Here is a 144,179-nt window from a genome sequence, read left to right as displayed (position 1 = left end):
AAGCACTGCACCCCATTAGAGGGGGTTCTTTGTTTGAAAACCAGTTTAGCACACACCCATCTCACATAGTCAGCTGTTAATTTGAAAACAAAACGTCTGTACCATCCTCGGTTCAACCTTTCACCACCGCTAGGTTTAGGCTCAAGTTTTTCTTGTGACACTCATCTATATTACAGTAGTGCTGGAAGTTGTAAATCCAACATTGAGTCATTGTTTTGAATGTTGTTCTCCCTCTTTGTTTTGCCAGTAACATGGATGACTGTGAGAAATTTGAAATCTCGGAGAACAGCGTAAACAAAGGAACGGAGCAGATCAGGCCTGAGTGCTTTGAGCTGCTCAAAGTTTTGGGGAAAGGTGGCTATGGAAAGGTGACTTTAATCTAAACTTCTTCCACAAATATATTCTGCATAATATTTAACAATTGCTGTTGTAATAGGATGTAATATAACCTCAGTTTTTCATTTTGAAGACTATCGAGGGAACCGTACGAGACCTTTTTTTAACAGATGACTATTTTAGTCAGTGTTGACATATGATTCCACTTTGTTGAACTATACAAAAATAATAATTACTTCTCAAACTGAGGGAATAACCACTTTGTCATTTGCTATTCTTGGCGTGAGGTATGCTATTACCAGAAGGTGGGAGAGGTCATTGCAGTAGGCTTCAGATTCCAGTGGGTGGGAAATTTCTTTAACAAAGTTACTGGAAGTGGATTTTTTTTCGTGCTGGAAATTTCAGCGCTATTTTTCATAGTTGTTTATCAAAAAGTCTGAACTCCCGCAGATGTTTATCTGTTAGTGAATCCCCTGCACTCCTTGTGTCTAATCTTAAAATCAGTCAGCATTTTAACCATGTTTGTACCTGTATGTTAACAGTCTGACTCGGGTTTTGTCGGTTGATCTTCCTCTCCTTGTTTCTTTCTGAAACCAACAGTGACATCGCATTTTATTTTGGAGACATTCAGATGCATCTTTTAACTTATTCTTGAAGTGGTTTCATATTCTGTCACTTGGGAATTTCTGAGCATTACAAAGTAATAACATTCTTTTTTCATTTGTTTTGATATCTTTGTCTGACAGTTTAGATTTTGAAAGCATTTGATGTGCGTAGGTCTTAAAAGTGGGCGGCTGAACTGGTTTTTCAAGACTCTGTAGGGAGAACTGAACACATTTACTGAAACACTTTCCTCTGAATAAAAGAAATGTTCATTTTCATGAACATCCCATTAATTCCCTGCTTACTTAAATGAGCACACATTGTGCAAAACAGTCACTTCTGATCTTCATGTTCAAGTAAAAAATGTATTTTACTACACAGCTAAAGGATTTATGACTTCATTATTTGGGTGAAAGTATAAAGAAGTCTTACTTTTACTTTTACTAAGTCTTGTTATGCAGAGTTTTCATCTGATTGCAGGCTTTAAAGAGCAAGCACACATCCAAAAACTGAAAAGCACAGATCAAATTATTTAGAGTAACAATATCAGTTGGAGATGTTATTTACATTTGGGAGGGGCGGAAAAACTCCAATCTAATTGAAGGTTGTGTCGTCACTAGTATTGTTGGTCATACATCAGCTCGTTCAGCTGTTTAGAAGGTCTCCAATTAACTGTGGCGAACCTTGTGGAAAAGCCTCTTTGAAAGTTTGAATTCTGCACCTTATGATGTGAATTTTTACAGGTGTTTCAGGTCCGGAAGGTGTCAGGTGGCACATCTGGGAAGATATTTGCTATGAAGGTTTTGAAGAAGGTGAGTAAATCTGGTGGACTCTCTGACCTCTCCTCAGCCGTCAATGGTGCCCCCTGGTGTACATTCGTAGTAGTGTAATAATGGTATAGAAATGCTGTCTGAGGTCTTTAATCCACATGCGAGCAAAAAGAAGCAGTTGCTCCTCGAACATTTAGTTGAACTACAGACTTTATGCAGATTATCTGTGTATGTTTCAAATAGACTCGGAGGCACTGAGTGTCTTTCTATTAGCACACTGGTTTATTCAGCTATGAGGCCTCTATGGATGTTGCTATGAAGGATGAACCTCCCAAAGTAGATGCACCAGGCTCTTCCAAGCAGCTCTTTCTGTTCAGTGTTGCTGTTTCCGCTGTTTACACAGAGCCGATGTCTGTCTTTACTTGGGAAGCCAACTCATATTTCCCAGAATTCCCAGAAGCTTGAGGTTTTGGTAAATTACCTTGTTTATTGGCTTAATGAGCCAACTGCAGTTTTCATCCTGCCATCCTGAGTCCTACTTTGCCTCTGCAGCTGATGCTGAAGGTTTGACAAAAACTAATGGGATTCAGTTTAATGCATGAATACTTCAACACACTGGCTGTATTGTTGTCTCCATCGCCAGGCCATGATTGTGCGTAATGCGAAGGACACAGCGCACACCAAAGCCGAAAGGAACATTTTAGAGGAGGTGAAGCATCCTTTCATCGTGGACCTCATCTATGCCTTCCAGACGGGGGGGAAGTTGTACCTCATTCTGGAGTATCTGAGTGGTGAGGACAGAAATCACACTTAAGGCACAGCACATTTATATTTACTGAGGTTTTGATGTGCGTTCTCTCTGTGCACATTTGAGTAGTACAACTCCAACTCAAAAAAAAAGCTGAGTCGCTGTGTTAAATGTAATTAACAGCAGAAAACAATGATTTGCATAAATCAATATTTTATTCACAATAGAACATAGAAAAGATATGAAATAGAGAAAGTGAGACATTTTTACCATTTCATGAATCATATTTGCTAATCTTGCATTGTGTGGCAGCAGATCTCAAAGAAGCTGGAACAGGTCCACACCCCAGTGCAGGCCTTTCTATGTTCTCCCCGTGTATGTGTGGGCTCCAGCTGCTGTGAGAGCCTGAATTAAGTGGGTATAGAAAATGGATGAATGGAAAGGTCTGGACTGAAGGGAGCACCTGGACTCTTTTACTATGAAGCCATGCTGTTGGAATAGATGGTTTAACATTGTCTTGCTGAAATAGACGACATCTGGATGGGAGCATATGCTGCTCTAAAACCTGTTTATATGCAGGCTTTTTGAACTGAGCACTGATAACAAGCTGCTCCCTCTCCCCTTTGGTCTGGAGGGCACCGTCTCCACGATTTCCCAAAAAAATTTAAATGAGTTTTGACTACTCTAACCTGGAAAGAGTTTTCCACTTTGACTCAGTCCATTTAAAAAAGCTTTAGCCCAGAGGAGACAGCAGTGTCTGTGGATCATGTTCACATGTGACTCCTTCTCTGCATGATAGAGCTTTAACCTGCATTTGTGGATGGCACCATGAGCTGTGCTCACAGACATTGTTCCTGAGCTAATGTAGATAATGGAATATTCAACATCTGGAATTTTACAGTGAGGAGCACTGCTCTGAAATATTTGTACGTGTAGTTTTTTTTTTTTCAGACGGCTGAACATCTGTCCATATTTCCTTCTTATCATCTGACTGACCTGTTGCCAGTTCACCTAATTAGTTCATCCAGCTGTTTCTTTTCACTGCCACTTACTTTTCCAGCCTTTTATTGACCCCTTTCCAGCTGTTTTTCCAGACCTGTGGCTGCCATTAAATTGAACTTAACTTTTCGACGTTTCGTATGCGTTCGATGTTCTGTTGTGAATGAGATATTGGTTTGTGAGATTTGGGGATCGCTGCATTCTGTTTTTTTGGAACTGGGGTTGTAGTTTGTGTGTGTCGTGATTGCAGGTGGGGAGCTGTTCATGCAGCTGGAGAGAGAGGGCATTTTCATGGAAGACACAGCCTGGTGAGTTAGCTTCTTGCTCGTTAAGAACCAGAACCATCTGCACAGAGATAAAATATACAGGCAAGATGAAAAGAGAGGGTTTGGAGGAACATTATCTTCACCGGTGTTTTCTGCTACGCTCTGTTACACACACATGGCACTTTGACGCTGAGTGGCAGTAAATGAACACTCAGGTAAGTCATATAAAGAAAGCATTTGTTTCCTTTTGATTTTAAAAAAACAGCACAGATGGCAGCTAAACCCTACGCAGTATTAGGGAAACACTGTATCAATTTAAGTTGTCGCCCTCAAGTGCTCCAGCATCATAGGGACACACTTGTTTTGCTCAGGGATTCTCAAATAAGACATTGAAGTCATAAGAGTTCAGGTGCAGGGAAACAGGCCGTGACATGACATCATTTCTCAGGAAGCGCGAGGCGCAGTTTGAACAGGGATTATTACTATTTTTAGTACTCGTGCTTCTGTTTTATAAACGCAGATGAAAGTAGTGAATACATACACTAAGGTTGTGAACAAATAAGGGTGTCTAATGTTCCCAGTTTAATCTAAATGACACCTTGAGTGTTCTCTTTTCTGTGGACAGTTTCTATCTGGCTGAAATCTCGATGGCGCTGGGTCATCTCCACCAGAAAGGCATCATCTACCGAGACTTGAAGCCTGAGAACATCATGCTCAGCAACACCGGTACATAAAGCTTAAGAGTGGCGTGCGATAGGGAGATGAGACAGCCACACATTTCATGTAACTTGCATCTACATTTCAGGACATGTGAAGCTGACAGACTTTGGTTTGTGCAAAGAGTCCATCCATGACGGAACAGTCACCCACACTTTCTGCGGAACCATCGAATACATGTACGGCACACAAACAAAAGACATCTTCGTATTCAGATGTATTCGGTGTAGCGTGTCTGCTGCATCACCGTGTCCTTCGTTCTCCTTCCTCAGGGCCCCAGAGATCCTAATGAGGAGCGGACACAATCGAGCTGTGGACTGGTGGAGCCTGGGAGCGCTCATGTACGACATGCTGACGGGAGCAGTAAGTGCACGGCAGTCAATCTTGTTGTCACGTTGTTAATGCAAGAGAGCACTGAAGGAGGCATTGCTTGTAGCTGAATCTTTGTTTTTGACCTGCTTCTCTCTCTTAGCCTCCATTCACTGGGGAAAACCGTAAAAAGACAATTGACAAAATCTTGAAATGCAAACTCAGCCTTCCACCTTACCTCACACAAGAAGCCAGGGACCTCCTAAAAAAGGTGAGCTGTGTAAAGCCTTTTGCCTTTGTTGGAACATCTGGAAAGGTAGAAGGATATTCTCCTAAGTTTTGGGTTGTTTTTGTTGTTTGTTTTCAGCTGCTGAAACGAAGTGCCTCAACGCGACTCGGGGCTGGACCAGGAGATTCTGCTGAGGTCCAGGTACACATACCCACTGAATCACGGATATTTGCGTGTAGTGTGTACACACTGTGGTTCGGGAATAAAAACCTTTGAGGATTTTCTAATGTTTATGCAGTATAAAAAGCTTGATGCCGTGTGATTTGGTCTTCCAGGCCCACCCATTCTTCCGGCATATAAACTGGGACGACCTTCTTGCTCGCAAAGTCGAGCCTCCATTCAAACCATTTCTGGTGAGTTTGGCTTCTTTGTGACAACTTGCAGATCAACTGTTTCCACTAGCAACACTGCTCCCCCCCCCCAGAAATGTAAAAGCATCACTTAACTACACATTCATTGCAACAGTTTTATTGATAGACATTTTTAAAGGAAATTGTCACATTGAATTTGTGTTTGAAGAAGAAATTTAAATCAAATCACTGCATGTATACGATCAACTGGACTCGAATGGGCCAAGGTGCTCCACACATGCTCCTAAGTTCCATCTTTTTGCCTTATTTAGTTAAAGCCGTAAAGTGTATATGAATGCGGCTGAATTCCTAATAGAAATGCTCTCATTCGCATATCTTTTGTCAGACGGCTAAACGTGTCAGAAATTGACTGAAAATCAGCTCATTAAGACGACTTAAAGCTAAGTCCTGATCTAATAAAAGTGCCGTCATCTGAGAAAACCACCATGCAAGTAAGTTAAAGACGACGTCTGTGCCGTGAATTCAGCTGTACTTGCAGGCCAAGACGGTGAAAAGCAGAAAAACGTGAGCGTTTTTATCAGAAAATAACATGATTCCTGTACTGTACACGTATACTGAGAATAAATGGCCGAATGGAGGTGTAACCGTAGCTCTCCTCAACTACGGATCTAATCGTACTGCCTGACAAACGGACGCAGACATTAGTTTTTGCTCCTGTGCTGCCTGGCGTTTCAAACTGCTCCTTATGGTCCCAGCCTGGCGCCATTCCTGTCCCTGTACGGTAATTAAGTGACACATTTCTTTTTGACAGCAATCGGCTGATGATGTCAGCCAGTTTGACTCCAAGTTCACCAGCCAGACTCCGGTAGACAGCCCTGATGACTCCACGCTCAGCGAAAGTGCTAATCAAGTCTTTCTGGTGGGTATCTCTGGGTATCGCTCTCTGGTGATGACATCTGCACTATCATCAGTACGGTTTGTGTCTTCCAGTGAGCCCAGCCTTCCCAGAATATGCAGATTATGTACAATTAGCACAAGAGATGTGATCTTCTTTATAGTTAGCTGGAAGAACAAAAAAATGTGATCTCAGTCGGATGGAAGAGATTATTCTGTTTGTTTTAGAGTGCATCCATCTTGAAAAAAGCGAGTGAGTGTATGTGATGAATGAAGAAGATCGTCGTTCTCGTGAAAATCTAGTTTCACTGCAGAATTGAAAGTCTCGAAGGTGATGTTGCTGAATTGTAGTGTTTTTTTTTAGTGTTTATATAACCTAAAAAACAAAGGCCAGCTCAAGACAATTTGCCTATTTCTTTTTCAACAAGTTGGCCTTACGAGAATCAGTTAATGCATCCCATCTGTTTTATTCCTGCTGGGTTTTCCTGGAAGCTTCCCTCACTGTTCCACCACATTGCATGATATGGTTTACTTGGTGTTTCATTGCTCATCATCAGCTGTGGGTTGTTTTTGGAAAGATGGCCTTTGAAGAGGTGGACTTAGATCTCAATGTTTTGGTTTTTTTTCTGCCCCCCACTCTATCCCCAGGGTTTCACATACGTAGCTCCATCTGTGCTTGAAAATGTTAAAGAGAAGTTCTCCTGTGAGCCAAAGCTCCGCTCACCACGGAAGTTTCCTGGAAGCCCAAGAACACCTGTGAGGTAACGGCGTGTTTTTCTTGTCTTTAGCTCTGTTGAATCACGTTGGTCATTAACAAACCTTTCCAAAACAAGTCTCCCCCTCTTTGATGACTCATTTGCTGACCTTGTAAATGCATCCTGCATGGCCCGCATGAATCTATTGTCAGTGGGAAAAATTTAGCTTTTCTTTCCAGTGGTGCAACAGCTGTTTGCTGTCAGTATGGGAGAAATAAGCAGCGGCCAGTTGAGGGAATTGTGAGGGGAAATAGAGAGGAGGTGACTTGCTTGTCAGGCGGATGAGAGAAGTTATGGAGGTTTTACAGTAATAACACTCATCAAGTTAGAGGTCTGTGAAACATTTGACTGTTTCTGATTTGTCTTCAAGACTACCCCTGAGGAATAATACCAGCACCTTTTCTTTTAGTCCATTGAAGTTTGCAGGAGGGGACTGCTGGCCCCGGGGACCCTTACTGACTGGCGGCCCATCCCTGCCATCTCACGGCGGCTTTGTGGACCAACCCATGGAGGTGTCGGCGGTGGAGCAAATGGACACGGGCAGCAGTGGCACCTCCGAGGTATCGGCTCCACTTCCCATCAGGCACCCTTCAGGCGTCAATGCAGGGCCCTACAAAAAGCAGGCCTACCCCATGAACTCCAAGCGGCCCGAGCACCTGCGAATGAACCTATGACGCTTGGCTTGCACATGAACTTTAGCTGTCTTTTAATTTCTCCTCCCGTTCCTTTTTACTATTATCTTTTTGAGACTTTTTTTTTTTTGACTGACACTGTCAACGCTGATCACCAGCTCTTCCAGCAGCGCCTTCCCCTCCTCGGCCTCCCAAGTTCTCTTTACTCAGCCTAGCTTTTCCAGCCTGATGTGGACTGTCAGCTGATTTCTGATGACAGTCAGTGGAGTGGAAAGTCTGTTTGGCTGTTTTCTCCTTCTGGCTGAGGTGGCTTTGGTGTACTTATCTGGCATTATCATATGATTCACTGGTGCTCCTTAATTGTCAAGTCTGCGCTGTGTTACCTGTTCCGACTAGTTACCTGAGAGAAGACAGAAACACCCAGAAATCTACTGGATTCGGTACTGGATCAGACTTAAAGTCGACACGGAGAAAGACCTCCCATGTAGGATTTTATTTGCTGCAAATAAAATCCCACCTGGGAGCTCGTTGGTCTGCAGATCCATCTGTTCTGTGATGAGAATTTTCAGGCCACGCTTTCAGCAGGTAGGACTTATTGGACATTGCCTTTGTCATGGCAGCATGGGTCAGGAGGAGTTTGAGGAGCACAACTAATGGGGAAAAGCATCTAGAAAAAGACGAGGCCGTCACCTCCACCACGACCATGACCAAATACTGGCACTGCTTCACTTGTATGACTGGAATGTTTGCTGTAGGACCTTTGTCCAGAAGCACTGCTCAGTTTCTTTGTTTTGAATGTAAACACTCCAAAAGCCTTTTTTTTGTGCCGCTTAAATCTCCTGTGCTTATGTTACTCCTGCAGTCTCATTGCCACTGGTTTGGCTTGAGACCAGCATACTTGATGACCCAAAGTACTCGGATTGGTATCACTGCCTTTTACTGATTCCGGCTGCGTTCATGTCTTCGGTGCTTTGGGTGTTCTTTTCGGGCAGCAACAAGCCTCTCAGTGTTGGTCTTTGGGATGAACCCGAATTTCTGTTAGTGGACCATCAAACGAAACCTGTTGGAGTTGTTTGTGATGTGGTGCTCTGATATGAGAGTCCCCGACGCCTCATGTAAACCGTTGGATACAGATTCCCATATTGTTACTGGAAAATGAACGTCGGGGAGTTGTCTTATGTTTAAATTGTCTTGGAATCCAAATACTTGGAGCGTACTGAATAGGCCAAACTCACTGTTTCACTTAGCTAAATGTTTTGTTTTTGGTCGAGTTACAAACAACTGATACGAGTCACTGATTCATCAAAGAATTTCAAAGTTTATTCCTGTCTTTTTTTTTTTAAATTCTTTTTATCACGCTTTGTTTTCACTCACAGTTAACATTGCAGTTGTTTTGGGTTGTTTCATTTTCCACTTTTTTTAAACGGTTGCGGCTTGTTTCAGCAGAATGAGGTCGTAATAACGGATCAGTTTCAGGCTGCGCCGACTTTCTTCTTCTGCCATTCTTAAACTACTAAATCCAAGAGCGGTCCCTTCACTTTGATTTACTTTATTTATTTAAAGTGCCATTGTGCATCCGCTGCATTATGCACACTATGCAAACTATGTATTTATTATGTAGTATTATTAGGATAAGGCAGCAGAATGTGTGATTTCATTTCTTTTGTCGGTAATCATGTATAGTTTTTATCTCCACACAACACACAACCTCAAACACAGCGTTTTTAATTTAAAATTGGCTTATACGTCTTACAGTATTTATTTTGTGCCATATCACATTCAAACGAGATATTCCTAACGACATTTTGATATTTAAGACTTTTCTTACTCGAAGCCTTTTCCTTTTTTTTTTGCTTTGTTTTGCAGTGCTTGAAGCAAGGATGGCATATTGTGTAGAAGAAACTAAAACTAACTGGGAGTGGCGCCGTGCCTTTGGTTACCGTGTACATTTTTTATGCACAGTTCGCTGTAAATGATAAAAGTGTGTGCGTGGAATAGGTTGAGATTCATTCCAAACTTTCACTTTCGGTTAACTCTCTCTTGTGTCTTTGCTTTACCGATTCACTATGACGTGGTTAAGAGTTGGATCGCTTTAGAGGGTTGGTAAACGGATACATTTTGCTTCTGTTCAGACATGCTTGAGGTCATCCTTCCACAATGAGATGTTCTAGAACAACCATCTTATTCAGTTTAATGGGGAAACGCATCCCCTGGGCAGAAGGGATGTTTTTGATCACAGCTGGGCATTGAACATGATTTCTTTTAGCATTCCTCATATGAAGAAGCAGGTCTGAGAATGACATGTATCATGTACATAATGGAATAAAAATAAATACATGAAATTCATGGATTGATGTCATCTCACCTCGTAGCTGTTCTGCACTGAAATGCTCCCAGTTCGCAACATGAAGCAACAACTCTACAGTGGTTCAAATGTAGCTCTTTATTGAGATAGTTTATGGTTAAAAATAAAGGTGAAATGATTTTTTTTCGTACATAAAATAGTTCCCGGTCTTTGGTTCATTATGAAAACAGTAAAGTCACCCCCCTTTAGAAAAATAATTTATGTGTAAATCAGTCTCACGAGTTGCATCCTTTTCATCATACATGAACAATAATAATAATGATTAAAAAAAAAAAAAATCTGGAAGCAAAATGCAAACCCATCCCATCCCATGGGATATGTTACTGTGTACTGGACGTCTCAAGAGCCTTTGCAGCGCGTCAGCCCTCAAATCACTTTTTTTTTTTTTATTCAAGCTGAACAACTGCTTTAAATGGAAACTTTACAAGCATTCAGGAGCACTTTTACGCATTTATACTTTAAAGTAATCAAACGCTGGACAAGTCAGGGTTCATGTGATGTGTTTGTTCAAGTGTCTGACAAAGGACAGGTCTGTTTAAAATACTTCTTTTTTTTTTTTTTTAAATATATATGTGTATATATATATATATATATATATATATATAATTCTTCTCTTATGCTTCCACATTTACAGGAAGAAGGAAAACGTATATTGCTATGAAAGGTGAAAACAAAAACAACACTAAAAGGTAATAACTTTAAATGGGGAAAATCCAAATCCAAATCATTTTTCAGTTGGATGTGCGGATTTACCGGCAAAGAAGTAAAAAAGAAAAAAAGCTCACTGTGCAAGGTCCCACAGAGAGCTCAGCCCTTATTGGATGACTGAAACAGTGTGTCACGACATTACCCGTCAGTGGGGTTTGAAAAAACCATGTTACACACGAGCTAATACCAACGGCCCGCACCCAGGATTATTCATCAGTAAATCTGCAGGTGGGGAGATGTGGCTCCGTCCCTCCACTTGTAGACCTTCTCTGTGATCACGGTGCGGCAGAGCGGGCAGCTCTTCTCCCGGTTGAACCACAGAGCGATGCACTCGTCACAGAATATATGCTGCACGGCAGAAAGGTAAAAGCACGTCAAAAAGATGAAGGTTCAGAGGAAGCGTGGCTCATAATTGTACAAACGACTAACAAAGAGTGGTTAAGAAGTTTGAAAAGCTTGTTTCTTTGAAGTAATACTTCTGTACATGTGGAGAGAACCACAGATGTATATTCTTTCAGAATGTTAAGGCCCAGTTACTCTGAATCATTGAGAAATAACATGTATGTGTAGGGAAAACTCAACCAATAACAGAGAAGAGAGACGAGACGTTAAAGTGGACCACGATCCATCATCTCAGCTCTCACAGCCTTGTGCACACTTGTGGTTTTACCTGACAGAGTAAAGCCCGAGGCTCCCTGTACTCTCCCTGGCAGATGGGACACACATCCCCAGCCTCGCTGCACTGACCCCTTGTTGCAGCTGTGCCTGTGTGCTGAAAAATAAAAACAAATGCACTTCAACAGCAGTCCGACACGGTCTGAACAATTTCAGATGAAATAAATAGTCAACCACTGACCTCGCCACCTAAAAACATCCTCACAGTTTTCAGTAGAGACGTCCATTGGCTGTACAATCCTAAAAGCTGAAAGGAAAACACTTTATATTTTAACTGTCCCGATGGAAGGAGGTTTTATACAGTTTTACTTCCAACTGTTGCCAGTTTGTAGGATCACACCTTTAATATGAGGTAGAGCAAAGCCAGCAGGACGCCCACTGTGAGTGCAGAGGCGCCGTCGGTCTCCTGGTAGGCGACCAGGTAGCGGAACCACAATGGAACGGGCGCTGTAGCCTGGTGAACTTGACCCAGTTCCTCAGTCAACATGAGCCACCGCCCCTGATTACGTAAACAAGTTCAAGATACAGCCAGTACACAGTGGTATATAAGTGCTATTCTTGATCAACAATCTGAAGAAGGCATCTGTCAGTCATACCTGGGTTCTGTAGGTTACCAGGGAGGAGGGCAGCAGCAGGATAAGGCACTTAATCCCCATAAAGAAGAACTTTATTATGAAGTTGGTGGTGCCAACCGCCCAAAGAATCTCCCAGAAACCCAGCGGCTCGATGGTTGGACTGAGGAGGATGAGGCTAAGGGGGAAGGGGAATGCTCAGGTTACCTTAAATGATCTTCCAAATGTTTTTGCTGCATTTCTGGTTTAGCTGTTTACTTTAATAGTTAAAAAATAAAAGTCGAGCTAAATCTCAGTGATCTCACAGAGTAAAACACCTAAGGATTTATCAAAAAGTCCTCAAAATCCAAATTCTGACTCTGCTTGCCGTTAAATCCTTGCCTAATGATTTTAGTTCGAGGCACCGTAGCTCATACAAATCAATGAAAGCCTGAATAAATGCACAGCTTTTTATCTAAGATCCTAATGCCCCAAACAGTGAGGAACACAGAGAAGCAACAGCATCGCTGCCCAATCTAGGAAATCAATGTCTAAATGCGTTCAGTAAACAACAACATTTTAGAAGAATCACCAATAAAGGAAACAAATATTTTTAGTGTCTGTTCAGCCTTCCTTAGTCACGGTATCGTGAAATGTAAAGTTAAGGCATCTATTAAGCTTTCCAAAAACACTTCAGAAAATAGTGGTTTAAATCTACATCTTACAGTGAGGGAGCAACCTGTTGGGTGTGCTTATTGTGTAGGTTCTCAGTCAGTCACTTAATACGTGTAGTCTTACAATATGGATATGATCTATGTGAAATTTTCAGAAATTCAGATGTCTGTCCTTTACTTTTAAATACTGAGAAGGAACCCCGATTCCAAAATCAGGCAAGAAAATGAATGTGAAAACAAGTGAGTCGTCCTTACCAGTGGTAAAGTGTCTGAGTGAAAAAGGTGTAGTAAAGGAGGAGAGTGGAAGAGCTCAGGAAGAGAAGCAGCCACATGCACTGCAGCTTCGAGTGACGATCCTGAGGGTGCACACAGGCAAAAGTCCCATTTTAACAGCAATATTCACAAACGCATCAGAACTCAAGAGCCTCGGAGTTCCTAACTTACCTGAAGGAAGACTTGGGTTTGAATGTTTTTATTCACATATAAAAAAGTTGTGAAGAGGCCAACCCCAACAGCTAAACCTGGGAAACGAAGAGAAGGATTATGACAAGCTTGTTCTGTGTTCAGTATGGCCATCATGGTGTTAGTTTGACTCATCCACACCTAGAGCATGTTGCATGACCAGCTTAGCACACAGTATAATAAGGAAAGGAAGACTCTTCTGGAGCCAGCGGAACAGACAACGAAGCTCAGACAGGGAGGTGCTGGGTTCTCCAGAGTCCAGGTCAGCGTCCGGTGGGTCCAGTTCAGGCTCTGAATTGGAGTGGTGCTGCACCCTATTATGGCCATGGGAATGGGAGTGGGAGTGGCTGTGCGAGTTGATCCTGGATCTCCTGGATGATGCGCCTCCACTTGACTCCCCAGGGCCTCCGGTCATGGACACCCGAACCTCACTGCTCTCAGGACCACCGGTGGCGGCAGCGGGGGCTGGTGCCCTGGTGAGAGGCTCTGGCTGCAGAGTTAGGGACAAACCATTTCCTGCATGAGGGCCCCGCTCACTTGAATCTGGCTGCATTGCAGTAGAGTAATCCCTCAGTTTCAGTGCTCTTCTGGAATCACTCCTGTGGAAACATGCATGTATAAACTTTGGTTAGCTGGTTAAAAAAAAAAAAAAAAACTTCCAACTTGCTAATCATTCTCACAATAATAGCGATGCATTATTATGTTTGAAGCCACCTTGCAGACAGTCTACTGTGACAGTTTCTATACCAGACACTTGTTTGGTTAGCTTAGGTTGTATCTAAATCTTGACCAGCAGTCATAAACTAAACTAAAATGGCATTACCTTGAACCATTTAGTTAATCTAGTTAGCGATTAACGTTAACTTTTGGTTCAATCAGGTGTTTCCAGGCAATAGACCCACAGGTAGCTGCTTAGTGACCGAGAGATAAACAGACAGCTGACCGTTTCCTGCGCGGAGCTAACCGTTAGCTTTAGCAGTCTACAGATGTTTTCTATTAGTCTCCACTGGCTCCAGCTCACCTATCATTCTGTACCCGGAGTTTCATGGTAATTTCCTGGTCCCCATTTAGTACAATTCCAAGTCGCCAAAATTAAACGAAAGCAAAAGTAAACCTAAATATAAAACTAAGCTGTTATCACTGAAGATAAGCCCTACAAGACATTTTGACGTTAGAGCTAGCTTCTTCTGTTAGATTTTCACGGCGTATCGGATGTAAAGTCACCAATTACCTCCATCTACTGGAGAATTTCGTAACTGCACTCATGGAAATCGATTAACATTACCCTGTCAAAAGTTATGTAGTGGAATCGCCACTCTTGGTTAATACAGCCTTTTTTTCTTTTTCTTTTTTTACTTGTTAGCATAAGAAAAACAGATATGACACAAAACAGTTCGATGTGATAACTGAACAAAATGCTTGTTTGTTTTTCTGCAATTTTCACTCTATTATTAGTAAAAATATGAAGGGATAACCACGTTTATATTTCTTAAACAAATACCTTCACAGGTTTAAACATGCAAATGAGGTATCAGTCTCAAAGAGAGTGCTTACAGAAGTCAACGAGCTGTTGAAACATGGCCCCAGCAAGAGCGTTGTCGGTGGAAACAATGGAAAGGATTATGAATTTTCCCTCATGAAGGTAATACAGTTCAATGTGGCAAAATATGCTGTTCTTAGTTAGCTGTGTCTAAAATTTGGAGCAAGTACAAACAAAATGGGATGGTTTTAAAAAGAGAAACATACAGGTCGACGAAGGAAGAGGCTAAAGTATCCGGACGGAAAAGTCAAAGCAATATGTGCTTTGACTCTAACAGAAAATAGAAAAAAATGCAAAGCTATTACACAAAAAGGTTTTTTTTTGTCATATATCTTTATTTTTTTTATCTTTATTTCAAATTTAAAAAGTCCGAATGAACATCCTCAAAGTGTGGCTGTTTTATTCCATTCAGTTTTATTCATATGCTTATTCTTCACATCAGTGGTTATCTGAAGGCACTTTACAAATAAAGTAAACAAGTTTAGTTCAAATCCAATAACATGCGACCTAATTCAATCCAATTCAGTATTCCCGCATATCCTCATTATCTCCGATTACTGGAGCCCATCACAATTTTCTGTTATTTTTAGTAGATGAGCTGGTGCTGTTTTCCTAACTGATATTTCTTACACATTTTCTATTGTACTGATGTCACTTCAGTGTTCATCATCATAATTATTCTCTTTTCTTGACAGTTACCCCCATGACAAAATGGGTAACAATGGATGACCATTCAGATTAATATTGCAGCAGCTCAACAACCAGAGAAAGTTTCCCATTTTCTTGCAGGATGGGATGCCGAGCAGAGAGTTTGTAGTTGGATGAGATGATGCAGGTTTATGTTGCCTTGGAGGTTACCCTCAGCAGTACACCAAACTGCTGGGCTGATCCTAACAAGCTAGCTGTTGCTTTGCAGTCTCTTAATGATCCATTCCTGTCTGTCTTTTTCACATTGCCTCTTCCATGCGTCATTGTTAGAATTAATATTAACTTCAGGGGTCATTACTTGCCCACTTGATAGAAAAGCCCTCTCCTTTGTGCACTGGAGGCCTTTCTTGCCTTTAAACCCTCTCAGTCTGGATATCTTATGAGTGGCTTGTTTCATAAGAGAAAAACTGAGAAAGAAGCTGCAGAATTTCAGGTTTAGAATCGTGTGTTTTATCCAAAATGTAGAGTTTTGGCATGGATTCTTGCTTGGAATAGAAATCTAGTGCTGAGTAACAATCATAGCTCTTCGTAGCTGTTTGTTCACACAGTACTCATCTAGAAATCAGTCATTCACAACACATATATGGAGAAAGCATTAACTTCAAACATTAGAGGTCATTCTGATATTATATTACTGCAATGTAATTTGTCTCCTCGTGATTTCATTGTACAGTTAGGAACATAATGGAAAAACCGCAACTCATCTGCAGAGGAGTTTAGCGTGGAAATTTCTCACATCATTAATATCAAATTCTTCAAATTGAAGGTATTAGAGCCAGTGTAAGATTTCCATTTTAAAACCTAACAAATGATGCATTAACTTTCTGATATTAGCATCCAATTCGTCCTCGATGCAAGTTAGCTAATTAGCTGTTGACAAGATTTTAATATTTCATCTGGTATCCAGTTAAACTTATATACAGCTTTGTATGGCCTCTAAGTTGACCATAGAGCATGATAGAGCACTCTTATTATTAAATTAAACAACTATGAGCTCTGTATCTGTTTCATAGGGAGAAGAGAACCAACTACAAAGTCCTGGGATGAACTACTGACTGACAGCAGGAGGGTAAGATAGCCTAACTGACCTGGGCTTCAGGTAAGCATTGTGTTGTTTTCTTATTGACTTAGCAACACTCAGGGCATTTTCACTTTGTTGTAACCTATGCTCCTAATTATGATGCTGAGAGGTATTTTGCTTACAGTAAAGAGGCTTAACTAGAGTAGCTGAAAAGTGAAATGCCTATACAGAAATAATATATTTTGTTCTCTCCTTGATTGAAACTGGTGCTAAAACAAAACAAAACACTTGACTGTTGGTGATATCCAATATCTGGCTCACAATCTCTAGTCCCATTTCTTAAAAATGGCCACCACCACCCTGGTCTGCCACTCCAGGATCAACTGCTGCTGTGGAGGGTCCCCAGTGTCTCAGGCTGAGCCTAACTGGGTATTATAGCTACATGGAGCCTTTTGATTAACTCTCCTCTCAGCTTTAGGCCGGGAAAAGCCGATCCCAGAATCAATCAACAAGAGTAACAATTTTCTTAATCCCCTGATCCAAAGATATCTGATGGAGTGCGTTTGTGTCAGACCTTTTGCTTTGAGGAAGCCTGCCAGGAGCCTGAAGCTCCAGACAACATAGCCCTGAAATAGGAATGTGTGAGAACACAACTATGGAATTAGATAAATGTTTTTAGTTCATATTTAGAAGCGCAAGTTCTTGGGAGATCTGGGAAGGGGGCACTGATCTGACCAGCAATAAGGAGCTGGTGTTGCCTGGTTGAGGAGGATTTTTCTTGTTTTGCAATGACAACTTTATTTAAATACAGGAGTATGTTTCATTTGATGTATAGCCAATGTGCTTAACACAAACAAAACATGAGAAAACACTTTTTATATGTTGTCTTGCATGAGCACAGACATACGCATATATATGTATCCATAGACATAAAATGATCTTTTGATTTGAAATGAAACTTTTGATAAATACAGACTTTACCAAAGTCTTACTCTTTCCAAATGCTAAAGGCAAAACACAGAACCTGCCTCGAATTGTCACTTCACAGGGTTCACAGATTGAATCTGTTTCATGTTATAGATATTTAGGTATTTTAGTTGATGAATCTCTTTCTTTTACCCCACATGTTCATTATTGAAGCTGGGTTTTTATTTCATGATTAAATCCGGTCTTTCATATGAATCCAAGAAGAGATTGGTTACAGTGATGTTTTGTACATGCATGAAATTTGATGAATTTGATGCTCATCACTCATTTTACGTCTCTCACCCATTACTGTTTATTATACCAACATGTTGGATGGTCCTCCTTGTCAATACGTAGGCTAAGACATTGGAATATTCTTGTTTACAAAGCTGTTCTTGGTCTGCTTCCGTCTTACCTCTCGAACTTCCTCCATCTGAAGACTTCAGGGTCTTATAGCCTTCGTTCACAGGATTTTTTTCTTATTATTTTCAGTTGCAAGTGTACAAACTGAGATGGGGAAAAAAGAGCTTTTATGTATGCTGCTCCCTTTGCCTGGAAGGAACTGCAAAAAGACGTGAAACTTCATGACACGGTCCCGTTGGAGGCTTTTAAAGAATGCTGGATGACTTGGAGGCAGATACATCTGTTTGTAGATGTTCTGCCTGATTTTCGCATTTGACTCAGTTTGTATGTGTGTTGATATGTCTGTCTTTAAATGTTGATCTCCGTGCTGCTGTTTTGGCTCTTGAAAAAGAGATTTTAAATCTCAATGAAGCTTTTCCTGGTTAAATAAAGGTTCAATAAAAAAAACTGTAAAAAGTTAAGTATGATGAAACCCAGTTAGAAATCTGGCCTGTGAAACCATGCTATTCATAGCTCGTTTGATTTCAAATGTTATGAAAAATGGTGTCAGAAGCAGCTTTGAGATCTAACGTAACTAAAACTTAATTCAAGTGCGAGTCACTGTTGATCTTTAGGTAATTGATTATTCTAAGTGGGACTGTTTCTGTGCTATGGTTGGCCCTGACACCGGAATGGTGTTTTACCAAGAAAAGGAAGATTGCATACCTGTCTATGGTTATTAATTTGAGGTGTTATTTCAGCACGCTTTAGAGAAACAGGGAAAAAGCCAGAGTGTGGAGAGCTATTGGAATATTTTATATGTAATTTTATGAAGCAATTAAAAAAACAGATTTGGAAAGTCTGATGGGAATAGGATCAAGTGAAGAGGTGCAGGATTTTAGGTGATGTATGATGTCTTCCAGAGCTTAAGAATTTACCAGTAAATACTGATATTGAGCCTCTTGGTGGGTGCTGTTCTTGTGCACTGGTACATGGATGGAGACTGTGTTTTCTGGTAAACCATGACAACAATGAATAGACATTCAATTGTTTCTAACCTCCCGTCTGAGTGGTTGATTTGATTGAAAATGTAGGTGAAGTCGCAGCTCAGCTGCTGGTCTCTCCCCAAAGCTTTCAATTTTCATTTTTGATTACAAATAAAGAGCTGAAGCCAAAAAATGACATTAGGGATAGCCCTGACGCAGCCAGGGGTGGTGTAATTGCTGAGTTGCGTGCTGCCAAACAGATATATAAGTTGATTTGCTGGGTGATAGAATCTGAAGTTTGGGGCAGCAAGGCCTCCACAGGCTCTCGGTTTGTGCAGATTGGATAGTTTTATTTAGGGTTTATCATGTTTACAACAGAATTGAGCATTGATAGAGATGTTAAACCAAATGGATGTGGGTTGTACCAAAAAACATCTCAGAGGGGATGTTCATTTCTATGGTCATAGTCTTCCTCACAGTGTGATAGGTCAGTTGTTTTAGTGGCAGATATCTAACAAATAACATGGATAGTTTAGTGGAGGTCATAGCAATTTATATAATTTTAATAATTATTGTAATATTTTTTTTAATTGCCAGCAGTTATCATCCACAAGCAGCCAAAGGCTCATTCAAACACACCTATAGATACCCTGGCAAAAAGGACAAAGGAGAAGGAAGAAGGCTGGGATGGTTTTGGATGGTGACTCTAGTGTCCTGTTTGATTGAAGTTTCTGAAGAGGAGCTGTGTGCACTTTTTTTCTCCCAGTGAGCAAAGTTGCACCCTGCTGTGTTGTCAGCGGGGGCCGATGTCATCAGAGGGAGTTGATTATGAGTTCACAGAAGTTTCTCATGAGAGTGCACTTTATTCAGTCTCCTTTTCAAAACAGTGAGATGTGTGTGTGGTAACTCTACTGACTCTACTACTGGCAACCTGCTCATCTGGAAAGGCACCATCAATGTTCAGACGAGAATGGGACGACATTCCTTTAGCTGTTGATAGATCAGTCAAGACTGAGCTTATAACCTTTTGTTGCATATCATCTTGATGAGCCCTGGGCATAGTTCATTCCTGTGTGTCTGTTTAGGTTTATTCGAACTAACATTAATAAATGTAGCTTGAAGGGTGAAAGTTGTACAGTTTTTGTACAGGTTCATGTATGGTGTTGAACTTGGTGACAAGTGGAAAATCAAAAATTTCAAAATTTGGCCAGAGAAAAAATGTAAGAATGCAAATAGGAAGTTTAGTTTGTAAGTCAGGATGTTAAACATTTTACAAAGACCTACTAGAGCATTATTTGCGTATCTCTTTTTTAGATTAGGGTAACAATACCACAGCCAGTGAGGATTTGCTGTTAACAGAGCAAAAAGCAAGAGCAAAAGTTTCCATTTTGCACTTCCAAGGTACAGCGAATGCATCATGATTTGAAGTTGAAATGTAATGGGGAAAAAAGATGTGGGGGATGGATATTTCTACTCTTAGCTGGGAGTGTGACATAGTAATCCACTGCAAATTTCTCATAAAATGAGACACTTTCAACCAAACAAAGTGCCAGATGAGTTTTGACTTGATACTGACTTCAGACATCCAAATATATGCTCTTAAGCAGAAAGAAAGTTATTTCTTCCTATTTAAGAATATGTAATAACCAACGATCACTTCCAAGCTGCTGCTCTGGATTGCTAAATCTTGATTTTGTAACTATGACATCTCACAAATTCAGCACAGATGCAAGACTAAGAGCTTTTATTTTGCATGTAAAATTAACCTATAAGTGAGAGGCTTAAAGTTCAGTTATACAATTATCTCATTTGTGTCAGCTGCCTCACAGTGAGACTCCTTGATTATGGCAAATATGATCACAATCAAGATTCTTTACCATGATTACTCATCAGCTGGAGACACCAAGCATTGTTCATTGTCAGTCATTTGTTTATGTAATTGATGGATTTTAAATGTCAACATCGTGTTTATTCTCAAAAGCTAAAATCACCGTGCAGAATCTCAACAAAACATCTAAGGTAATATACAACCAAAGCTTTTTCACATGCTGGGTTCTGAGTTTCTTTTTACAGTTTTTAAACTGTTATCTATATGGCCTACCTTAGATCAGGAGGATTTGTTTTCTCTAACGTCTGCCCTGGTGTAGAGTAGACAAAGTACAAGGATGAAGTGAGACACTGTGGTTAAAGGAGGTTAATGTAGTGTGTCTGTGAGATCTGTTCCCCAGCTCTGTTCCACTCCTGGTAATTGTGTTATTGCTCTATAGAATTGTCAGTGGAGCTGTACTGCCCCAGTCAAGACATCTGAGGCAAGTCTGTGGAGAGAGGTTAACTTGACATATAAATTGCTATCTGCCAAGATGAATAGGGCTCGACAGAGAGCAGATGAGGAGAGCAGTGACCTGACATCGCTTCTGACAGACTCCGTATATCCCCAGTCATCTTTCTCCCCTATTTCCTCCGTACACAGTGCTCGCTGCCTCCTCTGATGTCTCATTGGAGCTGCCAGAGATTTTGTGGTAGTGACAAAACACACTATTTTTTATAACTCAAAAAGTTAATCATCATATTATGTGTCAAATGCATATTAGATTGTTCTTTAGAGTTATTCCCACAACAGGAAAAATTTGCTAATTTCCCAACAATTATGCGTCAACTGTTAACTATTAATGAGGGATTATTGCTGCTCAACGCTGCTCTTTGTTGTGGGTATTTTTCATTTCATAATGAGCCAAATGTTTTCATTATGCGACAGGTCAGGACTGCACGCAGGCCAGTTCAGCAGCAGATGCACAAACTGCTCACAAACAAGAACCCTATGTACACGAGCCGGTGTATATAAATAAAGAGTGTGTTGTCACAATGTGATAATGCATATAGACCTTTTAAGAGTGATGTGATATTGATAAGAGGTGGAAAAGAACAGGCAGCAGTATATAATGTAAAACGAAACAGAAATTTTCACACATTTTTGACAGTAAGATGATTTATTTTTTTAATTTTTACACATATATGTAATATACCCATAATTAACTGTGGATGCTGTAAAGAGCTGCTGCCATGCAGCACAGTCATGGCGGCTGTGGAAGACATCGCTAATGAGGCTTTGAAAAGAGAGTAAGTGTTTAGATATCATGATTTTCTAGCACAATATTGGCTCATAACCTCTTTCTTTCTGCCACTCTCTGTTCATATCCAGTCATTATACAAACCTGTTGATTCTTTAAGAATGACATAACTTTTCCAGTCTTTGACATGTGCACATGTCTAATTTTCTTTCAAAAGCAATGCAACATCGGACATGTTGTTTTTGTGCTATTCTGAATTAAAGATAGGGTTTAAATGCTTTGCGAATGATTTCATTCTGTTTGTTTCCACCTTTTTTATGACAACAAATGAGATGAGAAGTTTTTTGACAAGTAGTTCAATCTTGTTTGTGTTTTATGCTACGCTGTATACACACTGTACAAAACACTGTATACCACGCAGTCTTTGTGATATTCAGAGAATGGAAAGCGGAAAATTGGCTGGTCTTTTAGAAAGCATTCATATCAGTCATTGTTATGTCTTGACCGAAGTAAGGGATTTAGTTTTACTGCTTCAGCAAAATGAACGTCTGCGCTTACATGCACAGCAAAATTCACTGTTGATCTCATTTTAAATGAGACAACAGTGAAGATTAAAGATTAAAGAGCTACAGATGAGATCATTCCTTTCATGCTCCCATGGTACAGAGCACAGGGCCAGCAGTAATTCACGCCTACATAAATTCCCATTATGCCATCGTCATCCAAAGCTGTCATTATGCTTGTATCACTGAAAACACAGAGCATTATTTGAGTAAATCCCTCACCACAAAATGTTTTTTTCTACGCAGTCACCCTAATTTTTATTGAGTGCCACATTCGTTTCTAACTAGGAAGTGAACTCTGAATCACTTTGGAGCTATTTTGCTGCAGTGTTCAGACAGTAACTTTATGATAAGTACATTAATTTAGGACTATGAGAAAGAGACGAAAGTGTAGCAGGAGACACTTGAACTGATGATGGCTGCATGTTATTAATGGGAGGTCCTGCTGTTGTGCATGCTGGTTTGTTGTCATGGTTTACTGGGACGCTCGAGGGAACAGAGCCATCATTAGCATTATTAATTCCACCTGTACCCTTCCTGTGGTGATTAGTCAAAATGTCTGCTGTGAAAAAGCCTATTAAGGCTGTCTTATTTAATGACATATAGCTTGTTCCACCACATTACTGAAGTCTTATTCCAGTGAATCATAGCAAGCACAGGCAGTAATCTCGACTCATTGGGTTTTCAAATGATAGTGCTTACATTTGACTTACTTATATGTTCAACCTATTGATGCAGTGCTGTACTTACAGACTCCAGTGTGTTGTTTTCTGCCTTCCAATGTTAATTTATTAATCAGTTATTGTTGTTTCATGATTTTTTTTTATTGATTTTTGTTGTCAAGATAGATGGGAAAAAAAGGAGAAAAGTGGATTCTAAACATGATCTAATTGGCAGATTGTTTATGAAGGAAGATTTAATTTTCTCCAACATCATGCCGACTGATCTCTACTTACTTCTTTTTCTGGCCTCTGACGAAAGTTTCTATAATCCGATGAACACACAGCTGAAGTATTTTCCTTATCTTGGAAAACAGGATTTTTTTTTGTTCCTAGTATAATCCCTGCAGTTAAAATGTCACTGTGTTATTGCTGTAGTTGTTCAGCATTAAATTATTAGATTTCACCCACAAATCCCCAAAGAATTTAATTTATTCAGTACAGACATAAAAATAAGTGTCACAGTGTGCAGCAGCACCAATTATTATCTCAGGTAATATTATGTAAATTGTGTGCATCATAAAAACTGAAGTGCAGATCGTTCAAAGACACTGAAGGACAGACACAACAGCTTCTTTGTCGTTTTCTTTTACATCCAGCAGGTGGTGCTGTTTGATAAGTGATGAAAGGAAAGGCAGCCTAAGCACTGATGAACTCTTGTTTTTGCCACACACTGTAACACTACATATCAGTTTCTCCTAACAAATAGTCCCATGCCTCTGATTGAAACTAATCAATAACCAAAGAGGCTTATACCTACCTGTGCTTTGCAGATGCAAACAGTGGCGGTTCTTTTATAAATCAGCCGTCTGAGTCGTCACAAAATGTGAGGGTTTACATGCTTCATGAGCCGCTGAAATGCCATGAAAGTGGCCTCAGAGAGGGGTGAATAACAGATTAATGTTAATCTTCTTGGCTCATCTCCCCAGCACACCGGTGGCCACCAAGGTGAAAATAATCTTTCCTCTGTGACCCCTCTGTGGCACCACTTGTTCTAAACATGGCCCATCTTCCAGATCCTTCTCCTCTTCAGGCTTGCTAGCCTCTCACTCAAGTTTCTCCCAGTGCCACTGGCACAGCTGCGTATTTTTTGTTCTTTTCCCTCTTGTCTTCATAGATGTGCTACAAACAAGCCGCTGTGTGCAGAACAAAACAAACAAAAAAAACCGCCTTACCAGCCTCTCAGTTGTCAATCTGATCAATGTGAGCAGCCTGGATCCAGGCCACTGCATTAGTCATGGAGGCTCTTAGCCGCTCACTGTGGATACTCATCAGTGCTCACATCTTGTTGCTGTTGCAGTGTAATTGTGTCGTTATTGCAGCTCAGACTGAGTTTGATTTAAATGTTCAAATAGCACCGGACAGCTTAATAGTTTTGACCTGGTACATCTGTTCTGTGTCACTGTGACATGAGACGTCGTAAAACATCCACTTACAAACAATTTCCATTTCATACTTTAAATTATTTACGAGTTTTCATTTCTAATGATACCAAGCTGCAAAAATCGACCCTGCCTGTTTGCCAGAACTCTGTTTGTTGACTTAAATGTTTAACAGCTATTTTCAGCCCTCGAAGTGAAGCAAACGGTCTGAAGAAGGCATCACAATGAGCTCAAACAGAGTCTGAAAAGCTGCTGCGGTGCTTTAAGAGGCACCATGATGTTTTCTATTGATGGCATGTACTGTCTCAGCAGAGGTCCTCCTCTACCACTGCCCTCTCCTCTTCTCTGCTCTGATAGCTGGAGGCCAAAAGCCTGTGCTGCTACGCCAGTCCTAATAAATCCTCAGCTGAGCGCGGTGGCGGCAGCAGCAGGCCTGCATTCTTCAGGAGCCAGCATTTCCCTTAAATCTGCCCCAGAGTTGGAGCAACAGTTGGCCTAGCTGGCAGGGATGGGAGAGACGAGGAGGGGGCTCCTTGGTGATAGAAGCATGACGCATTTGTAAAAACACAGAAATGTTGGAGTTGGACACAGTTAGACTCCTGCTTTCCCTTAAGCGGGCCTGCGTAGAGATTCAGAGGCTGATTTTGGCAGATGTGTTCATTTTCTCTAGCGCCCTTCGCTAAAGACAGAGACAAACAGAAAACATTACCCCACCTGCCCCACTTGTATTTTTTTCCAGTGATATTTGACAGTTCGATCCCTTCTGGTGCACGAAAAGACTCGGAGAGGCACTGGACTAGGAAATGCCTTGCAGATGTGTGCAGCAATGCAGCCACTTGTATCAGCCAGGAGATTTTGTTGGCACTAAGAGCAACACAAGTCTGTCTCGTAAACGACTTTGAAGGATTCCTTACTCATTGTGGGCTTACCTGAAATGTATTTGCATTTCTTTAAGTGCATCCCATTAGCTGACTGTGAGGGTGATTAATGGGGTGATTGTGTGTCAGGCCCTGGTCAATAGGCAAGGTTATGTCAAGATATATATAGCTGACACAGCCAGTGTAATCTTTACAGCAGAGATCAGGCCCTCGTGAATGAATTCCTTACTGCTGATCTCTAGTTTCAATTGATTGCTTTAATTTGGACTAAAATGAGTAGGAGCCTCCTGTCTGCAGTGAGTGCATGTGTGTGTGTGTGAGTGTATATCCTTGTGGCCCATGTTTTTAATTACTGCAGTGGGTGGATGTTGGATGGCCCAGCGGGATCCTGCAGGAATGGGAGGATCCACCAAAGAGCTTTGGCATCCACTGACACTTCTGGCCCTGATACGCTCTGTGTAGGACTTAATGTATTACCTTCTTGTCTTTCTACCAAAAATCCAAGTGTCTTTGTGAACTGTGCTCTTCTGCAGTTAGCCAGAGTAAATTGTGACTGTTTAAATGAAGATTCCAGATAACTTTGATGTTCATCAATGTAAAAAGAAATGAAGGGAATATATTTTGTGCATTTACTTTAAACATGTAACTGTGATTTTTAGGCACTTGCAGGTTATTTCCCTTTTTTTCTATTATTCAGTTCTACTCCTCTACATTTCATTGGCAATGAAACTATCTTTTTAATGGCACTTTTCTTGGAATATATTCTAATCTAATTTGTCACACAGGAGACGTAAATGGTAACTGGACTGCACTTGTATACCGATTTTCTAGTCTAGTTGACCACTCCAAGTGCTTTTACACCACAAACCGCATTCACCCATTCACACACGTTCTCATGCAGCTCGTCATAGTCTTTTCTGGCAGACACATTCACAGTGAGCCAGTGCAGGAGTTAGTGTCGGTGTGTGGTCCAGGGAAGCTGCGAATCCAACTTCCGACTTCCGATTGACAGATAGCTCCTCTTCCTTCCGAACTGAATAGAAACAAAACGCAGAGAAACCAAGACATGAAAAACAAAGTCCAAAGATCTACAAACCCAGTTTCTGCACCTCTACCCCAGCCTGCACCACTGCCCACTGATGACACTTTGAAGCCTGGTTTATCCACTCTAAGCTAAGTAATAGCAACGTTCCTAATTCTCACGTACAAGTTGGCTTTAAATGCTCTAGAACAGCTATGTAGAAACACTGTTTTTACCATTTTTTTTGCCCTTCAATTGATTAATGCACTCAGTGTCTGATATAACTACTGATGTAAAAATGTCCCCAGGATCCACGTGTGTTTGCTGTCACCTCTTGCATCTAGCACAGGACACTTGATTGGTGCAAACAACAAAGCATGTATCTTAGAGCCTAGCAAGATGGATTCTCTCGTGACCTGAGATTTGAGCTTCCTTGCATAATAAAAACATGTTTACAGAACTGGCCACCTGTCCAGTGTGTATCCCACCTCTTGCATGTCAGGAGTTTATGTTCTCAGGAAAATCTTCAGCCTCCATCTATGATTTGTCTTCTTATCTCTTGGTTATTTTCTTTTAAAGAAATCACCCTTGCTCATCAGAAGAGGAGACCAGGCGTCTCATGCAAAGTAGCATGGTGGGGTGGGGGGGGTGGGTTTGGTTTGGTGTGCCCCGCCGCTGTCAGTCTGCGGTGAATGCAAATGAGTGTCGGCTCTCTCTGATAAACTCTCTGAATATACCCAGACACTAACTCTCACTATCACGTTCTCATCCCCACCTTCTTTCATCCCATCTATTTCAAGCTTCTCAGGTTACACATCTTCCACCTTTGTTTAAATCATGATAACAAGATGCTCTTAGCACTCACCTGTCACACACTCAGGGACAGAATGGAGGCTACGCAGGGAGATTACTGAACCCTCCCAGACTGCGATCACCCAGAAGCAATGCCACACAACTTTGTGAGTCTCTAAACAATGAATTCTCAACGATAGAATTACTGCACTGTGGTCTATGCTTCATTAATGATACTGCAATTATTTGTTCAAAATCTCCTGCCTCCAGTAGGACTAACCTCCACCTCAGCTTAATTATGTCTGAGCTGTTTCATGATAATTTGAAGTGTAAAGCAGGCTTGCTAATGATGTTGTGTAGTTGATTGCTTTAAAGCTCCTGTGCAAGTGAGATGCATATCGTTTGTTTTTCTCATCAAATAATCTTGTTGATCGCAACAAGCTAATTAGACTAGTCACTGCTGGAATCTTCCATATGATATGCAATATAACAGCTGTGCAGGTAGAGCTGACAAGCTTTTAGAGAAGCTGCTCTTCTTTATAATCCTCATGAATATTGCTGGCTTTGTCTTGCAGAAACGATACATATATAGTGCTTTTCATTCACTGTCGCTCAAAGCTGCAGACTTTATTGACCTTACATGTTAACGTATTCCTATAAGCTGATGCCACACAACCTCTGTGCCTTTGAAGATTAGAATAAAAAAACATACAACATCAGCATAATAAACAGTTTCTAGTCATGACAGATGCTTTAATGCAACATGACGCAATAAACTGATAAAACACTTCATTTTCCCTGCAGCTGCTGGCTATTGAAAGTATGCATTATCGTCTTTGAAAAGGTGTAACAACAACAGGAAGTCTTGGCTTTGTCAAATTTCACACGTGGCTGTTTGTGTTAAAAAGAGCTGTCAGAAAATGGAAAATAGCTCAATTCTTGAGCTGCGGTAATTAGAAAATGCAGAGCTGACATTTTTTTTACATCAACATGAATGTTTATAGGCCATTAATGCTGAAAACATTTTGATTTGAGCACTTGACTTCCTTTATGCCTCACATGAGATTGAGTCAGCTCTAAAATAGGATCCTGTCCTTTTATTGTTAATGCTCCTCCAGACTGTTTTTGTAGATTTGCAAAATGATAGCGTTAAGAGTGACCTCAAGCCATACCTGCAGCTACTCCTTGAGAGATATCATCTGAGCAAATGACACAGTGAGACGGTGTAAAAGCAGTTCTATTTAGCTCCTTCAGTTAGGAATAAGCAATGAGGGCACTCAGTGAAGATCATCTTAACTTTAATGCACAAAATCAAAGAAATATCTTCAGAGAGGGTATTAATAGAAATTCTTCGTGCTCAAATCTTTGCTGAGAGCTTTAGATCCTCAAAGGTGAGAATCTTTGACGGGATCCCTAAGGAGGTAACTTCACTCATGATTAAATCTTGGTAAGCCAAGTTAACTGTTGACAACTATCAAAGCTCTCATGTGAAGTCATGAATTAATTCACGATTTGTTACGTTTTTGACAAAAGCGAGCGCTAAAGGAGGAATGTAAATCCCAGATGTTGACTGTGAAAACCTTCGTCTATAGTTGTATGTGTGGTATCTGTGGAATCAGCTTGCCGCAACTCTTCTTTGAAGACGTGTGTGTGTGTGTGAAATATTTAATCCCAAAATATTTTAAGACAAAAGTGAAAAAACATCATATTGTTTGTGCATCACTTCATAAAAAACATTCACAACCTTCTGCATCTGATAGTTATCTGTAGAGGGTCTGTGTAACACGGTCCACATGGTGAGGCAAACCGGACTGATCCACAGTGGACAGTTGTTACATGGACGTTCTGTGCAAGAGGAAATTATGGAAGTGACACAGTTTGAATATCGACAGTATAGCTTTTGTTCAAACCCATATAATTTTTTTAGGTTTAAATTTCTTTAGATGATGAAAAATGTGCTTTTCTTGTGGCCCCTTGCTGAGTAACTTTGAGCTTTCACCTGTCAGAGCACTCAACAGCTGTCGACTGCAGGTAAGACACTGATTTCTCATAAGTACTTTAAACAACCACAGTTTTTTTTAAAAATCGAAGATCTCTTTGAATCAAGCATATTTAGTATGTTTAGGGTTTTTTTTTTGTATCTCTGTTGATGTTTTGCAGCTAGAAGAACTGACTTGAAATATGCATTTTAACAAACTTTCTGTGTAACAGCAGGTTGAAAATAAATTTTTAAAATTCATTTAAAAAAACCTTCTACTCATAGAATCACATTTAATTTTTCCTGACATGTGCATTTGCTTACGGTGCTGGACTGCTACTTTGACATGGAGAAATATGTGCTATTTGGGACTTTTATACCTATAGGTTTGTGTGTAGGTTTATATGTTTTTCTCCTACAAAATTCCAGATTGTGAAAATCCTGTACAGCTATTGAATCAACATGAGTGTCTACGGTTATTCCAGGACAGTCACCCACTGCGATTCATTTTTTCTTACTGCCCACACGAAATGAAAATATTTCTAGCACTTCTCTAAATCCCTTTCTTTTTTTTACACGTTAGTCATTTGTCCCCTTACTCCAATTCCTCTATGACTGTAGCATTTTTTCAGTTGTTGTCATTGCCCTTGGCCTCAGCTGTGGTGGTAGATGTCAGAGATAACTGCTTAGACTGCCTCTCCTCCACAGCCCTCTGTGACAGACCCAGACGGATGCTCATGACCTCAGAAAACAGCAGGATGGTTAACATTCCTGTTTGAGCAGATTAACTCTGTTTTTAAAATAAGTCCTTCTGCTTAGTGTATTTAGATACATTCTACAATGCATCATGATAACCAGAATCATTCAAAGAAATTCACCCCAGTACCTGAAGATAATGCCTCCATGCTGGTTAACGGTATAGTCAGAGGACGTCCAGCTGCAAATAAGCACAGACAACAAATTTGGGTAAATTAGATGTGTTTTTGAGTGGGTATGAACTACAGTAAATTTTCCTTGTGTATATGCATTTGTCTTTGCATCTGTGTGTGCGAGCATGTGTGAATTACAATGGCTGAAAAGGGACACAGGGTACATATGCTTGTGTGGTTAATTACACACATTTATCTGGAATTATGAGGCATTGGTTGCGTGTGTGTATGTGGGTATATACATGTGACTCTAAACACACAGACTATTATTTCTAGATATATGAAGTGTCAAACAGTTTCACACCACATTGCTGCTGACTTAAAATGTCTTAAGATCTGACTAAACCTCTGAACACATGGCATCACTTCTCATTCATGTACAGTGAAGACAAAGGTGTTACACACATGTGCTGTAGACATTGTGCAGTTTGCACACTAACAGATATATGCTACAAGTGATTCAGTGCAATATCCGCCACATCTGATGTAAATGTAATCTCATGTGCACACATGCACCATCAATATACTGCATACCTTGCAGTTTGATCAGTATCTACGTTTGGCTCTTCCATCGCAATCGTTAACCTTACAAACTTGCCTCTGGCAGAGACTTTTGGTCGAATCTAAATGTGTTTTCTCCTGGGACTGAAATGGCGGTATTTTCACCCGCATCATTTCAGGATGCAGCAGGATGGATTGATCAGTCAGCTGACCATTTCACCTCCCTCGCTGTGTTCTGCCCCTGCTGTGGGGGAGTCTGTCCTGCTTATTATGCACTGCTGAAAAGCTCAAAATGGTCACGAAATTTGGTTTAAGAGTGGCATCTTCTGAGGTGACAGTGGTAGAAGTAGAATGCAGAAGTTTGCACTAAATCTTGCAAGCCCTTCACATACTACATGTACCTATTTGGGATGAGTGGTATTCCTTAATTTTCTAACAACTTTTTCCACATTAAATAAAAAAATAAGGCAATTCCCTTTATATTGATATAGTTTGATGCAGTGTTAGACAACCTGTTACATCTGTAAAACTGTACCGGTGTTTACATTGTATCCGTGAGCAATTCCTCAGAAGAGAAACTCGCAATCTTCTTCACAAACATAGCTACTTTCCCTTGAAGAGGATTGTTAAGAAAGCTGTGAGCACGAGGACTTGCATTTCCTCCAACACCCCTCTGTCTGCCCTGTTAGGTGACAGCACATCATAGAGCTGATCACACAGCAGTGAGCTTCCTTACAGCCTTTGTCAACTGCTTATGTGCAATATTAACGGGCTGCATTTGAACACAGTTTCAGATGTCACAGAATAACATGTAAATCGCATGATTGGAAATTCTATTGTGTTAGAATGTACAAGCATACATACACATGCAGCACTCAAATAGGAATCATAAATGTGCGTGCATGTGCATTTGATCCTGCATGTCCCAATTTACCCTTCATACAGGGTATGTGTGTAAATGTTACTGTTTTCGCTTTGTCCTGTTTGTTTAAGTTGACTATTATTGCCTCTGAGACCTGGCATATCCAGCGCCTCCAGCTGCAGACTTTAACCCAAGCTGCTGTGGGCTGTGTGGCCCAGCACATCAGCTGTGCACACACATGCACGCATCTCTAAACACACATCTTAAGCTCTAATTTATGCAATCAGTGCTCATCATTTACATACATTACCATAAATCAAACGTGTTAAGGCTGCCTGCAAGGTCACTGCTAAAAAGAATCCCTCATATTAAACAAGATAGCATGTATGACAGCTGAAACGGTTAACTGTAGATTTACCTCGGGAGCTATTCTGCCTGAGATTTGACACTGCATTTTGCTCTGTGCAACTGTTCCTGCACTGTCCCTGCTGCCAGCTATGACATGTGAAATACATAGACCTCATTAGCTCATAATTGCAGGGTGTACCAGCGAGGATGTCTCTCTGGGTATGAGAGCCCTTAATGCTAAACAATGGGCCCTCTGTTTCCTCTGTGAAGGTATGTGATGGCAAGGAAAAGGGGTGTGGGCTGGAGCCTGTGATGTCTCTCCCACCCACCCTTCTCCTTTCTCTTTCCCTGCCTCCTGCTCGACTGGCTAATATGCATTTCATTAGACAACCATGCTCTTTTGGCATGTCTCCTCCACTCTCACTATGGCTCCCTGCACGATTGGACATAATGATCCTCCAAGATGGCAGCAGATTCAAGCCCACTACCCACTTTGCATCCAGACATAGGAAAAGCTGTGGATAATTTGCCTCTCCTCACTTCCCTGTCTCTAACTGAGATGGATGCAGATGAGCTTTTCTATACATCTCATTGTGTGTGTGGATGTGTGAGTGTATGCCTGTGTGTGTGCAGGAGTTGGTGTGCCTTAAGGAAGAAATGGATTGCTCTGTGTCTTTAGACTGGGCCCAGTGACGCTGGGGGAAAATATAATCTGATTTAAAGCATGTCAAGGACTGTGAATAATTTCCTCATTACCCCCACCCCTCCCGCCATTTTCAGGGCATATTTAATTGAACAAGAATAGTGAGAAGGTTTGTGTGTGTGTATTTGTGCGTGTTTCTTTGTGTGTATGTCACGTCTATCCAGAAGACTGTTCTCATATCTTCCCGCTTGCGCTCTCCACGTCTCTCACTTCGCCTCCCTCTCCGGCTCCCTCTCCGACCCCCTGAGAGCTACAGCTGTCACAGTGTCACTTTTCCCATCCATAATTGAGGAGTGTGCACTGCACAAAGCCCATGAAACCATGTCAACCACTTCCAGTTGCTCCTGTTAAATAATCAGGCAGAACCAACAGTGCCAGGGGGGAGTATGCTTGTGCAGCTGCTTGTGTAATCAGTCTTACCCCCCTCTTCATACCCCACCCTGCGAGCTACCCAAAAAAAGAACACCCACTCACTTTCCATCAGCCCAATCGCTAGTCTTGTCCAGTCCAAGTAAGGACAACAAGTCTTGATGAAGCTGAACTCCAGCTCTGATTGGCTGTCGCTCTGAGCCCTGTTTTCATGTTTCTTGTGTCACCCTGTTCTCCCATCAGATGTCCTCAGTGTCTCTTTCCCTGTCAGATGTCTGCCACGCCCACTTCACCTGTGCCCAAATGCACCTGCTGTCTGCAGCCACTTCTCCTGAGCTTCTACCTGTTTGTCAACATGTCCTGTATGACCTTCTTTTCGAACCAAAACCTCTGCATCACCCTCTGATTTTGTTTGCATGCCTTCTATGCTACCTGTAAGCTTCTTTTAATATATATATAATATATATAATATATATATATTATATATATATATATATATATAGAGAGAGAGAGATGAAGAGAAGGTCTTTGTGCAGCTGTCCTTTGAGCTGGATGCTGTCAACCACTGTCATGCTGATGTGTTTACAATGACAATGGTTGCACATTCAGATCAGAATGAAGCTTATGATGATGAACATTTGTTAGTTGTCTCTCTTTCCAGAAATCTAATCTTTTAGGCTTCAGCAAATAATATTGTTAACCTGTGTTACAGGATTAAATGTGTCTTTGTTTTTTAATGTCTTCTCTGGACAGCTTTTCTCATTAGTGTCCTCCTATCTTGAAGCTACAGACTGTAAATAAAAGATGGATGATGAAAGTCACTGTGACATTATCTGTTAGTTTATGAATCGACATCCTCAAAGTTCGGCATTTGGCTGTTGTCATTTTTAGGTGTTTTGCAGAAATAAGTGACAGTGGTGGTTTTCAAAACCACCCACAGCATATTATGTACTGCTAAACGTGTGCCACACAATACAGTTTGCCAAAATCAGTAATTATGACAAGCATATTATGTGGTTCTGTAGAATGAAATACATTTGGATTCTTTTCTCTGAAGGGGAATTTTTATTGATACTATAAATATGATAACTTGTGTAAAAATGTGTTGACTTAGTCATTGAACGACATTCACACTTTTTGAATGGGAGTCTATTGGAGCCAGAGATGTTTCGAAGCCAGCGCTTAGTGGCCGTCACATGTTCTTGCTCATTAAGGCACTTTATTTACAATGAATAACCATGAGTATGGTGAAGTTGTCAAACTAAATTACATACTATAATCTTTCATTTGTTAAAAAAAAACCCAACTGTGCTCGCTCATCTGGAATCCAACTTAAGTCCACCTAAGATACGATGTGGATCTTGTAGATAATGAAACTACAAGTGTTTTGAAAGTATTCAACAAGTGGCACAGATAATATATTGGTGAATGCAATCTCATCACGTTGTTTCATGGGGGCTATAATACATATATTTATATGTATATCAACATTCATTATAAAATACTACTTCATTAAAAAGGTTGACAATTTAAACAAGGAAAGGAAAAGCCACAAAAGTGAGAGATGTTGTTACAGGCTTCTCATTGATGCTGTCCACTCACCTTCCTGTTCTAACACATATTTACATGAATCCCAGTTAGGATGACCATATTGAGCTGTTGCAAGGAATTGTGGTACAGAATGAGCTCTTTTCTTTTGCCTTTCCAAAGGATGGTCCAGGGTTTGTTTTGCTATAGCGAGGTGGGGTACTAACACAAGCACTGAAGCTCCTGTCCTTAGCATTCAGAGAATTCAAACTGTTTTTATCATAGCTGCCACTTGGATGCTGCAAGGTCATTTTGCTCAGTTAGGAACTTTACTATGCAAAAAAGACTCTTTGACTGGACCCCAATCAGTTTATTTTTAGTCTATGCTGTTCATAATTTGTGCATTCTATCATAGTTTTATTTGTTAGTTTCAGAACTCCCTCTGTTACGAAGCTTATCACCACAAACAGACTGTTGCACTTACAGACCTTGGATTTTCTATTCAAACAGTGTAAACATTCAATTCTATTCCATGTTTAAACAAATATCAAAGAAAAAAGCTGCTATTATCAGTTCTGAAATGAGTTTTGAAGTCCTTCAGTTAGAAATCAAGTGACTGAATGGTGAGATCATCTGATCTGATTGTATTTTAAAAGTACAAGGGTTCCTACCAGACATCTCCTTCAGACCAAAGGCCCTACAGTACTATATCTACTATCTACACTATCACTAAATAATATCAGGGATGAAAACTGTGCAAAGCATCAAAAATCTATGCAGCTCTGATCAAGAGGAAAGTACATCTTGAGAGTTGCATTTTGCTTCAGTCTCTGCTCTCCATGGAGACGTTCTGTGATAATTAGATGACTATTAGCGCTCTGATTGGTGAGACAATCTGTATCACAAAAGGGTGCTTTTTCCCCTCTTCTTATCTCTGCCAGTCTTTACCCCCCTGTCAGCTTTTCTCTCACTATCTATGTTCCCATTTCCCTCACCCCCTTCTCTCCTGACCCCTCCTCTCTTCCTCTTTCCTAATGGGGGGTTCTCACTGGCATCTCACAGTGTCAAGAATCAAAGCAGGCGGAAAGCTTCCAGGAAGGCGTGCGGCGTGCAGTGAAACAGGCGCCAAACCCTCCCCCTCCCTATCCCCATCCCTTCCTGAATCTCTGTGTAATTGAGCATCTCCACCTTCACAGTGAAACTGCAGTGACTCACGTTGCTCATAGAGACAGCATCCATAGAACTGCACCACCTACTCTGATGGTTATTGGAAGCACACCTCACTCTCACAGTGAGGTTGGGTGCATACGAGTAGAACAAAGGAAGCTAGTTAAGACATGAAAGCAAACCTTCAATCACTTCAAAACTTACATTTAGAAAATAAGCAGCGCTGCTATGATATCACTGCAGCCTACTTCCAGAATTTGTCCCATGAGACTGTGTTTGTGTTGAGTGATCCAGTGGTTGACTGAAAACGTACACCTATTACAGAACAGGAATGGTAACCTCCCACTCAACAGGCTTTTGACAGCTTTGTCTCAGGATCTAGAATTTCTTTATATAGCATGGTTCTTTAATTTGACTGTTCTAAAAGCCAGATAGATTCACGGCGCCAGGTCCATCAGAGTAGGCGGCTGGAGAAATCCTTGGAATTGAACAAGCCTCTTGTCTCACCCTGAGGCAGTTTCTTCTTCTGTCTTGTATTTGCTCACTCAGTCTGCTCTCACATCCCTTAACAACACCTTTGACTCCATTATTTTTTATATTCTTGACTCTACTACAAGCATGCTACCCTCATTGTGCACTAAATTCCTCTATGATTAGCCCCTCCATGTAACCTGAATGATGACAGGCGACAGGTACCACAGTGCCTTTACTGCTTTGTTATTATTTGCATTGTTGCACTGAGGAACTGGAAAAGGTCAATAACTGTTTCCTATAGAAAGAAATAAGAGAACCTCTGGTTCATAACTTCTGCATATCTATGGGCCAGGGAGGTGTAGCTGTGACTCACTTCTGTGGATTTATTGACTAGCGTACAAGCCTAAATGGGGAGTCATAATTGTGTGGAGATGTAGGAATCCAAGCAAGCAATGTTATGTTAATCTGGTGTCTACTAGAGGAGAAGAAAGGATTGCAGAATAGTATTTGTTTCCCTGCCACTCAGCCTGCCTATCAAGAAAGTAGTCAGCTTCAAGGTTTTCACTTTCTGCCTACTGACCACAGCTATTCATAGCTGTGATTGCCCCTGAGCTGAGCTTTGTCTGTATGACTGACTTACCAAACAGTGAAATATGTCTGAGGAGAGGCTGCGTGTGTGTTTGGTTGAGAAAAACTTTTGAAAAAAAAAAAATCACTCATTTCTGGTCATTCTTTTCAGGAATCTGGAGTGACATGAATTCACCTCTGCGAGATAACATTAGTTTTTTAGCAAGGTTCGCTATCACAGCCAGAAAAGGTGAGTTAGGCTTTTTTTTATTTTTTTTGTGAATGCTGCTCTGCATTCCCACCATGGCCTTGGGATTTTTTTAGCTCATTCAGCATTGACCGGAAGAAAGCTGTTGTATTCAAACCTGCCAGTCTTCATATAAGATTGATGTGAAGTAAATCGATTGGAAAGATTTTGTTATTTTCTTGGTGTGGAAATGCTGTCTCCCTGGGACTCTATTTATGTTTTTGAATGATATATATATATATATATATATATATATATACAGTTTAATGATGTGTGCACATGTGCAGCGACTGGATAAGATAATAAGACCAAATGAGAATGCAGGCCAATCCAATATAGCTGCTCTGAAATGATACCATCTGGCACTTAGTTCATTGTTGAACTTCAGGCACTGAAACATGTGGAGAAACAGGACCGATGTGAACAAGTAGTGAAATATTTTTAGAAAAACTTAAAGTTTTTCCAAGAACCACAGCACAGCGCTATCTTATTTTGGACTTCCAAATAGTGCATTGTCAAGTTTGAAGCTGTTATTGGATTGCAAACTGTTATTTTGTCCACCCATTGCCAAGGAGGTGAATGGAATATAACAATACCATTCTGGATTGGTGACCCACTGTAGATAAATGCTTCAGCACCTATAAAAGCACTGCAGTTGAAATGCCAATCTCAAATCCAAAGTGAACTTAAGTTGAAATTTTTGAAAGCACATTTTCACCTCACACTTAATTAATTAATTAATATTTGATTCAATTTGATGCCTCTGAGCCCAGAAAAGTCTACTCTGCTCTGGGCAAAGCACAGGGAAGTGGCATTTGTGTATGAAACTCCATACTGTGGTGCTTTCTCTTGCCTATGTGGTTGTCAGCTATTGATCGGTGACTGATCTTGATACAGTGCCATCTGAGGGATTCTTGACTTCTTTACGCACATTATGCATCGTAGACGGGGAAATATGCAAATATCTTCCAATCTGTCTTTAAGGAACATGTTTTTTTTAACAGTTCAATGACTTCCTCACACACATGTTGACAAACTTGAGATCCTCTGTCCATCTTTGGTCCTCAAAGACTTATTTTGTAGATGCTGCATTGATGCCAAATAATGAATACAATCACCTGTTAACATAATCTGTTTGAAACATCATCATTTAATCCTTTTTACCTAATTTCTTGCCCAAAATTCCTCTCATTTCAATTTCTTCTGGAATGTGTTGCAGGCCAGAAACGCAAAAAAAAAAAATCTATAAAGAAAAGCGCATAATGTAAATGGAAAAAACACTGCTCTTCTCTATTTAAATTTGCTGTACCGTTCCAACTTCTTCTGATGTGTGGCTGTACATTTCCTGTGAGGTGTGGTGAATTCGATAAAAGACAGACTGGATTAACTTTGATTTGGAGAAACAGACACGCCACATGACAAGTAGAAGGTAAATATGTGCACTGTGCATGAACAAATATTTTCCTTTAAATGTGTCAGGGAAAAGCCCATCTCTTTTTGCTTCAAAAGCGAGCCTTAGACAAGCTACTACTGTGTGGGATTAGCGGTGACATGACGGTGGGTGGAGGAGATGTCATGGTGACCCTGTATGCAACTCAAGAGAGTTGTGTATGGGTATGTAGAATACGTGTTATTTAGAGGTTAAGCTGTATATCATGAGTGAGACTGCTTGGGTCTTGGATGGTAATCTGATTTGAGTATTTATTCAGACCATGGGTATAATATCTGAATATCACATAACATCGTCCAGTGCTTCCCTTTGACAGCTTATTCTCTCCTTATGTATTGCCCTTGAGTAAACATTTCTCATCATAACAAGGCAGTTTGGGGATATTTTTGCTCCGCACAGGGACACAGTGTTGCAGCGATGTGTGTCAGGATTGTTCATAATGACTTCCTTGTGTTTTCAGTGGCCCACCAGTCAGTGCGTCCTTGACTCTGTCAGCTCCTTGGTTTCCTGGTGAACATTAAGAGATTGTGATCTTGTATGTGTGTGTGTGAGAGAGATGTGTTTGCAAATGAGAGAGGCATCTATATAGATTGTGCATGCATGCTTAATATACATGTACAACCCTTTCATGTCCTTATTTTTCACGTGTTCTGCGCATGCGTGCAGTGCAGAAATCCCGTCCTCTGCTACAGCACAGGCCCAGACTCTCTTCTTCAGACATCTTGCACGTCTCTGGTGAGTAATCAGGTAATTGATCATAGAGACAGGTAATTATTCCTGTGCCAAGCTCACTGGCAAATGAAAAGTCCAGCAAAAAGCATCCGTCTCATCCAACACAGCCTGAGGTAAGAGAACAAGGGAGGTGTAAAAATGGGACTCTGGGAGGATAGATGGCCAGACGAAAAGGCTTTAAATCACAAGCTTTTTCTCTCACTTTTTTTTTTTTCAATGATGTTAAGTCTTGACATATTACAGAGGTGTGTGTTCTAGATGTGCATAACCACAACTCGTCCTTAAAAAAAGGGGTTCATTCCTGTGTGATTCAGAAGAAATTCTTCTTCTTCTTCTTCTAAGACTGTAGAAATTGAACAAACTCCTAAATTCATGACCGCAGCTATCCATTTACTGTAATGATCAGAACATTTAAATGGCTATGTGGTGTGTTTTACTTGGGCCTGCACTCTGTGGGACATAAAAGGTGAGCTACTGTTGGCGTGACAGAGTGCTTACAGGCAGAATTTTACATCTCCCCTGCCTACATCTGTGATCTAGATTGCTTGCTTCATTGGTGTCATTTAGGTTTGTTCTGGAGCAGTGAGTAAACCAATCTTCTTACATACACCCCTGTCTGCAGTTTGCCTTGATTTATGAACAGGGAATAACCCAGCCGAACTTGAGGCTCATTTGTCACCTGTCATTAAGATGTACTGGTAAGGTGTTTTCCTGTTACAAACAGCCTCTCTCAGCTCCCTTAGCCTTTGGTCTCTGTTGATGCTGCTGCTTCTGAGCCTGTGTTTTGGAGAGCAGAAGAAGAGAAGAGCCTTGCTTCTCCAGTTGTATGTGGCTCATAAAAAAAGGGACGGGTATTATGTGTTGTCAAGTTTGTCGGCTGTAATTGCATTGCTGTATACACCAGAAGACCTCGGTCCCCTCACGGTGATCACTCATTGTCATTTTTCATCTTTGCCTTCCCTCTCGTCCCCCTCACACACCCCTCCACCACGCTCAGAAGTGGTTGTGCTCTTGTGGGCTGAAACTCCCACTGGAGTAAGACACTTATTTGGCTCCGGGATAAAGCTTGATGTGTGCTGAATTGAAATACTAAGTCTAGCATGAAACTCAGAGGGCCATGGGAGACTAATCAGTTGTTGAAAGGCAAATAAAAAATATAAATAAAGGGCCACTGCAAGAAGCTGGACATATGCTCCTGCATTTTGTGTGCCTGACTGCTGCTAAAGACTTTGTTGTAAAACAGGAAAGTACATGAGTTCCCTCCACTCACAAGTGATAGGGAGAATGATGTCCCTTCCAACCTGTCTCTCCCTCCCCAAACAGGTGAGGGAGGTTAAAACAGAAATGTTGCAGATATCATAAAATATGTATTTCCTTCAGCAGAAATCCCTCTAAATACACTCCCTGAACTGACATTCATTTGGTATCCTCTCAGCTAAATGTGGGGAGAGGGTGGAGTGAATGAGAACGGAGAGGACATGTTTGACAGGCAAAAGAAACAAAGGCAGGAAAAGGTGTCTGGTGGTGGTGGTGGGGGGGGGGGCTAAGCTGACAATCCAGTTAATATAGCTTTAATCAAAAGAGTGAATGTTAAATATTTTCAAACTAAACGATGACAAGAAGTATGAAATTAAATTGGGAACATTGTTAACCAAATGCTTTAAGTCCTCATCAGATTTTTCTTTCCTGTTAAGGCAAAACTGATGCCACAGTTCCAGTAAAATAACTGGAGCGTGTGTGACAGCTAAGATTACACGACACAGCTAACTCTCATTAACAACTGAGCCTAATTATAGCATTCAGAAATGAGCCTGTATCTTCGACTGTCTCTTTCCAGTTAAGCTCCAAGTTTGTTTGTGTACCTGCTTATACAGTAGAGAGCGACATGACAGCAGCATTTATGAAACGTCAACTTCAAGTGGCTTTTAGAGACATGCAGACGTGTTTAATGGAACAAATTACTCATGGGCATCCAGTTTACAACATTTTTCAAATTCAGAGACTCCAACACAAGCTGGAGCCTTTGAAGTTAATAATTTTTGCCTAGTACCTAGAGAGAACACAGCATACATGGGGAGAACATTCAAACTCCACTCAGAAAGGCCCCAGCCAAGAGTGGAACCTGGAACCCTCTTGCTATGAGGCAACGGTGCTAACCACCACACCACTGTGCAGAACATCATTATACATCCTTCTACAGCATAAACCTCAGTCATCCATTCTTGGGCATATGGTTATACCAAAATCATCTAATAGTTTTGAGACATTTCACTTCAAACTATTAATGATAGGGAGGCAGAGGTAGCCAGTACATTCTGGAGAGAAATGAGTTTGATGCTAACATGCTGTGTGTCAGTGGAGGATCAGATCACCAGACAATGACAACTTTCATCCAACCTTTTGGTCCTCATGAGGCCAAAATATCATCTCAAGTTTCATTGGATGTGAGGACCATCGAGACCTTCTACTTATGACTAAAGCTTCTACACAATAGCAAAGGCTCAGAGAAGTGCAAACCTTTATTATCGGGTTGAAAGGGATAATAACTCACCAGTTGGAAGTTTTTACTAGTTTGTAGAAACTACACAACAGAAGAAAGTATTTAAAATTATTTTTAGCTCTTGTTTTGTTATTTGGAAGAAGTTTTCTAGAGTCCTTGTACTAGCAAATGTTTCATTCTAAGCCACAATAATACAAGTGGGGGCTTGAGGTGATTTTATTCTGCTGCCTGCGCTGATTCGAGTACAGCTTGGCTCACTTGCTGGTTTAAAAATAATTACATGCAAGATTGTCATAAAATGTCCACTTGGCTTAAAACAAAAAGGCTTCATAGAGCTTGAGGAAAATTTTTCATCAATTATTTAGCATTCACTCTACTCCTCTGACGTCCTTTATTCCTCTTTTAGTTGTTAGTTAAGTCTATATTTGCCTTATGGTTTAACCAGTATTAAACTTCACTGCTTACACATATAGTTGTAATGTTCTTCTTGTGGCCGTATTCTTTCTATTTACAAAATTGTCTGAACCTTTACAATCAAAGAGCTGGACTTGGCATTCAGTATTCAAAACTCATCGCGCTTAATTGTTAAACCAGAGCAGTTATACTAAAGTCTTTTGCATCCTACCAATTTAGAAAAATGTTTGTACCGATAATGTGGTTTTTGCTGCCCATTTTCTCAAAAGGGCTAGAATAGCATAGAAAGATGATACAACAGCTGCTTTTTTATCCATGAATTTACAGCTCTATTGAAGAGGATCATTTAAGGGACGTGAATTGACCCACTTGACTCCGCACATGCCTACTCTGCTTCAAGGTCTGCATCTTTTGAGATTTGTAGTGCTCAATAACGCGTTCACTATGTTATTAAGTGTGAGAGAATAAATAGCCTCATAGCTCAGACCACACAATAAAGTGATAGAAAAATACTTAACTGGCAGTTTTGTTCACAATTACTTACATTTCCCTCTTGTGCATCTGGATCATGGGACACTGATCTCTCTTTTAGGCACTGTGTTGTTGCAAGTCAGATGTTGAACTGACCCAAATAGTTCAAACATGCCTGGCAGAATGTAACATCATTGAGCACTAGCATCAAAATGTATTAATCACATGTTGGCTCCAAATTCTGTGCTCCCCTGTCACTCTGTTTCTCTGTGTTTTATTTAAGTTTTTAGAAGCTATTCTTTGCTGGAGCATTATTGGCTCAGTTAGATGAACTATGTAACTGATGATGAAATGTGAGGTTAACAGCGAAGCAAAAATCAAGAGGAAAATATTTTCAACTTCCTAAGTCTGAGGTTAGGCTGAGATACAAAGGGAGGAAGCTGGATAACCTTATGGGGTCACATATGTTTCCCATGCAAATCTGATTGGCTCATTGAATGACATTTTCAGATATAGGTAGCCCAAAACAAAAAGGGATGCGTTTTTTCTGGTTTTTGAGTTGGTAGAAACTTCAGACGTCAAACCACAAAGACTGACCAGTGTCTTCCCAGATGTCTAAATCTGAAATGCCATTATTCTTGAAGAACAGTTCTTTTCATTTTCCTTTTGTGTATGCCGTCACAGTAGTTATTTTCCTCCTCAAAGTTTGTTTCCTATTATGACAACTACTACTGAATTACAACCACAAGCAACATAGCTTATAGCACCGCATTCTGGTAACAGTCTACAACCCTGTTTATTTGTTTCAAACCACTCAATAGAAACCTGCCTGATTCATATTTCATTTTTGTGGCTTTTCAAAAGATTGCTTCAGGTTTGTTTTTCTGGTGAATGAAAACCTGGCTGTTGTTTCCTTTTTTGTTTTAGCTCAAACATGCAAAACAAATGTCTGCCATGGGACGATTTGTTTGAATCAAATTCGGTTCTAACCACATCATTAGATGAGAAAACTGTTATTGATTTTCTGGTGCTTTGATGAAAAGATGCAGGTTGGGACTGAAAAGTACAAACAACATCTAAGGAACATATATACCAAAATATTCATCTTAGTTTTTCTTTTCTTTTCTTTTCTGTTTTTTTTTTTGTTTGGTGCATTAACCTCCACTCTGCTTATACGGTATGTAGATATTAAATGAAGCAGTTCTCAGGGTTGGACAAACCACAGAGTGGCACAAAAGTTAACTAACTCCCACCCCTTATCCTTATCAAAATCCAACTCTGACTCATCAGGTCGCACGCTGCCATGAATCAGAGAGAAAATACCAGAGTGAATAGGGAGCACACTTTGTATCCATGTTGGGGCTGTGAGTGGAAGTGTCAAGAGTGCAATAAACAGGTTTAGAATGTCCTCAAAACCATATCAACACAGAGCCTCTGTGGCTGATACTGTGTGGCAGATGTTTATCTCTAATCAATATGAACACAATGAGATTACAGCAAAGTCTTATCATTTGTCAACTATTACAGAGTGCCTCCAGCAAATATACCATTGTTGTCTGCTCCACCTGTTGTGGGAGGTTAAACCTGCAGCTTTGACTCTCAATGGCAGTGGTGATGATAGTAATGGAGAAAACTCAGCCAGCCGCACCCTTCTCAAGCTTTGTAAGTGATATCATGACAGTGTACAAGCATGCTTGGCCGTATCTGATTTGCAAACCAAATGCCCCCAAAACAATCTCTTTCAGTTGATCACAAGCAGATTAAGCAAAAAGAAATAAGCACACTCTTGTCTTTTTAGATACAACAAAAGCTTGACTGAGGCTGGCAGTTCAGACCCGTGCACGGAACCTCTGTTTGGCAGATATCAGTACAGGAAATAGTGTAAGCTGATCAAACACACTATGCCAATCGTATTGCTCCTCACAACAAGACACTCTACAGAGTAAATATAAGACACAGATGCAGAGATGCATAATGCATGAGTATTCAGCAAATGTTCACATTCCACTGAGAGTGTGCTGTGTTGAGAGTATTTATGATATTGTGCACTGTGAATAATTGCAACAAACACATGTGCACACACATTTTCTTGTACATGGATGCATAAAGGCCTGTCCACACACACACACAGACACACTATACACACATGCTGAACAGCTTTTGCTGGCAGCGCAGATGAATGTCTTCTTGGCAGCTTCTAACCTGTATCTAAGTACCTGCTTGGCTTGCACTGAGCAAGTAATGACATGGACACGGTTTTAACACCTACATTAACAGAAATGTACATTACTGTAGATGGTCAGTTGCATTTTACCAATATTCTGCTGTTATTTATATTCAGAGTCGATTTAGTAAACGCTATCTATTGATCACTGAGTGAGGGAGGATGTGTCAGATTTTTCTTTAGGGAAGAGGCTGTTTACAGAGACCTTGGATGCTGCACTTGGTAAACTTATTGACTTGTAACTAAGATGTTCAAATATACCCTGCTCATGAATATTGACCAGCATCCCATAAAATATTGACTCGTGTGCTGTGCTGGATACTTGGTTGTTTGTTTTTGTTTGTTTCCTTGAAGACTTTCTTTTCAGAAGAAGACTTTGCTGTAATTTCTGAGAATGCCAGTCTTCTGTAAATTGTCTCAATGTTTTTGCTCCAATAATGCAATTGAAAAAGTATCGATTTTGGTTTGTAATTTTGTTTGTTTTAAAAAGAACTGGGTGATGCCGCTTCCCATGATAAACAACGTGAATACAGTCTGTAAACCTGCAGTGACACTTTCTTCTCAAATTTCACAATGAAAACCTGAAGTGAACCTTGAAGAGAGGATTGCAGACGAGCCTCTGATGATGTTACAACCTGGTATATTGCTGCAACATAAAATGGAGACTGAACGCATAATTAAGAATTACAAAGGTCCTAATAGGTGTAAAAACAGAAACTGAGTGAAAGTTTTAGTGTCCAGAGTAATGAACAACAACCGTCAGCTGCAGCAACAAGAGAGTGACGTACACCTGCTAGCTCTATGCCTCATTTCCACAACGAATGCGTTTGTAAGCTGAAAGTCTATTCATTCCTTTGAGAGTCACCATAATCTCCTCCATCCATTTTTTATTCCCTCTGTAATTTGGCTTGAATGTGCTTAAAGAATTAAACTTTCCCAGTGGATTGTGGAGAGAAACTGCACTCTGTTCCAGGAAGTTTGATGAATGAAGTAGCAAACAGGCTAACTAACCACTATCAAACCGATCATTACATTTTGAACACAGTCAAGTGAAAACTTCAGTCATATGTAGCCAACGCTGGCATTTGAATAAGGGGCAGTTTATACATTTTCATCAATGTCTTTCACAAATGAATTTCCTGCCAGGCAGACAGACCTCTTCTTACTTACTTTGTGCCTTGTATTATTAGTGTTGTTCCATCACAGTAACTCCATGCAAATATCCCATAAAACTGGATGGGAAAACTGCCAACATTTTTGTGAAAAAACATATGTTGAACACCTGGGGGCATCATCTGTCTATTACAGACTTAATGGACATGTAAGAGAAAATGTGTGGCCTAATATATCTGCGTTTGTATGTGAATCAACAGGAAATCCATTTATAATAATGGGAATCACTGTAATCTGATAGATATGTGAAACTCGAGTATGTTGGGCTAACTTTTGTGGTGAATTTCTTAGTAACTTAGTAGCAAATAAGCTAACTTACAGTGAAAGTGATCATTACGTTTTGAACACATTCAACTTTATATTTCGCCAACATTTAAGTGATTCTAAGCAGTATAACGCATATAATACTTTATAGTCTTTTAACATCTTTTTCTGAAATTTACTTCCCGACAGACCAACTTTTTTTAACCTACTTGTCCTCTTGTGTTAAGGCACTGCTAACATTAGTCTCAAAAAGGAAGTTTATCCCCCCAAAAAAGGCAAAAATGGAAAAATTAAACACCAGGGGGCATAGACCAAACATGAGTGTATGTGGATATGAGGCTTTTCCAGGCATGCCTTTTATCCACACAGGTGTGAGCAATTAAGACAATTAGCTGCCACTGCAAAACCAGTAGAGATGCACAGTAGAGAGCCATAACAGATGGTTGTTGAACTGCAATTTAGTTCATGATCGTGACATAATGAGGAAATTAATTCCAAGTTGTTTGGTTTGTAACAACTGGATTTGATCCCATTTGTGTCAAAATTTGATTTATGCCTTCATCACAAGGATGATGACATTCATGAGCTTAAAAGTGACCTCATACATAACTGTAAGTGACTCAAACAAGCTCTGCTGTGCATCATATCTGTTGTTTGTTTTAGATGGAGGACGGTGAGATTAATCAATCACAGCTGCACTTTAACTCACACATTTCTGCAAGTGTTGCATATTTTCAAACAGGTTCAATTATTGTAATGAGCTCAGTGCAGGAAGCAATAGGGTATTGTTGTCTTTTTAGGGGGGGTAACGTGCACCGGTGGCAGTGCTTATGGGGTAGTCAGATCCTATCAAGTGGTCTGGAACCTAGTGGGAAGTAAACAGGCCTCCTATTGTAATCAGCTGATGAGGAGGGGAGAACACATGGATTTTGCAGCCTCTGCCATCCCACACACAGCCTCCAATTAAACAATTAGGGCCTGCTTAAATTGGAAACATAGCTGCTCCTGCCACACAAGAGCCTCTGATGCATCAACAGTCCTGCAGACACCACTCTCTGTGCCACTCAGGATGCCCTTAATTTGAACCCTTACATCTCCATTACTCTGTCTCACTGTTCCCTGTTGCTCCTTCTCTCTCATCCTCCTCTCCTGCTTCTGTTTCTGATCTAATTGTAGCAGTCTTTATGGATCATGGGAAAACTGCAGTGTCTGCAAACCTGTATATCACTAACTCCTGTGGCTGCTGTGTCTTTTTTTCATGGCAGAAGCTTCCATAAGTAGAAGAATTCTGGATTGGATTGCTACAACGGACTCTGTCTGGTAGTGGATGCAGCTTTTCAGCTTGGCAGAAGCAGACCAGAAGCCACCCTGACAGTGTGAATGTTTTTTGTGAATGTGGCCCATCCCTCAGTGTTAAGAAGATGACAAAGCACCATGTCACAGAGGAATGCTGGACATGTTGTGGCCAGTCACCCAGGTCAGCCTTCTGACAGCAGGCCGGTTTTAGTTTTTTGCCGAGTGCTGCTTTAATGGTGTAATTGTGACAACGATCTCATTCTCTCACTCTTTCTGCCTGATCTCAAGGAGCTCTGTACTCAGCTTTCTTCCCAGTGGCTGGCAGTCAGGAGAGAGAGGTGGGGGTGCACATTTCATTAGCTTTTAATTTGTGTTGAATTTATTAATCCCATGCTGGTTCTCCATGGTGGAATGCTCCTTGAGAAGGGGGAAAATATCCTCTGTATGAACACCTTTTGCTCCATCTGCTTGCAACGTGTGTTCAAAACTGTATCAAGGGAGGGATGTGGTGGGGAGGAGGAGGAGGAGGTGGGAAATAAAGAAACCAAGAGGGTGGGAAAGGAGAGGGGGAATAACAACACAGCCTCACAACAAGGGTTTGTGAAAAGACTGCAGCGGTAAAAAGTGTGTCAGATTATTTACCAGCAGGGATGCACGACTTCATCTTTTTAAAGGCAGCAGCCCTGCAGAAAAGCTCTTGTCTAGTCAGCACTGCAACAAAGGCACAGCTACGGCTTTATTTGTGTGCCTGGAATGTTCCTGTGTGCACAGAGGCAGCACCTGAACAACTAACCCTCAGCTCCATCACGGGAGGGAACATGGCGTTAACCTCAGCCAGACCTCACCCCAGATAGAGAAGCAAAGCATTGTTGCAACAACTGAGCTGACAAGGACTTCACACTATTTAACTACAGCAGTGACTCAACAAAGAGCAACTCTCCGCCTAGCTGCCTCTGAATAACACTGTTTGACGTTGCTCTGAATAGATTTATGTTGTAGCACACTGGTCCTGGTACAAAGCAGGTTGCACAGTTGGATGTGAGCAGGTGGTATTATTTATTCATGTCTTATGAAGACAGCATATATGCCTTGTTTCATCAGGCATCAGGCTGTTTTTGGTTGGACTAAGTCAGGTGTACAATCAGCTATACATGACCCCTCAGTCAGCGAGCTTGTACACAATCCAACTCCGTTGCTCTGATGTTGACTGCGAGGGCACTGTGCCAATCACTCTGCATCCTCAGCACTCTCCGGTCCTCTCAAGCTAATGACGATGGGGCTGCTCCCTCTTTGTCACACAAAACACTTCATTTTAGCATTTAAGTGCCTCGATGTGTTGCAGGAGCTGAAAGATTTCAGCGTTGGCCAAATTTGATCCATTCTAACACTAGTGTTGCAGCGGCCATGTGCAGTAAAGCTTGAACTGATAGCTTGAATCATTATAGTACTTTTTTTTTTCCTTTTTCAAAACATTTTTTTGCTTTTCATTCTACGAGCGAGGAACCTGCTGATATGGGAGTCACCACATCTTGAAGTTTCAGGATTTTCCCTAAATACCTGCCAACCTGCCTTTCTGTCACACGCTTTTCTGACAGAGATCGGTCAATCCTATCAATGCCTACTTGACCTTTGAGTCTTCAGGTTGCACCCACAATTACAGCCACAAATTCATCCATCCAACTTCTATCTGACCCAGGTCATGGCACCAAACAGAACTCCATAGATCCAATGCTCCCCAGAGGACAGCAAGACATTCCTAAGACAGCCTGCTCCTCAGCTCTCAGCTTGTCACCTTATTCTCAAGGTGAGCCCAGGCACCCACTTTGGAATAGGCTCATTTACAAGGTGCTTACAATCTTGTAATCTTGCTTTTTCACACACTTCCCACCACTCATTACCGTAAGTCAGGGTAGGAGAGTGAACAGGGAACCAAACCCAAACGTCATTACTGCAGATACAACAGATTTTATGTTCATGTTTGGGTATTTATTGTGAAGCACTTTGTGATTGTTATCTGAGAAAGGTGTCATATAAATAAACTTTACTTACATGAACACTTACAGATAACAGCAGAAAAAAAAAAGATGAGGACAAATATACCTATTACAGTTTTTTTAGTGAGAAGTGTGATCTCACTGTAGGTGGAACCCCCACTGCCCAGACGCATTGTCTACCACCTCTATGCAGTGTTGGTCAGGTGTGTCAGCCAAGTCTGCAGGCCAGTGTTTCCCCGCCCTTGTTATCGGGATCATTTGCCCTGCATGATTTATTTAATTCCCTGCTCCAACACACCTGACTCAGATGAACGGATCACCTCAGCAGCTTGTCTTCAAGTTTATCAGAGGCCTGTTAATGGCACATAAATTTGAGCTAGTTGGGATAAAACAGGAAACGAAGAACATGCAAGGCAGAGGGTTCGAGGTCCAAGATTATTCAAATTTTAAACAGCCCTACAATGTCCAATGTCCAGAGTCTTAAGGAACTCTACTACCTCTTCTACCCATGCCAGTCAAGAGTTGTTTAATTATCTCAGTGACCTCAGCCCCTTTGATGGGAGAGTCCTTCCCCTTCTTCCCAGACTCTGCTTCCACTACAGAAGGCGTGTCAGCTGGATTAAGGACATCTTCAAAGTATTCCTTCCACCACACTTCCACATCCCCGGTTTTTAATAATTGATTAATTATCAAATTTCCACAGAATTTCCTTGATGGGAATTTAAACTTTCAGGCCATTGAAAATGCTTCACACTTGATTATGATTGGGAATGAAGACATGGCTGCCTCTTTAAAAATAAAATAAAAAAACAACTACGCACTGTTTTTGTGCATCTTCTATATGGTACTGTGCAAAAGTCTCGAGCCACCAATTATTACTCTATATTTTGCTTCCAAGCAGCCAGACTTTCTTGCAATATTTTCAAGTGGTCTTCAGCAAAAGATCTTCAGGCTTTCTAAAGTTTTCTTTGGACATTGGCTGCTTTTTCACTCATTTTCAGTCAAGTCCTTGGAATATGGGCATGAATAAGGGATGAACCAGTGTTCATCACAGACAACTAAGCAAATAACCAATAATAAATCCTATCTTTTTGCACTTTGTTACTAAGCAGCCTGTTGTTAAGACACATCATTTGTTGCTATTTTTTCCATTACATCTATGAAATCTTCATTGACGGACAGCTTTAATTTGTATGGGTTTTATTGTCAGTTTTCGGCTTTCTTTTGTTGAATTCAGTAAGATGTGATATGTGTTTTGAAAGGCATCAACACAAGTTATTGTCTAATTCACTTTTTCTCACTCAGTGTTTCCTATTAAAGAGCTGATTACCATATGAGGAGTGTGATTCAAATGCAGTCATTCTTTAGTTTCACACACTTCCACTTTAGATCAACCCACCAGCTCTTAAAACATCATATTATTTTACAGTAATTCGTGCACAATTGTTGATTTCAAGATATTTTACTCCCCATAATTCTGCAGTTAATGCCAAATGTCATTATTCAAATGAGCGATCTAAGTGCTTGCTCTCACTGTTTTCCAAAGTGCTTCTCAGTCCATCTATGCAGACCAGGGTAGTGGGTGCTTGCACAGAAATGCTAAAAAATAATGAGTGTATCTAAATTTGTGTGCATGTGTGAGTAAGAGGTAAAGTGAAGAGCACACATTTTAACCTACTTCATTTAAGCATGGCATGTTTGCTAACCTCTTCATAACTATCCCCTCCTTTGCAGAGGCAAAGAGAGGTGCTTTTTATTGCTTTAAACACAGGGCATGCTGTTGACCTACTGTATGGACCCTGGAATTATGGTTTTAATTGCTGGTTACCTCACCTGTAAAGCCTAAAACCTATCTGGATGATCATTTTAATTGATTTTGTTGAAAACCTTTGAAATATATCTCCTGAGTCTTGTGATTGATTTTTCAGTAGCTGCTCTGTTGGTCCAGTGTCTAAGGTCATACATGAGCTACATGAGCCAACACACAGAAACATACCCAAGCCTGCAGCTGCATATGTCCTCACGTCTACTATCACCTTCAGTGTTTATTCATACTTTGCTATTTTAGCATAATTAAAGATGACCGGGTCAAATTTTCAATCCACCATATCAACGTGTTTCCCTCTTATCTGACCAAAGGGTCTCGTTAAATTCAACCCATGTTTGCTTTCTGGCTAAATCTCAGCCTTATAATTCACTTTCTCATGCAGTGAAGCAGAGCCATCTGACAAATACTTCTATAGCAGACTGGCAGGAACCGCAGAGCAAGACAAATCAAATGTCAAAAGAGCAGTGGGCGAACCTCAAACTATCTTCCACTTTCATTTCACCAATATTGTTGAATGCTGCTGTGATAGAATATACATGACAGAATGGCTCTGTGGGATTTAGATAAGAGGGAGCTGGAGATAAATGTGGGAAACCCATCGACAGCAACGATAGCAATCTGGTTTCCACATTACTTACTGTGCTATGACAGCTGCGCTCATCTACTGCACTATTACATGTCTTATACAGATGATATCTTACTACCATTGTTTTTTGTATCAAGGAGTGGGGGGAGCACAGGATGTGGGATTACCATTCATTCCTATGGGGAGATTTAAAGTTTAAAAAGCTGTTCATTCCTTTAGGATCAGATGAAATACACAAAGAGGATTTTGTAAGGCCACTGAGACTGCATAACTCAAGCAAAATTTCTGTCATGCATTGTCTGGGTAATGCGTTTAAGTGGTTGTGCAATTATCATATCTATGTCACATCAAATTGTGCTGATCTGGCATATTTCCTGTATTTGACTGGCAAAGATAGCAATGCCTCTGTGGTTTATGAGCAATCTAGTAAGTAAAACTATTTTGGTTCAGGTCCACCTAAAACAGGGGCAAAGATGTATTGGAAAGGTCTAAGTTTATGTATGTTAACATCACTGGAAATTAAGAAATAGTTCAACCGTCAACAAATTTTTAATCCCCCCTCCCTTGGAGCAAATCATTTTTCCACAAATCAATCACTTGTTGTCTTTAGGCAACTATGTGTTAATGACTCCATCAGTGTTTCGGGAGCAGCCAGCTGTTTTCTGGCTTCGGAAACTGCTATCATCATCTCGTTTATGACCTGGTTTTCATAATTCTGGCTTTACGTATTGCAAACAGGAAATATCGCCCATGTTTCTCCTGGGCATAAAGACTAAAAAATCTATCACAGATGATCGCACAGATATGATTTGTGTGCACAAAACCAAATGTTTACATCTCAAAATTACAAAGGCAGAAAAGACTTAATGGATATAGCAGTTTAGAATAGCAAAGACATACTGGGATTAAATAGCGAAAAACAGTTGTGATAGAGGCAAGAAAAGTACTTAATAAAAGTTGCACTCAGGGCGTGTAATTACTCCTTAATGAATCACAGGATAAATGACAAAAATATGGGGTTGCCAGCCAAGCAGTTGCCATGCACTTCTAGAATGAAATTACTTCAAAAGATTGCTTACACTCTATTATAATTAGCAACAAGCCTTTGCTAAAAGCTTTAAGATGTTAATGTTTCATAGAGCTATAGTGCTCACGCTCAGAAAGTGAAGGTGCAATAGTTTGGTTGAGAGTGTGCCTTGGGTGAAATTTCTGAGTATTCTCAGCTTTGTTTAAGTCAAGCCAAGTCAAGTCCTCTTTATTCATACAGCACATTTAAAAACAACCAAGGATGACCAAAGTGCTTCACAGTTTAAGAATACAAGAACCACGAATCACAGCAAACAAATACATCATAAGAATTACTGCACAATCTGCTGGGAAGATAAAATTGCTCGACTGGAAAGGAAGGCTGAGAAAAAGAGATGCGTCTGTCGTGACGACTGAAACTGCTCAACAGTGGAAACAGATCTAATATAAAAGAGGCACGTTGCTCCACAATTAAGGCATTTAAAAGTAAATAACCACATTTTAAAAGCAATTCTTCTGGCAAACAGGGAGGAAATGGAGGGAGTGCAGTGCAGGTGTGATTTGGCCCCTTTCTTTCTGTCCAGTTAGTTCTGTGAACTAACTGCAGGCACTGAATGGATGACTGATCTAAGCCGACATACAAAGAATTACAGTAATCAAGCTGAGAAGTTATGAAGGCATGAATCCCCCTCTCCAGATATTTAGGGGAGATGAGTGTTTATTTTTGCTATAGCTCTTAACTGGAAGAAACTGGACCCGACAAAAGAGGATATCACAATCGATCTATACACCAAGATCCTTCGCAGAAGAGTGAAGACTACAAGCAAAAAGTGTTTAACACTTTTTAAATGCTAAACAGTGAAAACAAATGGCATTTACTGTTAACACATGGTTGCAAATCACTGGACAGTTAACTGCAATCAACTGAAATACAGTGTGGTAAATATCCTAAAGACGATGATGTGTGACCTTTCAAGGTAAACCCCTGTTCGTGTCATTCAAATATAAAAAGTGGAATATTTAATCACCATATTGTTGCGCTCAGTTATTTTGGTGCTTTTGTGTACACATCAGATTTTCTGCCTAAACTCTATGAGTGCTGCCTGTCGCGTGGTGTGATGATCAAACAGAAAATCACTGACAACAAAGCTTGACTCAGAAAGCACCACCAGGCAACCTGATCATTCATATTCGATAGATATGCAGGTTTGTGCCGTAACTGCTCCAGCAAAACAAACAAAACAAGCTAAATAATATGATTGGTAAAACAATCAAGGCCCACCTGATGAAACGACCAGTTGAGATGCATTGAGTTCTGTTTTTATTATAGCTGCACGATTGGTGTGGATAAGATACAAGTCTCCTAAAGCATTATGTCAACAAAGACGAGGGGAAACAAGCATGCTGATGCTGTAAAACCAAATTACAAATACAGACACTGCATCAGACTACAGATTAAAACTGGCTTGGTCTAAAGATATACAAATATTTGGAAAATATTTCATCTATGTTTGGCTGTACTTTGACCCTCTAAAGATAATTATCATACTTATTATCAAGTTTTGAAGCACCGCGACACATTTTTTCTTTATTCTGTTCATCCATTGGAATGTTTCTGTGTGGAAGAACATTTTAAACCATAAGCAAATAGATAAATTAATAAAGAAACAGATAAATGAGTGGGCCAGTGAACGTAGGATTGAGATAGTATATTAACAAGTCATATTCAAATGGACAAGCTTAATCTATTTTTTAAATGTATTACTAATTTTATTGGACATTTCTTTTATAATTCTATATTTGAACATACATATATAAATTTATACATATATTTCCTCAACAATTTGAGTGGATGTCTCATGAGAACTCAGTCAGACAAGGTCATGGTACCAAAGACCATGGTGGGAATGTGCCTTGTGGACAGCCTGAACCTATCTGACCCATCAGCAAGAAACCACGTGTCCTCATTTAAACATGATAAATGTAATAAAAAAGAACTGGGAAATAAAAGTGACATTAGAGAGTAGAATTACCCTAAATTGATTGCTAATATCATCATAAAGAAATCCTTTTAAACAAATCAATAAAAGTACAACTTTCATGTGTTTGATTGTCACTTTTATATGTCCTTGTATTTCCATTCAAGTGGTGCATTTATTTTGTTCGTTTCATCGTTAGATATTTGGTAATGTTTCATTTTCTCACCATTAATTGTTGCCTCTAAAAATGTATACTTCCTTCTCAGTCTTGATTTCACAGCATTGCCGGAGAAAAGATGGTCAACTGAGCGGATTTAGTTTGAAATAAAATGTAAACAAAGAGCGCCTGCACTCGTCTTTGGGTGCACGTTTCAATTGCAAGTGCAACATCACATGCGCTAGGTGGTGCACTGTGTAAGTGAGCAAGTTTAAAGGGTTTGATCATTAGAAACAAAATCTGTTGCTCAGTAGCGCCACTTGTGCTGGCCCAGCGGCAATACCTATCAGTCTTGTGTTATTACAGCCCTCATGACCACGACAGTGTCAAGGTGACAGCACTGATACACGGAAGTCTTTGCTGGGACTGTCAAAATGATAGCACGTGGAAACATCTGTCTGTGACAAGTCGCGCTTGAAGAAAAGTAAATGTATTATTTGAGAACTATGTGTGTTAATGTCCGAGAGCTTGCTACTTATTATTTTTTTCTTCATATTTTCTGAACCTACAGTACTCCGTATTTGGCTCAGAGCACAACTGCACAGAGGTAAAAAAAAAAAAAAAAAACTGATAAAAAGTTGTAAATGTGGGTTTAGTATCTGTTCATTGACTGTATCTGTGAGTCACATTTAGTTGTGCTGAACATAAGAATTAACCTGGACATTAAAGGTAGTAATTGTTACATTTAGTAAGCACAGAGATCCAGAAAAGCAGGGGGAACAAGTGTAATATTGAACACTTTTATGTTATTCGTGAAAACCTTACAGATAAATCAATGCAACACCTTTACTTTGCCGGAAATGTTGCCCGCTGTGTTGTGTGTGTCTGCGGGTCTTCGGCCGGCTTGACAAAGATATGACCACGAATGAGCCAATAGGCTGTGGAAGGCAGAGTTGTCCCTGTGGCCGCCATTAAAGAAAGGAATCCATGAATTCAAATGGAAACCAACAGGAACCGAGGCTGAAATTATGATCGAAATAATCGTTAAAACGTAGGCCGGTGCCAGATTTCGAGGGGTTGTAACAGGATGTATTTCATTTTAGAGCTCAAATTTGCGATGGAGGAGTAAGACAGGACGTTTTTATTTTTTTAAGCGGAGACCGTTTTAGGGCTAAGGGGGAGGGGGAGAGTTGGTTCTTTGCTCTCCTTTTCTTTTTGTTTTATGAACATTTTACGCTTCCTTTTATTTGGTTTTACAGTCTACTTTTGAGATGTCGACATAGAGACCCCACAGTCTCTTTTATCCGCTTTTAGCTGCGGCGGAGGAAACTGCAGTCGGAAGGTTGTTGAATTAACTCTCCTCCAGCCAAATGTTACAAAAAATATTTCTCGTTGATTAAGCCTGCACATCATCGAAAACACAAATCCGCGAATTGTTCTTTATTTCCCGGGAAGTGAAACGATGGAGAGTTGGATCTTGCAGTGAAGAAGGATGAGTTCTTGTTTTGTACCAAACGGGGCCAGCTTGGAGGATTGCCATTCCAATCTATTCTGTCTGGTAAGAGATTTAAAACTAAAGGAAAGCAGCCATTTTTAACTAGCTGAACAGGAGCTAAGCTAACGTTAGCCACAGAGACATCAGTTGATAGTAGCTTAGCCAGGCTTAAGGCCCTGTCAAACTGGCATCATTTAGGACAAGACATTCCACTTTGTTCGTGTTAACACCTACTCTTGTTTTTTCAACACTTTCTCTTCTAGTTGTAAAGACCTGTGCGCTGTCCGTTATCTTCCTCATTTCCGTTTTTGTGTCTTCACAAACAGAGCACAGCGAGGTTAACGCTACTCGCTTTTAAAAGCTTAATTTACTCCACTTCACGGGTCAAACACAGCAGCATATTGTCGGCTTGAGTTTAGACAAATGTGCTTTTTATTGTCAGAAGCACGCCTGTGTCCCTGTGAGTTGTTGTGGCACTTTCCCATTCGCCTCAACGCATTGTTTATCACGAACTTGCTGTCTAGTTCTCGTCGTATTTCTACTATTTATCTATTAAGTGGTGACCCGTAAACCAAACACGTCTTGCACTTTACTTCACAACTTTAAGTTGGAGACTGGAAGACCTTTGTACAACTGCTTGTTTGATGCTCTTTTAGTAAAATGCTGACAACTCCCGAACGAAGACTGTCACCTCTCAACTTGCACAGCCTGGACACAAGCCCGCCCCTTCAGTCTTTCCTCGAAAGCTTTAATTTGTTGTTGCTGCAACAGGCATTTGACGTAATTATTTGCAACAGGGTTTGCTTGCACACCTGAACTTTTTGCATTATGGCATTACTGTTTATTAGTGGCTTGATCTCCCTGGACTTCATATTCAAGTAGTCACTCCAACGAGGGCACAGGCCCCAGGTTGATGATATAATCCGTGGCATTCATTCTTGGACATTATAAACAAAAAGGTAGCGACGTGCATCAGCTACAACTTAAATAGACTGAAACCTATACTGTGTTACTCTTAATAGCTGTTTGTTTTATCTTCATGTTACCAGTCGTGGCTGGGTAATGCCACCCTAAATAGTTGCGGTTGTGCTTTTACCCTTCTGCAGTTCTCAGATGTTCTTTTAATCCCCTGTGAGAAAAAATAATGCATTAAAACTCATGGCGTGGTCTATGTTCTTAGCCACAACAGCAAAAGTAGAGGCACTGCTTGACTGTACAGTCCTTCCTGTGGCAGGATAATCGGGAACATAGTTGGAGTGTGTTTGTTGTTGCAGTTAATTGGCTTGTCAACAGGCTTAACTACACTTGTTTGGCAGCCATGCAGTGTAATGGACTCCTCTTTAACATCAGGCCCCCACAGTAGGAAGTCCTTAATGCAAAGATGTGGAGCACTGAAGGTAACCCACAGAAAAAAATTATGTTTTTACTAATGAAATGACACAACCACACTGCATTGCAGTAAAAAAACATGATGAAGCTATGTAAAAAAAAGTTAAGCAAGAAGTGAGAACGGAAATGCCTCAGTAGTAATGCTGACTGTAAATGTAGTATAATAACAAAATATAGTCAAATACCACACTGCTGTAAGTGCAAATTGACACAGCTTCCAAGCTGTCCGCCCCCTTAAAGGTAACATATCACTGCAGAAAATCCCCGCTCTCTTGATACTGCTCTGTCGGGTCGATTTTGTGTGCTGAACTTGTAATTACAATGTTTACGACAGCACTTGAAAGCAGCGTTGGCAACAGTGGACAGGCGAGAGAGGCTGGTAGTCGTGGTGCTCTGCCCGTCTGGCTGACATTTTCCTGCACACTGAGACTAAGCATAACACCACTGCTGTTATGACTCACTTACTGAACAGACTCCACTTTGTGGTTTTATGGTGAAAGAATGTGAACACATTTTGGTAGTTTTCTCCCCCTTCATTCCTCTTTGGATAGCCCTCTCTGGATTGTGATACTACTTGTTGCATAGTTTGTCTTTTTTGGGGTTGTGGGTTTATCGGGATTACCTTAAAGTGCAAGTTCGTCTTATCTTGAGTTTTGTTGCTTTCCACTCTAATGATTTCTTTCCGGTGTGTGATTCACTAAACTGCAAAGAGTTGTGTTAACTAGCTCAAATGAAACTAATCAAATTTGCATTCTCCTCAGCCCAAAAATGCAAACGCACACTTGTTAGTTTCATAATTGTTTCATGACAAGGTTAACTAAGGGAGAGAGGTTACTGGCAGGAAGGGAGACGCGGACTTGGTAGAAGAGCAGCATCTGTGACAGGATTTGAGCAGCTTCACCTGTTGTCTCATATCTTGAAAGTCAGGAAGGCAGCTGTTTGAACACACTGTTCCCCATTCAGACCCAGAACCATAAGTTGCCAGAGGGAAGGTGAGCAGCTGGCAAAATCCGAGGTCATAACCCCCCTTTAAGTATGCGTCACCTCAAGAAAACTTCTTGCCTGTATCCAGTGGCTTTGGCTTTAGACTCCCTGCTAATGCGGCTATGTGAGTTTTGGCTTTGGCATATGAAAGATAAAACCTCTCCCCGCTTGCCCTGCTGGGACCCTTTTTATAAGAAGTCGCTCGCATACCTGAACATTTACGAATGCAGTCGGGAGGGAAGACCGTGTCGATTCGTGGCACGTAAAATGTTTGAGGCACAGAATACACTCAGCCTGGGAAGCATGACTGTTGGTGGGGAAATACACAGACATTTTTGGCACTCACTTTTTACACACAGTCTGTAACTAATTTATTTAGAAAGGACAAAGAGCACAACTGCAGAAGGCACATTTTATCCTTGATGGAGCAGCCTGACGTGTGCAGTCTTTGCTGGAAAGGGTTTTCAGTTCTGCTCCCGCGACACGTAAAGAATGTTTGATTTAACTGTTTAAAAGTTGTTGGGTTTTTTTAATGCAAAATCAGAATAATCTGATAAACATGGAGCTTGTGACTGTTGAAGCAGATATACAAACTGTCAGCAGGAGGGCTTCTGTTGCATTTTAAGGTGCATATAATTTGACACCTTTGTGATTTATAAATATAGCAAGCTGTTAATCTGCAGAAAGAGGTCTTTTTTTAAATTATTTTTTTAAGGAACAGTCCTTTTTTTAAAAGCATCTTTTAAGGATTAAACTTCATATCTGAGAGCTTAGTTGTTTTTTTTTTAAACTAAAAGTTCCACATCAAAGATACACTGAATACAATAGTTATCTGTAAGGCAAAGTTTTCTTATTATAACGACAACCATACTTTGTTTTTGTGTTTCTCACTCCGAATGTCTCCAACCGTCTGTGCTGCATAAACTTTTATCAGACCGTCTTTGGACATTTAATAGTTTGCAAATGCAAATATAAACTGAGTTTTCCACTCTCTGACATTTGGTGTTATTATATTGTTTGCAGAATAATTGATTGCTCAAACAGTCATCTTTATTAGGTGCATCCAATATGAATCAGTGGTAGAAATACTTGGCTTGCTTAGTTTCTCTTCAAGCAAAACCTGCGCTGCTTAGATCTTGTCGGAGGAGAATAGTTTCACTGTGAGTGACTTCAGGCAAGATCTTCTTCTGATTCTCCCAAATAGACTCAGCAGGTATAGATGCTTGTCTTTTAACAGGAAGAGCCACTGGCTCAGAGTCCTGTATCAGTGATTTTTATTTATTTATTTGTTAATTTTTAATACAAATTTTGCCGCTTTACTATAAATCAAGTCAGACCAGTCGAAAAACAGAACAAGCCTTTAACCGAAATGGTCAGGTTGACTCCACCTTGTCACTACATGCTCACAGGCTTGAGTTGAGTCACACAACAAAGTGTTGGCACTTTGGGTAAAATTCGCTGTTTTTTTGTAAGGAGCAGAGATTGTCAATGAAAAGAGAGAGGAAGAACGTAATGAAGTTGGTGACATTTGTCAGCTTCAGCACCCAGATGGCAGACTCTACATATTGCATAACTTGTCATTACACCGTGGAAGACTTATGCAGCACTTGCTTTCCTCAGTGTAGCTTTACTACTCTCCTACTACTATTCATCTTCTGTCGGTTACTATTTCATTGGGAGTTTCTAAGGTGTCATCATTTCTACATTTGAGTTCGGTGTTACTCGGTGTTAAAGTTTAGTTTAGTGTGGGGTGGATGTGTCTACTACACCCGTTCTCAATGCACTCGGTTTCCTTTGCAGAAGAACCACAGTATGGATGCGGATGTCCTCATGGCATCAGAAACCGTCTCAAAAAAGGTCATGACTACATCTGAAATGTAAGCTGAGAAGAGGAGCCTGCTGCTCCTGCAGGTTAGCAGCCCAGCAGCAGCAGCAGCGTTAATCAGTATTTTAGCTGTGGCTGCTGTAACAGTGGCTAAATCTCAGCAATGAACCAGGTCAAACTCTGTGCCCACAGGATTTAGTCAGCTGCTTCACTTTGCCCTGTGTTTACAGTTGCTCTGCAGAAACTATGGATAATTACAAGCAGCATGTCGATGTTCTCCGAGTGCTATTTCATAAGTCACATGACACCGGGCTGACGGTTAATTAAGCTAGTTAACTTTCTTATGAGCACGTGTACATGGGACTGCTAACGGTTTATCGTCCAAAGACAAAAAATGATAAAGCATCATTCAGACATTGTGCTGCTTATTTCTGGAACAAACTCCCTGAAACACTTCGATGTGCCCCAAATGTTGCTACTTTTAAATGGGGGCTCAAAACTTTGTTTTGTCAGGCCTTTGAAATGTGATGATGGGTGAAATGGTTAGAGTTACGGATACTCTTGAGTGTCTATTATCTCCTTTTTACTTGTCTTATCCTTTTTTTCTTCTTACCAAAGCATTTTATTAATTCTATCTTGCACTACTTCAGAAGGTTTTATCGTCTTGCTTTGTTTTACGTGTCTTTGCATGTTTTTCCTGCTATGTAAAGCACATTGAGTTGCACTTGTGTATGAAATGCACTATACAAATAAAATTGCCTTGCCTTGCATACATGCTTTTTTTTTTCTACAAATGAACTGGGCTGCACAACACTTTGCAAGCAGCAAATTTCCCTTTTGTGTTCATTCTTGAGTACATTAAACTGTTTATTGACGAAACAAGTTGCAGACATTTAATTTTCCCTTAAATAATCATTTAATTTTCCGGTGGTTTCAGGAAAGATTACAGCTGCTTAATTGCTGCACTCAAATTTAATTTGTTCGCGGGCCATTCACATTGTTCTTTTAAATGGAATTTTGACGTAAAAGGTGTTTATTTAGCGGGGTCCTTTAACCCTCTATATGCATGTGAAAGGCTTTTTATTGTCATTTAATGTCGGGCAATTACTCTCTAACTTTATCCCCTTTTATCAACTGCAGTTTAGATCTTACTTCCAAGAGATATGGTAATTAGTGTCTGTCTTTCTCACTATTGTCATTTATTGATTTTTTTTTTTTTAGGCTCATTCTACACATCAAATTGAATCCGTTGAGAGATATTTCAGACAAGGCAACTGAGTTTGTGGAAGTACAATAAGAAAAAAATTAAAAAAGGAGGGAAAAAAGTAATTATGTGAAATCAGTTTAGATGATTTGAGTGTGAAATTGTCTTGAAAAAGAAAATCTGAACTGAAACCCATATTTGAATAAAAGTCCTGTTATTCAAACTGGGGTATCGGTGCCTTGGGAACAGCCTGATTCATGCCTTTCAGTCTGCAGCACATACTCGCGTCGAGCGGCGTGAAACCAGTGTAGATATGGTGGAGAGGACATGATAAAGTCTGTTTTCCACTTAAGAGCAGAAGCTCTTATGAGATGAAACGAAGACTGTCATCGAGGACTGGACGTGGTCATTGAGATGATTGGGGTGTTCGCCTCTTAATTGTCTTATCAAAGCTGCTTATGATCTGGTTTCACAGTTAACCGTTATTTCCACCCTCCCTTTCCATTGTGTGCACAGATGTTTCCGAGCGAGATGCAGGTGTAAAGTACTGCTTCTCACACTCCAGCAGGAAGGAGCTGCCCAGCTGCGGCAGCTCTGCCGTTAGACGCTCTGCTTTTTGAAACATGGAGCTTGTAGTCGGGCTGCGTCGCAGCTTTTGAACTCCTCAGAAAGAAAGATTTGCCAAGGATCACGGTGTTTTGATCATGCACTCTGACAACTACTGTTTGCTTATGATTAGATGAGAATATAAAGCAGCGTGAGCCCTTTTCTGCTTCCTAGAAGCTGCTTGCTTCCTTTGTTTGTTGGTGGTAGGCGAACAGTCGCATGCTTTGTGTTTATCACTAGTTTACATTTTAATTCTGAAAAGAATAACAGTGTTTGGATGCTTTACTTCATTGTGCACAAACGCTAGAGTCTTAAAAACACTCCAGGAAAGTTGTTTATTCATGGTTTGCTAACTTGTTGTCGATGCCACACAATGCCATTTAAACCCCCCCCCCTTCACTTTCATTCCAGCTAACATCACAAATCTATCGGCTTATCCCTAGTCAGGCGAAAGACCACTGCTTCGACACAACCACGGGTAATCATTTGTTCAGGCTCTGTGCCTCTGCACTTGAGTTAAGATATCCCCTGAATGGTAATGGATTAATTGGTTGAATATACAGGGGGACGACTCGCTAACTCAACGTGAACCGAGTAGAGCTAAACGGCTGGAAAATGAACCATCCGTGTTCTTGCAGATTACTTGAAGTGTCTACATGGATAAATCGAGAATCAAGATTGCGGGCGAAATGGATACGAGCGCCTAACGCATTGCGTGTGTGTTCTAATGCAGTTGGCGTGTGCATGTGTGCATGTGTTTCGGTCGACACGGGTTGTCTGTCGGCACTTGGTTGATGAGCAGCAGCACGAGCCAGCAGTGGAGCGTAATGTTCCTGCTTTAACACTTAATAACCCTGCTTGTGATTTACTGCCTGTGAGGATTTCTCCTGTGTGTTATGTTTTCTCTATAATAGCCAGACAGCATTTATAAAAAGCCAAGCACCCCCCCCCCCCCCCTCTCTCTCTCCAGCACTCACCTGTAATGAGGATTAAGGTGGTGAGACCCCACATTTACAAGCAATATGTGTTTTTAACATGTTGCTATTGAAAGCACCTGAAGCTAGTTCACAGTCCCTTACAGAAACAGTCCAATTTGCTTTGAGTTTATTTCTCTTTTGTATGGACACACAATGGTGCTCCATTTTTGTCCTTTGTGTGTCTTTCTATCCTCCCGTTTCTGTCCTTAGTTTCTTCTTTTTTTCCAATTTTGACAGCGTGGGCTCTAGTTAGAAATAGTCAGTTGTTGAACTTGCTCATAAAAGAGGACTAACACTGTTCATCACTCGTTTACTTGCAGGTACTGAGTGGATCCTGGACTAACTGTTCTTTTTCCTCTGTTCCCACCCTTACAGGCGGACTTGACAGGGATCAAATGGAAGAGGTTTGTGGGGCAGGGTCCCACCTCCGCTCCCATCCTCTTCCCGGTGACGGAGGAGGACCCCATCCTATGCAGCTTCAGTCGCTGCTTGAAGGCAGACGTGCTAAGCTTGTGGCGGCGCAGCCAGCGGCAGGGCCGGAGGGAGCTTTGGCTCTTCTGGTGGGGGGACGACCCAAACTTTGCTGATCTCATCCACCATGAACTTGCAGGTGGGAACTTCTTGGCATATACATATCAATTAAACAAAAGAAAGATGTTTATTTAGTAGATTCTCTTTATGATGCTTCATAGAGGTCGGGGTCAGCCGTAGAGCAGTGCCCAGGCTGCTTGTTGAGATTCTCTAAATGAGGTCGATGGAGCAGTTTAAATAACTTACCCTGCTCCTGCAAGACTAAGGCAATAGTCCAGCCAAAGAATGTTAAACATCTTTAAGATCCAGCCAAGGTTATATGGCTGTGAAGGATAAGAGAAAGTGTAGAGAGCTCAGAGCTTTTATAAAAGAAACACTTGGAACATAGATCACGCTGTCAAGGTATGTTATTGATTGCACATTGAAAAATTATTTCAGTGATTGTCAGGAAGGCACCAGAGGTATGCCCTGTAAGTGAGAACCATAGGGAGGTGTTGTTATCTGTGTAATCTGATACCTGCCTAATGCCCCTGCGTTTACCCTCCGCTGACTGGGAATCTAACCAATCAGACTGGTAGTGCCAATATCTACAGGGCAGCTCCTTTCCTAGGAGACACTTGGCATCGCGCATTGTTATTTTTGTCTTTGTGCTTGGGGAAAGGGTTAAAAAGTAGCTGCTGCCTTATGACATTTGAAGCAGCACCTTGCATTTTAGTTTAATAAAGTAGAACAAAGTAGAACTGTGGTCACGTGTCACTGCTCCAGAGAGGTTGAACAAGAGAGGAAGGCATGAGATACTGAGCTCAGTCCTATCATAATTTGAGTGAGAGTCGCAGTATGCATGGGCAGCCATGCAGAAATGAGGCAAATGCATCTGCCCCCCACTTTCTTCATTTTCCTCTTCAGTAAGAGTAGCCTTCGCGGTGAAAGATGGAAAACGCCATCTTTAAGCACGGCCTCTGCTGTTGATGGAACTTGGGAGTTTGAGCGAAACACAACCCGTCTGTGACCCTGCTTCATTACGGGACATTGTGCCTAAAGTGGACTCAAAATGGGAGCTGAAGGGTACGATGGGCAGCTCATTCAAGCCTAACAGGTCCTGGTAATAACCTGAAGCGCTTGGCTCAGGCCCTCTAATGGAGTGTGCTACATTTCAAGCGGGGGGGGGGGGGGTGGTATGGAGAATCTATATTTGGAAATTGTTGGAGATGCTGCTATGTTCTCACTGCTGCTTTGGGGGAGTTAAAACACAATCTCTCTAGAGTTTCAAGAGATATAAATTCGGTAATTAAATATTGACCTGACTTGCACTGTATTTTATCACAAAAAGATTAATCGTGCTTTGCAGCACTTGTGTTTGGTCTGGTTTTAGGCATTATCTTCCTTTCATTGTTTGATAAACCTTTATGGTGCTTTGCATCTACTCCCTTTGCAGGGTGATGCATCCTAAGGTGTTTTTCACGTTCCTTGCTTCTCGTGTTTAACTGTGTCTTCAATTCCCAAAATGTATTCTGCCTGTTTCTCTTGTTTGTTTGACCATATCGACATCACCCTTGATTGAGACTCTCCCCCTCTGATGGGGCTCTGCCATTGAAATAAAGCAGAAGAGCCTCCCTCATAACCTCTTTGGACTAATGCCAGTCAAATGCAAGTTCAACACGAGAACTGTTCATCCTGTTCTGTCCAGTATCCTTCAGTGCAGACTCTTAAGTCTTTTCTAACTTTGTGGATTTCTGCTTGACCGGTCGCAGCTTGGATGTCAGACAACTGTTGATAGAAGAGTAACTGACATGTGTTTGTCCTCCTTACAAATAGGATTATCGATTCATTGTTGGCGACATTTATGAACTCTTCGCGGTGTTCTGCCTGCGGAGGTCCAATTAGACAAATGCCAAGCAGTTTTTGCAGGACAGGTGCAATTAATGCACTCAACTGTTGATGCTTTTCAGCTTCACCCACTTGTGAGTAGCTTGATGGGGTTTTTTTTGCCATTAGTCCTGGCCTTTTGGGAATTTCAGATAGCCTTCTTTTCTTTTTGTATTTTTCAGCCTCTTTTAAGTATTTAGCGCAATGTTGGCGGTAAACACAAAAATCCGCTCTCGTCCTTTCAATTCGGCAGCTGAAATGGTGCTCGCTCATTCCCCACACCCCCCCCCCCCCCTTTCCACCCTCATTAGATTAGCAGCCTGTGAAAGTCTTTTAATTTTGAGCAAGTGCCATTTGTGTGTACCAGTGTGCCAGTAATCCCCTCTCCCCAGGGAGATGAAGGGAGAAGGAGTGAGCTGGAGAGATGGGAGTGGTGAAGGGCAGACAACTTAAGGGATCTTTTAACTTCACACTCTTAATCACCATTGAAGGAATGTAAGGAGAGCAAACCACCAAGCCTCTTCTCTACACTGTTGGACAACCCGCCGAGTTCACACTAGCAAAAAGAAAACCAATTCTAATCTTCCCCTGGCCATGCACAGAAATGATTCCCAACAAGTGAACACCATCGCTGAATTAAACAGCATGCCTCCCCCATCTCAGTCGTTGAGTATAGGCATGTATTCTTATGCAAATGCCATGCTCTGTTCATCGTCCTCTCCCCTCAAAAGTCTCCTGACTGGGGGCATCTAACATGAAAGATAAATGACTGGTTTTTTCCCCCCCTCCTCTCTGACTCGAGTTTTTTTCTTTTCTTTTTTTTTTTAAGACGTTGATATCAGTCTATAAGGGTAATTGGTTAGTGCCGCATATTTCTTGAGTTCCGACTAGTTTGCCCCTGTTGCAATACAAGTCCCATTGAAGTCTTATGGTTGTCTTAACACCACTTTTCCCCTCACGAGTCTTTCCTTGTTCACTGTTCCCGCAACTGAATATTACCCTCCAAGTTTAAGTTATCCCTTATATTGCGGATTAAGTTTTAGGGGAAGCCTTAAGGAAAACATTCAGCATTTCTGGAATCATGTGAGGGCTTCCATCTTGGCTGTGCATGCAGCACACATTCTCTTGATGCTGAGATGATTAGATGTGAAGGGGAAGGTGAAACGGGTGAGACAGTCGTCTTTCGTGTTGTCAGTATGCGGTCTCTCCTCTGACCATTGGAGTCCCCACATCTATTCATTATGGGGTGTTGGAGCCAGTCTCTTGAGATTATCAGAGGAATTGTGGGGGGTGGGATAGAATATCCATCTATGCCAGTTTGATGAACGCATTTTTTAAATATCTTTGCTGTGATTGTGGGACGGCACATTTGTTGTAGTATCTTGAGCTTTAGCAGCCTAAAGAAGAACGTTCTGAATGTGTTGTGACTTTTCGCTGTGCATTTGAATAATGGGGGGGGGGATAAAAACAACCATGTCTCGCACTTCAGGGCAGAATCTCCAGTTCTAAAGGGCATATTTCAGTAGTCTGTTGAAAGTTTCACTTTCTTACTGGTCCCTCTGTTCTTTGAAGATCTTCCAACTTGAAACTTCCTTAACTTTAATTCACATCAGCAAGAAATGCTGTTTGAAGCTGTGCTTTTACAATACAGATGTTTGTTGACCGTAACTGATCATTACTGGTAAACCACTTTAAACACCTTTGGCTTTACGTTTCAGGGCACCTGGCTATGTCCATGTAGAAAATAAACTCGACAAAACAAAGTAGACGAGGACATTTCTACCGATTCCTCTTTGTACGGGTGAGCAGAATGTATTGACTGGGACTCGCATCTCCCTGGTGTATTTTTGGGTTTGTTAACATTTGTTTGTTGCTCATAGCAGCTAAACTGTTGTGGATCCTCAGAGCTGCTGTTTGTTTTAACATAGTTTGGGGCAGGAACTACTTTTGCACTTGACCTGCTTTTTGCATTTATCAGCAGCGAATCTTCAGGAAGAAGTGACCGATGCGTTTCTTGCTCTCCACTTGGCTGTACTTTCTTAGGATAAGAGCTGACTTCTGAATCTAAACTGGGGTTGAAGACAAATGAAGCCTATTAAATGCACAGGGTTTTTTTCTTTCTATTTAACAAAATTGAAACCAAGGATCATGTGCGAATATAATCGTCTTAATCTTTAAGGGAAACGTAAAACAGCTGATACTTGGATGTCTGACTCGGCACTTGGAATCCCATTTTCCAGCTTGTACCGGCATATGTGCGCCTTTGAATAGTGGCAGGAGTGATGACTGCGGTACAGATTGAGTCCCGTCATCATGTAATGCCTGTTGGAAGAACTGTAGCCCAGTGGATGCCCCAGGCAAGGGTTCAGAAAGCAGAAAGGCCACTCCCTTTTAGAGTTTTCCGAATATCATTGACTTGAACAACCTGTGAAAGTCGAGCAGAATACTGAATTCTCCACACAAAAGCTGTAAACATCATGGAGAGAATATCGAAGGGTAGTTTGCCCCCATCCACTGGATTTGTACGGCCGGTGAGGTGTATCAAAGACCATTTGATCCACTTGGTTAACCTTAATTCAGGATTTTAGGTGATTTCTTCTTTTTATTCCCCTTCAAAGATGATTCTGAAGTTCAGTGTGTAATGCAGAGATTGATGAATAGATAAACCCCAACAGCTCCAGGGAGGAAAAAGTGGAAGAAGCCAATGGCTTTTGTGCTTGGGGATCAATTTTCCAGGGCTAATCTCCTGCCTGTGAACCACCCTCCGCTTTCCTCTTTCCCTCCTGCTCCATCTCTCTCTCCCTCTCCCTCTCTCCCGCGCTCACTGATGGATCTCCATTGGCTGGCACAGCGCAGGGACTCGGCCATGCATGCAGCTCTGGCCCATGGGTGTAGTCTCCTTCTCTTCTCTTTCTGTCTCACTCTTTTCCCTCTCTGCTCAAGAAATATTCATTAATTGGTAATGGAGACTTTACAAAGAGTTCTCTCTCCGTTGCCTTACAGATAAGTAGGGATAGGAGGATGAAGTGGAGGAGAGGAGAAAACCTTTTGGCCAGACTTAGAATCCCCCTGAGTACAGTTGATCACAAGGCATTAATCTTGCTGTTTAATAACTGACTGCTGCTCTAATTGCATATACACAGATGAGCAACTGTGGGGGTTGATAACCCTAAACATTTATTCAAATCTTTTTTTAAAAAAGAAAAACCATCTGTGTGGAATGTTTTGATTGTCTTTGTGGTACGGTTATGAGAAAGGTCTTTATTGTGTTTCCATGCTGTAGATGTGAGAATTCTTTATAGAGCTGCTGTGCTCCTGCCTAAGCGCTTTTATAAAGGTCAGCTCATCTGGGTCTGCTTCACAAGAGGCAGATACATGAAAGTGTCCCGACCATCACCTGAGCCCATAAATCTTTGTCTAAATGAGGCTACTCATCTTTTGCCCCTTGCACTGCCGACTTCCCACCATTTACCACCCTCCAACCACACGCACTCTCTCAGATCTGTCAGCGAGCTGGGATTTTTAGCCAATCGCAATTATAACTACAACTTCTGCTTCCAGTTGTGTCTTAGGATTTAATGCATCTACTCACCTAACATAATTGTCAACTCGATATCTTCTGTTTCATGTTTTAAAATGTTGGATTGACTTAATGCAAAAGGTGGAAAATGCCTTATTTTTGCCTTCAGTTTGCTTAATGATTATCTCTGTTGACTTTTCCATTTAGCACCTTGGCTGTGACCCCTGCACACTCTGTGGTAAAGGAATGGCAGTAACATTTCATGGCTCGAGTGACTCGGTGCTCTCCTGAATTAACAGTAAATGCACAGAGATTTCTTTTAATGTTATGGGAGTGTAAAGTAGTTACCTATTCAGGCAAACCTCATAAGCTGCCTCATGTTGAGATGCTTGATGTGGATTAACGTTAATGCGAGCTAAGACTTCTGTTCTTGCTTTTGTCCCAAAGACGGAAGGCTAATGGCTGTTACTCTGGGACTTGAGCAGACAAAGTGCAATAAGGTCAACAAACATGTTCAGGGATTCAAATTTTAAGTGTTTTGGAGTTGGTAGTATTCTTTCCCCCTGAAGGCACTCCACAGTTGTTAGCTTATGGTTGGGCAGAGACATTTGGAGAATCCATTAAACATGGCAAAGTCCCATCTGTCCTGGAATCACATTTACCTTGGATGCTTTCCCCCTCCCTCCCTGCCTTTTTTTTGTTTTTTTTTAATAGAGGAATACTGTAATTTCTCGTGCCATTTTGTTTACATGGAAACAAAAGCTTTGCTCTTGACTGTAACATTGTTTGTCTGGCTGAAGTGTGGAGTGTTGCAGCGGCCCTCGCAGTGAACATGAGGTCGTTAAGAACATTTGATGGAAACCAGACGCCTGTTTTGGAGCTTCTCATTGCTCAAGGGAGGGGCTGAGGAGGAACAGGCGACAAGGAGGACCACGTACAGGGTAGATGTGCTCTTGGCAGGGAGAGGCAGTTGATTTAAAAGTAGGGAGGTTTCTGCTGGGTTACATGGGGAGTCACAAAGGGCTGAAGGAGGTCTGGAGGTTTAATTGCTGGTTTTCTTGTCAAAGATGTGGCTGTGGCTGCTCACACTGCGTTCCCCAGTCTGTTTAGCATTATCAGAGACACTGATATGTCTGTTGCATCATAGACTTTGGCCTTTCCTCCTCCTCTTTTATTATTCCTAATGTGCCGTTAGGGCCTCTGGGGGCTACGTTTCTTTGCCTGTTGACTTTTTGCCCTCTTGCTTGCGATGTCTTCCAAGATTGCCACACCAGCTGCTAAATCACTCAACAACAAAAAAAACGGAAGAAGAAGAAAATGACCCTGCGCTTGCATTATTCCGAATTTATATTAAGTTTAATGGCTTATATTGTTGTTGTTTTGTTTTTTTAAATAGGGGAATCACCGTTTTCCTTCTCTTTTCCTGCCTTTGTGATATGTTTACGCCTGATGAATTAGTGTGTTTCTCTCGAATTTGCCAGGCATGTAGCCCCCATTTCTTGGCAGCTGGCCTGAGGTTGTTTTTCCTTCGGCTGGTTGTAAAGCTTTAAAAGGCGAGCTGAAGTTGCTGGGTCTAATAGAGTTACTGCGTTTGAAAGTGTGTTGAAAGAGGCCAGGGTTACATTGCTCCTTTTTGAGTTAGGACACACCCTTTTATTTACATTTTTCCATCAGATGTTTAGAATCTGGCTCTTTGCTTAAACTCAGAAAAAGCATAAAAACTCCCAGCATCTCCTTAAACAAGCCTTTCATACCTGCCAGGATGGTACAGGGCCCATAAAGCATTTCTTATTCAGAGAGGGAAACCAAGGCAATTTCCTGCTTTGATAGCCTAGCAATCGTCTAGATTTAAATGGCAGTCACCTACCTTCCTATTTCGACACCAAGCCAAGGGTTCTCTTAATAATTCAGTCAAATTTGGATTAAGTCACTTCTGGACTGGCTTGTGCCGCCTTGGCACGCGGCAAGCTGACACGAAGGGTCGGTCACACTCTGTATTTATTTTGTCCGTGCTCATGCAGAGACGGCACGCTTGGGGAGATGTTTGCTGCGGACTTGACTGAAAGGAGCTTAACTGCTGTAAGATGTGAGCAGTGGCTGTTAATGAGATTAGACCAGCATTCAGGCCAGCACAGAATGTGATTCAGAAAGCAAGTCTGATACGGGTCTAGTGGCACAGTTCTTTATCCTAAGCAGCTAGGCTGAGTTTGGTGTGGGACTTGTTTCGTTTTTGGACTTCAGTGCCAATCAAACATTTTTTAGTCCCATGAATTCAACCGAGCACACGAGCAGGAGTTTGTTGGGTTTTTTTGTTTTTTTTTGTGCAAGTTATAGTGTCATTGACCAGTGAGTTATTGGGCAGATATTTAGCATCACCATTGGTTAACTAAACGGTTTACACTCTTGCTGCTCCTGTTGCCTTACCAGATGATCTATTTGTGGAAAGAGGTACGAGAACAGAGACCTTTCTCGTTGTCCGAGCAATGGAACAATGCTCCCACATGTGCATTAAACTACCTGTTGGCTTTTGTATTACTTCACGCAACTTATTACTGAGTGTTTGCAAGTGTTTGAGTGCCTTTCCTTAAACAGCAATATGAAAAGGAATTCGTGTTTTTTTCCCTTCAGTGACAACAACATCAGGGTGCTATTGAACTGTGAGTTTTCTCTACTTTTACACTCTTAAACTCGGTGTGCGTAGGAGCAGAAAGCATCTGAAACCTCCACAGCCTGAAAGCAGGCAACAGCAGGTTTCTGCTTAACCTCTCTCTCTGTCTCGGTGAACACGCTTTTCTTTTCGTTTACGTGGCCTGCTCGCCATCTTCTCGTAATGTCACTTTAAATTTGCTGCTTTTGCATTTCAGGAAATGCACAGTTTCTCATCGTCAAAGTCTCCTGAGCGTCAAGTTAATCAGATTGCAAGAGAAGGACATTTTTATATGTACACATCACATGCACAAGATATCCGTGTATTTGATTGGCTGCTTTTTAGACACACTTAGTCTGGCTGAAATTATCGGCTACTTCATTCTGTCTGTTGTCGATATTAATTTTTTAAACTTCATTGTTCAGTTTTCGACAGAAAAGGTGCATAATCTGAAGTTGTGCCATTTTCAACTTAAACATTGATGCTGGGCGATGAACACTTGGGTCTCCTGTGTGTCGTCATGTAAACACTGATGAATAGCCTCATTAAGGATTGTTCCATCTGATCAAGTGGAAGGCTGTTCTCTGCTGTGCTTCTACTCCACGCAGCAGCAACATTTACCATTTTCATGCTCTGAAGACTGGCAGATGTTTGCCTGAGAGTTCTTAGCGTTGAGTAGAAATGTCCCAAGAACTCTCGACGCTTTCCAGGTTTTCACATCTCTGTATTTCTGTTTCCTTTTCCAGCCGAGGATAATGGTCTATGGGAGAACGGCCTTTCCTACGAGTGTCGCACTCTGCTGTTCAAAGCTATCCACAACTTGCTGGAGCGCTGCCTCATGAATCGCAGCTTTGTTCGCATTGGGAAGTGGTTTGTGAAACCCTACGAGAAGGATGAGAAGCCTATCAACAAAAGGTACGTGGCACTACCCGTCCCGTGTAGCAGTTGTTGATATCTTCTTTTCTTTATGGTAGCAGTCTACACATTGTACCTGCATTGTGGGAGAAGGCATTTCCCGCGTTTTCTGCCTTTTTAGCTTTGGCGTCCCTGTTGTTAGGTTGGTGCAGTTGAGGGTGCCATGCAGTCCCAGAGTGGATAGGCAGTGTGCACACTTTGAAACCATCACTTTCACCTCATGGGTTCTGTTCACTGTGGACATTTGACTTGAGTGAATGTATTCATATGACTCGCTTTGGGTTGAGGCAGCTATTAAACCCTTCTGACTGCATCAGTGATTTCCTATTCTTCTCTTATTAGATCATAACAGCGATTATTTGATCATATTTGTGTTTGATCTTTTTTTTTATGTAATTCTTAGCTGAACAATGCAAGTTATACCCCCAGCAGTAATAAGCAAAGAGTGGATCAAAGCTATTAGTCTCCCATGAGAAAAACTAAAATATCATGTGCATGTAAAATCCAGTCAATGTGAATTTGTAACATTGAATTACAATTGATGATTTGCATCTGAAACACAAACGGGTGCTGGCACAAAAGAAATGGCATGCTAAATAAAACCTGAAAGACAAAAGAAGGTATTTTTATAATACTAAAGCCTTCAAGTGCAACTCTTTTCACAGCATCACCATACCCACTCATAGTAGTGTGTCAAGTAGAGAGGTGGTGTAAAACATTTTAGCAGTGTGTAGAAGCAGCTGAAAATATCACTTTTCTACATGCTTAAGCTGATTAAACAGTAGGTTTTATATTGAACTCTGACTGGCATCCTTATACGAGTTTATCTGCACTACAATAACATCATCTTCTGCATCTCTCGGTACAAGGTCTTCACTGTCTTGTCCGTCACTCTGGTGTGTTGGATGAAAAAGTGCAGGATGTCTCAAAAACTCTGAAGTCCTTTGAGAGTCGCAGTTCTTCTCATAACATGTCAGAATGAGTATAAGCATAAGCTGCTGCAGTTCTGTCAAGAGAAAAGTCTGCAAGAGAGAGAATTGATAAAACATTACAACCTGTTTGATAAATATAGCTGCGTGAAATGAGCCGTCTGTGGAGGGTTGACTGAGACCGATGTGTGGAGCTATGGTCTGCCTGCAAAATGTTGTGGGAATGTATGTAGAATTCCCCCAAAGCAGCTCATGAAGTCTGACATTAGAGCTTTGATTTTGACCGGTTTGTATTTTTCTCTATCCAACTGCTCTCACTGACATTGCACGCAAACATTTTTGCGAATCTCCAAAACAAAACTGTCGGTTAAAGGTCTCAGAGCGTTCTCTTACACTCTAATAAACTGCATGTCGGAATTTATCCGGCAGAAAAATCTTTCTAGTGTTGCACTTCATAGACAGCTCCTGCAAGGCTGGCTGCACACAGACCAGTATTTCTTGCCCAGACGACATAATGGCTCATTTGGATGAAAATAACATTGTGCCTTACTACAACTGGAAAGACGTGTCATTTGTGATTTAACAATGTTTCCCTCGTGGGTTGTGATGATACAGTCTGCGCTGTACCCTGAGGCTGGTGTGTACGTTTGACTGGCACTGTGTAAGGTCACGGTTTAACAAGCAGAAAACTGGCATACTCCAGCCAATTGATTGGTTAATCTCTGCTTGCCTGCGTATTGATATTGATTATAATTGCTGGCTGATGTTGGTTAGTTTTATGTGCCTGACAGTTAAATTGTGGAACTATTGTGGATCTTTTAACAAAAAAAAAAAATGGACATTTGTGATATCTGCTGACATCGAGACAAAGGATTGACGTTCCTCCTGCTCCCTCTTGCATATCATCTCTGGATGTTGCTATAGTAGATTTTGTGGTAGCACTATCTGCCTCATAGCTCTTCTATTACTCTTACTGAGGCTTCCTGCTTCTCCTCGCTATGTGCTGAGCTGGGTTTCTTGTCATCAGTTCCCTGCCTTTATTGATAACAGATGGAGCGCACTGGTCGTCGAGAAGCGGTTGCAATAGTAGTTTTTTTTTTATGTGCACCTTTACCTGACTCCTCCTACCCTCACCATGTCTCCATATCGAACGCACAGCTATTGCTGCAGAGCTCAAAAAGAGAAAATCGCAGTTACGGTGTTGGGTGCAACAGGTTTAATGTAAGTGTCAGTGCAACAACTGTAAGGCAAGTTCGATTCGAGCGTTAATTGTGGGTGGAGAACGAAAGCTCTATAAGCTTGTGGGTTTATTTACTGTTCAGATCTGGCTGCATTTGCACGTGGTCGGTGTGTTGTTGGTTTGGAGTTGTTTTGTGATGTTGTTCCCAGATCTCCCAGTCCTAAGTTATTGTGAGAGCCACATGCTGAGGTTTGTGTGTGTGCACAATAAGTTGTGTTGTTACGGTTAGAGGTGGCCAGACCTCTTTTGTTTTATCATTAACAATGAGGAGCAGCGTTAGACTTCCTCATGGTGCAGCTGAGGATTATTATGGTACATCTCTTATGGTGGTTATCTAATGGGGAAAAATAAGGAATGCTGAAAATCAAACGGGATCACTTTGAAGCTGTCTACCTGCTCTTTGTTTTTTCCCTCTATAGCCAGTGTCCTGATCACAGAGGGCCTCAGTCAAGGGGAAAAAAAATAAAACAATGGTCTTTTCCTCTGCTCTGGAATTCACAGGCCACCCTCTGTCAGTGTGTCTGGTTCTCTCCCTTTCTCTCCTTACCCCGCCCCTCCCTCCGTCCCCCTCTGCTGTCACAGAGCAGACTGGGCAGGTTATAAATAGTGGTGCAACCACCCTGAATCTCTGTTGTCGTCAAGGATGGTTTTCCTCTCTCCATTCGTGTGATCCACTACGCCACAGCCATGCTGGGATTTCAACAATCAAAGCGCCACAAAACTGTGACGGAAAATTCCCTCGTGTGCTTCTGTGTGTGTCATTTTATGGCTCGAGGAATGCTGGTCTTTGTTTCTGTTTGAGACAATAATGCTGAACACAGAGCTCGTTCGTGCTGTTCTTAGGCAGGTAGGGGTTTGTACAAAGTGAGGTGCATGTGGGGCCCTTCCTTGGTTGAACCCTGAACTTTCAAAAGCTCTCATGGGACTCGACTCCGCGTAAAACCAAAATATACAGCCGCTGTTTGCTAGGCAACTAAACCCAAAGACTACCTTCTTCCATATCCATCTTCTTAGTATTTACTTCTCGGGAGACTGCATCCTCGTGGGTGGTGTGACTTCTTTGGCTCTTATTAACTTTACATAGTTTTATATCCAGCATTCTCAGGTTCACTCTGATAGTTCTGAAGTTCTCACTCGGCTGATTACTCAAAGAATTTGAGCACCTTGTTCACCTTTCATTTATGAAAAGTTCAGGAATTATGCCGCATTGCCTCCTCAATAAAACCACCAGTGGATTGGTTTGAAAGCTTCTCAAAGCATATCTTTTTTGTATGTGACCACTGAGCTGTCCTACTTTGTTCATAGAGGAATTTTAGGTGCATAACCTGCAGCGTCATATGAACACAAAGGAATTCCAACTTGCTGCTTTGAACCAGCATATTCTCCCCAGTTCCTGTGACTGTAGGAACTAAAAGTTGAATTAGTTGCTGATTAACGTGCAGATTATATTCCCCAAATCAGTTAACTGCTTTGTCCATGAAATGGCATAATATATTGAAACATAACTGTTATATTTCCACACATTCTTCTTAACTTGAGAGCTAGTTTGTCACTTTTCCTGGCGGTAACATTTTCGTGCCTCCGTTCAAAGGAAAACATTTGATGTTGACAAAAAAAAAAAAGTTAACGAGCAGACATTTTCTGAGGATTTGATAAATTAAGTGAATTTGAAAATGAACTAGTTTTTGCCCCTGTTTTTATTTATTTATTTATTTTTGTCCTTATATCATTACCAGCTTTGACTTTTACATCAGAGCTCCATTACTCTCCGTAAGAGTCACCGGCTTGAGCTTTTGAAAACATTTACACAGACACTCAAAAGCTAACAATAATGAATCCCAAATATCCTTCCTGGGTGTGCAGCTCAAATCAAGTCTGCAAATGGGGAAAACAGGCATTTGCTGTGCGGCATCCAAAGTCACCAGTTGGTGGGGGCTGCAGTCAGCTGACAGTGTTCATAACCTCAGCCCCAGACCTCAGCCTGTGCTGAAATGCTTACATCATCTATTCACCCCTCCCCTCCCATGCTTCTCATTTTAGATGTGTGTGGTAAGCAGTGCACAACAAACAACATTTTTAAGATCTGAAGGTGTTCGTTTTTATTTATTATTCCCACCCATAGCTAGATATGTTGAGAATTGGCCCTATGAATCCTGCACATTCTTCATTTTTTTATGAATTTGTCGAAAGAATGTAATTAAAAAAAAAAAAAGATTGTTGGAAGTCGATATTGCAAACTATTTTGCAATTTTAAGGCATTTCTTCACCTAAACCAATACATACTGATAGGTCAAAGCCTTTGATGTAAAACATTTTTGTGGCTGTACAGCTGTCAGTATTTTCTTTGTCTGGAGTCATGCAGCCTGGTGGTTTTTCTGTGAACCTTCCACTGCTAGGTAGACCGCCTTCAGGAGACAGAGAAAGAGCGGGAGAAAACACAAGGGAGGGAGCGAGGGAGAGCTCCTTTTGGTTGTCATGGCAGCAGGGAAATGCACCCTGGGATCGTGTGTTTCCAAGGTGAAGCGGGATGCTCATGGTCTATTGGTCAGCTTCAGACAGACCAACTCGTTGACTTGATCCTAATTGGCTGCGTTAGTAAAATTCAGAGCAACGTTAAATCCTGCCTGCTTTGATGTTCCAATTTGATCAGCACAAAAGGGGGGGAAAGAAATTATCTGGCTTGGCAGGCGTTGTGTATTTAAGGCAGCATTTATGGGAACTCTAATGTATTCCAACTGCTCTCGCAATCAGGGGAGCCTCAGATTAAACCTCCACTGTAACTGTGTGTAATCTGTTGTGCGTTTTGTTGTCTCACAGAAAGCATCATCAACAAATGAAGCTGTTGTGAAATAAGGCCTCTCTGCTGCAACCTGCATTACAAGAGCGACTGATAATAAATGTATACTTATGCACTGACAAATATGCATAATCATATGTAAGATGTCTGCATTTTTCCCCTCCACAACAAAGGACTATATTGATGTGCACGTTCCTCCTCTATTGTCTGGCCCAGTGTTGGGAGGTGAGCGTGAGAGCCCTGGTGGCAGAAGAAAGCAGAGAGCAGCACTCTGATAAGTAGGACAGTGCAGGATAAAGGGCCACTGCCTGCAGTCTGGGGCTAAAGTGCTAAATTTATCCTCCCCCTGCTCCCAGCACAACACAAACACAGAGGGAGACGGGCACACAAACATGCTTGTCAACAATCGTCTTGCAAGCCAGTCCACATCGAGGGCAGTCGCACGGTTGGCTCACAGTGTTTTCACTTAAAGCGCCGGTGGAACGCACAGCACATGCAGTCGAGAGAAACTGTCTACATAACAACGTGGCGTGCAACTGTGCAAACAAAGCAGTCACACTGATGTGGACATGCAGGACAACTCACCGCTGCTAAATACCCTGCCCCTAACTCTCACACCCCGACCGCCTGCTCCTTGCTTGTACTTCATTGGCGTCTCCAGCAACATGAACTCTAGGGAAACTGGGCTGTAGGACCATGTGACCCGGCGCTCTGGATATATCATGTTGCTGGAGAGAGCCTGTGCAGTAGATAAATATGGCTCTTAAAGGAAAATGCCAATCTTTTTCAACTGTGTGATTCATTGACTAAAACACTGCACAATGGTGAATTATTTATGTTTTTATTCTTTCTTTTCCTGCTACAGTGTTCAGATTGAAGGCAAACTGTTCCACTGCAGGAGGACCCTACTGTTTGTAGCAGTCAATTTGAACTGTCAGCGGTGTATATATTATTTACGTTGAATGCATCCATTCATACAACATAAACACAATAAATTACTACCTGAGAGAAACAAGCCACCGGTGTTTAAAACATGAATTGCTAAGACTTTGCGACATATGGCACCATGTGCAGCGAAAAACATGAAATGTGTCAAATAATGCAATGAAACATTGCAGTTGATGCTTCTAGCACCTCGTGAGATTATTCACTAATTTCCCCCTCTGACTGCTTTCTTCATTTCCTCTTACGCCAGCTAATAGCCTGGGGAGAAGAAAGAATTAATCTTCCATTACTAAAGTTAGCTGGCATTATTGTCTTTTTAGGTGTTGTAGCACTGAGGCTGGGACAAAATTCCTTCTACGTTGAGGGAATCCTGTGTCCTTATGTTTCCTCTGATGCCCCCCCGTCCTTTTTACCCTCTCGCCTCCTCAGCCACTGTACCCTGCATTCCTCCCATTCCTCCCATCTTCCCACGTGACCAGAGGCTGTGGCAGACACGGGGCCAAGCAAAGGTCTGAAGAAGTCATCATAGTTAATCCATCAGGCGTCACTCCCTCCTTGTCCACCCCTCCCTTCTTCTGCATCCTTTTCTAAGAAACTGTGATTCCTGTGGCAGTTTGTTTAATCCAGAGGTTCAAACAGATGGTTGTATTTAAAGCTAATCTCTTCTGTGTTTTTGGACTATTTGCTTCACAAGCTGTACACTACTTAAAAAAAACATGGAAATTAATTTGTAGTTTGGTTTGAGGACCCATTTTAAATGTAAAAAAAAAAAAGGCAGTTTTAGACTACTTAGCTTTGTTGAGTTCCAGTTTCCCCTTTATGGATATAGACCATAGAGGAAGAAGATGGCTTTTCTAAACGGGGATTAAGACCTGCTGTTTTCAGTATGGCGTTATGAACAGAATAAGTGTGATCAGTGTAAAAGATGTTTTCAAAGATTCGGCTAACACTGCCATGCATCGTGCATGAGGAACAACTGATGTCGACAAGTGGAGGGGCACATAAAAAAGGGCAAGAACAAATCCCCCTGTTTCAAAACTTAACTGAAAGCCACCCAGACCCATACTTTGCATCTCCACCAAGCTTAGTTGCTCAGTCTAGTTTTGTAATATTGCAAATAGACATAAACGGTAGGGATCGTCTACCTCTACCTGCAGATTTGAAGTGTAGATTTTTTTTTTCCTCCTGATTTAGAGAGCTGAAAGATTATCATGCTGTGGAGCTGTCTGTAGATGTGAAAAATGGTATATACTGTGTCTTTTACCTGCCCTCAACTCCACATACCGACTAATGCTTCATTTGATGTCTAAATATAGCACACGTACTTCTTAGTATGATAGAATATGTTGTTTTTGCAACGAGTCTGTGCACTGCACTTTGTATACGGTCTCAAACAGTGTGACATGCTATCGAATGTGATGTGTTGGGAATCTTACCTCGGATGAAGTGCCTAAAACCTTTGCCTGCCCACATGCCACGAGCTGTTAACACATTGCACTGGATTTTATGCCTCTTTTTCACCTTTGCTCATTTCTCATGGACTTTGCTAGAAAGAAGTTTGAATAACACAAATTTGGCATTAGCATTTCTATATTAAAGTGTCACAGCTGATATTGGGGAAAAAATTGAATACAAATAGTATAATATCACTATGCGATTTTATTAACTAGATTTAATGACTCACAGGCTTTTAAACAGGCCTAAAATGAGTTTACTGTTTTACATGCCAACATAATGAATTCTCATGTTTTTGTTTTAGTTAGATTTTCAGTTGGTCTCGTATTCCAGTATATTATGCGCAATGATTAGGTGCATATTCTGAGAGTAAAATGCATTTTACACTGCAGTTATGTGCCAATTCTTTTCCAAGAGAGAGCACACGCTGCATCCCAGTTGTGGCACAGTTGCATTGTGATTGTTTTACTGTGATAACGAGTATAAATGAGTGGGGTCAAGTATACATTTTTAAAGAACAGCAAAAGGTATCTGACAGCTCAGGTGTCCATTTGTGTGCGGTTCCAGGAGCTGGAACCTGGCTTCCTGTCGGGGTTATGTCGAAATCATCTTTATTCGGCTCCGGCTGCATCCGTGCGTGGTTATGATCCACTTGCTGTGGATCAGGTTTCTTCTCTTTTTACAGACGTGCTGTTCTATCTCGGCCTCTTTCTCTTTCCCTTCCAAGTTTAATCTGACATATATAAAGAGGCTCATCCTCCTCTCCATTTGCGGCAGAGAGAAATCAATTCAAAGTAATAGAGCTCTGCATGTGTGGAAGTGCTGGGCTTAAGAGTTTTAGTGAAGTGTTTTCCCCAGCATTCAGGCTCCTGTATGAACCGTGCGCTAGAGCTTTAGCTGGTGTGTGCCTCCGGGCCTTGTGTGTTTTGTGTTTGTGTCATTTTGGCAGGAAACAGTGCTGTTGTTTCCCAGTGGTCAGCTGGTTAGACAGTAGGGAAGATTATGTCACCCTGGAAATGTGTCCTCTGATTCCCTGCTGTTTACCACCCTCATCATATTTTCTGTTTTGCCTTGATTTTATGCCGATGCTGCCTTTGATAGAAAAATCAAAGGCTGTGTTAGATATCTTTCTTACGATCGTGCCTGTGACGTAAACGGCCGTGCCGACGAAACTGCCATGCTGCTATTCATGGAAAATTTCCACCTTGCTCTTTCCAGGAAAAAAAAAAAAGAAAGTTTTCCAACTTGCGTCTTGGCAAATCTCTTTCATGTCTCTGTCACATTAGATTTATCAACAGTCATGCTGTGTCTTACCGGTTTTTAATGTCTTGCCAGGTTCTGTGGCCACGCCGGCGCGTCCTGTCACCGCAGCAGCACATGACCAGTCAAAACATGTTTCCATACCTCGGCTCACAGTAACAAGCTGTGATAAAAAGCAGATATGTATGCACAAAGCAGATTAGAGAGGACTGTTGTAAAGTAAATCGAAATGGCCCACAACAGAGGAGTCTCTTATTCTCAGAGGAAAACACACTTTTTGTTGTGTTGGGGATGTTTGCATCAGCTAAACGGAAGGTCACTTCTTAGAGCCAAGCCCAGCAAACATCTGTGGAATGTCACGGCTCTACAGCGCTCCCCCCCCCCCCCCCCCCCCCCCCCCCCCCCCCCCCTCATTCCTTCACACAGTCAACAGCCTTCAACTAGCTTTTGATACACCTCAGATCAAGTGTCATATCTACCTTTTGATACTTTGCACATGGCAGAGGAAAGGAAAACCCAACTCTCAGTAGCTAATGGCTCATTTAAAAACCCTCAACTGCCATGATGGCTTTTTGTTTTCATATGTGGAGAGATTCAAGCAAAAAAAAAGCTTTCAAGTTACCAAATAAACTATCTTCCCTTAAAGAAAACAAAGGAGACAGTCATGTCATGTCATGCCGGTTGCATAAAAGTGGTTAAACTACAGAAATAAAACTCCAGGAAAGTGGCACTGATGCATAAGAATGTATTGGGAACGCCATAATCCTCTGGGGATCTAAAACAACATACATAATGTGATTACAACTTAAGATGGGAGTTAGTAGAGTGAGTTTTGATGCTATCCCTTTGGGCAACTGCTTTTGTTACCATTTTCTCTAACAGCAAGCCGCAGTTTCATCTGCTGGGAAGCCTGCATACAGAGGACAATGACAAGGTGTGGCTCACATACTAAATGTGTTATTCAGCATGAAAATTCTGGTTTCTTCCCACCATCACGGTGGTCCATTGTCAGTTTGTCTGATAAGAGATTATTCCTAAAATAAAAGAATTGATCAATTAGGTAATAATTAACAAAGTAAAGCCCTGAATATTTTGATTCAGATTTGTTGGAGAAATCTGACAATTCACGGAGAAAAAGGCCGTAATACACATTGATAAGCGATGACACTTTCTGATGGGTAAATATTCATCAGATGATCTTTTTTCTAACTACATAGCAGAGCATTCACGAGACAATGACGGAGGCTCGGCTGCTCCGGTCTCTCCTGCTGCTGCACAGGTCGCCGCTGATCTCTGGCACTCTGCTTTACATGACGTGCCAGCTGAAGGCAAATGTGCCCACCTGCCTTCCTTTGTATGCGGCTCCACTTCAAATCCTCCGCAGATTATCTTATTGTCTCCTTTCCGAGCTAAAGGCCACCGGCTATTTGCATCAGAGAGGTGGAGCGGGGAGTGCCTCTGTGGACAATCAGAGTGTGAGACCATGTGTGATGGGAAGGAGAGAGCAGATCAGAGAGCAGCCTCAGCCATTTGCCAGTTAATAGATTAAGAGCAGAGGAGAGGGAAGTGGGAGGAAAGCAGGTGACAGAAGAGAGATGATTTAACGATCTTCTGGATGTTTTTCAGGCGGCAGCGGCAACCCTTTTTCTTTTCTCTTTATAACAGACACAGACGGAGGTAAAGTGTGAAGTGAAATGCCACAAATCTAGTTAACATAATATAATAAAACAGAATGTGCCATTGAGTTGTTTAGAACAACCGTTTTCTTATAATTCTTTGACAAAAAGTGGTTTTATTCATCTAATAACTCGGCAAACAAACAAGATGAGATTTGTTCAGTCCCACTTTAACAAGCGTCTCCGGATCCCTCCCTTCATAATGTGCTACTGGCAGGTTGTGTTTAAATTGCAGGCATGCACAGTCCTCTGTTGCGCTTTTTTTGAAGTGCAAGCAGTATCTCGCTGCAGGGAAGATGGCATTCTGAAGTCCCCGAGAACCTGAGTCCTGAGGCAGGTTTAACACATAAGAGGCACAATGTGCCACGAATAAGAGCCTTCAGGGAGTTCCTGGAGAACCTTGGAGGCAAAGCATGAGGTTTTCAAATGAAAGGAGTGAATTCTGGATTTTAATTTGGACTTTTGGGCTGATGGGGAATGTTTTGTTTCTTTAGAAGAAAACAGTGGCACATAACTCCTCTAAAAGGGCAAGTTGTACATATTTCACAAAACAAAATGTTTTATTGATGACTTTAAGACATTAAACAGGTCTTTGACATTACCTTTGTCGTACCAGTCTGGATTTTTTTTTTTTCCCCTTCTTTTCAGTTCAAATTCAGCCACGTCTTAATAAGCTACAGTATAATACTCATTAAATCTGAGTTGTGGTTTCCCAGTACCTACACTTGAAGTGCTCATGCCCATGAGGAAACGGCAGCTGTTTCCCCACACGCTGCGGTGTGTGGTGTCTGAGCTCGTGTTTGTAGCAGCAGGCTTTAGATGTTTGCTGAAGAATTGAAGGGACGCGGTGCTTTTGGGCTTGTGTATGTCATATTTATCGACAGGACTCTGAACACTCCTGTACACAGACAGATTGACAGGTCAAACAGGCTGTGCTGTACTTTGTCACAGCCCAAGCTTTGCTAAATCCACCCCTTTTGTGTGCATGTCAGAGGGTGAGGCGGTAGTGAGGAAATGTGCTGCAGTCCCAACTTGGCCGGGTGCTGATCGAGCACTTGTTGAGTTTTGAACCGTGAAAATCCCAAAGTTTAAGTTGTTTGGGTTCAAGTCGACAATCGGTTGTTGTATAACATTAAAACATTTTATAGAGACAAGCCTGAGAATGTTTGAATGTCAACAGCTGGCATGGCTGCTAATCTTCTTATCGTACCAGCTGACTCTGAGGGGAAAAATCTGTACAATCACATTTGTAAAGAAATTGATTTCAATCCGGTATGATACTGTGTGTGAGATGCTTGTTGTACTTCTGCCTGCTGAGCTGCTGATGGCAGCCCACTACCTCAAGCCTATGAGTGCCCTGTCAACACAGATGTGTGTGAATGTGTAGCGTTGGGTTCTTTTTCCCTTCCATGTACCCAAACACAGCACAGGATGGCCTGTTGATTCGTGACTTAGGTGAAGATGCTCTGAATTATTCCCACTGGCTTTGCATGTCTTATGCCAAAGTTGCCACTGCTTCCACCATTTAGCACGTTTACCACCCATTCGAAAGCAATTCATACTTTCCCTGCCGGTTGGAGACTTGTTCTTTCCGTGTGTAGTCGGGTGTTTTACATCCCAGGCATACACTGAGGCACCTGAGTCATTGCTCATGGTGCCAGCATGTGACCAGATGCCCCAGATGTTTTTCCACAGCCTCACCTGGCTGTGCACCGGTGCTTTCTTCTTCTGTTTGCATTTAGCTCTGCTTCTGATCAGGTTGCTTCTGGTAACTGCTGTTCGTTCCAGCTCCTGCCATCAGTATATTATCTTTTAATTCCGCCTGTCATACTGTTCAGGTAAACTTAATAGAATAGGCACCTTGTCAGCAATGTATGAAAGGTTGTATTTAATTGAAATACTTGTTCTGTCTTTAGCTTAATTGGATTGGCATCACTTTTGTTGTGAATTAAAGTAAATTAAAGGCATGAGTACAGACCAAGCTTACAGTGGGTTTGTACCTTAGATCATTGATTTCTTTTCCTTTTGTTCAATATTCTTATTCAACCCTAAAGTAAGAATATGAGAACTATTACCTACAAGCAAGTTGTTCTTTTTTTGAGTCTTTTAGTAGTTCTCACTTGGGGCTAGTCGTCTGTGAAGCTTCACCTTGTAATTATCATGGTTTTGCATGTCTCTCACCTTTTCCATTCCCAACTAACACCCATAAGGTGATGGCCACCAAGATCCTATTTTACAGGTTTCACAAACACCAGCAAAGTGTCATTTTAGCCTCTAATGAAGTTACTCATTGGTGATAATTTGATGGTAGCTGATATGACCTTCCACCGGCCATGTTTGCCATTTTAACCACAGAAAACATCAGTCACTGTTGGCTAAGCGTTGGGTGCGCTGCTCTTTACTAATGAGAGATGCAGAGAATTGGTGTAATTTGCTGGCCTGGGTGTCGGATCAGACCGCAACCTGATTTTTCAGGTTTGTACCGTAATAATTGCTTGCATTTGCTGACTTAAGTCTGCGCTGTGGAGGCTGCCTGTCGTACAAAAGCGTGGAAATGAAAGCACTCAGCAGGCTGAGGTCACAAACACAGCACAGCACAATGAAGCAAGGATTGGATTTTGATGAACTTTATCAGATGCAGAAACGGGAAAATGGAAGATGGATTCAGTCAAGATCATTATGATTAGCTTGGTGAGAAAGCACAAAATTGATTTGGCTTAAAAACTTAACATCTTTAACACAAGCAACTCCTATTCATAGCCAGCAGTGAAGTCCGGGACTCTTTGACTTGAACAAGAGAGACTAAATTTGACGTCACTCTGCTAAAGTTTGATAAAAAGTTTGGTGTCTGTCCAGTGCGCTGAACGGAAGAGGAGCACAGTGCTTAGTGTTTTTTAGCCATATGCCCGGCCCTGGAGTTGCTTCTACTGATGAACCGTGTCAAGCTGTTTTTATTGGAGGTCAATGTTAACTTGATAAAGTGAGTTTAATATTTGATTAATCGGTCTCTGCTGTAAGGATTTCAGCTATATGTTGTCTATTCCTAGCCATTCCAAAATATCAGTTTATTCACCTATACGCCTGTCACAATTAACAATTAATTGTTTGTGATATTTTTTTGAGATATTTGTGACCGCGTTACAGTTGCAACGATCTTTATGTACCTTTTATGAGAAGAGCTGGATGGAGGGGACAGTGTGTGATATTTTCACCTCCGTAAATAGAGTTGATTGACTAATTGATGGAGTCGACGCCCTTTTAATGATGTCAAACTGCTATTTGTCCTCTGAGGAGCTGGCATATTTGCTATGTGCAGTTTTTGTTTAAAACGACACACGGACATCATTTTTAGATTTGTTTTCTGTATTATTAGATTAACACAATATATGTATCATTAACCGAGATTTCATAACCGTGTCAGCCCTATCCATCTGTTAGCTGTGCCCACTTTATGCCATAAAAGGTTGCGGGGGGGGGGGGCCTGAGTTTGTTCCAGCTGACGTGAAGGTGGGAAACAAGAGCCACCAGTCTCTTATTTTTTTTCTACGTAGGTGGTGTTATCCAGTTGAAGATCTTTCTCTCTCCTCCTACACCGTTCTCCATCTGCCTCACTTTCTCTCGCTCTGCTCCTTTTCTTTAATCCCCTGCAGAGTAGGTGTGTCAGAGCGCCACAGCCAGGGAGAGAAGACTGATATTTGCTTAACCAAATCCTCCGAGGAGGCAACCCTCTTTGATCCACTTCCAAATTCACTACGTCCACTCTCATTCGGTCATTTGTCACTTGCGCCGTCTCCTCGGCTCTCCGTGTTTGGGTGCGTGCGCACGGCTGTGTGTTGGCAGAGAGAGGGAAGCCCACAGACAATGCTCTGCATTTTGCCCCGCTGCCTTCTCCTTCCTCCTTGATCGTCCTTGCTTTCCTTCTGTAGTTTGTCTTTTTTGTTCGTGGGCTGTTGAGGTCAGACTGGCACAGGCAGGCATTGTAGGCAGAGGAGCTGTTGTGCGTTTGTGTGTGAAAGAGTGGAGGTCCTGTTTAGTTGCAGAGCGTATTGGCGTGGACTCCAGGGTTAGTCAGTTCTTGCCCCTTTGTTTTGCACACACAGCAGCAGACACTAAGCAGACAGACGCACACTTGCACTCACAGACCACCTGTGAGCTTTGTCTTATTGACAGTTAGTATCCCGACCTCTGTATAGCCTTAAATTTCAAATTTACCACTCTTGTTTGTTATTCATCTGATTACTACACTTAATTAGCATCTGTAACAACATTGGAATAAAAGATCCATCTCTCAGAAGGATTTGACATAGACAAATAAGGCACTTTTGTGTCGGAGCAGCAGCTTCTTCTTTTACTCCTTTGTATCCATCTCTGGCTTCATCATGAGTCTTTCTCATGTTGAAGCAGAATACAGAATAGAGTGAGAGAACAGAATAGAGTGAGTGGAGATATATCATTGTGTCCTCTGACCAAAAAAAGACACAGGTTTCAAAAATCAATTATCCCTCTACCTCTCCTTGCTTAGCCACCTCTTCTTTCACCTGATCTACGAGCAGGAGCTTGAACTAGACTATCTGATCAGCTCCCTCTTTTTAAGCACACTGCCTACATGCCGTTGGTGTTATTCATTGCATATCAAAGTCACATGACCCCATGTACTCACTCTTTCTTCCTCTTGGTCTTCACAGTGAGCACCTGTCCTGCGCCTTCACCTTCTTCTTACATGGTGATAGTAATGTTTGCACCAGTGTGGAGATCAACCAACACCAGCCCATCTACCATCTAACAGAGGAGCACCTCACTTTGGCCCAGCAGGCGTCCAGTCCTTTTCAAGGTGGGTCATAAACTCATTATGTTTGATAGCAATGGCTAGTTTGTCTTGGGGTCTGTTTTTAAAAGCATCCAGCGCTGCAGCACTCGCTGCCGACATGTTTCCTCAAAGTGTGGTCAGTGGCTGGGTGAACACATGGACTGAGTCATCCATTTATGTGTCATTTGGGTTTTGACCGTCAAGTGGAGATTTACACCCAGTTATGATGTAGGCATCATTTCCCTCGAGTTCAGACGAGCTGCGCAGTGGTGTTGGACGAGCTGAGTGTTGTTTTTAATTTGATTCTTCATCGCTGCTTTGGGATTTCCCATTTCAATACAGAACCAAAACAAGGCTTTGGTCAGATGACACCATCCACTGGAAGCCTGGGTGTTTTTACACTGAGACAGCCGTAGGAGCCGGTGGCTTATGGCTTATGGTTGCTGTTTGGTTTTTGTTTTCTACTTTGAAATGTTAAAACATGCGGCCATATTTTTTGGAATCTCTGTATTAGTTTGCAAACTAATAACAAATCCAGTTCTGGATTATGTTGATCGTGGTGTTTGCATTGAGTTGCTTCCAGTTTTGTTTGATTAACAGTCCAAACCACAAAGATTTTAGTTTACTGCTGCTTTCTGGACGCTCATCTCATCTGGAATCAAACTTCTCTCCATTGTTTTCTTCTTTTTGCACATGCATTACCTCCTGCAGTTACAGGTTAATCCTAAACATTCAAACACCCCATTTATTGCAAAGCCTTTTTTTTCTTTTTATGCATATTTCAAACCTTTTGGCTCAAAGAGACATTAAAATATACATTAAAATCACAATCAGTTTCATGCTATTCATGCTGTTTCATTTTTTTTTTATTAAATATAGTAGCAGTCTGCATATGCTGTGTTTTGTGCTGTTGCCAGTATAATACTCATACAATCATTTGTCATTACAAATAGGCTTACAGCCATTTTCAAATAGAAGCCTACATGGTTCGTGGAAATATTATTATATAATAAGTGTAACTCTAAAAATCTGCAGCTCTAATGATGATTATTGGCTGCCTCGGGCTAAAGCTAAAGTGTTTTATTCCAAAGCTATTGGCTGCTTGCACTTCTACCCCCACTCAGACATGTTAATGTACTACTGTAATATACATTCTTCTCCAAACACCATTATTTGATATCAAGTGGCACTCATCATTGTGTTGATGTTCATGTCGGAGAAGAGGTTTGAAGCTGCACTTACTTTGATGTCTTGACATTTTGTAGTAGGTTCCACTGCATGAAGCTGTATTTATTTATTTTTACTCGACTGTGCCTTTATTTGTGGCTTGCTGTGCTGTAGATGTAGAGCATATCAGAATAGGAAAACGATAAACAAGACTTGTTATTCACACAAAAAAGAAATCGCTCCAGAAGAGACTACAAGGAGTTGTTCATTCCTCGATTTTCTGCGAGTCTTCCTTTTGGATTTGTTGTGTTTCCACTAAAAAGTCAGCATTTGGACTCATTCTCGTTAACATGCTCTGCTCTTTTAATGGAGATTAAACCCAAAATGATCCCCCACGCACCGCTCTGTCACGCTGCCTGACTGCCTGGCAGTGCTCGTCACAGGTATCATTTCGTAAATTTAGTTACTCTGGTTGCACATTTCAGCTGAGCATTGGTTTGATAGGATATGAAAAACCTACATAAAACCAGAGCACTATTAGCCCTAAATATCTCCACCGAGCCACAAAGATGCTCTCATCCTTGATTGAATGTGCCCCAGACTCAAAATGATACACACAAAAAGTCATGGATGTGCAAAAAAAAAAAAAAAAAAATCTTGATTATCAGGATATTATCTTGATTTTCAGAAGGTGCCTTTTTTATGCAGAAAAAAGTTGCAAGACTCAAACTGAGAGGAGACATTTTTAGATTCAGCCATCAACTGTCTGTACCCCCCCAGAATAATAACAGTGATCACTTCCTCCCTTCAGCATAGTGATTTCTGTGCAGCCAACCCCTTTAGTGTCTCTCGAGCCCCTGAACGGAGGTGATAATACCCCTCAGGTAAAGACTAGTGAACTGAATCAAAATGACAGTATTCTTGTTTCTTGGTATATAAATCCCTATAGGGATGCCGATGGGCTTTGTTTGTCCTTTAAAGTGATCCTGTTTTCACCAGCTTATGAATATTTCACTGATCGATGCTCATGCCTTTGCTCTGCACCCTGTAGTTCAGTACTGAGTGTTGTTCTTTCGACACACACCCAGTCCTTCTTTTTGCCCGTTGTGAGATACGCTGCTTATGGTTTGAGTATTGCGTTATTGAGGACGATCTTGATATTGATCGGTTGGGATGATGCCGTGATCCTCACTTTGCAGAAACACCCTCAAGCACCCGTTGAGGAACCTGCATCCATTACATTTTGCGAACGTCGATGATGACGCACACTTGTCTCTGGAATGTGTTTTACGATCAGTGCGCAGGTGTGTGTTTTCTCTGCTGCAGTGTATCTCCTCCCGGCTAACCAAGCATAGCGTCGAGGAAGGGCTGACTTCCACCCCCTTTCATCCACCTCCCCCCTTCTCCCTCCCTAGTCACCTCTGCCAAGCTTGGTTTACTGTTCGGCGGAGCGCTCCCGCACGCAGACCTCTCCAGGATGTGACCTCATAAAAGGGCGCAGAGTGAATGTAATGAACTCTCAGCCCATTACACTGATCTGACTACATTTGACATGTCTTGAGGGAGCCAAAGACAGACTCGCGGCCATAGAAAGAGAGAGGAGCAGAAGAGATGGTGGAAGCAGAGGAGGAGAAGGTGATGTGGTGATGGAGAAAACACTAAACCATTTCCATAATTGTGCTGAATTTGATATCTTCTCTATTTCTAGCCCCAGGTTGTGAAAGTCTTTGCACAGCAAGAAATGCAGAAATTAAAGGAAAAGGCATCGAGGTTGAATTCAATCGAGATCAATATGGTTGCCTATAAGTGAACGTTATGTTGAGCAGCAACATAAATAACCTTTTATTTCTTTCTTTGCTGTGTAGGTTCGTTATTGTTTGCCAAGTTACCATTTTTATATTTTAAAGAACATCCTTTACAAACGCCACCAGGTCTTATTCAACTGTAAGTAACATTTCTTCAGACTCGGCCTGGTAAAGCTCAACAGTGCTCTCACTCCACTACTGTTACTTATCTTTCACCTCCAGCTGCCAGCAATCGTCCTTGAAATAGCCACAGGTGTCGATTGTGTATATTAAAAATTTCATTCAGAAGAAAAATCCAAACCCAAACCGTCTCGTTCAAACTTGTATTCCTTGAGATGGTCCTCTTGGTCGATTTGGCAACAAGTCGGGTTACCGTAGTAACAGCAGGTGCAGTTAAATAGCACAGCATTAAGGGGAACGGAGACAACTGTGCAATTGTGTCTGAGCTGGCAAAGATTGAACTGACCGTAAACAATAAACTCACAGCGCTGACTGACGGGTGTCTTCCCAGATTTATACATGACCAGAAGAAAAGCTCTTCTTTTTTAGATGTCAGTGGACGTTTTTGGCTGTTCCTCAAGATAAAAGTCTTCTGTGAAGACAACTACTTCTGCTGAGCTGTAATCAGGAGCAACATAGCTTTTACCTGAACCTAAACTTCGCAGCCTAGTTTATTCACTTTAAACCAATCTTTTCATAAGACAGAACATGCTTTAAGTTGAAAGAAATTCCTTCAAAATAAAATAGAATCTTGGTATTTACATACATTGTATTTTTGTTTTTTTTTATCCAAGATGGTTTTTAAACATTAAACGAATATTAATATGTCAGGATGCTTTTCAACTAATGGATCGTGTAACACATCAGTGTTCTGAGAGTCAGATTCACTTGAACATGCCTACAGTGTGGTGGGATGTTTTGAAATGTATTCCTTTGACTCTTGCCTTTTAAAATGCTGTCTCAGATGTTCTGCACTTTTGACAGTAAACGTGTCCCCTCTTACTTAAACACATCATGCTTGTTTTTGGCGCTTTGAGGGCTTCTGGTCCAGGGGTTGGATCAATACCTGGGGACAGAAGCCATCCAGTCTAGTAATGACATACTGGAAAGGCAGAGCATAGAGGGACATTAACAAATGCTCACTCGCACACCCACCCAGACACTCAGCTCGTCGAACCATTATAACCCCTCGCCACATTCCTATGCGTGATGTACAGAGTGTTTATATGAATGCAGGTTGCAGGTTGCAATGCTGTGCTCACATGTATGCATTATGCATTGTTTTATGGGGCTATCTGCGTTGGCTGATGGATGCTGGGCTGTTCAATAAGCATGGTGATTGGCTCTCTCTGTGTCTCTGATACGTTTGTGAGGTCTTGTGTGTTTGCCAAGGAGTGGCTTTTTTTATAAGCCTCTGTTTATGGGCTCTGGGAGGCTGCCGCGTTCCTATAATTGTCGTTTGAAAAAGGTCGGAGCGCTACTGATTTGGCCAGAGATGGCAGAGTGCGAGTGAAAGAAAACATATGTAAGAAGAAAGCATGGCAAGATGATCAAGATAAGATTAATGTGATTACTACAAGACCGAGTACGGGAAGGAGGTGGTGTGAATTTAAGGACAAGGGTTGGAGGAAAGAGTTTTAAGAAAAGAAAGACAATCAGAGGAATTTAGGCCCGGATGGGAAGAAGATTAGAGAAAAGGTAATGAAAAGAAAACAGGTGAGTACTAATGTAGAAAGAAAAACGGGTTGATTTGAGAGGAGAACAAGAAAGATGTGGACAATTCAAAAATTTTAAGGTGTAACGATGTAGAAAATTGCCAAAATGGATACGGGTGGGAGAAAGTAAGAGCAAAAAGTAAATTGAAGGAAACCAAAGGTTAGGATGAACACAAGGGCAGTGAGAAAGGAAATGAATACAGAGGTGGAAGAAGATGATGCAGAGTAAATGCACTGATGCTTCGTATTTTCTCTTCCTTTCCTCTCCCCTTCACTCCTTCCTCTGTCTAGTAATCCTAAGTCCATTTGGCCTGAACGGGACGCTGACAGGCCAGTCCTTCAAGATGTCAGACCCCCCCACCCAGAAATTGATCGAAGAGTGGAACCAGTTCTATCCCATCGGCCCCAGTGCCAAGGAGAGAGTGTCCGAGGACAAGGCGGAGGACATGGACTGGGAGGATGAATCTCTGGCCTCAGTGGAGGTCCTCGTTGGTCAGTTCTTGTTTTTTAATAATGAGCTTTTAAGATCACTTTTCCAATGTGGAGTTGCCTGTGTTTGAATCGGCTGGTTTGATTCCTGGATAGTTCATCTTTTTGTGTGTCTCTGGCATGTGTAGGTGGTGTGCGTATGGTTTACCCAGCCTGCCTGGTGCTGGTACCCCAGTCAGATATCCCTGTTGTGACCCCTGTGGGGTCCTCACACTGCACTGCCGTCTACTCGGGTGGCCACCAAGTGCCTACTTCCCAGCGAGAGCCTGCCATGTCTTTGGTGACCCTCACCCCTCCCACATCACCTGAGGAGGCGCACACAGGTACAACTAGAGGACTTCAGCGAAGTGTCGAGTCGAGGCTTTCTCTGGACACAGTCAGGTGAATTGGTCTGTTTTTGGTGTGTGTCAAATGGTCTGTTAACCTTTCCTCTCATCTCTCCAGTGGACTCTCACTCGGCCCAGAAGTGGGTTAAGATGCCCGCATCATCTGATGTGTTCAGCGTAGACAGAACAAGTCACCACGGAGGAAAGATTCCACGCCGGCTCGCCAGTCAGTTGGTGGAGCATGTCTGGCAAGAGTGCAATATCAACAGAGCCCAGAACAAGTGAGTCTGCCGCTGTGTGTTACAAGTGGCCCTGATTGCTTCACAATATAAATGAAAAGTGCCAGAACCCATTTTTTAAAACATATTAATTCAATCAATGGAGTGTGAATACTGTTTAGACATGGACTTTTAAGATTCTTTCAATAAGTGGCACTTATGACCTCCCTCCAGCAAATGATTAACCACCATGTTATCTCCTTATTACTTATTTTAATCTTCTAGTGTCAGCAGTTGAAGATTCATTGTCTTTTGTAGCCAGGAAAAGTGAGCTTGTGCAAGTAGAGCAGATGTAGGACTGTACGCTCCCGTTAAATATGCACTTAAAAGCCATGTTGTTTTTGCATTTCTTTATTTGGTGATAACTTAAATGCCCTTCAGTCTAAAATCAGAGTTTTCAGTGTCAGGCTTTGTCTTAACCTGGCGAGATCTAAAATCAACTGTAGAAAGTGACACACTTTGGCTAATTAATATCCTAATTATATCCCAGACAGCAAAATCAGACCGAAGCAACATTTGAATTTTTGTCACAGCAGGAGTATTGAATCTATGTTAATTTCCAACATGGGAACCAAACTGAAAGCTCGCTGTGAATGATGTTGCATTAATGTTCGATAACGCTGATGGTGAATCCATATTGAGTCGTCTAAATTTGCAGCTCAGTGTGCAGCATGTGCAGGCAATGTTAATTGAATGTTGGGATTTTAACAGTCACATTTCACCGCAACACAATCTTGATTTATTAACAACCTGTTCAACGTTTAATCTAAATCTCAACTATTTTTGGCTTTAACTCGTGTCCACTTTACTAGTGGAAGAGCAGTGTAGAAGTTAAGGAATTAATCTACATGCAGACTTGTTGAGCCGTACATGCAACTAAAACGGAACAATTTGTAAGCGTTGTGTTGCTATGGTAATAGTCTTTTAGATTTTGATGACCAAATATAGTTTTAGGATTTGGCGCTGAATTTTTCATCAGGTTGGTTTTGCACTGCTGATATTTCAACCCAAAAAAAACCACCAATAAATAGAATAATCTCACTCTGATTTTGTTCAATTTGAAATGTTTTTCCTCTGGTTTCCATTATGGGACAGCGTCGGCCCTAAAGGCGTTGAGTGTTAAACTGAAATAAACAGCTTTTGCTATCCTACGAATTTACGGGTTTAACAGTTTTCTGCCAGCTTTTCCCTCTCTTCTTGGCTTCATGCAGCTTTATGTATATTTCTAACATTTAGAGAACTTTTCTCTTCTTAGTGATCAACATCTTTTGTCCTAATGAAGCCTCAAATGACATGTCAAAATGACGCACCTTTGTAAGAGCCAACCATTCACAGAACCCAATATTACCAAGCGAACTCATCTGACGGTGGGGGGGGTGCGTGCTTTGGAGTGCCTCTCACCACTGATTGCTTTTCTCTGTATGTTAGTTAGTTTTTTTTGTCCTCTGGAGCCTCTGACTTCACATCTGCCACACAACTATTGTCTAGGAGTGTAAGTTTTATTATTCATGCACTTTTGATCTGTTTTTATTATTTTAGGCTTGGTGTTAAACAAATTCTGTTAAAAGCAGGGCAGCTCTCTCACATGAAATGCTTTTTATGAAAGAGCTGAGGAAGTGGTTGGATTCAAAGCTGGAATTCAGCTTCACAATAGCTTTCTCCTCCCCCAGGCGGAAGTTTTCAGCTGCAACCAATGGTACCTGCGAGGAGGAGGTGCCGGAGAAAGTCGGAGCCTGGGATTTTGTGGAGTCTTCACAGAGGTCATACTGCAGCTGTTCCAGGTAAGTCACTTTCCATGTTGATGCACTGGACATGCAGGTATTTCTCATGCATGTCAGCTCAAAGACATTTCAAAGAGGTTACACGGAGTCAACAGGGCTTTGAACACCGACACTGGGGACCTTAGTCAGCAAAATATCTGCAGTTTATATCCAAGTCTAGACTTTGACAAGCATATTAGTCTTCATCTGTTTGAATTTATCACTATTTTGTGGAAGTGACAGCCGTGGGGGGCTGAGACCGCTGCTGGGCTGTTTGTTTTGGGGGAAATTCTGACATTTTTATTCTCGCACTGATGGGAATAATTTCAGGGGGAAACAAAAAGTTGGTCCTCTGATGGACTTTTTCAGGCTTGCTGTGGTAGTTGAAGGAGTGTGTGTTGTTCCTAATGTTGACACATGGGCTTTAAACTTTTTTAATAAGTTTGTGCGAATCTCCTCAAATGCCACAGTTTTATGAAGACCGGGCTCTAAGGGAAAGTGTGCAGTGTGCGTTACTGCATGCACCAACACCTTCTGAGCATCCAAGCCTGGGGTTTTGCATGTGCTGATAGTGGTTTTGTGATGGTTTTATCTTATTAAAGTTGCACTCTTTTATCATTTCCCATTTGTCAGGATTTCAGCAGCATCCGTGTTTCCTTGTCTGTCTCGTTTCCCTTAGTGATGGTCTCTGGGGCATAGCTTTGGAATGAAACCCCATTTCTCAGTGTCTCAGCTGAGCTCTTTCATCACCTACTGCTGTTGCAGACAGATGTTAAACTCACAGAGATGCATGTAAACACCAGCCAGTGCTCAACTCGACTGACCAGTTCGCCTGCATGTGCAATTCCTCTCAATTGCAGATCATTACTAATTAATTGCTGTAATATTTATATTCTTTGTGTGACTGAAACCTTTACTGCGTTTCTGCTTGCGTTGATATCCATTTGTGATGACTCACAAGTAAGGGGCCCAGCTTCCTTGTCCACAATTGAACTGCAACAGCAGGCTCAGCGGTGACCCATCACAGAGGCTAATGCAACAGTTTTTGGCACAATGTCTGCAGGGATGTAGGAGATCTTTGCACAAGTTGGAAGTCAGACAAAGAAAGAGAAAGGATCGGTTTGGCTGTGGATGAGTTAGGTGGTCACGGAAAGTAGTTGGTGGCAGGTCCTGGTGAACACAATGAAGCTGTTTTTTTGTGGTATTGAATAGAAAACAACCATAAACCCATCATTACAACTGCCAGAAGGCAAAAGGATGAAGATAGTGAGACATCAATGTTATTGATTTCTTCTGAGAGCACTTTTTTTTTCTTTTTTTTTTAAGTCTCATGTTTTTTGTTTGACTGCAAACAGTAAAGAAAACGATGAGTGTGGATTTGATGTTGCAGCCTTAGTAATTTACTTAATATGTGAAGTGTGGTGGTACTAATTGATTAGTAAGTCTGCCTTTGTTGCAGATGAGAGTAATTGAGTTAATCAATGAAGCAGATGTGGTGATTTAGCGTCAGATTTTGCATGAGTTGTAGCACAGCTCTGTATGTGTGGAAAATTAAGAAATCCTCCTTGGGCATCTTCCTGATTTGTTACATCGTGCTTTGCAGATGTTTTACTTGGTGTCTCACTGTCTGATCATACTTTCTTTCTGTTTGACTTCTCCCCTGCAGATATAAATCAATAAAGCAGCGAGCAGGCAGCACCCCAGGTCAACCTCAGTCAGCAGGCCAGCCCTCCCAGCCTCCAACCAAGCACAAAACTGGAGGAGAGAAGCCAGAGAAAGGTGAAAAGCAGCAGAAAAGACCGCAGACACCTTTCCATCATCGCAGCCTGACCAGCGATGAAACATCCATCGAGACGGAAGCAACAGTAGGCCAGCGGCTTTCCATGAGGGGTCAGGATGGAGGAAGATTTCGCTCGACAGATGTTACCACCATCCCTAAAGCCCCCCAGCTTCACAGTGGGGGGATCAACACTGGGCCCTCAGAACAGGCCAACTCCCCCCAACCGCCACCACTTAGTCCCCACCCCTGTGAGCGAGGAGAGGATTCAGGGGAGGGCATGAAGAACCCTTCAACCCCCAACAGCCAACACTTTTACCAGCCCCCCCCAGAGCCCTGTCTGGTGAAGGGTGGCAGCGAGGAGCACGGAGGGCCAGAGTGTCTGAATCAGCACTTCCACACCCATCACCCCCACCCTCACCCTGGAACCTCTGCCTACTCGGAACCTCCCGAGCCCACTGTTTATGTGGGCGCAGCCGTCAACCTGGAGGATGACAGCTCCCACACGCCATGGAGGCTATTCAACCTACCCCGAAGGAAAGAACCCGAGGTGCCCACGCCACTGCTACCCGGGGACAAGCTGAGGGATGAGGCCTCAGCGTCACAGGAAGTAGTATCGGTCACAGAGTGAGTATCGCCTGCCAATCATCACTATTAAGTGCCATCTTTACTCTTTCTGACACGCATGTGCCCGGGTGGTACGACCGTTCCCTTGGTTACAGAGTGGCCCTTAGAGCTTTCGGTCATCAAGAAAAAACAGTTTTGAAAAGGTCATGAGGTGAATCCCACCTTTCCCTTGTTTCTCCCACTTTTTCTCTCCTCCCATCCAACAGCTTTAGCGTATTGACTGAAGTTCCTACCCGCCCACAGCTTGTTCACCATCTCTTTCTGGTTGCCCTTTTTGCATCATGTGTCACCAATTTGCAGGGCCAGCACTGCTCATTGATTCCTACACATAAACTCTCTCTGGAGCTCACATGGAGCAAGAGCAACGATGGGTTTTAGACTAAGCTAAACGTTGTTTATTGTAATAGAGTTGAAGCCGATAGAATTCTAGTTTTGCATGCTGTCAGTTTGGCATTACCTGATGAGACACTTTCACCAAGAAAAAGCTGCTGGCGAGGAAGCCTGAGTGGAAAGTATGAGGTGGGGGTTTGTCCAGGCTGAAGGAAGGCAGGGAGAGGAGCAGGATGCTGGGTGGGTGTGTTGGGGGAATTATCTGTGGGGTTATGCAATCCCGAGGGGCCAGCCACTTGGATGGCCTTTTCCAGTGAGCTGTAATCCTTCCAGCCACAGCTCTGAATGGCGACTAATCTCTTGCTCAGGTCACTGCACACCATCACCTTGTATCATAGCTGGACAAGCATGTCGAGCAGGCAGAAGCAGAGAGAAATGTTGGAGCCAGTGGCGGGGTGGGATGACACATAAGTTGGGTCAGTCCCTGCAGTCCTGCTAAGCGGCCAATTTATTATTTTTTTCCCCCCATTTCTCTCTCTCCCATCCTTCACTGGTCTGGTACATACGAGGAACAAGTAGGCCACAGTCATAGCCACATATGGGAATTTGAAGAGTGATGCCACTCTAATAGGTGATAACTGTGTCAGTGTAGGAACAGGCATGGCTGGAGTGACCATGCTTTCAAAAAGATCCAACAGGAATACAATTGTCTGACAGCAAACAGCATTGGTTCTGCCTCATGGCAGCTGTCAAAACTGTTTGCAGTCACTGACATTTATGTTACTGCATGTAAGATGGTAGCAACGCTGACATATGTTGAGAGCTACCATCTGGCCAAAGAGAACCAGCATGGAAATGAACCTTTTAATGAATTTCCCTTCAACAAACGCTTGGTTATGGAATTTACGTTAGAGATGAATATGATACCTACAGCCTTTGTTTAGTAGATCTTTTTTATGTGGTGTCCTCACATCTTAACATGTTTCATATTTTTCTTTTTAGAGTGATGTCCACATCAAAATGCCCACTGAAGGTGTCTGAAGAACTGGTTCAAATGTATCGAGCCAGGAGGAACCAGTACCTTTCCGCTGCTGTAACGGATGGAGATCATGAGCCAGAGGTGGACCCCTATGCCTTCGAGGAAGGCGACGTTAAGTTCACATTTTCCAACAAGAAGGATAAGGCGGGAGGAGAGCGTGAGCCAGGCAAGAAACATAAGGTAAGGCAAGCCAAGTGGAGGAATGAGGAATGTTTCCAGTCTGAGCCTTGATATGTTGGATGCCGTAATGGATTTATTATGTCTACGTTTCTCTAAATATGTTCAGAGGCTGAATGATCATGGCATAACAGTTCTGCCTTGTCCCATATGTCAACTAAATTATCAACTTAAGAGGCTGTTAGATTTACCAAAGTTTTTACCACTTGTTTCCATAACGACAAACAGCGGCGCATTTCTCCGCTGACAAACATAACCTTTGTGTGACTCACACATAAAACCGTGTCTCCCACAACAAAAGCTTCACACCAGCTCTCATGTCTGCTCTAAGTAGCTTTATTCTACATGCACAAATGGATTCCTCACACCGTCGTGGGTTTTTCATCTGGATGCCGCTCTCTGAAAAGGTTCTTTTATTTTAACTGTAATTTTTGTCAATTTTTGTCATCTGCAGTCGCCTTGAGATTATTTACTCGAGTAAAACTGTAGTTGACGTCATACTTCCAGAATGCACTCAAAGGATTGTATAAAAGTTTTCAAGCCTATGGGGCAGCTCTCTCAGATATTGGTACCCAACTAGTCTCACTTCTGAACCACATATAATTCATATTTATTTGTATTTTTTTTAAGCTGTAGAAGTTAGTAAACCCTGCAAGAAACTCAGCTGAAGAAAAAGAAAATCTAATTATGCTTTACATAAATCACCTGGAAACCTTGTGATTATTATTTTGGAGATTTGCACAGGTCTGCAACATCCTGTAATGCCGCTGGTCCTTCAGAAACTTTAGTGGCAACCTGCCAGATCTTCACTGTGACTTCTTAGACTCCACTCTGTCTGGAAACCAGCTACGCACAGGCTTCTTCCAGCCACAGTCTTTAGATTTCTGACGAAAAACAGCAGTGACATTTTTGAAAAATGGAAGCGTAGTTGTGAGAGTTGTCAGAGGAAGTAGAGAGGCTAACCACGCCCTTCTCACACTATTCTCGGGGCAAAAGGGGACAAGGGGGCTGATTTTGAACATCTGGGAGCCAGCGAGGTAGAAAATAGGCCATCAGCATCCTAAGCAACACTGCACTAAAAATAACAGTGAGACGACTTTCTACGTGCATCCGCTTTCACGGGCCAAGTCTAACTGAACAGGAAACCATTGCTGAATCACCATTGTTATTTTTGCCCAAAGGAACACCAAATAGTTAGCATGTCCACTTTTCTTTAAGTTCTGTTTCTCGTGTTAGATCTGACCTCTTCCTCCTCCTAACTGCTCTCTGCTCTGCTCATGGCCCCCGTTGCCATTGGCACCAGAGGAGAGCCACCTCATAGCTGGCATTATCCCTACATTAGAAAAGGAGTCTCTTATTTTCCTCTCCTAGCTGTCATGTTTGCAGCAGGCTTGACAGAGCCACAAAACCTGGCTCACTGAACAATAGAAAGCACACTCAAATATTTCCCTTCTCCTCGGTCTGGTGAAGCTCGCTGCATTCCCCCTATTGGTGCTATGGTGTTAGGGTGAAGGCAGTTCTCAGTGGAGTGAAGACTCCCTGAAGAGCATTTTGTGCAATGGAGCTCTTCTACTGTCAGCCTGCCTTATACGGTGTGTGTAGACCCCCCCCCACATGCCTGTTTTTGTTACTTAAACTAGCAATCTCTGGAAGTGTTGGAGCTCTTTTACCTGAGAAAACCCACAAACCTGCTAATGCTCTGTCTGAACCTGGAGTCTCTCCATGATCAAATAAGCCATTTCATCCCTTTTTTTGTTGGTGTAGTTTTGGAGCTCGACAAACATCTTGCACTCGCCACTCATCAGAATACTAAACCGGCTTCTCATGGCTCACTAAACTGTTGAGGTCTTGTGTGAATCATATATGAGCATCAAGAGGCGATCGAGCAATCTTTCAACTGGAGAGCTATTGACTGCACTGCTGGCCATGTGACATGTGCTGTAATGGGCGCATGATCTGATCACTGCATAGAAGAGGTACGCCCGCTGAATTAAGTAGAGGATACAAGCATGGAAGTGGCTTTAGATAAGTGAAGGAAGTAAAATGTGATGGGATGCTCTCCTACAGACATCCTTGGAGTCAAACAAGCTTTTGCAATATGCAAAGACTCTTCCTACCCAAGGCTACATTATCGATAAGGAGTGGAGGTGTTATTACCTATAGATTGTGACCTTGCTGTGGATGTTGTGCTCTGCTGTGGAGTGGGCCTTTAAGGGAGACAGATTAAAGCCTACGTTACTCAGAGAGTAGCCCTGGAACGTAATGAAATCAATGGCGAGGACATAAAAGTCCTGTTCTCCAACTAGATCTGCTAAGCACACGAAGCACACACCACCCATCATAAGAGCACACGCTTCCATGGAAGGCCAGACCTCCCAGATATTTAAGTCAGGGCAGGAGAGTTAAGACGCCATTCCTCAGATCATGATTTAATTCTGGTATCTCCTAGAATTTCCATTTACCACAGCAGAGACATACAGACTCAGCTTCTTTTCTGTTGTTTCTGTCCAATTTTCTCTCGTTGCTCTATTGACGTTATTATTATTTTTAGTTATCTGTTACATTGATTGGGAAGTAGCTGATTTCTTGAAGCTGTTTTAATACTGTTATTATTTATACCTAAATTCAAATTCTATTATGTCATGTGGCCAACTTATTGCTCGAAGGAAAATACTCTAGCTGTGATAAGTTCGTTAAGCTTTATGGCTATGTAGGTACTTATTAGTTCTTTATTCTAACCCGCCCATCTTCTTTTCTCCATTTCAGGGTGATGATGGAGGAGCAGGTCCATCAGATGGTGAGAAGCCTTTTTATTTCCCAGCTTTTACCTTTGTGACCGTCACTCAGACGAATACTTTATGGTTAAAACCCTTGTTTTACTACTGAAATTCAATGAAGTTAAGAGGTTCATTGGCCAGCTAAGTGGAGTTCATTCTCACTTTCTTCTCATTTAAAGCTCATGTAACAAATTTGTCATGCCACAAGGATTTTGAAAATGAAATTTGGAAGGAAATTGAGCTCCCGTTTGGCTGAAAACTGATGCGACTCGAGTCCATTCTGGGTTGTCAAAATAAACAAAAATGGCTCAAAGCTAAATTATTTGCTTCATTTGAGTTCCTAATCAGCCAGAATATACTCCTGAGAGTTTGAATTCAGAAACCTTTAGATTCAGCGTCATCTGTACTTGTGTTTGTGTAGATGCTCAACGTGCGGCTGCCCACAATCGCATGGCCTCAACCAGCCTGATCCATGAGACAGACCTGGTGGTGTCCATCAACGACCTGGACAACCTTTTCAACTCTGATGAGGACGATCTGCCGGTGAGTGGAGACCTTGGTTCACAGTGCAACGGCTATCTCAGTGCAGAGTGTGGTCTTGCTCGTGTGTGTACGTGTTTTATCTGGCATTTGTGTGCTTGAGCAGTGTCTCCTCTCTGCCCTCCATCCGCTGACAACACTCACTTTCAACTGCTATTAATCTTAAAAGATGTCGTTTGTGTTCCTGACTTGCTGCTCCAACAGATGTGAGAGATATAACGGGAGTGAATTTAGAGCTTTTTATTTAACTAACTGATACTTGAAAGTAACAGACAGGTGCTAAAACGTCTCATTTTCCTTCCTACAGCCTGGCTCCAGACGACCAGTGAACGGAACAGATGAGAAATTCGGCAGCAAGGAACCAAAGCCATCCACTTTGGACCCTGTATCTTGCATTAGTATGTATCTCTCCATCTGTCTCTACTGATGTCACTTCTGCTATGTTATCCCTGAGTTCCATGCGTCCACAACGGTGGATTTATTACAAGTGTTGGTCTAAAATCAGATCCATCCTGCCCGTAAACCTATTGAGAGTTAAGAATGGTACTCTTCAGATTTGCCAGAATCCCCTTTAGTTTCAAAGATAGAGCTTCACTTGCTCACAGGTTCAGTGAAGCAAATTGGCATTATATTCCTTAATCCGCTCATTATAATGAAAGTTGTTACTGTTCAAGCACAGCTGATGCTCACACTTGGCTTTGCCACCTAGTGGTGAACAACATGTTTGTAATGGACTTGACAGTTCATCATTGTTTGGCTCTTCATCAATCAGCTACTGTGGACTTGTCTCCTGTGCTGCTCCACTGCACGCTCCATGTGCTTTCGGCCATCTTTCTTTAAAGTTACACAGTATGTTTGATTTGAACCAGAAAATGTTATTTGGTGTGTTTGTTTAAAGCTCAGGACAATAACCCCAGATTTATTAGTTATGTCTGGATAACTTTCCAATAATCACTAATAAAGGAATTTAAGGGCACTGCATGTTTTACCATAAAACAAATTCATATCATATCAAAGGTAACTCACTGTCTTAGTCCCTTTCCTTTCCCTTAAAGAGTGTGTATCCCCCTAAATGCATCTTGCAGTTACAACATGGTTTGACAGCAACGGCTCGACATCAGCTGCAGCATCTCTGCATTTAGCCCCTTCAACAGGAACCTTGTCATTCGAGTGTAGGCTTTTTCTGTGTAGATGAAAGTGTATAAAAGGGAGCTCGTGCTTTTTTATCTACCTTTCAAGTTTGCGACGGCAAAACTCCAGCAGCGCCGATGATTCTGTAAACGGACTCATAAACACGTGAAGGAAAGGGGAAACCTCTGGGGGAAAATGCCAAGATAACTGTGATTAACAATGTAAACGTTTGATCAGTCCTGGCTCAGATGCTTGTTAGACTTTCATCTAATCATCTAATTATTTTTTTCTTCATATTTCTATGTAGCTGATTAGAAGTGCAGTGTGCTTGTCATGTCCTGTTATGTAGGCAGAACAGTACGCCATACACCAGCAAGCGACTTGTGGAGTACCTCTGAAAGCGTAAAATGACACATCTTGCATTGAGTCATCCACATGATTCACAAAGTTTTTATCATTCAGCATATGAGTAGTACAAATATGGTTTCTCCTGATGTCAACAATTTGAAATATGAAGGTATGATGAGAATAACAGTGCTGGGAGATTTTGGACTCTGATAGCCTCTCGGTCTTCTCTTCCTCCAGGTTCAGCAGACTTACACCAGATGTTTCCCACGCCTCCCTCCCTGGAGCAGCACATCATGGGCTACTCCCCCATGAACATGTGCAGCAAGGAGTACGGCAGCATGGAGGCCAACACAGGCATGACCATGCTGGACGGCACCTCAAGTCTAGGAGGACACTTCAAGATTGAGGTGGAGGAGAGCTTCTGCAGTCCCAAACCAACTGAAATCAAGGTGGGTCTGGACTCAGTAAATCCTGGTTATTTATAGCAACACAAACCAACAAGACTGACATTATTCTAAAGGTGTCAGACTGAAATACAAAAGAATAAAATAAATAATAAGATAAGAAATACAAAATTTACTGCCAGACGCAATAAATGTCAGTGACTGATGAGCTCATTTTGAAGCAGCTGGGTGGACAAAGGGTCCGAGACTGCCCTGCAGATAAGGAATCCACTCTTTGGTCTCCATCACAACAAATATCTGCTCAGCTCAAGTGCACGTGAATAAGACTTCTTAATTCTAAAAGAAATGTGCTCCGGGGCTTTGGAGAAACATATTTATTCTTGGTTTCACTGTCTCTTACAGTTGAGGGAAAATAATTACCTCCTTTTATCTCATCTCATTTAGCTAAATCTATTAAGAAATCTGTGAAAAAGAGACGCTTCTCGCTTCTTACTCTATCAGAATTATAAGTTTTCTTCAGCCTTAAAGTGATATACTAATAATAGTTTGTGCATGCAAGCAAAAATAGTTACGAGGTGAGAACCTATATGTGCTATTTGTCGGTTGTAAATAATGTGTTCTCTCATTAGCTTGCAAACTAGAGTCTTGATTAATGTTGTGTACTTTTTATTTATTTATTCATGAGGTTACTCTTCTACATGGCTCCTAGTTTCATTTCTTGAACTGATTTTTCTACAAGGATCTATAAATTTCATGTCTTATTTTGTGTCCATCCTCTAGGACTATTCTTTTGTGTACAAGCCAGAGTTGTGTCAGGCGTTTGTAGGCTGCTCCATGTTTGCCCCTCTGAAGATGTTGCCCAGCCAGTGTCTCCCACCTATCAAAGTACCAGAGGACTGCATCTATCGATCAAGCTGGACCATGGGCAGGGAGATGCTCAACCCTGTGCCTGTAATGAGCTTCCTCAACAAAGACGGGTATGATGCTTTTGATGCAATTTATTTCAGGATGATTGTATGTCTGTTTTCAAATATTCTTTTTAATTTCTGATGGTGATTCAGGCAGCTGGTTGTAGAGGGATTCAAATTTAGACTTGCGGAGGACATGCCAAGTCCATGCCAGGTCGTGTCTGTTCTGTGTGCCAGGAGGTAGAAACTCTGTCCTGTTTCTGTCCACACACCAACTGTTCTCTCTCTGGACTCCACCGTAGCAGGCAGCTCAATTTCCCATGCATGGCTGCCTCAGGCGGAGCAGGGAAATGAGTGTAAAATGCCCTCTTGGTTGAAGATGAGGATTATCACTGGAGTGATGAGATAGGTCCCCCACAGCGGATCCATGCCACCTTGCTGCTCGTAGCAGCTTGGAGTCTTTAGTGTATCTGTCGCTGCTCCTCTTAAATACACAGCTACAGCTCCGCTACTTACAGTTTCTTATCAGCATATGTAAAAATCTGGTTTTATTGCCCCCCTGTTCTGCATACTCCTCTTTCACATTAAAACGCATCATTTTTCATTCATTTCAACCTAATCGACCTTATTTCGTACGTTTAAAATCAGTGCATTTTATAAAATGCTCAATAAACAATGCAGCTTTACTTTGAAATGCCTGAGCTGGAGTTGGTTAATGATTCTTGCATTAATATTTACCCGAGCTTTTTGCAGCTGCGGGTTTTTACTCCTGCTTAATGATTGAGATTAATTTTATAGCATGATTTCTTATTTTAGCATACTGAAGCATGACAGGAAATGCAGAGGGAAAAGGTAACAGTTTTGATACCTAATATGTGGAAACATGCTATTTATTTATTTCTAAGACCTAAGTTACCTTTAAAACGAGCATATAAGCTTGATGTGGGTGTGGAAAACTCTTCTTCTGACCTGGATAGAAATGTCCAATGTTTTTTTCTTTTTATAGTTGGTTATTTTTAATAAATCGGGACATCAGATACCGTAAAAACATTCTCGATTTGTATCGGGCTCTAAAAGGAGAAATGTCACGTTCGCTCTAAAAGGGAATTGCACAGACGTATGTTGCACCTATTGTGGGCTGTGCAGGATGGGACAGAAGTCTACACGGTGTCCCAAAGACCCTAAAATGTAGTGTCTGTGCCGCCTTGGGATCTTAATCCCGTGGTAAATGTGCTGTGGCTGAGCGAGACTTGTTCTGGGACTTCCTTCTAATGGGCCTGTGCCAGGAGTTGTTTCCCCTCACACAGCGAGGGACACGATGTGCTCACCCACCCTCCCCCTCTTGCTGGCTCTCCTACTCTCCCATGCACACTCTCTCTCCCTACCTCCTCACGGTTGCTTGCCAGCCCAAAAATAGCCCTTACCTCAGAGAGACGCTTGTTGAAATGTTTATTGAATGTCTTCCCCTGTGCTTCATCTTTTAGCTACCCGTTTGTCTCGGTCTCTGTCTCTCTTCTGCATTCTTCTTCTCTCATGTGTAAACATGGGCGCAGTCCAAGCCCACTCCGCATTCCTTTTGTAGTAAATGTCCTCTTGCCCTTATTACTTGAAACGTCTTCACAAATTCACCTAGGCAGCTGGAAAATAGTTTATCTAAAGCAGGGGTGTCAAACTCAAATACACAGCGGGCCAGCTTTCATATTTATTGAAAAAATTTCTACAATTGAGGAAGTTTTCCTTCTCTTCAGATATAAGATGAACCTTTTCATATGGAAACAAACTTGAGTTTTGGTTAAACATCGAATCTGGAACAAGCAAAGCTTAACAGACATGAAATCAAATGTCAAATAAAAGACACAGGTGTCACATTCATGTCTTAGATAAAATTTGGGAAAAAATCTTGTCTCTTTCTGTTTGTAGAGCTGATATTCTGCTTCCCACCTGTCTCGAAAGCTCCTGTTTTCCTCCTTTCGTTTGGCCATTTTTGGGAGGGGTGACCCCATGCGACGTAGCATGAGGTCGCTAATGAATGTCAACAGAGGAGAGGGCGCTTGTGAGTCCTGACCAAACCATCAGCAGAGCATTCTGGGATTTGTAGTATTAGCAGCGGCGGGCCAGCTCTAGTAGACATTAGGTATTATCTCGCGGGCCAAATATAACTGCACTGCAGGCCAGTTTTGGCCCACGGGCCTGAGTTTGACATCCATCTATCTAAAGCAATGCTCTGAATGTTTCTGTTCCTGGGAACCTGAGAAAAATGTTATGCTGGGCATGTTCTTTGTACAAAACTGGATGTGTCATACAGTACAAGGACTTGTCCAGTACATGGGATGAGATTTTTATCTGGAAATAGTTTTGACCCGTCACAGGAATCCTCCTCACACAGAAAAGTACTGCTGTGTTCCCACTGTCAGACATACTTTAGTACCTTCCATTCATTTCTGATTCCTGTTCTTTTTATCTGTTTTCCCTCAGTAACATCCCCAGTGTGGGCAGCACCATGGATCAGGACTACAGCCAGACCTACACCCCCCAAACCCACACTCCCTTTATGTCAAACAGTGCTCCACCAAGTAACAGTGGCGCTGGAATCCTGCCCTCACCTGCCACCCCACGTTTTTCAGCCCCCACCCCACGAACACCTCGCACCCCACGCACACCCCGTGGCCCCTCAAGTGTCCAGGGCTCGCTCAAGTATGAGAACTCTGATCTGTACTCGCCAGCATCCACCCCATCCACCTGCCGACCACTAAACTCAGTGGAGCCAGCCACGGTACCCTCCATCCCCGAAGCCCACAGCCTCTACGTCACACTCATCCTCTCAGAATCGGTCATGAACCTCTTTAAGGACTGCAACTTCGACAGCTGCTGCATCTGCGTCTGTAACATGAACATCAAAGGGGTTGATGTAGGCGTGTACCTGAGCGACCCTGTCGGCGAGGCCCAGGAGATCTGCAGCTGCGGCTTCAGCGCCGTGGTCAACCGGCGGTATGGAAATGGCTCGGGCCTCTTCCTGGAGGACGAGCTGGACATCATTGGCCGCGGCTCAGACGTCAGCAGGGAGGCAGAAAAGCGCTTTGAGGAGCTGCGGCTGTCTTCGTTAGAGAAAACTGGGGTGGGAAGAGGAGACCGTGTCCCGGATGAGCTGATTCTGCTCATGCAGGATCAGTGCACCAACCCTTTTTCACCCATTTCTGTCTTGGAGCATGATATCGTGACACAGGGGCCAAGCGGGACCCCTGTACCCCCCTGTGTAAGAGTAGAGGAGAGAGACTTCCACAGCGACTGCTACATGGCCCTGGAGCATGGCAGGCAGTTCATGGACAACATGTCCGGCGGCAAGGTGGACGAAGCACTGGTGAAGAGCACCTGCCTGCACCACTGGGCCAAACAAAATGGTGAGAAGTCTAAAAACAATTGTAGGCTACATTCAGGACAGCATTAGTATTTTTAGATAGATTTTGGCATTTTTGTTTTTTCAGCTCACATGTAAAAATTCACTTACATGGAAACGATTTAGCTAAATGATTTCAAAAAGGAATTTTACACAATGAATGTTTTTAAATTCCAATTTTCTGCCCTTTGAGATATTATCAGTGGTTAAGACCCATAACAAGCACGTTAGTAGCAAGAATCTCTTCAGATATGCACCCACAAAACAATTTCAGCAATTATACCTTGGATAAAGCGTTCACCCAGAGTGGTTTCTGCTCGTGTTTTGATGCGCTTCTCCTTTCCACTTTCGCTCCTCAGCGGTGGACGTGAGTGCACTGTGCTCTCAGGATGTGCTGCGGGTGCTGATGTCACTCCAGCCCGTACTCCAGGACGCAATCCAGAAGAAGAGGACGGTACGGTCGTGGGGTGTTCAGGGTCCCCTCACCTGGCAGCAGTTTCACAAGATGGCTGGGCGTGGATCTTATGGTAAAGCTCTACATATACAGAATTTAATTCAGACTGCCAACAATAGGATTCCTGGAAAAACTTTCTAAAATGAAAAGGATGTGACGCTTTTTACTGTCGTCTTTGATGTTTGTGTTCATGATATTTGGTCTGTCTCTAGGGGTAAGATGTTGTCAGATTAGTAGCAATGTGCTCCCTCTGGTGTTGTCCAGATGTCACATCTGGTGGGATGGACTGTCAGATGTTTAATTTTACTTGCTCACGATTATTGTCCTGTTTCTCTCCCCTTTCTACCACAATTGGTTTCCCCATTACTCCCAAAGGCACAGATGAGTCTCCAGAGCCTCTGCCCATACCCACCTTCCTTGTGGGTTATGAGTATGACTTTGTGGTGCTGTCTCCATTTGGTCTGCCCTACTGGGAGAAACTGCTGCTGGATCCTTTTGGCTCTCAGAGGGACGTTGGCTACCTAGTGGTTTGTCCTGACAACGAGGCCCTGCTTACCGGTGCCAAGAGCTTCTTCCGGGATCTCACCGCTGTCTACGAGGTAGAGAAAGCACAGTGCAAATCTTTCAGTGTTAGTCCTATCAAATATAATGCAGGTTTGGCAGTTAATGTCTTAAATATTAAGTTTCTGTAACTTTTTTTTCCCAGTCATGCACTCTCTTTAACTCTTTGCCTGTGTTTCTGCAGTCTTGTCGACTTGGACAGCACCGACCAATTTCGAGAGGCTACCCTGATGGCATCGTCCTTGTTGGTGGCAGCGGAGCCAAGAACCTTGTGGATCAGCCTGTCAGCGACTGGTTCCTCAAGGCTGCCAGCAGCAACAACGACGCCTTCGCTAAGCTCAAGCTCTATGCACAAGTGTGCCGCCACAACCTCGGTATGTGTCGTGTACAGTCACATTTGTTGCTCTTCACCAGCCACCCTTGTTATTCTGCACGGCCCCTGGTTCGTCTGGTGCTCGGCGCGTTTCAGTCAGCTCATTCTTACTCAATTTCCACCTTCAACACCTCTTGGTTTATTTGCTATAATAAAGCCTTATTTAAAAAGGCAAGCCAGAGAACCTTGACTGCTTGAAAAGAGCAATGCTTTGAAATGCCAAAGAAGTGAGATCAGCATAGGAGAACGTTGAAATGGAGTGAACTGAGTTTTTTTTTTTTTAAATGCCTCTGCACCAGGGACAGCAGTAGCTACAGGCATTATGTTTTCTAATTATCTCTCCCATTTCTGTGAATATTATATCCCAGGTACACCTGGAGGGAATTTCTTCAATTTTGGCAAAAACATTCATTTGAATTGAAGGATTAGCAGATTAGAACTTGGTAGTTAAAGGTAACTGACCTCAGACAAATTTTGCCAAAGCATTCATGGGTTTAATGAGTAAATTTATCACAGATTTGGGTAGAATTATGATTCTTTTTCAGGAAATACACATTAACGATGCTTTCCTTCACTACATATGCAGTATTATAAGAGTAAATTGCATCATGACTTTTTTCAATGCTCATTTCACATTATTGACAAAATTCCAATGGTGGGTTTCTGTTTTTTTTCCACTTTAGCTCCTTACCTCGCATCGCAGCCATTAGACAGTTCCCTCCTCACACAACCCAGTCCTCCTCCCTTATCCAACCAGTTATCATCCACACAGTCCAGCTCCACCTCCAGCACCGGCAGCCAGCAGGGCCCCTCCCTTCCCAACAACAACAGCAGCAGTGGCAGTGGGCCTGGGAACAACTCTACATCATCTAACAGCCTTGGGACATCTTCAGGACAGGCTGGCAGCACAATACCGTCTGCCAAGCCCAACTCTTTTCCTCCCTTTGGAAGCATGAGCAGCCAGAGCTCTCAGAGTGGACAGCTGGGACAGCAGGCCGGTACCCAGAATTCTGGCACCTCAGGGGACAACTCCAGCAGCCAGCCCCAGGGGCCCACAGAACCTCCTGAGAGGTACTGCAGAACAAAAAAATCCCCTGCACCAAAGGGAGGGGGGGGGAGCTAATATTTGGTCAATATTTAAGAACATTTTCTAGGAAGTTAAGCATTTGTATTTTTTCCAGTCGTCTTGAAGTTTTTAAAGTCTGTTAACAAAACTAAGAACTGAACTTAGTACATTGAGAATAGTTTTTTGCACATTTTCTCTAAAGACTCGGCTTTTCTTTTCCACAGCACTTTGGAACGAGAAAAGGTTGGCGTGCCCACAGACGGGGAGTCCCACGCTGTGACGTATCCACCTGCCATCGTTGTTTACATTGTGGACCCCTTTAGCTATGAGGAGACTGACGGAGGCTCAGGGCCAGTGCCAGCCCACTCCAACATGTGGACACCGGGTTTACTGCGCTGTTACCTCGAGATGCTTCAGTTCCTGCCCCCACACATTCGCAATTCTATATCTGTACAGGTAGGAAGACTTAAACATTGTATTTATTTCTCATTTATTTTATATATATATACTAGATTTTCCAGGAGCTTCTTCAGCTTGTCTTGCTTTTGTAGCTTTTCATATTAGCAAATATGCATCAGCTGTTTCGTGCAGCTGAACCAAACCTCTCCATATGCAAGACCTGTGAAAACCTTTTCCACACTGATATATAGATAGAGATATTAGTCACACTGCTCCAGATCACTCTCCCTTTTGTTTCCTTCTCAGTTTGGCTTGAAAGTCATTTTCATCACAAATCTATTTGTAAAAGTTCACGACCTCCCCGGCGGCAGTGATTGAAAATGCAGTGATTCAACTGAAAAAATGATGTTTAATTGGGTTATAATTTGAGTCGTCAGAGTTTGTTGGACAGTCTTGATTCATACTTGGTTGCATCTCATTACACTGCAGAGATTAGTTTTGAGTATAGTTATTTTGTGGGTGTATGCAAAGTTTTCCACATTTTAAAGTTACACAACAGAAAAGTATAAGAAAAAAGTTTGCATCTGTATTACTGATGTCAACTTTCCCCTTTTTTTTCCTTTTTTTTTTTTAAGTATAAATACTTTAATTGAAGAGGAATAGTTAGAGAGATGATATAATTTCATGACCCCTATCTTGAAAACTTGTTTTTCTTTTTTTCTATTTTTGAAAACCTCAGATTGTCCCGTGCCAGTACCTGCTCCAGCCAGTACGAGGTGAAGACCGTCATATCTATGCCCAGCACCTCAAATCTCTAGCGTTCTCTGTCTTCACTCAGTGCAGACGGCCATTGCCCACATCCACCAACGTCAAATCCCTGACTGGCTTTGGCCCAGGCTTGGCCATTGACACCTCACTGAAGTGCCCAGAGGTAGATGCAACTTGTACTCAGGCTGTGACCTTAACACCCTTAATTGCTTTGTCATGATTTATCTGCACAGTAGTGACAGTTGTTTGTACTTCAGCTCTTAGCATTAGCACTTTAGCGTCTTCAGTACTCTGATGGATTGGTAAGCAAAGAGGTGCTTGACACCATGCCCCAGCAGCAGCCTTTTACTTGCTTACAGCTTTTCAAGAAGACATGAACCTGACCCAGCCTCTTGCCCTGGCTTTATTCAGTCTGCCACTGGAGAGAAAGAGTTAGTTTTTAGAGCTAACTATCATCAGTTAGTCTTTTTTTTTCTTTCCCTTCTGTTTCTGAAACAGGACCAAAATAACCTTTGTTTCTCTACAGGTTACTTTCCTTTATCTGCTTGGCAAGCTTCATGATACCATAATGGGATCTTGGCTCTCGGTTTAGGCAAACAGACACCTTAGATCAAGACCTGATTAAGTCGACTTCCTTTCAAGCAGCAAGCTCTACTTTTAACAGACTAACCTTGAACAGCGATTTTAGTATACCTTTGAATAAAGATGCAACGAAAGAAAGAGTCAAAGACATATTTTGCATTTAAAGATGTTGAAAAGAGAGCAAAAATTCATATTTTAAGAACAGATTTCAAGTATCTCTTAAAGTTCAACAGCCAGTTAAACTTGGATCCTTCTGTTTCTTCTTTTCTGTGGGTTGAGCATTTAATCTGAGTCTTTTGTTCCCTCTCATGTGCAGAGGCCGGATTGTCCGCGTCTGTATACACCTCCGTTCATCCTCGCGCCGGTAAAAGACAAGCAGACAGAGCTGGGGGAGACATTTGGGGAGGCGTCGCAGAAATACAACGTGCTTTTTGTAGGATACTGTTTATCCCACGACCAGCGATGGCTTCTGGCCACATGCACTGACCTTTATGGGGAACTCCTGGAGACCTGCATCATCAACATAGATGTGCCCAACAGGTAGGACTGTAATCACAGCTACATTTAATCCCCTCCATCTCCACAGCTTTTATTTCCATCAGTGTACATCACTGGCCACTAGACACTGTTAAAATTATTCTTGTGTAGAAGATTTAATGGGATATCTTTGCGTTCAACAGGGCGCGGAGGAAAAAGGGGTCGGTTCGGCGGCTCGGTCTGCAGAAGCTGTGGGATTGGTGTTTAGGATTGGTTCAGATGACATCAGTTCCATGGAGAGTGGTGATTGGCCGATTGGGGAGGATAGGGCACGGAGAGCTAAAAGGTAATTGTACACTGTCATGGTACATTTTAATATCCAAAACAACGGAGTATTCATGCAATTTCGTACCATGTCAACCCCGACTCTTCTCTCTTGATGTCCCAGACTGGAGTATTCTGCTGAGCAGGAGAAACCTCCAGTCACTCAGTCGGCGGCTGAAGGACATGTGTCGAATGTGCGGGATCTCGGCCTCAGACACTCCCAGCATCCTCAGTGTTTGCTTGGTCGCCATGGAGCCGCAGGGATCCTTTATCATCATGCCAGGTACAAAATGAGTATATTTTGAATATTATAGATCCACTTATATCTGTTACTTTACATCACTGGACATTACTCAACTCAGAAAGGCAGCACTGGTGTGTGTGTGTGCGCGTGTGTTTGTGTGTGTGTGTGTGTGTGTGGTATGATGGATGGCAACCACATATCACAATGCATGTCCCCTTCTTGTCCAGAGCAGATTGATGGCAGGGGAGATTGTGTACCTTACGCTCATAAAGCACTACCTCTCAGATGCCCATTGATCTCAATGCAGTGTGATGGAGAGGCAAATCAATGGGTTTATCTTTGAGAACTAGTGGTGGATTGTCAGAGCATCATACCAGGATTGTGTTGAGACACGATAGGCTAAGGGCATCTCCTGTCTGAAAACCTCTCAAGCTGAGAGAGATTATCAAGGCTGTTAGCCTCAGAAGACTGTGACTAAGGGGGTTGGCACTAAATGGAATGAAATGGAAATGAATGTTTTTCTTTCATTACGTAGCTATGAAACTATTTTGAACGCATTTTAAACCTTCCACTATGAGTTCAGCTTTAATCAAATCCATTAATTAACTTTGTTTTAGTTGAGGATTTTACAGGTATGCATAACTGTGTTGCAATGAAACAGGGTATTTGCTCAGTTTAACACTTTTTAATGATTGTGAGGCGATTGATTCTCTTTTATCGCACTGATCATTCACTCTTCCTCTTTCCTCTCAGACTCTGTGTCGACAGGCTCTGTGTTTGGCCGGAGCACCACCCTGAACATGCAGACGTCGCAGCTCAGCACCCCGCAGGACACGTCCTGCACCCACATCCTGGTTTTTCCCACCTCCGCCTTAGTCCAATTCCCGAGCTCCAATTACACCAACATCGACACCAACATCGACATTCTCAATGCCACCACTGGTGAGTGGTGCTCTCTCCTCCTCCTTTCAGGCAGTCCTAGAGATTCGCCCTGTGTTTAGAATTCATCGCAGCTCCTCTCATTTGTAGGACCTCAAACAAATTACTACTTTCTTTTCCTTCTGCACAGTTTGCAAATCCCATCTGTTTGCTTCTGTAGTCTATTAGAGTGTGTGTGGTAGTTTTGTGTGTGCGTGCATATTAAATGCATCCACAGCTCTCTTAAGAGTCCTCAGCCTATTTCTTTGTTGCCTTAAATGAAAGCATGTTTTCTTTCAATGAAAGTTGTACCATACAAGCTCTTGCCAATAAAGTGGACATCATGCACTGTATGCACATGCACACATTTGAAAGGGAGGGAAACATTTTAGGAACTAAAACAAAAGCTGCACACTTAAAGACTTATTCTCTTGTTTGCCCCAGATGGGTCTGATGGTATCGGTATCATTGACCTGCTGGACCAGGAGAATGAGTTAGTGGACCCAGACATCATCAACATCTCACCCAACACTTCACCAGTGCACTCCCCCGGCTCTCATTACAGAGGCGACGGCAGTAAGGTGAGACAGCGCGCACGCACTCGGGCGTCCATCAACAGATTTGAAGTGCAGCATGTGATACGGTGCATTCTGACATGGTAATGTTGGGTTTCCTCTTTGCAGGGCCAGAGCACAGACAGGATGGAGTCTCATGAAGAGGTTCCCAACCTCCTGCAACAGCCTCTGGCTCTTGGCTACTTTGTCTCCACGGCGAAGGCCGGCCCTCTACCCGACTGGTTCTGGTCAGCCTGTCCGCAGGCTCAGAATCAGTGTCCACTTTTCCTCAAGGTATAACCCTCAGCTACTCAAGTATTTGTAGGATACAGGGCTGTCTTTACACACACATACTCACTTTTTGGAAACAATGAAGATAGAAATTTGACAACTCAACCAGACCAATTACACTTGATACTTTTTTCTTTGAGTGAGCTTTTCCCAAACCTGTCAATGAAACCAGAACGCATACGTTGACATTCTTTGTTATGAAGAAATATTTTAAATCTTTATGACAGGCTGTCATATCCTGTGCAGTTCCTTCAGATGAAATTGCAATATTTGGCTTTCAGGACAAGGAGTACTTGACATGACCACACCTCAGATGTTCATATTATACAATTGTGTATGATTAGAACAACAACAACACATGAAATATTTCGCAGTGTTATAATTTGTTTAGTAAAAAGTTTTTCCCTCACTAATTGTACAGTTCAGCTAAGTAAAACCTTCCAGCTTCCATAAGAGTGTAAGTGGCAGCCAGGTGCAGCTAATCAAATGAACCTGATTAATCAGCAGGTGTGAGCATCTCTACAAAAGCAGAATTTATGGCAGTTTGCTCGTCTGGAGCGTTCAGGTGTGGAGCCTGGAGGAAAGACATCAGCAGTGATCTTCGTAAAGCAGTTGCTGCTTTCAGGCCATTACTAAACTATTTGGAGTCCATCATTATACAGCGAGAAAGATGATTCACAAGTGGAAAACATTCAAGACAGCTGTCAGTGTTCCCAGAAGTGGACGTCCCAGCAAGTTCACCCCAAGGTCAGACCGTGCAATGCTCAGAGAAACTGTAGAAAACCCAAGAGCTACATCTCAGTCTCTGCAGGCCTCAGTTAGCATGTTAAAGGTTAAAGTTGATGACGGTACAATTAGAAAAAGGTTGCAGGAAAAAGCTTCTTTCTAAAAAGAACATGGCAGCACAGCTTAGGTTTGCAAAGTTACATCTGAACAAACCACAAAAAACTGTAACAATGTCCTTTTAGCACATCTGGAAAAACGCAGCATATCAGCACAAACTGATCAAATGCAGTGGTGGCGGGCTGATGATGCCACAGGACCTGGACACCTCGAGTCCACCATGAACTCCTCTGTATACCAAAGTATTCTATAGTCTAATGTGAGGTCAGCTGTCTGACAGCTAAAGCTTGGCTGGAACTGGGTCATCAACAGGACAATGATCCCAAACACAGCAGCAGGTCTACAGCAGAATGTCTGAAAAAGACAAGAATCAAATCCAGACATTAAACTTACTGAAATGCCGTGACCTTAAAAGAGCTGTGCATAAAAAAGAATCCCCAAACCTCAATTATCTCAAACAACATTGTAAGGAAGAGTCGACCAAAATTCCTCCCAGATGTGAAAGACGTATCTTCATAGAGCAAATGATGATTTCAAGTTATTGCCATTAAAGTTGGTTTTACAAGCTCTTAATCATGGGTTTTTTTTCTGTCTACTTCTGCATTTGATTTATTTTTTATTAGACAAACAATGACATGGTGCAATAAGTCACGAGTTGTTGTTCATCTCGGGTTGTTTTCTATCTCATTTTAAAGCCTAATTTTATGTGTCTGCACCTCAGCAAGTGCAATAGAACCTTTGTGTGAAATTCTGTTGCTTCGAGCGGTTGTTGCAGGGTCGCTGCTGCTATTATATTGATGTTAAAAGATGTGTAATTATTTTAATGAGATTGAATAAACAGGTTAACGGCTTCGGTTGAATGCCTCTGACACCCCCCTCCCTCTGTGATTCCCCCCCTTCTCAGGCCTCTTTGCACCTCCATGTGTCTTCAGTGCAATCCGATGAACTACTGCATAGCAAACACTCCCACCCCCTCGACTCCAATCAGACCTCAGATGTACTCAGGTAAACAACACCACATCTTCCTCAAGTCTAAAGAGCAAATTACTGTGACCGTCCTCCTCACTGCCAAGAGGCTGAGCTTTGCATTTGTGGGCTTAATTCCAGACCCAGGTGGTCTTTGTGAGCAGATCATTAGCTTGTCAGTCTGTTAAATACTGTACATTAAAGAGGGTTTGTTTTGTGTGTGTGTGTGTGTGTGTGTGTGTGTGTGTGTGTATCTGAACAGATTCGTGCTGGAGCAGTACAATGCCCTCTCCTGGCTAACCTGCGACCCGGCTACACAGGACCGACGATCGTGTCTGCCCATTCACTTTGTGGTGCTCAACCAGATGTACAACTTTATCTTGAACATATTATAACCAACAGCCTGTTACAGGAGGGACGTAGGGGAAACATTTCAGAGCAAAGCGACTGTTCTAAACGAGGTTTAATCATTGAGAAGAGAACACCAGAGTACAGAGCTGGATCCTGTACCAAGATGGGGATTGGATGGGCGTGTGAAGCCTTTCCGGTCCCATCACCTTGTGGCTGTTACTGGTTGACACAGTCCTGTCCCTGTGCTTTAAAGACATTCACATAGCATCAAGGGAATAAGAAGAAGAAGAAGAAGAAGAAGGAAGGAGGTGTAATTAATGAACGTGAGAGAATGACAGATTGATTGTCATGGTATGTGGCATGACAGCAGAGTCACTGGCCAGTCTGTATTGGAGAGTATATATCTGTAAAGTTATTGGAAGAAAAGGGACATATTTGATCAAGGAAAAAAAAACTCAAGAATGGATCTTTGGTTTTAAGACATGAAATTCCTTTTTACCGCTTTGGATGAAATAGTATCCAAATGAAATGCCTGCATCTATCTTATTTATTGTAAGTTTTTAAATGTATAATTTGTCTTATTTCTTAACTTCTTTTTATATATAAAAATGGAGAAGGTTTATATCACCTTCCTGCTTTAAAGCAATTGGTCTAAGATATGTTAATCGTCTTAATTAATAAAAACAACCAGGAAAAAGCCCATAAAAACTAAATGAAAGTCCCAGTAGGTTGCTTTTAGAGTATTATTTTTTGTAATGGAGACAGAATATTTGTATTGTCACATTGTACAGAAGAATTAGAGAGGAGAATTATGTTCCATGCCTTTGAGCATGAAGGACTTACAGCAAAGCTGTAGCTACAGAGAACTTGTACAGCAATGAACTTCACTGTGTTCAAATAAAGAGGTACATTGTTGTATATAGTATTTTATACTACACATTTAGACACAAAAACCAAACGGCAATATATATAAATAATTATATATGAGGGCCATGCCAGCAGTTGGTGGTGTGGCTTCTGTTTTAGGAATAAAGTGCGTCAACTTATTTCCCTGTGCTTGTGTTCATTGCTTTGAGGGGGGGGGGGGTTATAATGTGCAACTGGACGAGGACGCCAACGGAGTGGAAGGAGCTGTTCGCATCTCTTGAAGTAGCTGACCTCAGGTTTGTTCTTCTGTTTCTTTTTTATATATATATATAAAGAGAAAGAAAATGAGCTGGAGTAAGAGATGGCAGACAATACTGCATCTCTCCTCACTAAGATGGGCTGAGGTCTGGCTCTTCTGGCGCCACTTCTTATTGGTTACTAGTGCATTTGGACCAATCCTAGTTTACTTCAGTGTGAAGTTAAATGTGTGGCGTACATGAACATTAACCAGCTATATATGGCTGCCTGTTAGATATGCAGTGTTTGCTGTCTGGATTTCTCCTCCTTGGAGAAAAACTACTTTTACTAGTGGAAATCCAGTGACACTGCTCTTTATTTTTATTTCATATTTTTTGCCAGCACTTGTTGGCTTGAAAAATTTGACCTCTGAAATGCGTGTGGTCTTTTTGAGTGTAGATAAAAACAATCAATAATTGATAAACCTCTGAAGATGAATTTTCCCATGTTTTCTTTGAGGAAAATCATGGTTGTTTACAGCAATCGTACGTGGTAAAATCATTTAAATAACCCTGCATAATAAGAATGAGATATCTTACTTGTAAATTGTTAAATTGCCTAAGGGTTACGTAGCAGCTGTCAGTTGATTCTTCTGGGTTTTTTTTTTTTGTTCCTGCATTTCCCCTTGCTGTCTGCAGCCTCCAAATAAACTGTCTCTGCCTTGCTTTTATTCATTTATCAGCAGCTGCAGACAGAGTGCCCTTGAAAATGTAGAGGAGTGGATACAGACTAGTCTCAGTGGTAAGGTAAAAGTCCTCAACGCTGAATTGAAGCCTTTTTACAAAGTTATAAAACCAAAATCTGACATAAAACCCATATCAGCGTCAATGGAAATGATATTCATTAGAAACTATTCTGTCATAAAAGTATACCTTTTACAAATAAACATAAAAATAGGTCAGTTTACCACAGAAGCCTGATCAACATACAACATACTGTTCTCTAAACAGTTTTCCATCTATTAGAAATATTGCATACTTCATAAAAAGTAGGTAATTAGAATTTCATCCACTGGCTCAATATATATATAAATATATGAAAACTTGAGCAATCCCTCAACATTTAGATTAATATTTTTACAAATAATGTCTGCTACTGAAACAACGTTTTTAACACAGTCAATTAGTCAATATAGACTCCTAGACGTTTCATCATAGCGCAGTCTGCAGTAAAGACAGGAGTGGCTCAGCACTCTCACTTTTCCACATTATATTTTGTAGAAAAAATAAGTAGGGAAAACACAGGACAAAGTACATAAAAATAAAAAAAAATTAAAAAACGGAGTTTTAAGATTGTCCACAAACCAACCGGCATCACCGTGGACAAGCTTCTCTGTATTTGGCTCAGGAGGACTGCTTAGACCGTTGGGCTGACAGCACACCACAGTCCGAGGTCAGGAGGCCTCGGCGGTGAACTTTCTCTTGAAAGACTCTGAATAATTTCCATAAGTAAGGTAAGTGGAGTTTGAAGTTTGGCATGAACATAGAATTGTATTCCAGAGAAACGGCATGCAGCACATGAGAGTATTGTCCTCTGACAAGCTAGCTTAGCCTAGCATTAGCATTAGCATGCTAAAGACTATGCAAAAGTAAAGGGAGCAGTGACTGTTTTAGCTAGCCGGCTAGTAGCTAGCTTCAACAATTTCGTATCTTACAGTGTTGCTTGTTCTTTAAAGCACGTAAGGTAAATATTTCTTAGTGGTACTTGTGAACCGTGATAGTCGTTTGACTTATGCTTCACATTACTGAAAGTTAACGATAGTTAATCCTCACAGAAATAGCAGACATCAACTTTAACCAGCGTTACCTTGTTCTGTTAGCAACGTGAGTATAACAACTTAATCGTTTTATTGTGGCAGCTGACTGACCAATCGCCCAAGCAAATCAACTACCACATTTCTATGAGCCTTATATTTTCCAATATAAACGTTAGGTTTCATAAATTATTAAATGAATATAGCCACATAACGATAACCGTCAATTTAAGCATCTATCAGTTCAACTCTTCCCGGCTTTGTAGGGTTTTGGACAGTTAATTTACTTTTGTGACGAAAACATTACTGCTCAAAGGGCTAAGTCAAGCTTAACAGTCGTGTTTCAGGTGGCAATCGAGTTTGTTCTTTACATTGCTTGTTTTGCATGTTCCCACAGGGTTCAACTGCAGAGATGGCAGACAGCGCAGGGCTGCAGTTTGTCAGCTCCTATGCTTTTGAAGCCATGCAAAAGGTGGATGTGGTGCGCCTGGCTGCCTTAAGTGACCCAGAGCTGAGACTTCTGCTCCCCTGTCTGGTGAGGATGGCTTTATGCGCTCCCGCTGATCAGAGTGAGTCCTGGGCACAGGACAAGAAGCTCATCCTGCGCCTGCTCTCTGGAGTGGAAGCTGTCAACTCCATTGTAGCACTGCTGTCTGTGGACTTCCATGCCTTGGAGCAGGATGCACGCAAGGAACAGCAGCTTAGGTATAACGGACATATTTAACTATGACAAGAATGCTTGTAAAATTTGCCCTTTTTTTCTTGTTCATCGAGTCATTTCAGACACAATATAAAGACCATATCTCGTCTTTTCTGCCAGACACAAGGCTGGTGGCTCCAATGGAGAAAGTATTCTGGTGTCGCAGCTACAGCACGGCCTGACCCTGGAGTTTGAACACAGTGATCCCCTCAGGAGACTCCGTCTGACCCTCAGTGAACTGCTGGCTATCATGAATAAGGTACAATCCTTGCTTACTTCAGTGAAAGAAGGGACACTCTTTGTGCTTACCGTTTGTTAAACCAGCATTGTTGATTTGAAAACTACAAGCACGGCAGATTTCACTGATCACTATCAGCCTTGATCGGAGTTGCTGCCTTTTGTATTCCGTACAGATGAGGGACATGTAATACATTCCACCGTGCCAGCTTGTTGTATGTAAGGAGGCTTGTTTTGTCTCTGTTGAATGAATGAATGCATTTATTGTCATTGCACAGGAATATGCAACAAAGTGTGCAGTGCTGCATTTGATACAGTGTCGGGTCTCTGATGTACAAAAAAGGAACGTAAACGCGTATCTGTTGCTACTTCAGTTGCCGGTTCTGAGGCGTATCAGTGGTGGATAAACCTGGACCTCCCTTCCCACCTCTGTACAATGCACAACAAAGGCGCATCCGTCCCAGCTTGAAAAGATGTGTGCGAAAGAGGGTTGATATTGAAATATCTTGCTTGTCGACATGGGTCTCGGAGCAAAAGAGCAAAACTGCACAGCTTTCTTGCTTTATTTGTCAAAAGTGGATATCTCAAATTACTCCCAAATTTCTGGCAGCTGCTTTCTCATTGACTGAAATTGGATATTTCTCAGCAGCTTCATCTTCATTTATTAGGATGACGTTCAGTGACAGATCCACACAAACTGTTTTCTGTTCCCTTGTTGTTATTTTCAGGTGACAGACTCCAATGGGGAGTTTTTTTTAAAGTCCTCTGAACTCTTTGAAAGCCCTGTGTATCTGGAAGAGGTGGCAGATGTCCTCTGCATTCTACAAGCAGGTACGCAACTCCTCTGGGTTTTTTGTTTTTCAGTTATTTTAGAGGTGTTTGACGAGAAGATTGTTTTAACATCAGTGAATTTTGTACACAGGTAAGCTTATTAAAGGTAATAGAGTCCACTATATTAGTGACTGATTTTACAGGCTGTTTAAAATGTCATGTCAAGTTATTATATGCCTTAGGCGATAGCAGAAATGTCACCTAATAGGTGGTTTTTGAGCGGTCTTTTCTTCTTCCCTCTCTACTTTGTTATCCATAGAGCTGAGCTCCACGGTGAGAAAATGAGATTGGTTTTGGGTTACAGTTTATTCACTTTGACAACAACAAACTGTGTGATCCTTAAGTGCCAAACTGCCGGTAAGAGAGGCAAAGACAGCAAGGCTAATTTGTCAGATGACAGTCCGTTCACTGCCTCTCTTTAACCACAGTCCGTATGTCTTACACTGGCATCAATGCGTTATTCTGAACACAGAGTTTTGAATCTAACCTTTAGTGACACATCTTTTTTTCTTATTCATCGTGCAAAAAAAAGGAAAAAAAAATTTGACAAATATAAGTATATGAAGGCATTTATGTATGTGTATCTCTACTGCTTGAAAGTGATGAAAGGAGTTTAGGTCTGGACTGTGTGATAACCAATCCATACATGAAAATATTGATGAACCTGACCAGCTAAAGCAGTTTCACATCTAATTTGCTGAGTTTACTTCAGGTGGCCCAAAAAACGGGCCAGGCACTGTAAAAGTAGAGTTAAATTGAAATATTGGTGGTGAAAAAATGTAATGGTGATTATTATATGCAGGTGAAGTTGGCCACAGAACAATATTTACAAGTTTTTATAACATATGTGCAGTCAAATAAAGATAATTAAATTAAAATCCCACTGATGTAGTGTTTAAGACATGACCCGACACTCATTTAATTATTCATCAGGGTAATGGTCTTTTGACAAAAGCTGTTCTATTGAAGTGTTTTACTATTAAATGTTCCTTATTTTGTAACATTTTAGCTTCTTATCTACATCTCCTCTCCGCCAAACTACAATACCTATTTAGCCTCGAGTCAGATAATTAATACAACCAGTTAATGATAGAAGATAAGGGCTTTACTGATACTTTGTTTTAAGTTATGACTGTTCCAGTTAAAATAAACTGGTGAAATATTTAAATGTTAGCCCTGAAATTCTATGTGCAGAATGCTCAGGGAGAGTGGCTCGCATGCGCAAGATTAACAAGCTCAGATACAGTTTGCTGGCAGTTTTTAGATGCACGATGAGACTTTGCGTGGTGATGACTGTCAGTCATCAATAGTCTGCCAAATGTAAAATGTCATTGGACCTTTTGTCCAGTTGAATAACGATTCTTCATCGTAGGAACAGTGAGAAGATGCACTGTTGGGATGATGTTTGATACAGAGTATGTACCGATGCTGAATGTGTCTGATAATACTTAGATAGAGATCATGTAATATCAAATGGTAACTTTATATTATAAAACTTGGATAATAATCAAATTAGATGTTGTTTTACGCTGCTGTTTCCATATTATCTTGTGTTTTTTGTCCCCATGTCAGAGCTGCCTTCTCTGCTGCCCATCGTGGATGTGGCGGAGGCGTTGCTTCATGTGCGCAATGGCGACTGGTTTCTATGTCTGCTTGTTGCTAACGTGCCTGACAGCTTCAATGAAGGTAATTCATCTGTCCCACAACAGTGCACAGGCTGTCGGCAGACAGTGTAAGATAAAGTGGCTGGTTAATTGGCAGTACTAATTTCACATGGTTAGCCAGAGTGCCTGCTGCTGCGAATACAGGATTTGACTCAAATTATCTCAGGAACTTTCTGTGATGGCTTTATTATGATTATAGGCAGATAGTTATTGAGGCGAGACCTCGTGCTTTTAGCTTTAGCTATTGCTCCTCTTAATTATAGCCATGCCACTGGCCCAAGGGTCCACGCATTCGTCTTTGATGATAAACACTTGTGTCTCTGACTCACAAAGAGTGCTGTGTGTGCGCTTTGAGAGACAAAATAGAGAAGAATGCCTGTTGTCACCTACACCTACTGCTGCCTCCTTATCACACGCAGGGTCAGCATTAAGTCAATAGTGTATTTATGTGTTACATAGCAGTCAACATCAATGAATCCTTTTGCTCTCATTCCGACAAGAGACCTTGTTTCATTGAATTGAATGTGAAATGAATGGACCCAAGGAAAATGTGAGGAATGGCTGTGTCTAAAAGAGGCATCAAGGTCAGTCATTTTGAACTGTTAACCAGTTTAAAAGTGACTGGATGTTTTTTTCTTATGACTTATGAAAGAGATCTTAATGGATGGAAACTAATACTGCTTTTAAACATTGGTCTGCCTGAGTATTTTACTTTTAAAGCTGTTGGCTGTGAGGAAGCCAAGGAAAAATGAGCTAATACTTCCCTGATAAGATAAGGATTCCCTGGTGGCAAGACATGACTCTGAGGGGTCTAGTTCTAATCGAGGAAAAGACCCAGCCATAGCATTAGAAGAATGATAGCGTTACTGTCTGTTACGTGTGTAAAATTTGTGTCGAACATGTTGCTGGTTGTCAGCGAACCACCTGACGGAAAATGTTTAAATTTCCAGCGGACGTCCTGAGAGTTAGGTCTGTAAATGTTTCTATCTTTCGTTCCAGTTTGTAGAGGTCTGATCAAGAATGGAGAGCGTCAGGATGAGGAGAGTGTGGGTGGTCGGCGCAGGACTGAGGCCCTCAGGCAGCTATGTCAGATGAACCCCTCACAAGCCCTCAACATCAGAGCCATGGCGGTAAGTTAATATAATCACAGGGCTCCAAACTGAGGCCAGAGTCAGACTTTATCTTCAGTGTGCCAAAAATGAATTTATTTTAGATAAGAAATGGATTCTTTAATCTTGGAACTGCCTGTTTCAATTGGAGATATATTTGTCTCACTGCTTACCCCCCCCTCCACACACCATTAATTATGCATGTGTAAACTACAAATTAATGCATGTTAGCACATTTGTCAGCACCTTCTTCTTTGTAGTAAAATGCTTCAAAGAGGAAATGTTTGCCTCGCAGAATGGCTGTGTTTGCAGAAACATGGTTAAATATTGAGTGTGATGTCAACATAATTATTTATTGTTAACACACATCTTTAGTGGTTTTCCAGTTTTTCCCCATTAACAAATTAATTCAAGGCAGCATTGCAGTCTTACCAGGATCAATTCACATCATAACGGTTGGTGAAAGAGATTTTTCTCTTCACTGATTTATTTTGCAATACATTTTGTGGTAGTAACCCCGAGGGGAGAAATTTGTCTTTTCGCTTTCCTCCTCCTCTCAGGGAGGTTACAGCACTAGGTCAGTTATTGAACAAGGCCTCAGGAGATGGTGGAAATTCATTGCCTTGTGGAACGATGCATCAGCAGGACTCTTATATGGCAATGCTCGGACAGTGGGGCTTAATTGTTGAAGTGCTGCAGAGTTGAAAAATATTTCAGAACATGGACTTGTCAGCAAAACTGTTGGTTTCTGGTGTTTGCTACCATATGGATCTTGTGCCACTAAGCCTATGCCTTTCATTCTTTGCTAATTTCAGACAAAAGACAAAGACCGTGACCTGGTTTTGGGTCAATGCAGCTAGAACAATCAGAGCAACTTCAGATTGTGCCACCCCCCCCCAGTTAATATCTCCATATTATATGCCGGGAAACACCCAGAGGGAGTGAGAATAGTGGTGTGTCTTATGAGAGACTGGAGATGTACTGTGAGCCTGTTGCTACCACATGGCCGGGTCAAAGCTGCGTGGGTTGTCATCTACCTTAGTCGGGTTAATAAGCAGCCTACTGTCACTCTCGCTTTGTGAGGTTCTATATTTCAAAACGGAAGACCATTTAGACTCTCCTCTCACACAATAGCTCAAGAAATAAGATGACAATAAGATGTGGAATGAGCAGGCGATATAGATGTGATCTACTCTCCCGACATTAAATATTTACGCAGTTTATAAGGGGAAAATGTTGCCAAGAAAGATGGACTGAACATAAGTCAGAAAGATTGTTTTTTCTGTCTCCAACATCATAACAGACATATGCACTGATGGAACAACAGCACGCCTGCCTGCATGTAGCGTTTTAAAAACGGGAATCAACTAATCAATAAAATGTTTTATTTGAAAGGAGTACATTAATATTAGGGGATCGTTTTATGGCATTTATGTAAAAATAAAGTCTGCCTACCGATTTATTTCTCTTCCTCATAAAGCACAACATCACTCGATACAAGATTGGTATTTCTTTTTATACCCAAATCACGTATTTATCTGTAAGAAGTCAAGATGGAAAACGTGAATGAGCTACTGTGAAGTTGATTTAAGCTGTGCTTCTAAATCTTGTGCTGATGCTTCTGCAATTTCTACTTTTCGGAGCACCAGTGGAAAGAGTTTTTCTGGAGTCCTCAAATATAATGAATACTTTAGAAAATCTCGAACATTTAAAAGTGGATTATACAAAGAGTGATTTCAAAGATGCAATGATAACAGTAATAGTAAACAGACATAGAAATATGAGGGGTTTTATTTATGATTAATTGTGTGAGATTAATCTGTGTGTTCCCAGGTAGAGGAGTGTCACCTGCCTGGTCTGGGTGTGGCTCTGACTTTGGACTACAAACCAGATGCAGCAGATGAGGCAGTCAGCCCCCTTGTGTCCTATGTCAGCGGCCTGTTGCTGGGCACCAACAGCAAAGTGCGCACCTGGTTCGGCATGTTCATTCGCAATGGACAACAGGTAAGTGGTCATGGGGTTCGTCTGCGTTGTTGCTACTGATCAAATAGAAATATTTTGCTGTGTTTGACACACAGCAGACACAATACTGCACGTGTACAATGGTCATTTAATTTATAGAGCTCGCAAACTCAGTGCGCCGTACAGTAAAAGACAAGTGGTAGAAATAAAGGCATGAACATGTGGAAATTAGTAATAAGAACATGTATAAAATTATCAATAAAATGCAGAATTTAAATCTAAAAAAAAACAGGTTGGATTAAGACTGTTCTTAATGAGCATGTCTTGTAATTAAACTGTGATTAAAAATGATGGGATGATTCTCCTGCATAAAGCCATGCTTGACTCCTTGGTTGTCAGTCCCCTAACAGGTGTAATTTACTTCCAAACATAGCAACCAAATACCAACTTTAGACAGGTCCTTTGACAGCCCTTTGTATTAGAGTACCTGCCAAAATATCTTTAGGTTGCTTATATGGTTGAAAAACAAAGCAGCAAACAGCACCAGCACACAAGTAAATATCCCAGTGCAGCCACACACACACACACACACACACACACAAACACGCCCACTCACACATACATGTCTGTCCTCAGAGTTCACCATCATGTACAGGTGGAGGTTTTGTTCAATGTCACCCACATTCCTCTCTGTGTTGTCAGCTCTGGACTTAAATGTCACAAGTTTAAGCTAACATTTATAAAAGAAACTATCAAAGGTTTGAGTGCCTGCTAACATTTTCACAGTTATGTGCTTCACACACAGATAATTACAGTCTACATTTCCCTCAGAAAGTAAAGCTCTACTTGAGCTGGGAGGACAGGCCTCTGTAGTATTGAAGAAATGTGCAGAGATGTTTCATCCCCATTTAGATGATCTGGTTTTGCATTATAATGTGTGTTGAATAGGTTTAAAGATGCTACAAAGACGAGTAAGTACTTTGTCTGCTGCGCCGTAAAGGACTATATTGTTTAAGTTGTCTATTGACAAAATATGAAAGCCAAACATTTTACTGATGGGAGCCATAATATTAACCCTTGTATGGAAACCCTTGACTCTCGTCTTGCTTTGTCTTTCTTTCTGTGCTGCCAGCGTAAGAGAGAAAGCAGCTCGGTGCTGTGGCAGATGCGCAGACAGCTGCTGCTGGAGTTGGTAGCCATCCTGCCACGCTCACGCAGCACCCACTGTCCTAATGACAACAGCATGGACAGTGGAAGCAGTTCGGGGTACTCCGGCCTCAGGGAGGAGCATGTGGTGAAGGCCAGCGCTTTGCTCCGACTGTACTGTGCGCTCATGGGCATTGCAGGCCTCAGGTAGGATGGGTCACCTTCCTTACAGTTCAGACTTGTGGGATCATTATTTTGATTTGTATTAGATTGTTCTTTGAAGCCTGATTTTGCCTCTTATTTAATCCACAGATTCTTTTAATTTGCTAACTTAATTTAAAAAGGTTAAGTGTGATTTATTCTCTAGACCTACAGATGAAGAGGCAGAGCAGCTCTTGCAGCTGATGACCAGCCGGCCCCCAGCCACTCCTGCTGGTGTTCGCTTTGTCTCTCTGTCCTTCTGCAAGCTTCTAGCCTTCCCTACCCTGGTCAGGTACATAAAGCTGGTCTTATTATCTGCTGCTTGTATTTGCTTTTGTTTTCATTCAGTACACAAAAAGGTTGAGGTCGGCAAAGCCTTTTCAGCCACCGGTGGTATTGCATTTTGACTTATTGGTGATGGAAGCTGCCGATCAAAGCCTTCTCTGTGTCTTTCGGCATTTGAGAGATTTATCCTTTGATATGTATTTTCCTCCGTGTGTTTGCGCAGCACTCCGGAGCAAGAACAGCTGATGGTTATGTGGCTCAGTTGGATGATCAAAGAGGAGGAATACTTTGAGAGGTAGAAAAATCTCTGTGATAATGAAAGATTTGAGAGCAAGAATCAAACAACCGACCTTCCAATTAGCAAACAACCAGACCGAATCCTAAGCTACAGCCACCCCATCGATGCATATTGTAAATCTATAAAATGTTAATGTAAAAACATTTGCACTAATCTGTCATCAGAGCAATCGCAATGATGCTCTTACAGAAGTAGTAATGATCCCTCAATTCAACAGTAGTTCATTTGTGAGGTCATTTTTTAATGTTTCATATGTATATTTAGTCCATAATGTGTAGTTTTTACAGCAAACTCACTGAGCAAAACTTCTTAGATTATTGTATTTTATATTCTATTGCACACTTACTTATTTCAGTTTAATTTACCTTGTTTCTTAACAAGTTATTTCTCTATTGTTGAGCCTAACATTACACTAGATGAGTTGGTCACTGCTTTTGTGCCCCAGGAGTGAAAAAGAGCAATGCGACAATGTTAGATGCTAGGTTATCAACAAGCCTAAATGCCTTTTCCAATGCTTGTCTTCCTCCTTATAGTGCTGCAGGCGTATCTGCTTCTTTTGGAGAGATGCTATTACTGGTTGCCATGTATTTCCATAGCAACCAGCTCAGCTCCATTATTGAGTTGGTGTGCTCTACTTTGGGGATGAAGGTAAGGTGGTAGGTGGGAGGGAGACATTGATCAATACATCTGTCTGGCTGACCAGGTATTGGAGACACTTCCCCACTACAGCAGCGGCGCATATGAACACCATAACATTAATGAAGCACTTGCACCATACACATATCTAGTGAGACACTCCATACCCTGCGGCCAATTTGCCGTTTTATTACTTATTAAGTGCACTATTATTTCCATGCTGTGTGCTAAGTAGTTTTCCTGTCTCACTGTATTTTCCACTAAGATGTGTAAGGTAATTGGATTCAGAGCCTGTTTGTTTCCACCCCAAAGGCAATCCTTTCAATAGAGTGTTGTGCCTGCCATGTAGAATTTTCTTATGAAATATGAAAGGAGGGCCTTGCAAAATACCAGCGCCGCTGCCTGCAGGTTGTTTTCACTCGCAGCAAGCCTACCACTGTCCATGATTGTCATTGTTTATTTATTACTGGGTGGTGTGGGCTTTAACTTCTTACAGATTGCCATCAAGCCCAGCTCTCTGAGCAAGATGAAGACCATCTTCACACAGGAGATTTTTACTGAACAGGTACAGAAAGAATCCATCCAAGTATCCATGTGCATTTTCTGCTCACTTATTAACTATCTTGTTAATTTCAATCATGTGATTGTAAGCTTTTAAGCTCACAAAATGTTTTTCCACTCTATATTTTATGTTATATGGCTGTGAAATTTGAGTATATTAATCATAATATATGTAATCTGGTGATGTAATAGTTCTAATAATTCTCAAAATGGTCTTTATGTAACAACAAAGGAAAAAAAACATTTAGTTTGATGCAGAAAGTTGGTTCATATAGATGTTGCAGTGAAAGTGCTGACACTTTAAAAATCACAGGGAGCTTGTTGGTAAATGGCTGGAGACGTGAATGGGCATCAGACTGAAAAGAGTCTGAAGTTGATCTTTGTCCTTTATTCATTGTTGCTGCTTTGATGGCGTGTCTATTTCTTTTGCTGTGTAGGTGGTTACAGCCCATGCGGTTAGGGTTGCAGTGACCAACAACTTAAGTGCCAACATCACAGGATTTCTCCCCATTCACTGTATCTACCAGCTGCTTCGAAGCAGAGCCTTCACCAAGCATAAAGTGTCCATCAAGGTACAACACACTCCATGACTTAATTTGTTCCCCGAAAAAGTAAAAAGATGGACCAAATAGCCAAGTTATTATCCAATCGTGTGATCTTCCATTTTAACCAAAATTGATTTATTTGATTGAAAAATGTTGCCCCCTGGTGCTGTGCATGTGTGAATCTTTCAGGACTGGATATATCGTCAACTCTGTGAGACGACCACACCCATCCACACCCAGTTGATTCCTCTAATTGATGCCTATATCAACTCCATCCTCACTCCAGCATCCAAAGCCAACCCTGAGGCCACCAATCAGCCTATCACAGAGCAGGAAATCCTTAATGTCTTCCAGAGCTCCGCAGGGGTGAGTCATCCTTTACACCTCCTCTTCCGTGTGGTTTCATTTTCATCTTTATTTTCCCTGTTCATAATTTAATGGTCCCCAATGTTTATACCTTTTTTACAGCTGGAATTTGGTAACCACAATCTATACTTAATACTTACTTTTGCTTTGATGTTTGAAGGCTGAATAAATGTTTTCAGTCATTATACAATTAAAGAATTAAGTGTGTTTAGCATTATGTAATCATATTAAAAAAAAAAAAACATGAGCCTGATGGGAATAATATGGGGAGTTAAATCACTATAAACACAACAATAAAGACAGTCTTTTGTTGTAAAATCTGTGTGACACAGATTTGTTAATGTCTGAAATGATCTCTCTTTCAGTCTGGAGGGAGATGTAAATTGGGATTCTGTATTAGAGGAACTATTTATAAAATACCTATTCACTGATGATACAGAGCCTTATTATGCTGACTGCCCTTGACCCATAGATGTTATTTTTACTTCTGTCGTGGTTAGCAAGGGGACGGTACTCGAGGAGGACGGCAGCGCTATTCCATCACCACACAGCTGCTTATCCTTTACTACATCCTGTCTTTTGAGGAGAACCTGCTGGCTAGCACTAAACAGCTGGGTATGTATGAGGCAAGAACTTCGCCCCAACTAAAACACAATACTGTGTCTGTCTTCCCTCTGTGATGTTGGCTCGCTGTCTTTTCTCTTCCTTTGCGTCTCTGAGGCAAACGCATTGTCATTTCCTTCACCGAAGAATGTTTTATATGCAAGTTGGAGGGACTTTGTCAGGCAGCTAAAAAAGAAACGAAGCTCTTGTCCTCTGTTAAGTTGTAGGAGACACTCTCACTCTGGATGAGCAGTCGTTCATCTTCTTGTCTCTTGGCACTGAATGTTGGCTGCTTAATAGAGAATAAATGGAGAGCTGACAAAAAGCCAAGTACAATGGCTGCGGGAGCAAAGCTAACTAGGACAGCCGCAGGTTAGATGAGCATTAACAGGAAGCCGACTCGGTGTTTATCCGCTCACCCAACAAGCTCTCTTCTTGCCCTTCATTAGGTCAGATTTATTTGAGAGTTTATGCTCATCTCTTTAATTGCTGTGTTAACCCAAGTGCTCTCTCAGCCTTCAAGGAGGGAGTAATGAAGCCCATCAGCAGTGGTAATGAACCCACATCAATGAAAATTCACTTCTGCGTTTCTTTCAAGCATTTGCACAGTGGCTCTGGTGTACTTACACAACCAAATAAAATACTCATCCTTGTTCTGTTTTATGTACTTTCCTACTCTATTTACTCTTTCACCATCTGTGCCTCACTCACTTGAATGTACTTTTAAGCACTCATGCAGAGGAAGCCAAAGTCCTACTCAGCAGCTTTGATGGACCAGATCCCCATAAAGTACTTGGTTACTCAGGCCCAGGGGTTGCAGCAGGAGCTGGGAGGTGAGGCTAAAAGTCTATATCCAAGTTAGCAGACCAAATGAATGATAAGAACCTGTTTTCTCAAAAGCTAATTATTTTGGGTAATCGACTGAAAAACAACCTGTGGCTTATTTCAGGTCTGCACTCTGCGCTGCTCAGACTGCTTGCCACCAACTACCCCCACCTATGTCTAGTGGAGGACTGGGTATGTGAAGAGGAGGTGACTGGCACCCTGCCTCTGCTAAGGAGGATGATGCTTCCCACCAACACCTGTAGATACACTCAGAGCCAGCTCCACCAGGGTGAGCAGGGTTGGGAATGATGGGGCTGTGTTGGGGAACAACCAACAAAGGGACAAAGTCAATCAAGAAATGTGTCAATGAAAAAGAAAAATGCCACAAGATGCTCTGTGATTGTCAGATAAGTTCTTCGTATTGTTCCCCCAGCCTTCCAGAAGCTGCCATCCAGCAGCCCCAGGCTCATGCGGATCCTGGAGCATTTAACACTGCTTTCACCCGGTGACCTGATCCCGTATGCGGAGGCCCTTACAGCCAGCGTGGCTCTTCTGCTGGAGCCTGCTGTGCCTCGCCGCATACTGCAGACCCTCAACAAGCTCTGGATGGGCCTTAACACTGTGATGCCACGCAGGTACTTAACTGCATCTTATGGATAAGTGACTAGCAAGTTAGCTATCAAATTTTAACATAAAAGGATTTAATACATAGTGGATGCTGAATTTCTCATTTAATTTGTACCTTACTGCATTAATGACATCAGTTTATTATAGGGGTTTAAAAAAATACCAAATTCTTACTTAATGTATATTATTTCTTATCATATTTTGCTAATTACTTTTATAGTTTTTTCTAATCCACTCTCCCAGGACTGTGAAAACTAGCTGGCAGATTTAAGAAAGACCTGGGGGAGCCGGAGTTGCTGGTCTTAACTGAAGGCTGCTCGCTCAATGATTTTTGTTTTATGAATAGATTAGTAGTATTGAGCAAAGCAGCTCTGGAAGCCTGTGTGAATTCTCTTAAGAGATGAGGGTCACCCTCACTCTGCCCCAAGGCTCAAAGGAGCACAGTCACCTACGCTCTGAGCAGACATTCTATCGATCCAGAGGAGGCCTAGAACAAAAAGAGCTCAGGGCAGAACAGTCTTCACAGGGTAGATGTAGGGGATTGTTGCCTCCCTTTACCCGCCTTTGACTCTTTTTGCTTTCTTTCCTATGCTGAGTGTTGCAGACAAAGACAGATGGAGGCCCTGGTGAATCTAGAGGGAGGGCAGCAATGTCAGATTTCACATAGATCCACTGATTGATGCTATTGTGCAGGTTGCCTGAAAGCTTGGAGCTCCAAGAGAACCTGTTGTTCAGAGATCCATATTTGTCTGATAAGAGGGATTGAGGGTGAAATGCTACCATAGGCCAATCTTTGCGTAAATTAGGCCATTAAACCCAAACAGAACTGTGCTTACATGGTATATTTGTTACACTTCAATATTTTTCTTCCAAAATCAAACCACTTACAAGGGATAAAAAGAGTACTTGAAGTCGGGCAGAGTACATCTTACTCTGAACAAAACTTGTGATCTGTGATATGAATAAAAGTTACAACTAATGTGTGTGTATGTTGCAGGTTGTGGGTGATGACAGTAAATGCCCTCCAGCCTTCAGCTAAGCTGCTCAGGCAGCAGAAATACACTCAGAATGACCTGATGATTGATCCTCTGATAGTGCTGCGCTGTGATCAGAGGGTATACAGGTAACTTACTAATATCACACTCTAAATTAGGCTTATATCGACTATAGAGTGGCCATAGAGAATAATAGTGATCAGGGTAATGTGGACCATCATGACCAGACAGATGCTGACTAAAAGTGTTCATTAACGTTTTGTTTTGGTCAGGTGTCCTCCTTTAATGGACATTGTCCTTCACATGCTGAATGGCTATCTGCTGGCCTCAAAAGCCCACCTGCAGTGTCACCTGAAGGAGACGGCTGACTTTGATCGGCAGAGTCAGACTGTTTCAAACCTGGGAGTGCCTGGACAACCAGATACACCTGAAGTCACCAGGGAGGAGCTGAAGAACGCCCTTCTGGCTGCACAGGTATTTTAACCACTAAAATACACCCTTTCACAGACTTCACTGATCTCACGCTTTATGGAAGTCTCATGATTATTTCTACACGCCGCTGAGTATTAATGAAAACACTGCATGAGGTCAAAAACATGGCAAGCACATGTGTGTGTGATTAAATCCAGGACAGCGCAGCAGTCCAGATACTCTTGGAGGTTTGTCTACCAACCTCTGAAGAGCAGGAGCTGGGGGCCACCACAGAGAGCCTTTTGAGGAGCATTCGGGGCCCTGTGCCTGGGAAATCGAAACAGGGAAGTGTGGGACCGACGGCCAGGGGGAGTGTGGAGGACCCTGAGCCTGAGGGAGGCCTGTTAAGCGACTTGAGGGAGGTGCAGTGTCTCATCTGTTGTCTGTTGCATCAGATGTTCATTGCCGACCCCAACATTGCCAAACTGGTTCACTTTCAGGTAAATGCAAAAGATGAACTGTGCTTTCCCTACATGACTGCATCATCTCGCTTGAAGGCAAACTCATCATTAATGCCACATCATAGCTAAAACCTTTTGAGTTCTCCATGAATAGCCAAGTCATGTTGACCCCATTAGTCATCACATTCTGCCACAGCATCAGTAATAAGTGACTGCAGCTCTCCCAGACTTATCAGACGCCCATATGGTGGACTTCATCAAACCAATCCTTCCTGTCACACTAATCCACCCTTATCCACGCTGCTAAGCACAAGCTGCAGTGTGAATGCATGCACTCACACGTCTAAGATAGCGCTTGCTTGGGTTAACGAATACTTGAATAAATTTCCTGTGTACTCCCTCGTCTTTGTAGTTTCATGATAAGTTTAATATCCCCTTTCTCCTCTCTCTCTGTCAGGGTTATCCTCAGGCCCTTCTGCCTCTAACCGTGGCGGGCATCCCCTCCATCCATATCTGTCTGGACTTCATCCCAGAGCTGCTGGCCCAGCCCCAGCTGGAAAAGCAGGTGAGGCCTTCCAACTGTCCCTCCCCTCCATTTTCTGGCATTCCATTCTAAACTTGGTTTTGTGCAGGAGCCTCTTTTACAGTTTTGTGCCTTTTTATAGGAGCTTTACTGGGGCTCGTTGAGTGTTTGCTGCATAAATAATTGGGGTCTGATTTGTAACTCTTGTGTTTGTTGCCACAGATATTTGCAATTCAGCTGCTGTCATACCTGTGTACTCAGTACGCCTTACCCAAATCCATGAGTGTGGCCAGGTTGGCCATTAGTGTCATGGGAACCCTTCTAACAGGTCAGCAAACATCTTTTCTTATCCTTACATCCTACATATTCTGCCTGTGCTTCTTAATCACTCATGGTCGCAGCAAACTGACTGTATACTATAAATCACAGCCTTAAAATGTGCATCCCTTTAGTTGGGTGCCACCATCTGGTCTTTAGATGTTAGTGCAGCATTCTTTCATTACTTCTAAAATGTGTCTATTAGACACTGAAACCACTGTTTGCATACTTTTTGGTGTATACTATAAGTGTTTTTTTTTTTATTTTTTTACTCAATAGTGCTGACTCGTACCAAGCGCTTCTCCTTCTTCATGCCCACCCTGCCATGTCTGGTGGCTTTCTGCCAGGCCTTCCCTCCTCTTTACGATGATGTGGCAGCTCTGTTGGTACAAGTGGGTCAGGTTTGTGCTTCTGATGTGGCCACCAAGGCCAGGGACATTGACCCTCTCATAGCCCGTAAGTATAGTTCTTTTATTGGGTGGCATGTTAGTTTTAATAAGTGGTACCGTTAAGGTATTTTTATTCATTAGGTTCCAGTATTCTTCAGTAGGCTGTTTTCTTTCATAGGTTGAATATAAATGGTTATGAAAGTTGTTTCACCGCACAATAAAAATAATTGAAATTAAGATCCAATACATCCATAACTAAACCTACAATAAAAAGCTCAAATATAACCATTGGAGGTATTTTCTGGAACCTTTTTGCAATAAAAATCAGTTTTTGTTTTTTTTAAAACCACAAACAGTCTTACACCTGATTATTGAATTAAAAGAAATGAAGAAGTACACAGATCTGTCACTTGGTTCCTCCTCTACTCAAACTCCAGGTTTTCCATGTGGATAAAAGCAAAACAAACAATGACAGGACATCTGCACAGTTTGATGTGTTCATTTGATGAACTGATTTTATTTTTTGATGTCATTATGCCAAAGTTTAACATATATTTCCTCTCAGTCTTCAATTCTGGGCTGGCAAACTGACTTGTTTTCAATGAGAAAGTCTATCTAAACTTTACTGCTACTGTATTTCAAGAGTTGGTTTTTTTTTTACAAACCAGAGAAATCGAGTCAGATTCATGAAAATGTGGAGAATGACAGCTAATAAAGATGAATTTTTTTTATTCAACTTTCCAATATCAGGCCTGCAGAATCTAAAAGAGAAACCTCGGGAGGCTTTGGTTCCAGGAGGAGGCTCCACTAAGTTGACTTTACCCAACAAGACAGCAGAGGAGCTGGTTGGCGCTGACCCCGATGTCCGGCTTTGCTACTGCATCGAAGCAACCTTCATGGACATTATCAGCTCCACCCTCCATGGACAATAGAGCAGAAACGCATGCAGTCCAGTGGGAGCAGAGGGACTTCACTTGAACCAACAACTCCAAACACTGCCTTTTGAAAGATGCTGTTAACACTCCTAAGAGGGCTACTGTCAACAGAAATCAATCATCATCAACAAACAGACTCTTCGGTCCCTTTTAAAGGGCTTTCAGGTAATGACAGCTTGGGGCTTCTTCTCATTCTGTGCAACACATGTAGTGTTGGCTTTATCTGTTGTAGTAAGCCCTGTCTGGAGTAAAGTGCTGAAGAACCCAGAGTACAGCATTTGTTGTGAAAATAAATATGTTGGGATTTGAAGAGTATTTGGGAAGTGTATAAATGTGCTTTGTCACAACTTGTAGAAAGTAAAATATTGAAACTGTTAAACGGGTCAAAACATTTTTTTTTAACCTTTCTAGTATATTTTTCTACTGTGTTGTGACTATTTTTTTCCCTCAAACTGCTCAGTAACAATGTTGCTTTGGAATGTGTAGAGCTTTTGTACTGTATTTGTTTGTAATAAAACAATGGAAGAATTTGACTGTATTTTGTATTCTCCAGAGTTAATTAATCCTTGGGTGAGAAATCTGAATTCTTGGCCTTGTTGTGGTGTTTCTGTTGTCCCAGTCTGGTCCTTATTGAGTTGATCTTTTTTTATAAACTGTTCCTCTGTGTGTCACCATGATGCTTTTCCATGTAGTCCTCAGGAGCACCTATTTCATTATTTAATTTGGCAGCTGTCCAGATGAGGAGCTTTTTCACCATTATTCTAAAAACTCCCCAAATTTCACCCAGAATCTCTCTTTAACTGCATCTCCAAGACATATTGTAATGTAAAATGTATCTTTTGGTTATTCAAATAAACTTATTTGGAATAAGTAATTGAGCTGTGCGGAGTTAGTGACTTCCCAGATATAAGTAACCAACATGTAAAGACTAAGTTAAAACAAGGGACCTGTCGACCATTCCCCACGTACTCCGAGTAAAACATGTTACAATTGTAACTAGACTGCGTTTTCTCTGTGTTTCATTTTGTGTCTCAAAATCAGAACTTTTTCGAGAGGTTTGCTTTGTTGGAAAGGCCTAACTTCTATCTAAGATTCTGTTTTCCTCTGCAATGCTTTGTCTTTTCTTGACAGTGAAGGCAGCATTTCTCTGGCGTGATCTCAGTATTAACTTACCCCCAAACAGTCAGGTTGTCGGCATATAAATGAACCTTTCTGTGTATTCGGTAGCTATATATACACATATGTCCATATAAAGTTTAAACACTAAACCTGATATCATGACAGCCATATTCTGGTAATTCACCAGAGGGCAGTCTTGCCACACTATAAACAACAAACCCACCCTTTCGGATTAAATCCATTCGTTTATTTAAAGACAACCTGAAGTAATGATGAGCCACAGAATGGTTAAACAAGCTTGTAAAAAAAGATGAGCAAAAATATACAACCTCTACTGTTGGAAGTTACAGTGCTGACATGTGATTTACAGCTTTTACAAACATTAAATGTTGCCAGAGTAATCGTTTTGACTTTCATATTTTAGGTGACTCGGTACACAGTGAGTTTGAGTGACTTATTCTCTCACGAGTAACCAGAATGATCATGTCCATAAGATGGAACTGAAAGAGAATCTAGTGAATAATGACAGAAAGATACGGATAAAGAAAAAAAGGTGCAAAATAATGGCTAAATAATGTGGGATATGCTCAGTAATCTTTAATGTGAAGAGAAGAGATTGCAGTAACTGGGATTTATGAAGCTTCTCTGCAATATTTTGTTGGGCTGCAGCATTTTTAAGATGCTGTGAAAGATGCCTTAAGCAAGTCGAGGCGAAATCACAGCAGATTTGTTTTCACCAACATTTCCACTGAGCTTCCAACATCTAGCTTCCAAATATACAACTTTTTAAAAAAATAAATAAAGAGAGTGGGGGGGAAAGAAGCTGTGAAGGAGATGGGCCGAGGTTCAGGGGATGCATCCACCCTGCTCAACACGAAGACAGGGACGAGTGATGCTCGCCATCTTTTAAAGGTTCATCCAGTGAAATTAGTGTTGACGAATTGAGCTGATTGAGTTGTGAATGTGAGGCAGAACATAACTTCTCTCGCTGAGAAGTGTATAAGATAGTTTGCAGGTGATTCCATAAAATTAAAGAGCATTTTGTTGGTAAGCCATACAGTAACGCATAGAAACCAGAACAGACTCATTTTAGGGCGACAGACGTAACCAGGCTCCCTCAACTGGGATTCAGTGTAACAGTGTTTATTAACTGTGAGCTGAATATCTGACTTATTGTGTCTTTTCATTCCTGGGCCTCGTGTTGACTGCTGATGTGTAGACATCGGTCTAAATTGGTAAAGTTTCACAACAGTGCTGCACTTTGAATTGCCTTGTGTACGAATTGTGCTTTACAAATAAACTTACCTTGCCTTGCTGTTCACTGCTTAAAAACCCTCCCTAAGATCCTCTAAGGTAATCACTTAGACGGTGTTGCAAGTTGCAAGCTCATTACTGCTGCACTTCAGCTTGTTCCACTTCACATTACAGGTCCATTTGCCTCTGTTTACTTGAGGGTGATAAAAGGCTTAAGGGGTCGCAAAAAAAAAATCCCTCTTCAGGTTTTTACTAAAGTCGTTCAGTTAGTACGGCATTCCTTCCCTTTGAGGTCCCGGTTGCTCTTTGACAGAATGGTGCTTCAGTTAAAAAGAGGTTCAACTCCCACATACTGCTGGGATTTCTGAAAAATCAACCATGTTAACGATAATGTTTGTCTTGGGTATTTGACTTTTAAAAGCTGCTGTTTGAATTTGAATAGAGGGTCCTTCAAACAGTCCAGTACATTTATGCACACAGATTTGTGTCACCCTACAAATGTTTCATATTTGTAAGTAAGGGATCTTGTGTTTTATTGAAAACTACATTTTATACAGACCATATTGAAAATAATCAATGCAGGGTATGGCCTTCATGCAGTCAAAGTTGGTATAACTTTGACCACAACAAGAAAAGTCAATACGCCACACATGCATTAAATCTAAATGCTTTTTAGCAAACACCCCCTCATGCACAAGCATGTGCCTTTGCTAGATACTAAACTAACCAAACACCTCCTGTTATCCTGTTGTCATATGCTATAATATGCTTTAATCCAAAATGACATTCAGTCTCGTATGAACAGCCGTGAATATTAACCAGCTCTGATCAGCATTGATGGAAAAGCAACACCTGGGTGTATGTGCTGCTTTTAACTGGGGATGCTGCACTCTGGGCTACAAGAGTGGGCACAGATAACTTTGTTCATTACATAAACACACATTTCCCAACTGTAATGTTTCACCCGCACACCAGGCTCTAAAGTCTGACAGCATCGACTTTCAGACAAAAAGAGGCGAGCTTAACTGATTTGACCCATCGAGCGCTTGCTCAGTCGCACTGAGTGGGCTGACTTCAGCTGTCAATTCAAAAATGATAAACCAGCTTAATGATCTCAGAGATTTTTACAGGCTTGTTCCTTAGGAGGCAGTTGTAGTTACTGAACATTACTTCAGTCCTGTGTACAATCCAAGTTCAGAGTGCTGAGAGTCAACAAGCTGCAACTGGCAATGAGAAAGGATTTAATTGGCTTGTTTTAGCGAGTGTACCCACACTCTGAAAGAAAAAAAGAGTGGTTTAAATGCTACTTTGTGTGTAAAAGCTGCATTAATACTGCCTTAAAAAACAGTCTTTGTGTTCTTGTTGTATTTTTTCTTATGTTTGTTTAGTGAGGGCAAGAAAACCTCCTTGATTACTTTAAAGCAATTACATCATGCAATAAAACTATAAGGTTATGAGTTAAAAATGTTCCTGGTTGGGGCTAAAATAAATAATTTTGTACAACGAGGTCATTACTTTCATGATTTCTGAATAAACTGGTGATCACTCAACTTTCTTTTAGTAGCACCTTTAAGCTGACAATCTTTTCAGGGGCTTACAGTGAAATTTTGAGTTTCTAATGTTTGTTTCTTCTTGTCTACCTAGCAGGTTCGTTTTGGAATTCTATATTTTCATGGACTTTGTTGTTTTCTTTTTTTTGTTTTTTTCCTGCACCTGACCTGGCCCTTTGTTTCTCCTGTTCAGTTATCATTAAAGTTTACTTTCTGACCTTCTTCTGGCTTCCTCAGGGTTCTGGCATTTGGGTCCTCCTCAGCCTAACACCTTGAGAAATCCAAAATAATTCTCTTAAACCCTCATTGTAATTTCTGTTTATTCCTAATTGAAAACATGTGCAGCATGGTTATTAACCTTAGGATCTTTGTATCTGGTCTAATGTAAAATAATTGTGCTGATATTGTAGCCTAGAGAGATATTTACACCTACAAAACAGCAGTGTATGTAGACAGAGGTTACAGAAACCCAACATGTTGGTTTGGTTGGAATGGTTATTGACTTTAAAGGGATCACTGAGTGAAGACGGATGTCCTTTGAATTATCAGCTACACGACTAAGTGAAGGAATATTTGTGCTGAACAGATGAGTTCTTTTTATCTACATTTCTTCATAATGAAAAAGGAGCTTTTTTTGCCTGATCAAAAAACAAGGAGAGAGAGGTGAGTTGCTGGTTTTTCTCAGATCCCCTCCACCCCGACGTCTTTTGCTGGGAGAAGCTGAGGGAATTGATTACACAGAGAAGGATCGCTTTGTCAGGCCTGAATGCATTTTTCACAATGTGTTGCCAGGAACAAAGGGACACTATTGGAGCTTTCATAACACCCTCTAAAACTTTTGATTTCCCCCCCGGTTGAATGGAAAACCACAGGAAGACGGCGATTGAAAATTAATTGGCGGCATGTCAGCGGTGTATTTACATTTTGTTCTTTTAAAGATGCAATTAATTACAAGAGATGAAGAAATCTGCAGAGAAATGAGATGTGTTTTGCGTTGGTTGCTCTCCTCCCTGCAGACTGTCTTCTGCTCTGAGGGAGTGTCGACAGGCTTGCCAATTAACTACAGACTGAAAAAGACCCAAAGCTTCAATGTTTCAGCAGGTAAAAAAGGCCCAAATTTAAATTGGCTGGTGAGCACTGTAATAGAAAGAGAATGGCGTGCAGTTTGCATACACTGATGCTTTGAGCTAAAGAAGATGTAAGAAAAATGTTCACTTTCAAGAGTTTTGTCACTCTCAGAAACTACTGCAAATTAAATGCAGGGAAACACACTAAATGCTGTATGTAATAAACTGAGGCCTCATAATGTTTCTGCTTTGTGCCAAAGGAGGTTTTCTTTGTAATACAACTAACCAGGCATAACAGAAAAAGAGGGAGCGTATATAAAGTCAGTTCTGGCATCCATCATCATTGCTGCAGTTATAGCATCAACATCCCAAGGTGTACCCTGTCAAAACTCCAGGTTGAGACAGTTGATACTACTGGGAGTAACACAAGAAGACCTTCAGTAAATTGAGAAATTAAGCTCTGCTGTTTGCCTTTTTTTCTAAATCTTGTAGCTCCAATAAGGTTTTTTTTCCAGCGATTCCCTTGATAACCCATACAAATAAGGCCAACCAGCCTCTGGTCTCCCCAACCTTGTAAAGAGAGCACACAGGTGCAACAATGCTAAGGAGAAGCCCATGTCACAACAAAGCCGGGGTTATGCTGTCTTACTCCTTTAATGGTAAAACACATAGGGAAGCAGTCAGAAATGCCCCGAGCCAAAAAGAAAAAGTGTTTTTGTTTCATGCCTCCCTCCAGCAACCACGAAAACAGCGACAGCACCCAGGAGTTGCTGCAGAGCTTCTTTAAAAGCAACATACGCTTTTTGTACTGGAAATACATTAGTCATGAGGGGAAGAAACGGGAAGGGGGTGGGGGGGCAATTGAAGTTGGCAATAACAACTCAAATGCCCCACATTTCCACTCTGGCAGTGAGCAAGGAAAAGTTTTAAAAGAAATAGAAAGTTTGATGTTGGGACATAAAAAGGAATAATGGTAGATACCTCAGGAGCTTGCTCGCTTCACACTTTCCTGTGAAGACCAAAGAGGGCCTTTTAAGAAGCTTGTATAATTGATTCCACCCAGAGGTAACCCAAGGCAGTCACCTACCTCACCATAAAGCGAGTACTGAAGCCCTGTGTAAGGAGCGCCTGTTTTATTTTCTCTCCATTCCCCACCATCATTTTTTTATTGGCGCTTTCATCTGTGAGTGTGAATAACTGCGGCGTGAGGCAAAGCTGAATAAACATTCGTCTGAATAGGTGATTGACGGATCAATTTGGGTCCCTCGTTTCCCAGCGCTGGTGGAGGCATTCACATAGATTATTCTGCCAATGGTCGCTGGCCAAAATACAGTCCTTGAAATGAATATGTCTGTTGGAAAACATCCAGCGCTGCTAAGCAAAGCAGATGGCACCTAATGCTGGCGTCATATCCATATTAATGGCATGATTACAATGCACTGCAATTGAGAAGTCTTGTCATTAATGTTGTGATTTAAAAAGCCATTATGGGTTTTGATTATCCTCTACCATAAGGTGTGCATGCGTTGCTTTACTATTGAGATGGGGCCCATTAAAACAGCAGATTGGTTCCTAAGCTGAGGAATGCGTTTAACCT

General features: G+C 41.7%; 4 protein-coding genes across 6 annotated transcripts in view; 3 read left to right on the top strand and 1 right to left on the bottom strand.

Moving 5' to 3' along the window:
* Positions 1-9,975, top strand: part of rps6kb1a (ribosomal protein S6 kinase b, polypeptide 1a) — an 11,683-nt gene extending 1,708 nt beyond the window's left edge. Inside the window, exons 3-15 of the mRNA XM_072374712.1 lie at positions 248-368; positions 1,683-1,751; positions 2,353-2,500; positions 3,707-3,764; positions 4,348-4,448; positions 4,528-4,618; positions 4,712-4,802; positions 4,912-5,019; positions 5,116-5,178; positions 5,313-5,390; positions 6,160-6,267; positions 6,891-7,003; positions 7,407-9,975. Coding sequence (XP_072230813.1) covers positions 248-368; positions 1,683-1,751; positions 2,353-2,500; positions 3,707-3,764; positions 4,348-4,448; positions 4,528-4,618; positions 4,712-4,802; positions 4,912-5,019; positions 5,116-5,178; positions 5,313-5,390; positions 6,160-6,267; positions 6,891-7,003; positions 7,407-7,671 — 1,414 coding nt within the window. The 3' untranslated portion in view covers positions 7,672-9,975. The remainder of the gene's footprint in view (positions 1-247; positions 369-1,682; positions 1,752-2,352; positions 2,501-3,706; positions 3,765-4,347; positions 4,449-4,527; positions 4,619-4,711; positions 4,803-4,911; positions 5,020-5,115; positions 5,179-5,312; positions 5,391-6,159; positions 6,268-6,890; positions 7,004-7,406) is intronic.
* Positions 9,976-10,268: 293 nt separating this feature from the next.
* On the bottom strand, positions 10,269-14,247 carry rnft1 (ring finger protein, transmembrane 1). Its single transcript, XM_072375222.1, has 9 exons — positions 14,086-14,247; positions 13,206-13,663; positions 13,047-13,123; positions 12,858-12,958; positions 11,974-12,127; positions 11,718-11,876; positions 11,559-11,624; positions 11,373-11,474; positions 10,269-11,050 (listed from the first exon to the last, which is right to left on the bottom strand). The coding sequence occupies exons 1-9, from the start codon at positions 14,109-14,111 to the stop codon at positions 10,916-10,918; spliced, it is 1,278 nt and encodes a 425-aa protein (XP_072231323.1). The 5' UTR covers positions 14,112-14,247; the 3' UTR covers positions 10,269-10,915.
* Positions 14,248-55,741: 41,494 nt separating this feature from the next.
* Positions 55,742-119,093, top strand: med13a (mediator complex subunit 13a). Of its 2 annotated transcripts, XM_072375495.1 has the most exons (30): positions 55,742-56,374; positions 63,672-63,906; positions 72,607-72,775; positions 87,763-87,908; positions 92,863-93,063; positions 93,189-93,383; positions 93,505-93,667; positions 95,335-95,445; positions 97,091-97,828; positions 99,161-99,377; positions 102,141-102,171; positions 102,573-102,694; positions 102,999-103,089; positions 104,408-104,619; positions 105,355-105,551; positions 107,958-108,880; positions 109,236-109,403; positions 109,706-109,929; positions 110,076-110,265; positions 110,948-111,335; positions 111,555-111,786; positions 112,469-112,660; positions 113,396-113,619; positions 113,760-113,902; positions 114,005-114,163; positions 114,878-115,066; positions 115,487-115,623; positions 115,726-115,890; positions 117,635-117,735; positions 117,959-119,093. In XM_072375495.1, exons 1-30 carry the CDS (start codon positions 56,309-56,311, stop codon positions 118,089-118,091), a joined length of 6,462 nt encoding a protein of 2,153 aa, XP_072231596.1. In that variant the 5' UTR covers positions 55,742-56,308; the 3' UTR covers positions 118,092-119,093. The 2 variants fall into 2 exon arrangements, with proteins under 2 accessions (XP_072231596.1, XP_072231597.1); XM_072375496.1 differs by lacking the exons at positions 55,742-56,374; positions 72,607-72,775 and having other exon boundaries at positions 63,821-63,906.
* Positions 119,094-120,399: 1,306 nt separating this feature from the next.
* Positions 120,400-138,418, top strand: ints2 (integrator complex subunit 2). Of its 2 annotated transcripts, none has more exons than XM_072374541.1 (25): positions 120,400-120,659; positions 121,362-121,669; positions 121,785-121,923; positions 122,630-122,732; positions 124,305-124,418; positions 125,396-125,526; positions 127,339-127,509; positions 128,600-128,820; positions 128,981-129,106; positions 129,323-129,394; positions 129,931-130,045; positions 130,530-130,598; positions 131,032-131,166; positions 131,329-131,505; positions 132,006-132,120; positions 132,837-132,941; positions 133,058-133,222; positions 133,367-133,568; positions 134,558-134,683; positions 134,828-135,029; positions 135,185-135,466; positions 135,885-135,992; positions 136,173-136,278; positions 136,548-136,724; positions 137,408-138,418. In XM_072374541.1, exons 2-25 carry the CDS (start codon positions 121,377-121,379, stop codon positions 137,587-137,589), a joined length of 3,636 nt encoding a protein of 1,211 aa, XP_072230642.1. In that variant the 5' UTR covers positions 120,400-120,659; positions 121,362-121,376; the 3' UTR covers positions 137,590-138,418. The 2 variants fall into 2 exon arrangements, with proteins under 2 accessions (XP_072230642.1, XP_072230641.1); XM_072374540.1 differs by having other exon boundaries at positions 120,400-120,664.
* Positions 138,419-144,179: the final 5,761 nt, after the last annotated feature.

Source organism: Leuresthes tenuis, unplaced genomic scaffold (assembly GCF_036924035.1).
Source record: "Leuresthes tenuis unplaced genomic scaffold, fLeuTen1.0.hap1 SCAF_21, whole genome shotgun sequence".
NCBI lineage: Eukaryota > Metazoa > Chordata > Actinopteri > Atheriniformes > Atherinopsidae > Leuresthes > Leuresthes tenuis.
This window is presented reverse-complemented; position numbering and strand designations above follow the sequence as displayed.

Excerpts from the sequence above, each read along its gene's own strand:
- rnft1 (XM_072375222.1), bottom strand. The coding sequence starts at position 14,111 with ATGAAACTCCGGGTACAGAATGATAG. Across the intron at positions 11,625-11,717 it reads TGCTCTACCTCATATTAAAG|CTTTTAGGATTGTACAGCCA; the intron begins GTGTGATCCTAC and ends TTTTCCTTTCAG. Across the intron at positions 11,475-11,558 it reads GGATGTTTTTAGGTGGCGAG|CACACAGGCACAGCTGCAAC; the intron begins GTCAGTGGTTGA and ends TTTATTTTTCAG.
- med13a (XM_072375495.1), top strand. The coding sequence starts at position 56,309 with ATGAGTTCTTGTTTTGTACCAAACGGGGCCAGCTTGGAGGATTGCCAT. Across the intron at positions 93,384-93,504 it reads ACCTGAGGAGGCGCACACAG|TGGACTCTCACTCGGCCCAG; the intron begins GTACAACTAGAG and ends TCATCTCTCCAG. Across the intron at positions 114,164-114,877 it reads ATCCTTTATCATCATGCCAG|ACTCTGTGTCGACAGGCTCT; the intron begins GTACAAAATGAG and ends CTTTCCTCTCAG.
- ints2 (XM_072374541.1), top strand. The coding sequence starts at position 121,377 with ATGGCAGACAGCGCAGGGCTGCAGTTTGTCAGCTCCTATGCTTTTGAA. Across the intron at positions 132,121-132,836 it reads GGCTAGCACTAAACAGCTGG|CACTCATGCAGAGGAAGCCA; the intron begins GTATGTATGAGG and ends TGTACTTTTAAG. Across the intron at positions 136,279-136,547 it reads CATGGGAACCCTTCTAACAG|TGCTGACTCGTACCAAGCGC; the intron begins GTCAGCAAACAT and ends TTTACTCAATAG.